This window comes from Sturnira hondurensis, unplaced genomic scaffold, assembly GCF_014824575.4.
Source record: "Sturnira hondurensis isolate 20B ecotype Veracruz unplaced genomic scaffold, ASM1482457v3 Scaffold0022017, whole genome shotgun sequence".
NCBI lineage: Eukaryota > Metazoa > Chordata > Mammalia > Chiroptera > Phyllostomidae > Sturnira > Sturnira hondurensis.
Window position 1 is genome coordinate 6,017,295 of NW_028094648.1, and position 144,179 is coordinate 6,161,473.

At 42.7% G+C, this 144,179-nt stretch overlaps 1 protein-coding gene and 1 pseudogene across 2 annotated transcripts; one reads left to right on the forward strand and one right to left on the reverse strand.

Moving 5' to 3' along the window:
* Positions 1-6,538: 6,538 nt before the first annotated feature.
* Positions 6,539-86,013, reverse strand: KIT (KIT proto-oncogene, receptor tyrosine kinase). 2 transcript variants are annotated; one of them, XM_037034092.1, is made up of 21 exons: positions 85,868-86,013; positions 52,009-52,278; positions 49,207-49,488; positions 48,029-48,165; positions 43,559-43,730; positions 39,254-39,443; positions 36,956-37,071; positions 22,942-23,056; positions 21,132-21,313; positions 19,835-19,941; positions 19,614-19,740; positions 19,236-19,340; positions 19,037-19,147; positions 17,716-17,866; positions 15,754-15,845; positions 15,116-15,243; positions 13,950-14,072; positions 10,561-10,672; positions 10,347-10,446; positions 9,904-10,009; positions 6,539-8,785 (listed from the first exon to the last, which is right to left on the reverse strand). In XM_037034092.1, exons 1-21 carry the CDS (start codon positions 85,932-85,934, stop codon positions 8,657-8,659), a joined length of 2,922 nt encoding a protein of 973 aa, XP_036889987.1. In that variant the 5' UTR covers positions 85,935-86,013; the 3' UTR covers positions 6,539-8,656. The 2 variants fall into 2 exon arrangements, with proteins under 2 accessions (XP_036889987.1, XP_036889986.1); XM_037034091.1 differs by having other exon boundaries at positions 21,120-21,313.
* Positions 86,014-117,787: 31,774 nt separating this feature from the next.
* Positions 117,788-117,962, forward strand: LOC118978665 (uncharacterized; annotated as a pseudogene).
* The last annotated feature ends 26,217 nt before the right edge of the window (positions 117,963-144,179 follow it).

The window sequence follows — 144,179 nt, forward strand, 5'->3', positions numbered from 1 at the left end:
GTACCAAATACTCCACCTGAGTAAAATGCATCCTGATTAGAGGCAAATGATGCCACGTGAGGGAGGTCTGGCACTTGGGCCAGGCGGCCTGTTGTGCGGACACGATGTGCTCAGCTGCCCTAGGATGCCTATTCACATGCTGAGACCAACAGCCATGCAGACGTCCTTTTGCCTGTCCCCATTGTTCATTTGCTATAGAACAAGAGTGGCTGCTAAGCCACAGACCACAAAGAAAAAGGTCAGTCCCACAAAATACACCGCGGTCCTGCTGGTGTGCTTGAAAAAGCACGCACACTTCAAAGCCAACCATGGGCGGAGACACAAAGGCGAGCCACTTGGGAACACTTATTTCAACTAGGAGCATTTACTGAGGACCCAGCCTTCATGAGGTTAAACCCCCCATAGAGGAACCCACATCATAAAAACTGCATTTAACCAGTGAAAGTGGAATCAACAGTGAGGGAGACATATGGGTAACAGCTTGTTAATTTCTAACCAACAATAACAACTGTTGAAGCAAAGGAAAGGTGGCAGTTTCGCCCACACTCTCACTGATCTGAAATTCCTGATTCGCAACCCCCCCACCCCGCCCTAATGCTCCTCTCTACACTTCAGACCCCAGCCCTCTCTGCAAACACAATTTTTTCTCATGAGGCTCAAATGAACAAGACTGTTTTTTGGAAACACCAAGAGAAAAATGTTCTTGGAAGATATGGGGAAGTTCACATGGTGCATAAGGGAGTGGGCCGATCACAGACCTGTGAAATCAACAGAGAAGTCTGAAGCCTCACGTGAACTTGTACTTCAACTGTCATTCTCCGCCCCGCCCCCATCTAGAGGGGTTGGCAGTGAGCTGCAAAGTGGTTTTGATCTACCTTTTCCTGAATTTTCTTGTATTTTTAGATGAAATGGCTAAAAGATCATTTAAAGCCCAGTGAAACACAATGAAAGACAGGCTCCAGGACCAAATTTGTTCAGAGGTTGAACAAACTAGCGCTGTCTTCTCCACTTCTCTGCTCAGAGCATGAGCTTTAGGGCAAGATGGTGAGCTTCTCAGAGGCAAAGTTTCCTCCCCTGAAAATGCAGATANTACCTTTTCCTGAATTTTCTTGTATTTTTAGATGAAATGGCTAAAAGATCATTTAAAGCCCAGTGAAACACAATGAAAGACAGGCTCCAGGACCAAATAGATGGCCCACTCTGCTGTTTAATCCCAGGATTCAGAGGTTGAACAAACTAGCGCTGTCTTCTCCACTTCTCTGCTCAGAGCATGAGCTTTAGGGCAAGATGGTGAGCTTCTCAGAGGCAAAGTTTCCTCCCCTGAAAATGCAGATAAGTAATATCTCCCTCCCTGTGTTACTGTGAGGCTTAAATAAAGTAATATGTGTAAAACATCTGATATAATAAATCCATGTACATAGTAGGCATTCAGTAAATGGCAGCTATTATCATCATCATATCACCATTGTAATTATCACTGATAATTATCCAAATGAGACAACCTACCTATTGTCATTTCTATGACCAAAACATTTGGAAAGATCCCAGAGAAAAGAAATGGCTCAATGAATGAGTGCATGTTCTAAGAGAGTGAAATATGTGGTGTCTTCCTACAAGGCAAAAATAATTGGAAAGTAGTTTGTTAAAATCACTGAAATGCCTTTTCACTCCAAAGAGGAATGAGAGCAACTTTGGGAATCGTAGCAATGCTCTAAAATTGCATTGTGGCTGCAAAATTCTATACAGTGTATAAAATCACTGCTTTATGCACTTAAAATGGATTTGATGGTATGTTAATTATACCTCAACAACGATGCTAAAAATATTCTCCATGGATAGGAGCTGAAGGGGAATCACTTTGCATGTAGCCTAGAAAGACAGAAAGAATGAAAATACAGAAGGCAGATTAAGAGACATGGAGGATAGAGTGAGAGGCTCCAGGATGCATTGAACTGGAATCCCAGAAGGAGAAGAGAAAGCAGGATGAACAGAAGTAACTTAAAAGGGCTGAGGATTTCTGAATGTTGATGAAAGACACCAGTCCCTAAATTCAAGAGGTCCAAGGAACCACAAATAAGGACAAATAGAACTTCATGCTTACATATACTATAGTGAAACTATAAAAACCAGAAAACAAAGTCAGAAGCCAATAAAGAAAAAAGGTTGAATAACTGTCTTCAGAAGAACAGACTGATCTAACTTGCCAACAGCAACAATAGAAACCAGAGGAGAGTGGAAATAAATGTGCTGAAAAATATAATTGCTATCCATGATTTCTATATAGAGTGAAAATATTTTTCAAGAATAAAAGTGAACTAACTTAGAAAGCAAACCTGAGATTCACCACCTACAGACTTTCACTAAAGTCAAGTTCTTCCCCATTCCTCACACTCACTGCAACTTTGACATTGAATTAGTTACTTTCAGTCCCTAACTTCGAGAGGCCCAAGATCAGATCAAAGGTTGTTAGATTTAGCAAGGTTACCCATCTAAATTTAAATTTCAGATAAACAACGAATTGTTAGAATCTGTATTCTCTAAACATTGCATGTGACATTTACTGGGTTTCTTATTTCATCTGGCAAACCCACTCTCTATCAGGGGAAAATGGTCAGAGATGTCGATGAAACTTGCCCGCGGGTAGATGGCAGCCGCATCCCAGGGAGTAGAGGAGATAGAGCAGAGCTTAGTGGGAGCGTGTCAGATGGAAGAAGACAATGAAGGGCCGGATGAGGAATTCTGACCTTTCAAGGGCTGATGGAGGAAAACTGAGAGACGAGGAGGGAGGGCAGGCCAGGAGGCAAGTTCCGAGGAGGAGGGGTCCCTCCCTGCAGGAAGTTCCATTCCTTCGGTAAGTATCGAGTGTCTGCTACTGTGTTAGATGACCCCTGAGAACAGTGCTCTGAAATGGACACTTTGGCAATCACTTCTGTAGTTTCTTAAAAGTTTTCAGAGAGTCGATTTCAGTACTCCAGTGAAGACCAGGCCACCTGCCACAATACAGAGGGTTTTGAAGTCTTTCTATTATGAATTAAACTGTGTCCCATCAAATTTGCATGTTGAAGTCCTAGCTGTAACCCCTAGGACTTCAGAGAGCTTATTCGGGGATAAGGTCATAGCAGATATAATTAGCTAAAGATGAGGTCATACTGGAACAGGGTAGGCCTCTAATCCAATATGACAGATGTTTTTATATCAAGAGGGAGAATTTGGACAGAGATGCATGCACTGAGGAAGGACCCCATGTGAAGAAGGCAGAGATCTGTAAGGGAAAGAACACCATAAATCACCAGAAAAACACCAGAAGCCAGGAGGCGAGGCAGACTCTGTCAAACCCTCAGGAGGCACCAACCCTGCCAACACCCTGATCTTGGACTTCTAGCCACCAGAACTGTGAGACAATAAATCTGTTTTTAAGCCACTCAGTTTGTGGCCCTGTTTTGCTGTGTATAATGCACACCCATGTTTTTGTGCACATTATACATGGATTATAGCCATGGTGTATAATCATCATGTCCACGTATAATGCACATCTTTAGTTTTCCCTCAAAAATGTGGGCAAAAGGTGTGCATTATACACAGTAAATTACGGTACTTTACAAAAATTAACTCAAAGGAAGTCCCCAGCCGACACAAGCCCTTTCCTGAGGGGCGTTTCCCATGGAGACGCTGACCCTGATGACCCTCTCCCAGGGTCAAGCCTCGGGTAGGAGACGTATCCTCAGTCTTCAGCTTCTGTGTTTCTTGTCCTTGGTCACTGACTTCAATGCCTTCCCCGCCTTCTAAATAAGGAAGAGAATTACCGCCACTTTCCCTTCCTCTCCGCCCTCCCCCATGCACCCAAGCCCTCCTTCACTTCTCTTTCCCGCGAAGCAGCTGTGCAGGCCTGGTAAGGCTGCCCAGCACTTTCCCAGTTCCCCTTTCTTTCCCTTCTCCCCAAAGCCTCACCCCAGTGTGAAATGAGGCGGCCTTCATAGCCCCAGGCTGGAGGAAAGGCTGTTTTCTTAGATTTCCAGGCTTTTCTGGATCCATTTCCTCCCGGATGGCTTTCTCTTACTTCATGCTGATGGAATGTTTAATTATTCAAAGTATATTAATTAACCACACGTGAAGCACTGTGCTAGCAGCCTCTGGAGCATCTGAGATGGAGAACACCTTGTGCCTCAAGACAATTGACACTTGGTAATCTTTTAAAGGTGACAGGTAAGTTTGTCCTTAGACTAACTCCAGTTGACTTATCTGGGCTTCCTGAAGGCTTAGGCTTTAAGGCACTGTGGCTCCATGGGACAGAGTGCTATGAGACACGAGTGATGTCTCCAAGAACAAAGGAGGGGAGATGCCAGCCTGGGAAGGCCACCTATTTGCCATCACTGAAGAGAGAGACTCGGATCTAGATTCAGATTCAGGCTCCACGTATTACTAAGGGAACTTGAGCAAGTTGTAACCCCTTGCAACCTCAGAACGATGGAACCTCTGACTCTCTCGATAGTTACATATTCTAACAAGTAAGTAATAATAAAACCAATGACTCTGGAACAGGTAGGTATTTTAGGTTGATTGATTTTTTAAAAAATATTTCATTTATTTATCTTTAGAAGGGAAGGGAAGGAGAGAAGGAGAGAAGTATCAATGTATGGTTGCTTCTTGTAAGTCCCCTGAGGGGAACTGGCCTGCAACCCAGGCATGTGCCCTGACTGGGAATCGAACAGCGATTATGTGATTTGCAAGCCTGCGCTCAATCCACTGAGCTACACCAGCCAGGGCTGATTTCTAAGTCTGGATATACTGGAGTGAGGAGGAGATAAGACCAGACCCCTACTAGTTACAGCACAAGGCAGAAAAGATTGTTAAGAGCACTGGAAGTGTGGCATGCCGTGGGGACGCACACCAACTGTCCGTGGCCTAGAAAGATGGGCCTGTTGGGAGAGAACAGACACTGTGGAGTCTGAGGATGGAATCAGACGAGTGGGGCTCATTCATGAGCCTATGGCAGTGGGAAAAAAATGCCCAGAAGACTGGGACAAGAGCAGAGAGCCTTCAATTCCTAGCTAAAAAGTTGGGATTCTAAGAAAGCAGAAATCTCTGAGTCAAGTGCCATAGCAAACCAGCACAGTATCATTTACATTTCAAAACACAAGATGCAAATTTTCAATTGCCTAGTTCTTCGCAGGGTGACAACTGAGTTATGCTGGTACAGAAGCATCTTATTCCTCCCTAATAAGACTAATTAGTCATGATAACAGTTGCCATTTTGTAGCACTATTTATGTATTACATGTATGAACAAGGCGGTCTTGACAGCCTCATATTAGTACATCAAAGTAGACACTACTATGATGAGCACTGAGATTTTAAGAGCTTATCTGCCCAAGGTCACCCAGCAGTAGTGACAGAGAGGGCTGGCAAAAAGATGGGACCCCAGCCTGAGCCCGCATACCACGCACCTGATACAACATTTTGCTATTAAAAGTTGGGGCAGTGAGGGGGAGTAACGTAAGGACTGCTGACTGCTTCTAACTCAGGATTTCACGTGCATGGAAAGGCCCAAATGACACTTGAAAATATTCAGAAATGACTGGTTTTGTGGTCCCTCAGCGTTCATTCTTATCCAAAATAATGAAAATCGCCTGAAATGTGAATCGGTTGTTCACTGATGTGTTCCTGGCCACCCATGTTCCACCTGATTTTAAATGATTCTTCTTCACTACGGTCGCCTTTCACCCTCCCCTTTCCTTTCAGGAGATACATCTACAGGTGCAGATGCCACGCTGATACAGGAAATCAAGACGGATGGTGTTCTGTGTTCACTCTTAACAGGATTACGTGGCTCAGGATGGCTCTTTGCTTCAAGCTGGAAGGCTTCCCAGGCGCCGTGCAGGATCCGCTGGTCTGGACAGTGTCTCCTAATCACAAAGGAGGCTCAGCGACAAGACAGACCCGAACTAACAGGTACAATCACCTCCTTCCAAGTGTGTGATAGGACTTAACTCAGTTCCAGAAGCGAGTGAGTGTGAGGCCTGAAAGGTGGAGCATGAACCTCTGAAGATCAACTAAGCTCTCTTCAAAACCGAAGCCAACAAGAACACAAACCACTTTCTCGGGAGACTCCATGTCAATCTTGCAAATTAGTTTACTGTTCATGCTAATTTTTAGACGATCTCTTTTGGGAGGAACCATACCAGATATATGGGATGGAACCATATAAAACTGCTATTTGACCATTATTTTGCCCACAAAAGTGGTCATTCCACATGAGTCAACTAGTAATCATCATTGTAATGTGTCGAATTCCCAAAGTGTTTTCTCTATTTCTCAATTTAAATGGAGACAATGGATCATAAAAATAAGATAAGAGAATATATAGCACGTCCTAAATTCTTAATAAATGTCTGTTGAATTTTCAAGTGTGTGATAGTGGCCTGAGTCTTGCTGGGTCTTACGCACACTGGGCACCAAACTTTCTAGTGCCCAGGTGAACGCACCTTGCCACCTTACAGTTTAATGTCACCAAGCTCAAAATAATCAAAAAACCCACTTGATTTATATATTTACATTTTTATTAGAACTCTTCAGAACTGTCAACAATTGGACAACATATCAGGAAAAACACACATGGAACACCGACATCCACTAAACTTGCACCGCTTCCATATTTACACATAAAGTTACTGTATATATAAAAAATATTTTCAAGGACTCATGGGCTTGGGGATATTCAAAAGACATTATTGCTACATTTCAATATTTACAAAAAAAGCCACGAAATAATTTCAAACATTAAGCCACTGCAAAGAAACATCTGATGTAAAAAAAATTATAAAAATATAAACTTTCAAGAATACCCAAGACAAAACTCTCAGTGAAGTGCCCCTGAAGTACCTAGACATCTACAGTTAACGATCACTTTTCTTACTCTAATCAGAGTCAACAGAAATGCAAAGGAAATTTTCAAAGTATGGCAAACAGTGACAATCTCTTTTGTTGACCAAAAAATAAAAATAAAAAAATAAAAAGCCCCAAAACCTGTTACCTTTGGAAAGGTGCGAGAGCATAGAACTCCAGTGCAAATGGTTACTTCCAGATAAATGGCCACAGTTCTCTAAATGTCATCTAAGGGACCTGGGAGGGGAAACCGTGAAGGCAGCATACCTGAATCTTGCAAGACAACACGCAGACCTTGCCATGTACATATGGACCTCTTATAGTTTGGCAGTGATGAAAAAGAAGGTAAACTCTAAGAATAATATCCAGGCTACAACCTAAAGGGTACGATTTAAATATGTTTCAGTGGGAGAGTAGCATTAGTAAGGTCTAAGGAACGAGTACAGTATGCTGAGTATAAATAACAGAGTGCCTTAAGTGCAGGTGGATTGCAAATAAATAAGTACTTAGGCACTGCATGTCCTACATGCCTCTATGTAAGCTTCTCAGGACAGCTAGGTGAAGGGAATCAAGAGCAGCATGAATAGTGAAAGCCAAAGCTACTTTCTGGGTACTGAAGGACCCTCTTGGGCTCAGGGCAAGAATGCCCCCCCAAAAGATTTCTCTATAGGCATACATACACGTGCACACACACACATATAGATACTGGCCCGGTGTCCAGGACATGCCTGCAAAGGAGGCTAAATCTCAATTTTATTTCCTGCTCCAAACTAAGACAGCACTGTTTTCTCACTCCTGCCAGAGTCATGCAATAGATCTTTTCAAATGGTATCAAATCTATTGAACACAATGTCATTGGGAAGCTAGTAGGCTTGTTCTGGACAATCTATGAGCAAGTTCATTGGCTACAAGAGGAGACTTTTGTTAAAACTGTACTTGATAATTATGTTCTCTCTCTCTCCCTCTCTCTCTCTCTCTCTCAGCACCAACTATGTCCTTCAAACTCGCCTGGCTCTTGATCTATTCCTACGTACAGCAGACTTGAGCCTGAGTTGTATCCAGAAATGACACCTTGCGGGTTTCCCTCAGACACATGAACATGTACACTGCAGGATGAGTATATACAGATGCAGGCTGGGGAGGCCCTGTCTCCACTTCACTCCCCAACAGCAAACTGGTGAGAAAGCAGGTCAGTAGCACAAAGGCTCACGCGCAGCGGCAAGTCTTCATTCATGCTCGGGGAGCATTTTTTTCATGGTCTACATCTCATTCCCAGCATGAAATAGAGTTCTTAAGCCCAGATATTCATAGACTCCTGACCTTTGTCCTAATAACATTCTATTTTCCACATCAAGGGCTTAGCTTTCAGCGTCTAATCTTACTACACCATCACATCATTATGGATGGTTACGAGGGCCGAAGGTGACTACTGCCATTTATTCAAATAAACTATCAACCACACTTTTCTAACAGAAATAGAGAAAGCTCAGAAAGGGCTCAAGGTGTCGAAAGTCTATCCCACTCTCCCTTTCTCCAACTCAGAATTATGTTTCGTTTACCAGCAGCTACTCTGCTACTGAGAATATATGTAGTTTGAACCCTGGCAAGGGGGTGGGGGCTGATGACAAAAATCATCAGCCACTAAAGTGTGCTCATAAAGACAGGATTACAGGAGGGTATCCATTATCCTGGAGTAGGATGCTAGTGGAAAAAAACAGTCACAGAAACCAGAAGAATGGGGATCGCTGTGTTGGGGAGACCCCAGACATTCTGCTTCAGACGTCTTCGTGAACAAGCAGAGGCTGGGTGGATGAGGCGCTGCTGCCCACGGAATTGATCCGCACAGAATGGTCCACCACCACGTTCTCCTGGTTGGGGCTCCAGTTTGCTAAGTTGGAATAAATCTGAGGAAAACAAGTCCACAGTTAATACACTAGCCCCTCCACTGAGCACAGTAGCAAATGGGGCACATTTGCAGCTTCAGAATCGCAAATAACTCGAGGAAGTCTGTTAAACAGAGACCTTCACGGCCCCAAACCAAATCATATGACAAAAGAAAATGTGAGCTTCGCTTTACCCCTCATTTTCCCCAAGGCCCCATTACGTGGGAAGTGACGGCCAAAAAAAAGTGCTTCTCTGCTCGGACACTTCTAGGAACAGGCACCACCTGATCTATTTAAAAGGTTTATAAATCTAGGCAGCTAACTACAACCCCATAGCCCATGCAATTTGCTGGGACACCTGTGGCCCTTCCATGGGTCTTCCATTGAGAATCAAGCACTTGAGTGGAAAATGCTGTTTCATTTGAAATATGCTTCAACACCCAGAAGAGCAAGCTGTAACCCTGAAGTACCGGGGGTATAGTGCTTAGGAAAGAGCTTCAAGCACACAATCCAGAAAAAAAGCAACTTAAAATATCTGAGTCAAAGTAAAGATCTATCTTCCTTAAAAAAGGAAGAAAGAATGGATTTGGGTTTGGAATTCCTCGCTCCTCCAGTCACGGGGAGGGATCTCACAACTTCAAACAGCTCTTCATTCTGTGTGGCTTGTGGGCATGACAGCGCTCTGCCATTTTCTGGCTACGCTTGTTTGAGTAGAGGGCTTATTTCACTGTAGTAACAGGCTGTCTTTTTATGCTTTTATTCTAGCTCACGTCACCCCAACCTTGCAAAGGCCAAATGGCCCTGACATATGACAGGGCATCCACACTGACCTCATGACCAGCACATGGGGTGGGGGAGGAAACGGGACTAATCCTTATGGAAACTTCTACTTCCACACTTCTGAGTGTAAAGCCCTCCATTCTCTTCCCCCTCATCTCACATCTTTCTTTGGCTCAGGGTGGTTGGGCAGAAAGAACTTGTTTCCTTTGCTTTACTTTCCCACCCAAAGTCCAATATACAGCCTAAGCCAGGGAGAGAAGGAGTGAGGAAGGTAGTTTTCCCCCACCCCATAACCTGAGAAGGAGGACACACCTGGGACCGAAAGAAGGGAAACCCTGGCGGGGCCAGAGTGTACTCACATGATTGCTGCTCTCCGAAATCTGCTTCTCAATCAGCTGGACAATCTGCTTGAATGTCGGCCTCTTTAGGGGGTCGGCATCCCAGCAAGTCTTCATTATGTCATACCTGCAAAATGAGGGCCGTGTCCCATCACCACTCAATGCCTGTCACCGGTCTTCAGATGTACACCAAGCAATCACTCCAAAAATAACGCCAGGGCTAGGCGCCTGGACATACTGAATGGCCCACTCTACGTATGAAATGCTGCCAAAACCCTTTGTGTATTTGGTGACAAGAGAGGAGGAAAATAAGCTACAGAAATGACATTTGACCAGGGTCTTAAACAGGAACCAGGTGATATTTCAAACTGGCCCACTTGAAAACCCTCAACATCTGGGCTTCTGTCTTTAAAATGAAAATAAAAGGGGAAACATAAACTGAAGGAAAACATCTTGGCCCTTACATTTCAGCAGGTGCATGCTCAGGGCTCAGCATTCGGAAACCTTCCTTGATCATCTTGTAGAACTTAGAATCGACCGGCATTCCAGGGTAGGGACTGCTTCCTGAGACACAAATGGTTTGCAAATCAGTGTTACTCATAAGAAAGCAGGATGCTGATAAAACCTTAAGGAGGTGCTCTGAGCCTATGAAGGTGCCTATGGCAAGGATCACTTTACCTAAAGAGAACAGCTCCCACAGAAAAATCCCATAGGACCAGACGTCACTTTCAAATGTGTACACACAGTTGAATATGCTTTCAGGTGCCATCCACTTCACAGGCAGCCGAGCCTGTAATGGAAGCACAGCGTAAATTCAGAACCTCCAAAAAACTGAGTAGAATATGTTCCTATCGACATTGCTCTTGCTGAGAGGTGGGGGCGAGGACCTACCGGTCCTCTCACAGAAGCCTTTTGTCTATATAACTTCCGGTGAATCCCATCTACCTCTGAAATAGGCAGCTCACAAGAATACCATCCTTATTTTCAAGATGGGAGCACTGACTCACTACAGCACAGGCATCAGAGGCAGACGGCTATGGGTCCTAATTCTGACTCCACCCTTGGTCTTGAGCACCACACTCTTGTCAGTGACCACCGAGTGTGTTTTCCCTGTTTCCCTTCATGCTAGAAACTTGGCTTCACACAATAAGAACTGCATTTCTCAGCCCCTTTGCAGCGAGGTATAACCATGTGACTCAGTTTTGGCCTACAAGTTATAAGTGTTGTAGGGAAGCTTCCGGAAAACCTCCTTAAAATCCAGTTGGCATGTGCCTTGCCCTCTCCCTTCTCGTCTCATCCTTTACCCTGCCTTCTGAATGTAGTGGTCTCCCAGCGGCGGCCATCATGAACCACGAGGATTAGGACTACACCCAGGCATGGTAAAACACGGAAAGAGGAAAGATTTGGTTCTCTGGTACTTCGTGGTGCCTCTATAACAGGCCTGGCCTACTGCTCCTATACTTCTTTTTCTTTTCTTTCAGATTTTCTGTTGTATACAAGCAAAACTCTCCCAAAGTAACGCATCGGGAAAATCCTTAAATATCTGTAACTAAGCCCCTCTGTCTTTTTCTGTAAAACAAACACAGTACTTCAAATTTCATGAGTTGTTCTGTGGGTTAAATGATGATAATGCGGGTCAACATGCTGCGCACAGTCCCGCTAAGGGGGTAACACCTGGGAAGCGGTGAAGCATAAGCCGGCACTCGGCACAGAGCAGCAAGGCGCGAAGACTGTGACTAGTCCAAGAAGGTGAGTGGCAGATTCGGGGCTTACATTCAACAGCTGAACTGCACATCTGAATCCTTTCTGCTAAAATCGAGCCAAACTTTCCGTGATTATTCCTCTTAAAGACATTCTGGATTCCTGGATCTTAATGGACCATAGAAAACTAAATCAATCCTTCTCTTAATCCATTTAGAATGGAAAACTAAGGCATATTTTTCTAGTCTTTAAAGTTATTTTAGTCCAAAGGAAAAAAATCTTTCCAATATCCTCCTTGACCCTGAGATTTCGTGCTAACACTCCTGTAGGGGCTCTTAACCTGAGATCTTGAATTCAGGTGCCTGTGAACTTGGAAGGGAAGAAATGATATTTCAGTGCACACTAACTTCTAAGCAAGGTTTAGTATTTCCTTAAATTCTGAGCAAAGGCAATAAAGCACAGTAGCCACAGCAGGACCTGTAACTTTGTCACTGATAGCAATCACAGCTGTCCTCGTCATAGTCTAGTGCCTGCACTCACCATCACTTCAAAGTTAGAGCTGTTTACAGACCCATAGCTGCAATACAGACTCTGTAACAGAGCACATGGACTGTCGCATCACAAATTTACTTTTGAATTATTTTGATAACTGTACTTCAGCTTAACTGGCTCCCTGGTTATGTGACTTATTTTATTTTGGACATTTAAAACAGTGTTCTGACAGAAGACCCACAGGATTCGCCACTCTAAGGAAGAGACCATAGCACAAAGATGACTATGAACCTATGTAATGATGAAAGGACTTCCAGAGAAACTGACCCAACAAAGAGATCACAAATGACTATGCTGTACATTTGGGGGTGGTAAGCAACTATGTGCCTTTCTGTGCTGTTTTAACTTGTACATACATGTTCCTTACTCGTTCCCTGGTGAAAGGGATATCTGAGATCAGTTAGTTCAACTGACTTGAGTTGGAGCCCATAATATGGAAGCCTAGTGGAAACTAACCCATCCTTGGCAATTCCAGTTAAGGTCACTAATCAATAACAGGCTATCAATGAACTTATAATCATTGTCGTGATTACTGATATTTCAAATAAGACAGCTATAAAGAATAGTCACCAAAAGGAGTGCCATGTAAGTATTAGCCACACTGTGCCCGGCTCTATTCTGAGCACTTTGCATATATTATTTGACTCAGTCCTCATTGCAGCTTTATGAGGAAGCTGACAGTACTATTCCCAAGAGGAAAAAACCAACATTCAGAAGTGTTGGGTAATTCTTGCCAAATATGACACAGCCGCTACATGATGGAGCCAGACTTGACCTTGGGGACACCAGGACCAGAAGCTGCTACCTTCTTCCTTTTGTAGTTTTCTCACTCTTCAGAGGCCTAAAAACCATGTCACATTCCTCCTTCTAACAGCGTATCAGGACATAAAGAACATCATTTTATTAATGGCTCTAATGATAAAATCTAGCTTCAAAGCACTGCATGCTTTGATCAGGAGGTAAACCTGGCAATGTTTCTCTAAACCTGAGTCAAATACAGCCAACCCACAAAGATGCCATAGTGACAAAGAAGAAATTATTACCTTATCATAAATTTAGGATATAAACAGCTACTTCCAGGAATAAATCCGGACTATAGAAATGGGCCTGGGAAAACCGATGTAGAAGACTATGTATACAGGACCACATGACTTCCCATGTTAATGGGATGCTGTTCTGGAAATCACGGGCTCTACCAACCTCTACAACCTGTGTCATCACAGACAAACATCACTGAAATATACCGTAACTCTTCAAATGTGAAGACACTGCATTAAACTGCCAAGGGCTTGTGATACAATGAAAATTGGCAAGGAAATAAAGCACTTTAGAATAAAATCACTATGCTCTTTAAACCAATTATAACTTACAAACTGATTTTATAAGCTCTTTATTGATTATAAGATCCAACATTCTCTATACCTAATTCTGAACATTATATTAGATTTTAATCTTTTTCACAGGGCATGTCAATCTCAAAATAAAATTCTCCTGCTGTGACCTTCAGGTTCACATTTGTTTCACTGGAGCAAAATTGAGTTCATTGCTATTCGGAGGCTATAATGAAAACTAAGGCTATTTCTGTTTCCTTCACATGCCCCATAATTACACAATTAGAATGAGGAATTCTATTATCAGAATGTTAGTTGTAGATTATAATGTTCGGCATAGCATGCAAATTTTGCAAAAGTACACTTAATTTGACTGCTAAAGTGTGTATCTCAAAGGTAAGATTTGCATTATGAAAATCATAAAACACAACTCTTATGAGAACTTGAAACTAAAATCCTTCACTGGACTGTCAAGGTACTCACGTTTCCTTTGACCACGTAATTAGAGTCATTCTTGATGTCTCTGGCTAGGCCAAAATCACAAATCTTTGTAATTCGACCATGAGTAAGGAGGATGTTTCTGGCTGCTAAGTCTCTGTGAATACACTGTATCAGAAGAGAGGGGAGGGGAAAGGCATTTAAACTTATTTTAAACCTTTAAAGGGTGAAAGCTATGTTCAATGCTATAGTGCCGTCTATGTTATACAACTCCAATACTTCTGCTTCACATCTCAATTATCTGGTGCACCAAAAAGGAGTATCTAAATTACGCCCTGAATGATGCTCAAAATTTGTGTTTCACATCGTTAGGACCTTAATTACTATAATCACTTTCCAAACTAACTGAAATAGATGCTTTCTTGGGACCACTTTCATTCATAGGAGAATATGTTAAATAGTCATATCATATTTTTTACACCAAAAACTCATTTTGCACGCTTCTCTGGGAGTGTCCTTTTATAGAATTTCTAAAAGGTCTTTGTAACTTCAACTTGACACCTCCCAGGGACACAGGGAAGAGGCTCTTTATTTCAGCCACCCTATATCCTCTTTTAGTATGTAATTGTTCGGAAATGTCACCACTGACACATCAGAGTCGGATCTGTGACCTTATCCTATTCTGTTCGTCCCACTTCCTCAGGAATTCCTCTTACCCTTCCAGACACCATGTTCCTTGTTCTGGTCCCATCGTTCTCTTTCTATCCTCATTCTCTCCCCAAATGTTTATTATTCTCTCTGAGCCCTTCTTCCCCCAACACTTTATATACCACACATGCAACACTAGTCTAATTTCAAGAAAACCCAAGCATATGCCTCCCCAAGTGCTGCAGCTACGTGAGGGGCCCTTTCCTTTCGCTGATAAAATAATTACCTATTTTCTAACAGCTTCAGTATCCTAAAAGCCAAAAGGTTTAAATGAATTCATTGCATATAAAAGTATTCATAGAAAGCTCATTTAGACAGGATTACACTTTAAAGCTTATACATGAGAACAGGAATTCCAACGAGACAGCAGTTGGAACACGAAGAAACTAAATTTCCTCTGCTTTTGGTTACTGCACTTCAAAATGACACTCTGCATTCTAACTATGGCTCTGAAATGCGCCATTCTGGGAAGAAAGATTCTTCCGAAAACCACTCCCACTTACGTTCTTCGAGGCCAGGAAGGCCATGCCCTTTGCCACCTGGTAAGAAAAGCTCAACAAGTCTTCCAGGTCCAGGGCCAACTCGTCATCCTCCATGATGGCAGGAGTCACATCTCTTTCTATGTATGAGCCTGTGGAGAGGAGAAGGATTTTGTTATCAATTAACACCGTAAAGGCGAGGAAAATAAAAGACAGTAAGTGACACCCATGAGACCAAAGGCTGGTAGTGAATGAGCTGATGCGAACTTGCAGGCCAGTGACCTCCCCCAGTGGTCAGGACAGGTAGATGTTGGATCATAAAGTAACAGTCACAATCCTGGAGTAGGTTATAACACCTTTACAGGAGAAGGATGGTGGATTAATACAACAACCTTCTATTTTTGATATGTGAAATATGTATTTGAAATAATCCAATGTGCAAAATACACATTTGATATGCATGGATTTCCACGGATGCAATGAGATGCTTTGACACTAAACACCCCCTGGAAACCCCCGACTGCCACTGACCACTGTTGCCATTGCCACTGGACACCACTATGAAGGAGAGCTGGTCACTGCCAGGAATGTTGTTATATTCCATGGTGGTATGAGAAATCCTCTGTAAATAAAGTGGGTTTTGTCACTTGACAGGTACCCACCTATTCTCGCTGATCTCCTTTTGTCTGCCTTGGTCGGTACAACATAAGAAACTCCAGGTTTCATGTCCATGTACTCATTGGTGCTATCATTACTGCGAGAGAAAACATGCATCAGACCATGAATGAATAGAATGGGAAATAGGGGAGCACCCGTGGGGCAGGCTCTATCTCCCCCTCCATTTTTATGTAATAGGCTGATTTTATTCAAAGAAAATATTGCCAAGTTTGAATAAAGAAAATCTTCTTTAGTCAGAGATGAATTTTTAACGTTCAACCTTTGGGTCCCACCCCCAAGAACGAGACGGGGTTTTTTGTGCTCAGTCATACACGAGACTCAGGTTAGAAATGTTCCATCTCTGGACACTAGAGATTTAATAGAAAACAGAGCCCCAAAGCATTGTCCTATATTACTTCAAACTCTCTCTGAATTAGCCCCAAGAGACAAGATGAAAGAGACAAAGACCCAGAGTTTCTGAGATGTGTTAGGGGGGAGAACACAGAGACCATTAACATACAGCAACTGATGGAAGATGGTTTAAAAAAAAACAAGTGTGGTTCAGATGAACACCAATAATTTGGATGATTTTCTGAACCATCTGGACCTCTTGAATCTGCAACATTTGGCTGGAGAGTCTTCAAGATTTCTAGTACTTCCTGCTTGTGATTAGCATAGAAACACCATGACAACTATCTCCTTCGGAGCGTGTGGATGGTTCCAATCCCATATGGGATCCCCAAGCACAAAGAACACCACACAGGACGGAACAATTTAGACCATTATTTCAGAGAGTTAAAAAATACATATGAGACCAAGGCTTTAGAAATTAGGCAAAGTGGCTCATTTATTCATATAAAGAGGATATGCCCTGGAGAAACTAACAAAAGGTGGTTGGTACTGTGTTTTACTACTACTTGACAATACTCAAATTCACCGGATTAAAAAAATGTAAAAGCTTCACCTGGGGTTTAAAACTTTAGCCAGAGCTACAAAAAAGGCCTTTAAGAGGTAACTGCCCATCAATAACATTTACTGAGGTTTCCTTAAGGGCCTGGAGTGAAAAGAGGAGGAGACCAAGTCTTGCTATCTCAAAACGTAGGGAACACGGTGAATCAAAAGCAGAGAAAAAACCCAACACACAACTACAGAAATATAAAGTGTAAGGGACGGGGCACGAGAGGTATGATTTCTGTTGGGCTGAGTGAATCCAAAAAGCTGCTTTGGTGGTGGATCTTAACAACATTTGGAAAAAAGAGGCAAGGCGCGGCAGAGAAGATTTCCATTCTAGCTGTAAACCGCACTAATTCTCCTTAAAGGGACTTGAAGCTCTTTACGCATCATTTAAATTCAGAATGCTATCAGTGATGAAAGAGATGAAAATAAGGTGCAGAATTTCTTTAACTGTGCTACAGTAGTTGTGCCTTTTTATAGCATAATGAGTTTTTTTTTTAAGGGTGAAGTACATAGAAATAATTTAGAGGTAGATGGTGAGAAACCTACATGCAGAGTTATATTCAGAGCTTTCTGCCATTCTGTTAAAAGTTTTAAAGGAAGTTATTGTGACAACTTGACAAGCTTTTGCGTTTTCCCCATACACAGTGTCTCACTGTAAAGACACACATGGCGCCGAGCTCCACAGCACAGTGGAGTGACACGCAGGGCAGAGCTGTGATGAGGGAAACGGGTATCTAGCTCACTCAGGTGGACAGAACAAACGCTTAGGAAAAAACTAAGGCTGCATTTTAAAAAAATCAGCAAAAATCTAAATTTAACGCTACCTGGATCTTTAAAAACACTATTGGAACTCTGTAAACTGTTCATCACATTTAAATGATTTAATAATTCTGATTTTGCACCTCCAAGTACCTCAGTTCATTTTTTTTAAAGAATCAGTCTTGATTGCAAACCCTTGTGACCCCAGAACTTCCTGTCAACAGCTGACTATTGATGTAAATCAGTCTTACCAGGAAGGCTCCTTTGAATGCAGAAGGTTCTTATAAAGTGCTGCTTCTGCATGATCTTCTTGCTTTGAGCAAATAAATGAATCACGTTTTCTCCTCAAAAAATTCAAAAGATCACCATAGCAACAATACTCTGTAATGACCAGGGTGGGCCCTACGAGCATATGCAAAAAGGTTAGAAAGAGTTGAGGTATTCAGACAAATCCTGCCTCTCATTCAAATGCCCCGGGGGTGATCCAGGCCAGTAGCAGTCAGTTTCAAGGGATAAGCCTACTGGGTACCAATACAATCCTATGTATTAACACTGCTTATCAAAAAGTAGCTTTATGTGGATAAAACCAAATATGCAAGCCCCCTTTTACCCAAATTTCTGAGTGGTCAAGGGGCCAGGTGTGACTGCTGGTTACACTATTATCAAACTTCCTACGTGCATCCTTTGATTCACTTCTGTTCACACAGAGTGGGGTTCACACCCTCTTGGTAACATTATTATGGAAACGAGGGCACATGCAACAAGGAAAACCAACCTCATGGAAAAGCTGGCCGAGACCCATTAGAAAATGAGAGAACCTGAAATGACAGGGCATCACCTGTGCTCTGAGCACTAACTCAAACATTTTCTTGGTATTGTGAATGCCTGAAACTGCGACTCTGAAGTTAACAGGCACCTAATTAACTTGGGCAGAAATTTCTCATGAACTATTCATGATGTGGTGAAGCGACATTTCTGGGGACTGTTTTAAGAAATTACATAAAGTTGTCAACTTGACCGTGGAGCGCTCCAGATCTCGGGGAACAGCTCCTTTCACGCAGCTTTGTCCCTTTAGACCAAAACGAAATCCCTGATGGGAAGCTCAACAGATGCTTCAGGATTAGAAATTTATTTTTAACAAAAGTGAAGCGTTTGCCTCATTTGATGTATATTCGAGAGCCGGGAGGCTTAAAGGCCTACTTTTAATTATGACATGCAAATGACTATTAACCCTTTAGTGCCTAAACATAATCCAGCAAAATATAAAGCCTGCCAGATAAACAGAAAAGTTTTCTGGGCAGGTAAGGTATTGTCGTGATATTCAGGAGGTCCATGGTGTTGATGAGATGTGCAGCCCAGTAACTAAGGTATATCCTGGGCTGTCGCACCCAGTGATGATAAACGAAAATACTCATTCTTCAGAACAATAATTGGAGTAGGGGTGGGGGTAGGGTTCTAGCAAGAAGTAACAATGACCTGCGTAAAAATCTCTCAAGGAAGTTACTAGTCAAGCACGGTCGATAATATCTCAAAATGTCCCCCCTTTTGATCATTTGTCGGCCATGGCTTTACCTCCAATGGTGCACGCTCCAAGAAGATTCACAATATTCATATGGTTACCGAGGTAACTCAAGACTTTGAGTTCGGACATTAGGGCTTCTCGTTCTGTTAAATGGGCACTTGCTAAAATTAGAAAGATCTTAGGTTAGCAAAAATCAATTTTTTTGGCAAACTTGATGCTGAGCGCTTGCAGCAGCCTGCGGAAACCTACGTTTGAGCATCTTCACAGCAACAGTCATGGCTGCATCCGACTTAATTAAGCCGTAAGCGGTGGCCTCGACAACCTTCCCAAAGGCGCCAGCCCCCAAGGTTTTCCCTGCAGAAAGGAAAAGAACAGAGTGGGTGGTGGTGGAGGGACCAAAGGGCCATCTGTGTAATTTTAACATCAATGCAGGGATTAAGGACACATTTGTCTAGATACATTTCCCTATAATGAGCTTCATGCCAAACCTAACAAAGATGGTGACATTTCACAGAAAACATTTACTGTTCCAGGTGGAATAAAGCAAAGAAAGCTCTTGGGGTTCCCTAAAGTCATTGTTCTGGGTACACAAGAAGGTTCCTTGGAACGCCCCTCTTTCATACTGACCAAAGCTCAGCCTGTTTCTGGGAAACTCCCATTTGTGATCATAAGGAAGTTGCGTTGGGTCTATGTAAACATAATTGTTCCCATTTATCTCCTCAACAACCTTCCACTGTACTTCGTACATGGGTTTCTGGTGGGGGGAGAAAGGGAAAGACACATTATCTTTTAATGATCAATGTTTCAATCATGAGCGTGCTCAGAGCAGAGAACAAACAATTGGTTACCTGTAAATATTTGTAAGTGAGAATCATCACAATAATGCACATCATACCAGCGGCAATCACAAAACCAATCAGCAAAGGCGTGAAGAGGGTGTGGGAATGGATTTGTTCTGAAACGAAAGAGGAACGTGGAGTCACAACCTATCAGCAGGACGGGGTCTTCACTATAAACACCGAGCCCCAAACCGCCCGCCTCCCATCTCACAGCCCACGGCAGCATTCACAGCCGTGCACACCGCAGCCGCGTGCCTTGGTCATGATCTTAGTCTTGTTATGTGAAGGAATCTTTTAAAATAATTTTGACGCAGATCCTATGGAAGAGAGCGTGAGATGTCCACAGCACAAGAGTAATTTTATGCCGTTTGTCAAGGAAAAGCAACATCTGAATGAACTTAACACTTCAACTAAATTCCTTCCTTCGACAACTTTTAAGAAATTTTCTTTATGGATGATTTCTATTTTCTCCTCTGTGCTTTCCTCTACTTTCCTAATTTTTTTCCATTGAGGATGAATCTCTTCTACAACTGCGAAAAACATTTTTAAAGTGTTCTTTTTATTGCCCCGTCTGAAAAAAAATCTATGATGAAGAACAATGTAAGATTCTTCCCCTCATTACTCAAAAGCTGAGAATAGCCCACTTTTGGCACGTGTCTTTGCCAACGCAGGAAAAACAACAACGGAGCCCTAAGAATGCGGGTGCTCGGCTCTTTGTCTTGTAACGTCACACCAATTCATCAATGCGTCCACGAGGATCATTTAACTTCTGTTAGGAGAGCTAGTCACTCATGAATCAAGTGTTAAAGATGTTAAAGAAACAGCTCACTAACCTGACTTCATAAAAAGCAGTGTCGACTTTCTGATAGAGTGTCTGGCAATGTGTTGAAATAACTGACTTTAAATGGAATTAAAATTTTTAAATTTCCCTAATTCTGTTTCTGTATCTGTTCAGATATAAGGGAAACATATCCCTCTATTTTCCTTCCCTACCCCTTTTTAATCAAAACAATGGGAAATACACAATTCATTACATATATATGTGTGAATGCATACATACATACATATGTGGACACACACGTATAAAATATATATGTAGCATATGGTTAAAATTACCACATACATTTTATTAACAGACCAGTAGAGAATGGAAGTGAGTTTGATGGCAGACAGTACAGTGCAATGTAGATATTACCAGAAACGGCATGGCCAGTGATGGGATGGACTTAAAATCATGACTGATATGGAAGCAGAGCCTAAGCATCCCCTTAAATTGGATTAAAAAGAAATATACCTTTGCTGTTACCTTTAAATGCAAAGTTTAAAAAGGCAGAACTCTTGCCCACATCATTGGAAGCCCTACACTCGACCGTGCCATTGAGCTTGAATGCACTGTAATCGATGGAACTTTGAACCACTAGCTTTCCAAACGGCAACACAGAGGAGTTCTGTATCTGCACATCCACCGGCCCAACAGGAACAGAACATCTAGGGGGGAAGCAAATGACAGACCAGACTTACTTCAGGAAAATCCATCCCTCAAAGGCTCTGGGTTCGTAATTGGACATTTCCCTTCACAAACAAGGACGCCTGATGACAAAGGATCACTTTTGTGGTCCAGGGAGCAGAAAAGCATCGTGGGAGAGAAGACGGAGGTGTGGCTTTGGAGTAAGGTGTGGGTTTGAATCCTGACTCTAACACCTGTCCTGCTGGCTTCTGACAGGCCATTTCAAAATCTCCAAGTTGCCACAGTACTTTCCACAGCTGTAAAATTGGGATAGGATGACTCATCTTGGAGAGTGAAATGGTTAGGAATGACTTAAATATCCTTAGATAAACTGATAGTGAAAGGCTGTTTGAAGGGTTGAAAAGGAAAAGCATGGGGGAAGAAAGAATTGTCTCAACAAGGATGACCACAGGCGACCCCTAAGACCCAGCAGTGAGGACCGCACAACTGGAGGTTCCCTGGAGGAAGATACAGGTTGTCCTTCCAGGGCGTGGTCCAGGTGGCAAATACCATGTAGAGCCAGACCCTGATGACTCTATTTAAATTATCCCTCCCATCCCAACCCCATGTGCCTAGCAGTCTTCTGTTCCTCACCTTGCTCTGTTTTCCTCTTGAGCACTTAACACCTGCCTACATTGGTTGCGTATTTCATCTTTTGTCCATCCGTACCCATCAGAATACGAAGCTGGGACTCAGGTGTGTTCATTTACTAGACCTGTGTCTGGCATATAGTTGGCGCTCCATCAACATTTATTGAATGGCTGACTAATTACTGGGTGGCTTCCACGGTAAGCAGACCTGCCAGGGGTCTTGAATCACCCCTATTATTCCCCAAAGAAAACATTCTACTAACCCTCAGCTGAAAACAACAATCCTATGTAACCTCTTCCAACCTGTGGTGATAAAAAGGTCTATTCAATGAAAAATAAAATTTCTATTATTATCCTGACTATTCCATTGTGATGTTACACTGAGCTGTTAAAGCCTGAGCATAAAGCACCATTCGACAGATAAAAATGGCAACGTTGACCCTGTTTTCATCTTCAGGTAATATGAAAGGACAATTTAAGGCTTAAGTGTGGATGCTCAGGGAGAGGAAGCACAATGCCAGATGCGCACTACACAGGGGCTGGGCACCTAATCAAGGAGGAAACCGTCTTAAAATACATAGCCTACAAACAGCAGATGCAAGCTGCAACTGCACGATCATTACTTTTTGGTAACTTGGCAATTAACTTCTGAGGCAATATTTTTTGTGATAACTACAGCCACGTTGCCCACACACATTACCTCCTGTGTACAGAATGGAAATCTAATTACTTTGCCCCGGAAAATTGCTTTATCTACCTGCAGGCTAGAAATTGCATGATAAATCCAAAAAGATAACCACCAAAACAGAGAAGTCATCTCAGTAATCATTTTTCAGCAAACAAAATTAATGTCTACCAAGAAAAATATAGCAATTATGCTGCCTCAAAAACCACATGGGCAGAAAAAAAATAATCATCAAAACAAAGCTTTTGGGGAAAAAGAGTCTGAAAACAGTTGAAATCCAGCTGTATTGCAGTCCTTCCCTTCTGCATGTTAAGTGGTAAGCAAATCGTCTCACCTCTGCTCAGATCCTGGGCAAAAATACCAATCTATGGTGGGCTCCGGGAATCCTGCTGCCACGCACTGGAGCATGCCATTCACCAGCCCCTCTAGAGTCAAGATTTCTGGTTTTGCTGCAACAAAAGAAAAGGAGCCACATGTCAGACTGCTGGGGAGTCTCACCGAGATTCACTCCACTTGAGTCCTTAGAACCTTCTCGAGGCTGAAGAAGACTCAGAGGGAACATGTTATTCAAGGGGAGAATCCAAAACCCTGAGTGGAAGGTACAGGGAGGGGTTGTGAGGATCAGGCCAGGAGAGGCTGGCAGTTGGAGCTGCCCAGCAGCCATCGGCTGCCCACCCTGCAGACGTGGGGGTCTCCCAGAGCTCCCTGTTCCGGGGACGGCGGGAGCAGAGAGCACAGGACCACCTGGTGGGAGGGGGGGTTCTGTTTTCAGTGAGTGGGAATCAGAAAGACTGCTTCTAATCAAGACATCAGCACTCCAGATTATTTGAAAGGTGAAAATTCTGTTGCAAGGACTCCTGACATCAGGATTTCAGGTTATTGTGGGGACTGGAATAGATGAATACAGGAAGAAAGAGGCCCTATCAAGAATTCCCTCTGTTTTTTTTTTCTTTGGAAGGGGAGATGAAAGGTGGTACAGATAAATAGTGGAATCACCCTATTCACAGAAAACCCAAAACATAAGAGCAAAATACAATATGGGCTTTTAACTCCAAATTTTTATTTCAAATGCAAAATACAGACAGAAAATTAGAGGAAGAACCCAGCCTAAGAGTTTTAGTCATACATATTATCTAAACCTGAGTACAATCACCAAAAAAGTAAATTATATCAGCAGGAAGGCTCTAATTTGACATTTCTGTGTAACTATAATCATCAAAGGATATTCAATCAAGGTTGCCCTAAGCACTGAAAATTCCTGAGATTATTTCGAAAGTGGAAGGAAATGAAGTTATGTTCAGTTGTCCTATTAGTAACATATTTGAAGGATTTTAACCCTTTGAGAAGGAGTAAAATAAACTGTGAATGGTGATGGGTTCACCCAGGATCCTTAGTGCAACATCGAAGGCCCAGCCTGGGCTCCGGACAAGGAAGCCACATGCATGGTAGACAGACTGCACACAGGCACTGGCCCTCACTGGCTCTGCGCCCTCCGTCAATCCCTTCATGTGTAAAATGAGATCAGTGACGGTACCCATTTCGTGGGGATGTTGTGAGGCTTAAATGAGATGGAGCACGAGAATGAGTCGCAGAAATGAATGAAACACTAAGAACAATTCGTAGAAATGAAATGATTGTTAATGATTCAGTTAGCCTTTCCCGTGCAGAGTGCCAACCCTCCTTGGTTAATCAAGTCTGCTACCAATTAAGTTCACTATAGTTACTACCCTAAATATTCTCTTCCATAAACAAAAAATTGCTTCTTTAAGATCGTGTGAAAATGTGTATGTGTTTTAATATGAGAATTTGACAACAATTACATTGCAGCTGATAGGAAAACTATATGTGGGGAGAAGGAAAGACTGACAGATTAAAAGCTGAGGGAGCTTATTTTCTCAAAGGAAGGTAACATTGATAAATGACATCTTTGTAGAACAACCTCTCAGCACCTCACCTCCTTACAGGCAAAACAGCTTGGCAGGGATCAGAGTGTCCACATGCATGGCACACCCACCTGTCACTCAACCTGGCTCCGCTGATGGGTTGGCCATTTGGCTAATACATACGGAAAGAGTGACACTCCAAAGCAATCTCAAGGTAGGGCCATCCTTGAGAGTTTGGACCCAATGCCAGCTTTCACAAATAGAGCAAGAAAACGAGCCATCGTCTTGCGAAGGCATCCATCTGGCAAGCTTCATTTAATTATAATGGGCAACTGTGTGATTGAACTGGAAAGTAGGACATAACACACAAAAAAGTGGAACTTTAAGAGACTGCTATTTGCTGGAGACTGTAGGCGCCATACGGTGGGCCTCTCTGGACTCAATTCAAGTGCCAGCTCCTTTTCCCGGCCACCCTCCACTCTCCAAAGACAAGGTGGTCGATCCCCACTTCCTACTCCCACAGCACTCCAGAGCACCCGACACTCATGCAATATCCTGGTCCGCCTCCTCCACCAGACTGTCTGTTCTCAGGGCAGGAACCACGTCTTACTGGACATACCTCTGACCCCTAGCAGAGCCTGACCTGCGTGGGACATACGGCAAAAGCTGTTGAATGATTATGTCTCCCCCACAGGAACCAGTCCCTCCCGTTCCAAAGGAATTCCGTTAGAGTCAAAAAAAGGGGACCCGGAAAAACAGCCTAATGGAGACGTCCCTGTGCAGGGGCACTATTTCCACTATTTTTGCAAAGGTGGGAAACCCATGCATATACCTAGATGTGTGAATTCTTTTTAATGCCGAGATTAATGTTGAAAGGGGAGGCTTATACTAAATAGACAACAAAGAAAACTAGATAAGACTCAAATGGGAATAAGTTCATGAGACAGATTTCCTGATTACCAGCATGCCTTTGTCACTCATTCTTCCTAACGCCACATGATGAGTTTTAGTGGAATTGACTCAATAGGGAAAAAAAGGCTGAAAGCAAACCTTCAGATGTTAATAATGGCTATTGCTGGGCAATGGGGCTATGGATAGTTTCTACTTTATTCTTTTGTTTTTCAAAAATTATTTTTTAAAAAGTTTTGTGTACAATGAACATGTAGCTAATAATGAACCTATAAAACATTTTTAATTAAAAAAATTGGAGCAGTTCAAAATTACATAATCAATCACATTTAGCTTTGATTTTAAGTGCTCCAAGCCCTCCAGCGGGATGGCCAGCAGCAGCTGCACACGGTTGGGGCTGGCAGGCCGCGAGGTCTGGCTGGCCTGCTTGCTCCTGTGTGCTGGTTAATTAGGCAGGTTTTTCAGCGACTGTCCCAGTCACCACCTAAAGCTAGCAGAGCAGCTTTTGTCCTGCTGGGCCTTTGGTTGGTCACCCAGGCCCAGAAGGTCCTCTAACTTCAGTGTGCATTAAAAGTCCTAAGAGGTCAAAATGCAGATTCCTGGAATCTACAGAAATTTAGGAGGTTGAGGATCTGACCTAGTAATGGGCTTTTAAAAAATACCTTCCAGCCCTGGCTGGGGTGGCTTGGTGGATTGAGTGCCAGCCTGTGAATCTAAGGGTCACCAGTTTGATTCCCAGTCAGGGCACATGCCCGGATTGTGGGCCAGGTCCTTGGTAGTGACATTCCGTCCTCTCACTCTTTCCGCACGTGAGAGGCAACCACACACTGATGTTTCCCTCCCTCTCTTTCTCCCTCCCTTCCCCTCTCTCTGAAAATAAATAAATCTTTTAAAAATACGCTATAGGGACCCTTGATCAGATCAAGACTAGGGTCAGGCCAGAAAAGCTCTTAGGATGAGGAATTTAAGGAGGCGCTCATCCTCCAGGTCATGCAAGTACAGGGTTGGCACCCTGAGTGAGTGCCTCCTTAACTTCTGCGTCCTGAGTGCCTCTCCCTAACTCTAGCACCATCCCCAGTGTTGGTGATGAGAGACCTCATTCTGAACAGGCTAAGTGATACAACTGCAGTTTGGACTGCCAAGTTGCACTATGAAAATGCTGAATGCATAAAGAATAAGCTAGATATAAATATGATTCTTGAAAATGAAAATCGGGGCTCACCTGAATTTTGTAAGTGTCTCAAAGCACTGGGTGAGGCACTGAATATACAAATTACTTTTAAAGATACATAACCCTCTGCAATCACCAGGTTAAATCTAAGCTATGGTTTCTTAGACATTCTGCCATTGGCAGGGTACCAAATGATGCTCTCCCTGATTCCTCTCAAGTCAGAGGTTTCACTAAGGCTAAAAAGTGCATAAGTTACATGTTTCCTGTGGAGATAAAAAGAGCTCCCTTTCTCTGGTGTCTCAAACAACACTGATCAGCTTTGGAGGTGGATTTCCCAGAGCTTATAACTTCTACTGAGAATTTATTGCTAATGGAATGAAAAATCTTAACCATTGATTTACCCCATGGATATGTGACCTTGAAAAATATTCCTTTTTACCACCAGCAGGTCCATCCGAAAGGCAAGAACAGAACGCATGTTGAAGGACACAGCACTATCAACAAGAGCTCGAGGGGAGTGGGGACGGATACCCAGTAACCGGTGGAGAAGCATGTGTGTGAGTACAGCTCGCCTCACCCTTAACCACCGGACCACCTTCTGCTGTGAATGCACATTGGCCCACACTCAATAATCAGCAAAGAACAGACTTAAGTCTCCACATGATAAAAGATTAAATAAAAAGGAATAATACAAATAAATTTTTATCAAGCTATAACTGACATATAACATCATAGTAGTTTCAGGTACACAACATAACAATTTGCTAGTTGTATATAATGAAAAATGACCACTACACTAAGTCTAGTTAACATCCATCATCGCACAGTTACAAAATTTTTTTTTTGTGATGGGAACTTTTAAGATGCTTTCTTAGCAACTTTCAAATATGCAATACAGTATTAACTTTAGTCATCCTGCTGTATGTTACATCCCATAACTCATTTATTTCATAATTGGAAGTTTGCCCTTTTAAACCCCCTCCATCCATTTTGACCACCCTCACCCCTCTCCTCCTGGCGATCACCAATCTATTCTCAGTATCTGAGTTTGACTTTCTATATATATTTTCTACGTGTCTTGCTCTGCCTGACTTATTTCACTGATGATAATGCCCTCAAGGTCCACCCATGTGGTCACAAATGGCAAGAGTCCATTCTCTTTTATGGTTGAATAATATTCCATTGTATGTATAAGCCACCTTTTCTTTATCCATTCATCCATCGATGGACACTTGGGTTGTTTCTGGAATGAATTTGTCTTTCTTATTGTGGGCCTGCTGTGTGTCTAATGACAACCCAGCAATGCTTTGTAGCAATTTGTCACTGCCCAGGTGCATCTGAGTCACATCTACGTTCCCACTGTAATACCATTCTAGTGAAGAAACTTAAATCAGCCAAAACAGGAGTGCAGCAAAAAATCTCAGGTGAAAAAAGGAATACTATATATATATTTTAAAAACCCAGAATAGATATTTTGACAATATATTTTGTTTTATACATTCTTAAAGACAAGCAGAAACTGGCATATGGACACTTGAACGGAAGTTTGTTTAACAAACAAAACAAAACTTCAATGACAATATCTTGTGTATCTAGCTATCTTTAATAAAGTGTGTAGCATTTTAAAAGGTTGTTCTCCTAAGGAAGGGATGCTCTGAACTAGGGGTAAGCAACCTTTTCATGTAAAGGGTTGCCATAGAGTCTCCTGTGGAAGTAATTCTGCCATCGAAGCCCAAAGGCAGCCACAGGCGTGTGAAAAATGTGCATGTCTGTGCTCCAATGAAGCTTTACTAATAGACACACTGAAATTTTAATTTTCTTTTCATGTTTCATAAAAATCTTCTGATTATTTTACAGCCATTCCAAAACAATTCTTAGCTTACGGCCCATTCAAAACCAGGCTGAGAACGGACTCTGGCCTGCAGTTGGACGGCCCCAGTTCCAAACCGCCATCAGAAAGATGTCCCAATTCGGAGATGGAGTTAAAACAAACAAACAAAAATGATGGAACTGCTTGGAGAGGACTGTCCCCAGCCAGAAGCACTGTATAGGACCACCATGGCCACGTGTCCCTGACACGGGACGGGGTGGGGGGAGCAGGGTACACACCTCACAAGGCAACTCTGTAAATCAGTGAATTCATGTTGCTGTAGGATTCAGAAGTGGGGGAGAGAGGCTATTGTCACAATGCCCGTGGAAAGATTGTGTACCTATTCTTACATTTATTTAAATTTCTACTAAATTATAGGTGACCCTGTAATGCATTTGTAAATAAAGGAGGTCAATTTGATGTAAAAACACACATGGCTCCACTGGAAAACTTTTTCCCAGAGAGTAGAAGTTCCACTACTATAAAATGGACCACTCATGGTTCGTTTTAGAAAAGCAGATCCCAAGTTCAGGGGCAATTCTAGTATAAGATGACATGGTTACATGCCTAAACCTGTTTCTCCCACTCTTCCACCAGAAACAGGAAGAAAGGCCCAATCACACCAATGAGGATCTAATGATTTAGACAGTTACCTTGTTTTCTAACAAGTGTGGTGTTTAAATAGATTCTCCAAATTAGCAACACGCGCCCTACCAGACCAACTTTCTTGTGACCACGAAGAAAACATGATACCTACACTTGAGGGGCAAAGGTGGGGGAGGGGGGAGGAGACTGTAGTTCAGAGCCAACTTTCCTAAATTTTTTTCAGAATAGAAGAGAATAAAACTCTACTTTAAAAGCAGGTTGCTGCCCTGGCTGGTGTGGCTCAGTGGATTCAGCGTGGGCCTGCGAACCACAGGATCCTGGTTCAATTCCCAGTCAGGGCACATGCCTGGGTTGCAGGCCAGTTCCCAGCAGGGGACTCACAAAAGGCAACCATACATTGATATTTCTCTCCTTCTCTCCTTCCCTTCCTCTCTAAAGACAAATAAATAAAATCAAGAAAAATAAAATAAAAGCAGGTTGCTGTGATACCCCCTTTTCTCCCCATTTAAATGTCTACAGCCATCTTGGCATCCACAGAGAGCCTCTTCTTACGGAGGAGATATTACAGTGTCAAATCACAGACAACACTCACAATTCCCAAGTAATCTAGGAACAAAACCTCACATTCCAAGTTCAGGGAAAGAAAATAAAAACAGAATTCGGATACTGTCAGGTATTGCCAATGAGCATGCAAAAATACACATTAATGTAAAGAGACAAGCAGCAATGTTTACATGGATTAACTGCCTGCCACCCTAAGGAGACCTGAAAATCATTCCTTCATTTAGAGCGGTCCTGAGACCCTACACAGCACACCTCCCACGACGTACGCTCTCAACACAGCAGCGTGAGAGGTCGTGATGGGCGACAACCTCACCGAATTCCAGACACTCGGGCAAGGCCACTCATTGGAGGTCACGCAAGATAATTATAAATGTTAACCGTCAGATGGGTTTCCTTCTCAGACTTTGTCACACCATTTCAGAGTTCCACTTCACACTGCCCAGTGTCTCAAAACTGCATCAGACATGGGTTAAAGGAATTACGAACTAGCCACACAGCGAGATACCAAAATGATGTTGAGGAGGAGTGTTTCATGATATGGCAAGATGCTCAAAACACATGTATTGCTCAGCACCAAACACAAGGTTGCAAAGAAATAGAACCTCATTTTCATAAACAATAAAAGTTATTTTAATGGTCTGGGGAAAATGTAGTAATACAGATATTTTTAAAACTGGCTTGATTCTTATTTTGGCTTATTCTCTGTGCTTCATGTAACATTTTATAATAAAAAAATTTAAAAACACAATACAAATGTTTGCATGCACCAAGCCACATTCCAGTAGCTTGGTGCGTGCAAAGTTTAGTACTGTGGTAGTCTTACAACAAATTCCTAAAGTCAAGAAAATAAATCAAAAAGGAGTTCTATGTTTAAGTCCAGGATTTTAATACAAAAGTAGTTCTAAGAAAACCCACCTAAGGGTGGGGGGCAGGGACACGAACAAAGCAAAGCCTCTCAAGCAAAACCCAACCGGTAAGTGGGTCAGCAGTAAGTCTTAATAAACCCATTAGCCTCTAACACAAGTATGGTTTGCACACCCCACTGCTGGGAAGGTCCTATCATCTTCAACAAAGGGAAATAGACAGGCTAAGAGGTTAAGAGGTAGGAAGACATTCCCACCTTCTAAAATGGCAAGGTTCTAGCAACTTCACTCTCATGTCATGAGAACCTGTGAAAGCATAGCCCCGCAGCCCCACACTGAGCAGTCCTTAAAGGCACACCCACCGTGACCATTTACTTTGGGAAAAGTGTCACTGGGCTACCATCCAAGAGACCCTGACATTTCTCAACACCTAGACTGTGTCATGAGCCCTGTTTGCTCACAGGAACTGAAAATGATTCCTGACCACAAAATGAAAAGCGCTGAGTGTAAAGACCAGGTGTTGAGTGTGAGTGAAGGCGAAGGTACAGAGTGCAAAGGCCAAGATGGAGATGGGGCATTGTGTGCAACAAGGAGCAGGTGCAGAGGGCTGAGTACAACAGAATACCTATGCATACCTGAAAGAACTGAATCATTCCACCCTCTGCCTGTAAATACAGAAGGAAGGACTTTCCTTTTGTTTTTACAGCCAAGGAGCAACGCCATTAGAGCCATGCACTCACCCTCCTCCGCTCCTTGATGAAAAACACGTTTCTGCCCTGCTTCCCTGAGCTCAGTCTTGTTCTGTTGGTGCACATGGCACTGGGCAGAAGGACCTTGGTTTGGGTCCTTGATCCAGAAGGGTCAGTAACACAAGGTCCCCGAGACCTCCCGCCAGGTGGGTGACCCAGATGGCTGGCCAGCAGGCAGTCCAAAGGCATCTATCTACATGGTCGGCCTGACAGGTCAGCCCTCACCTTTGCCAGATGGCGGGCTAGGCAAGTGCTTTATTTGCAGGGTGTTACACTTCCAGTGGCTTCTCCCTAGAAGGAGACGAGTTTAGCCACTCATAACTGAAATTAATTATGACTAAAAATACATACAAGGCAGCCGGATTTTGCAAATATGGTTAAAGGGAAACTTACTCATCCAGAGGCCTCACTGGGTGATTTATTACTTTGATTTGGGTATACCGTATGATCTATAAATAGTTGCCCACACCAGAGAGGATGTTAATTATATAATGTAATGATTTAGAAATAAATTATTTAACATTTCCTTAAATTGTTTCAACCTCCTGTGAACACTCTGTCACAACCAGAGTGAAATTAGTGCCTTCTGAGAGTTAATTTGGTACACTTCAGCAGTCACTTGGCTGCTAAAGTCCAGTCTACTTTAACAGTTCACGGTTCTATGCAAGCCAACAATGAAAGAAGAGCCCTCTAGTTCACTACACCGTGCTTGGCCTGCTGCTGCCTGCCTGCCAGCCCCACCTGCCTGCCAGTGCCCTCTCACTCGACTGCAGGTTTGTCAGTAAAGACCTTTAGGAGTGTGAGGCCGATGGGGCCCCTGGTGGAAATGAGTTAGACGGCCCTGACCAGCTATGTCACCTGCTAAAAATTTTAGATTCATAATACCTATCTGGAAATGCTACCAGATCAAAACCACAATGAGAGGTCACCTCAGACCTGTTAAAATGTGTATTATCTAGAAGACAAGAGATAACGGATTCTGGCAAGGATGTGGGGAGAAGGGAACTCTTGCACACTAATGGTGGGAATGGTAATTGGTACAACCACTATGGAAAAGAGTGTGGGGTGCCTCAAGAAATGAAAAATAGCGCTCCCACAGGATCCCACAATCCCACATTCGGGCATATACCCCAAGGAAACCAAAGTGTTACCTTGAAGAAATTGTATCTCCACCTCTGTGTTCAATGCAGCATTATTCACAATAGTCAAAGTATGGGGACAACCTGTCCCTCATGGGATAAATGGATCCAGAAAACGTGGTCCACATACACAATGGAATATTGCTCAGCCTTAAACGACCAGAAAATCCTGTCTTTTGTGATAATGAGAAGGAAACTGGAGGGCATTATGCTAAGTGAAGGAAACCAGATGGAGAAAGACACACGTGGCATGGTGTCACTTACCTGTGGAATCTTTTTAAAATAGTGTTGAACTCAGACAGAGTAGAAAAGTGGTTGCCAGGGGATGGGGCGGGGGAAGTGTCCAGGGAGAGGTTGGCGGAAGGATACAAACTCTCAGTTCTAGAAGGTGTAAGGGGGACTAATGCGTATCATGGTGCCTGTGGCTGACAACACAGCAGTGCACAACGGAAGTTTGCTGAGACAGTAGGTCTTAAATGTATTCACCCAAACAAAACGCAACACAACAAACTGAAACAAAGTGGATAAATATGTAAGCTGATGGATATGTTAATTAACTCAATGGGGGGATATCCTTTTGCAGTGCAGTGTGCATAGATCAAATCAGTAGGCTGTACACTCTAAATATCCCCCAGTTTTATTTATCAATTATACTTCAATAAAGCTGAAAAAAAGGTTACTGGATATCTTAAATTATTCCAGAGGTTTGAAAAACAATTGACTTATCATATCAATCACAATTTCTTTCTACAATTATGTAAATTACTTCAGGATTCACATGGGATATTAGAAATTAGAAGCCAAATTAAATTTATAAAATATTTATATTACTGATTAACATTTCAGTCCCCCCAAAAGTCTAAGATTTATTCATGAAATTTTGAAAGGAGAGGAAAAAGAGCCAAGTCAATGAATTAGGGTTAAAATTCCTGTTTGACCTTTTTGCTGTACCTGGATTTAGGAAAAACCTTATTGTGTGACATATATTTCAACCACAGAGAGCACAGGTCCCTAAACAAGTATTATAAGCCACCCAAAGAAAGTGGTGATGCCACGTAGGGATAGTTTCCAAAGTTCTCAGAACTCTATTTTTCTCCCAATTTTGATCATCAAGAAAAACAAATAGCCATTTCCCCAAAGCACAAACTTTTTTAGAACTACGAAACTTATTGCTGTCTACATCTGGTGCAGTAATGCAAGTTCCATTCAAGGGATCACTGTTTTGGTTTTTAATGAAAACTCCCAGTAGTTTCCACTGGAAGTTCTGCTGAAAATGGTAAATACGTAATGATATGCCTTCACCCTTACAAACCACCTTCAATGTCCCTGGGCCAACTCAGCCCCATGCAAACTATAGCTTGGTTAGAGAGGTGAAAGACAGCTTTACATGTTACGTATTTGTCCCTTAACACAAACTGACAGGACAGGATTTTTTTGAAGTCCTACATGAGTGTTCAAAACACTCACTGTCTCTCTCAATATACTCAAATCTACATGTGAAATTTCCAAAACAAATGGATTTTTCAACCATCAAGCACTTAACCATTCAAAATCAAAGATTTTCATGAGCACTTCTCAAAGCTGAATCCATTAAGCAATTACACATTCACATCTCTGATAAAAAGGAGCTTGAATTTCTGCACTAATATTCTGATTATGCACTTATTATTCTGATTTTTATTAATTCTAATTTTCATAAAGTATAATTTCTTTCATCCTTGGAGCTAAACTTATTTACAGAATAAACCATACAGTAGCATCAACATATGCTAAAATGTTATGCCAAAATGGGCACCACTGCTCCAATTTTAAATTTTAGAACTATTTTCAGCTTTTGATTTTAAATTTTAATTTCAAAAAAATCTTGCTCCATAATAGTATTAAATTACTTTTTCATATTTTTCAGTAAAAAAAAATCAACAAAAAAATTGGCTACCTAGCCCTGACTGGTGTGGCTCATTAGGTCAGGCACGGTGCTGCAAACCAAAAAGTCACCAGTTAAATCCCTGGTCAAGGCACATGCCTGGGTTGCAGGCCAGGTCCCCAGATGAGGGCATGGGAGGGGCAAGCGATTGACGTTATCTCTCACACATCAATGTTACCCTCCCTCTCTTCCCCTCTCTCTAAAAATAAATAAATAAAATCTTAAAAAAAAAGAAATTAGCTAACTATATCTGTGAAATACAATTGGGACATATTTCACAAGAGGCTAATGTTTTAAGTCTCACATGAAAACGCTATCTCTATCAAAGCATTTGGAGATCAAGAAATCTGCTGTGTTTAGGAAGGTGACCTCACTGCCTTTAGTCAGTTTAGTATTTATAACAAACTGACATCAATAAAAAGATTTCCTGAAGAGCTTAACCTACTACAACAGTCCGTACTACTCTCACCTGTTAACCTAGTGCATAAAATCAGCAGCTCAGTAAATGCCGGGCGGGTGTCTGCAACCCGGGCCCCGGAATACAGTAAAGGCCTGCCGCACTAATAGGAATTCCAAGAAAGAATTACTTGGGAAGGTTAATGCCATTTCCTATCTACTTTCAAACAGGCAGGAGGTTCACAAGCAGAAGCGATTAATACTGATCCTGTTGGATGGCAAATTAGCCCGCTAAGTAAAATGGTAGCAATTTTGTCACTCAGAGAAAAGTAAGGGTGATTTTTCGTAGATGTGTCTCCAAGATCAATGACTCACAACCCACTGGCAGACCACACACTGGCAAATGGAAGCATGAAAGGGAAAAAGAGGTACTTCTTAAGGCCCCCTTGGCCTTGAAGCCAGGGAGAGATAAAGATGGCATTTAATTTTATGAAATTCCCAACTAGTGAGCTTCTCACCATGAGATCTGGGGAGTGGGCCCCTCCAAGACCCACTGTTACTGTCCACAGGAGGCACAGACAGACCGAGAACAAGCATTCTGAAGGGGCGATTTGATGGAGTAAGTTTTGTATCTATTGAATTAATAAAAAAGACGTATATTTTCTATTATCTCCCTTCTTTTTCACTTTTCTAGTAACTGGTTCTTACTCTATTTTATAGATATTGACCCAGAATGAATTGGAAATTTTTTTTTAAAATGCCCCTTCCCATGGAGTTTGAGAAGCAGCGCAATGAAGCCCAGAAAATAAAGTTTTCTGTGGACGGTGTGCCTATCATGATTGCAAGGGTACTGATTAACCTGAAATCGTTCTCCAAGCACTTGAACAGTAAGATTTTTCAGAAGGAGGTAATTGTGCCCATGTGTACCCTACACTAAGCTCCTCTGATTAACATCTGAATTAATCTAGAGATACCTAAATTGTGGGTTAATGAGATACCACATAATCAAAAACTCTTCCAAGGATCCAAGGTATTAATGAACATGAATCCCCAGGAAAAGGAAAATTCGGTAGTCAAACAAACACGGGCTATTTTCTCTGTCTCAGCCCTGTCCTGGGGGAGCCGTAAGACACCTCGGCATGGCAGGATTCTGAGAAGGCCTATGATTAAGAAAAGCATCTAAGTAAAGACGTGACTTTCTTTATCTAAACACGCATCTTGTTCAGAAAACACAGTTTTGGAAATGTGGGCATAGTCAAAGGCCTCTGTCAGCAATCAGAAATACCTCAAGGATTACTCGCTGTTTGTTGTCTTCATTTTGTGCACGGACCATGCTGCCCAGCCCCCAACACAGAGGAGCTCCAGCACCAATGAGATAATGATATAAAATGACTTCATACAGCAACTTGAGGGCAAGAAATTGGCTCTCATCCTGCAGCCCAACACATATAAAGTGCTCAGCAGTTATTAAGTTATTCTCTAGGGAATGTTCCAGGTTGTCTCAGCAGCCCCCAAACCCAGGACGGCTCATTTTGTGGCCACTCCCTCGGAAACCCACGTCTTTGGAGGCCTCCCATCCTCTGGTCCCCTGGCTGGTGTGGTGTGACAAGTACCTGGAAATGTAGACAGGCCCCACAGGAGAGCCAGGAGGAAGCCCTGCACTGGGAGAAACCACCCAGCTGGTGATCACACTCCCATGGCCTCAACCTCTGGGCAGAGAGGGGGCAAGACTAAGGAGTTCAGGTTCCCATGTGCACCTCATGCTCCCACCCAAAACCACCTAACTCCCCTCTCCCAGAGTGCCCACGTGGTTAGTAATCAGTGGAGACCCACTGTGCTAGATCAATATTGCGTCACTTTAGTGAGAGAACAATCTCAACACAAAAAATATCACAACCCCCAAAAAGAAAGCACTGTAACAAGAAATCATGTCAGTCCAGCTCCTATTTAACCTCTGGCTCCCCGTTTCCACAATCGACAACAACAAAATTTTATTTTTAACTTCTATGGCTCCTCTGTTTACTTCAAAGGCAGCACCCACAATTTGAGCGACGTCTACAGGGTCCCGTGGTCGGTGAAATGTAGGGCAAGGAATTGGTCTCCGTACACATTCTCGCAACCACCAAACCACAGAGTCTTTGTTAAGGTCAAAATTATCATGAAACATTATTTACACGGCACACAATGAGCGGAGTTCTACAGCTGTTACAAACACAAGCCCTAACTTGAAATAATAAAAACGAAGAAAGATAAGGAGTCTTTGGTTTTACTCACTGTTCACGTAAACATTAAATGTCACGGAGGAATCGACGTCAGAGTTGGACACTAGAAACGTGTACGTGCCTCCTTCGGTCCCTTTTAATCTGGTTAAATGAAGTTCACTTATATATCTACAAAGAAAAGACAATAAATCAATCACCTGTGGGCTGCCTGCTTGGAGTACAGGTCCTTTTAAACAGTTTCTATTTGGCAACACATGCCTGTCTGGGGAAAATACAGCTCCCTTAATTCAGTATTAACAAGGTCCACAGAAACAAATACAAACACACACATACTTAATCTGGGGCAAGTGCCTGCTGTGTGAGAAAGTGGAGTGGTGAAAAGGCTTTCTCAGCATCAAGGAAACCTCACAGAGACTCCAGCCTCTCCCGCCTCCCGAGCTGTCCTCATGGCCACCTTCTCACCAGTGTCCTGAACTTGCCTGCCCTGCTTTGCTTTAACAACACTGGCCTGGAAAAACCCCAGACCGGCAGGCTGTCTCCATGCAGACACTGCAAAGCACCCGCGGCAAGGTCAATGCTGTTGCCCTCACCTTTCTTCTTGCAACACCACAGTCTCCCCACCACTTCTTCTGAGTGTTCTTTGCACTGTATTTGCTATTCAAGCTTCTGTTTCACTGCAGGACTGCCAGATATGGTTGTGTGGACTGAGCACGCATGGAGTTACTGACACGGGCTCTGGTATGGATGGGGTGCCCTGGGCAGCCCTGGATCCGCACGAGCTACACAACCCACTGGACGCATGCAGAGGTGAGTTCAGACTCTTCCCATACTGCACGTGCTCCCTGGGCAATCGCTCTCGCACTAAACTATTTGCTGTTTGCTTCCTTTCAAACCTTTACCTCTCATCCAGGCTTCTCTGGCCCAAGGCCTCCTCTACAGAGCTATTTTATGCTACCACCTCCCCTGCCCGGGTGCAGCTAATAAAGACCCACATATGCACCTTCTCCCAGGACTTGCCCTCGAGCACTTAGATGCACTAGAAAGTTGACTGCCTCCCAGGTCTATGGCCAGTAAGACACTGGCCACAGGAAGGGACACAAGCCCAGCTCCAGAGCACCCTGGGGGCAGGCTGCACTTCAGCTTCACCTCAGACACAGCCCTGCTTTCCTCCTTTCCCCCAAACTCCCTGGAAGGTCTCTTGTTCCCTCAGTAGAAACCCTTGCCTGAGAATCCCCAACTCGGGCTCTGCTTCTAGGGAACCTGATCTAGGATACTTCCTGCCTGCGCATCTCCTCTCATGGTCAACCTCAAATCCAACAAACCCCAAGCCCTTAGCCCCTCTTATCCTAGAACAGGATTACCTCTCACCATCCCACCCAGTTGATGTCCCAAACTCCTCCTCCTCTCTCACACGCCCTCAGTCCCCTAGTCTTGTTAAGGAGGTATAGCTTGGGCACCTCCCAAATCCATTCCCTTCCCGCCAACCCTCCCTTAGGCCTTGGCCTAGGACAGCATCATCTCTCACCCAACTTCTTACAACAGCCTGCAGCTCCCGACTGGATAAATACGCAAACTCTAAGCAAGGGAAATAAGAGTGCCTCCTCACAGGGTTTGTGAGGACTGATTGAGTGAATACACGAAAGGTACTTAGAACGGCACAGAAAAAATGCATGCAGTTTACGTACATGGAGCATTACTACAGCTGCTCTTTTTGTTATAAATGTTTTGAGGATCTAATGAGGGCTCTGCTGTAAAAGAGCTCAGGTTCCCTGCCCGGCCCACAACTAGTCCATGATTCTTAGTTTCTTTTTTTTATTATTATTAATTATTTATTTATTTATCTTTAGAGGGGAAGGGAAGGAGAGAAATATCAATGTATGGTTGCCTCTTGTGAGTCCCCTGCTGGGAACTAGCCTGCAACCCAGGCATGTGCCCTGACTGGGAATCGAACTGCGATCGTGTGGTTCGCAGGCCCGCGCTCAGTCCACTGAGCTATGCCAGCCAGGGCTGATTCTTAGTTTCTTACAGTTAAAAAAAATGATGAAAGGCACCAACTTCCCTCCTTCCCTGAAGCGAATTATGTAATGTGTCCCTAGTACACGTAAGTATCCTGGGAACTGCGGGAGAGAACTAGCCTCTATTTTACACATGAGAATACCCGGGCACACGCTCTTTTGTGCACTTTAAACATACAGCAAAATGTAACGCTGGGATGAAGACTCGAGGAAGTAGCCCCTAAATTTCTTCTTTGCCAGGGGTCCTCTAATTTATGGGTCACGGAAATAGGATCCGGTAAGCCAAGCAGAAGAGGGGCGAAGTCCCCTCCCCCAAAGCAAGGTCCCCTTTTCACCTGATGTTACTTTCATTCTCAGACTTGGGGTAACTTTCCCATTTGTCGGCGAAGGTTTTGTTCATATACATCCACTGTTGGCGTTCAGGTTTCGGGTACGCCTCGTATTCAACAGTCAGATCTACGTTTTCTCCATCGTTTACAAATACTGTAGTATTTGCCATTGAGATGATATTAATAAATCCTTTATCTAATCAGAACAGAATAAAACAGAAAGAAACCGTTATCCACAACTACCCAGCAACAAGCACAACTTCATCTTCGGATTTCAAAGATACTGACCGGTTTCCAGCACGAATTGGCGATAACAAGTCAGAGGGTTTAAACTAGCCACTTGACATTCGTGTTGCTCCTGTGTCGTCACTGTCCTACGTGAAAGGACACACACTGGAAATGTTCACTCACCCATCTCTCTCTCCAGCAACTCTCTCACTTAAAGACCTACGTCCACCTTATCAATCTGCTATAACTACCAGTCTTGACACTTATTAGGTTGAAAAGTATTTATAGGACTAAATAGCCCATATCCAGACTCAATATAAGTGTTTATTTGATAAGAAAATAACATAAATCAAGAAGGGACAAGGAGTCTCAATGTTCAATAAAAGTGTTGTATTTGGAAAAAAACTAAGCGTTGTCTCATCCTATAATGTACTGCAGATGAATCAAGGGCAGCATTTTAACAATCAGACCACGCTTTTAATTAAACAACAGAACCCTTATCAAACTTCTATAGAGTGGGGATGGGGAGGGGCAGGTTTCTAATTTTTTAAGAAGCATCATAAGACAGGCCCTGGCTGGTGTAGCTCAGTGGATTGAGCGTGGGCCTGGGAACCAGAGGATCGCGGTTCGATTCCCAGTCAGGGCACATGCCTGGGTTGCAGGCCGGTTCCCTGCAGGCCAACTCCCAGCAGGGGACCCACAAAAGGCAACCATACATTGATGTTTCTCTCCCTCTCTCCTTCCCCTCTAAAGATAAATAAATAAAATCTTAAAAAATAACAACTCTTTAAAGAAGCATCATAAGACAAAATCATAAAAGACAAATCTAAATACATAAATGTTTATAAATGTCTATATAGTAAAATTAAGGTAACAGGAGAAAGAGGACATAAAATATAGAAGAAAAAACATTAGTTAAACTAGTAATTAAGGGATCACTTTCACTTATTAAAAATAGCAAAACCTCAATAAAGCTATTTCAAAAATAAAGTATACCCATCCTATTGATAAACAATAGTAAAACTACTTTGAAACAGACTTAATTTTCCAAGTACGATAAAAGTGGCCGACTGTGTGACACACTGCAGGCCGACACAACTCTTAGGGAGCATTTGGCAACATATATTTTTAAAGATCATTCTTCAATTTTACCCTGTAACTGACATCTGAGCACTCTCCTTAGTGAATTGGAAAACTACGTTACAAAAGAAGTGTTATTTACATAAGTGAGAATAATTTAAAAAATGAGAAACTGGTTAAATAAAGTAGCCCTTAGGTATAACTACATATTAATAATATTAAAGGATCTTGATAAAGAGTACAATAAAATAATTGCCAATAGTATTTTTTATAGCTACCATTTATGGAATCCTTACTAATGTGCCAAGAACTGCCCTAAATACTTTAGCATACATTTTATTTAACAATTATAAGACATATTTAATCTTATAATAGTGAGAGAGAAAGCTTATAACCCCTAAATTATAGATGAAAAAATCAATTCCTAGAGAGGGAGAGCTTAGATTTTAATACAGGTCTGTGAAAAGCTAACTCTGACCTCTTCTTACCACAGTATTAAGAGTTTCTACTTTTATGTAGAGACAGAGGAAATGAGTTATATGCATAAATAAAACGCTGTTGCATATAAATACACCAAATATACCAAATCTTAGAAATGGTTGTATCAGTCAATGGAGTTATAAGGCTATTCATTTTATTTTTTTCAAATTTTAAAAATGAATTATGAAATATAAAATTCTTATTATTTTTGGTGCTGTTCAGTTAAATATATTGAAGCCCAAAATGACATTGTCAAAATAGTATTTACTGCCCTTTAGTTTTCTATATATTCAGCATAAAAAATGGAATCCAACTGTCCTGGGTACTAACTAAAAAACGATTTTTCAGATGAGGATGGAAAATCATTGAAATGAAAACTGACTATGGAAACCACCACCTTGTCCTAATTCTTGAACTGTAAATGATACCCCCTGCTGTTCTTTAAGCTAAACTAGGTTAATTTTGAAAAAATAAATGTTTCCTCTGAACGCTACACTAACTGTTCAGGTTTTAAAGGTTATAAATTCAAATCACACAATGCAGAATACTCAAATTATTACTGACAGCAATAGTGAATGGAACTATTTCTCTCACAATCACCATGTAAAAAATGCTTGTTTTAAATTCCCCAAGTTTTCTATAGTCTGGTTTGCTCAATATAGTTTTATGTCCTATCACATAATAGAGTGTCAAATTCATGAAGTGTAAGAATTATTACAATCAAAGAATCCACCTGTGTTGGTCTAACATAAAGTATGATTTTTTCCAAGTATTCTGCATTAAGTAATTACGAAGTTCTTAGATAATGCATTAATATTTAATTAGGTGCAAACACTGTGCCAAGTACTTCTACCAATCTATTCCCTTTTCTCCTGCACACAGCTTTGGGACTTAGCGGCTTTGTTTCTCAGAAAAGAAAATGCAGGCTGAAAAAAAAGTAGGGTACATTCGAAAGCTAAGAGGCAGAGCCCCCCACTCCAAACCGACAGGGCATCCCAGAGCCCTGCAGTCTCCACTACTCCACATGGAAGCCAAGCCCTACTCTACATTCCCAGCCGCTAGAGAAATTACTTTTTCTCTGTCTCATCCTGCTCTTCTCCCATCTCAACCTACTCCTGAAACAATACAAACCGAGATTCAGGTTTCTCAGCCACAAGTGTTTCCAGTTACACAGTTATATTCTTGGAAATTGATGAATGAATTTTAAAAATCTGATTACATACAACAATATGCTCCAAACATCCCTACTAATTGCTTTCTGGAGCTGAAGCTGATATATCAGCATACTCCCTAATCAACTTAGCAAATTAGCACTTACTGGGTTTAATATTTTAAAAGCATAGCCTTCTATTTAAATTAATAAATGGTCCACAATCACGTGAGGGGACAGATTAGTGTACTCTTTCTCTGCACTGACTCTATAATTGCAACCGAAGTGTCTTCTCCACATTCAGTCTGGTGAGACCCCTTGGACCATGTCATGGACAGACATACCAAAATTATATGAGATTGTTGTGGGATAAATCACAGACCTCTGACATTGCTACATAAATTATTGAAGAAATATGGGGGAGGAAACACAGAAATGAAAACAAATATGGCATGCTTTTCTTATTGCTCATGATGAAGAATTCTTCCACCCTACAGGTACTTCATCACAGTCAAGCGCGAAGAATAGGGGTGCAGGAAAGAGACAAGAAAATAGATTAGGTTCAAACAATACTGAAAAGACAAAAAATGTGTAAATGAAGTCATTTTGAAATCATTATTATTTTCTGTACATCAAAAACATCAACTACTTCAGCACATTCTGCTCTCTTTAAGTAGATGCTTGGAAAATAGAAATTCATTGAGATTTCTAGAGTAGGGAAGAAAAGGCTAAACGATATGATGGGGTTACAGGGCACAGGTCATCATGTTCCAGTTCATGCTCTGTAGAACCAGTGACCCATGTGCCTGTGCCCTCCTTCCTGAGGGTTCCTGCTACCGCCTGGAAGGATGGAGGGCAGGGTGAGGCAGGGTGGGGTGGGGAAGGGAAGCTCTGCTGACTCTGCCCTGCTACAAATGAGCTAGAGCCAGGAGTGGAAAGCAGTAAGCCAAAAGGCTGAGGAGCCCCTCCAAAGGATTCAGAGAAATTCCTCAGGCCCTAAGCATTCGCACCCCTCCAGAGAAATTCTACCTGTTTCCAAACTCAAGTCACTCAGCAACGGCTAGAATTTTTGAAAAAGCTCAGCTTCTCTTTAGTTGTTTGGCGGGGGTGGGGAGGGTGAGTAGCGCAGAGAACGAAAGGTTTGAAGAACTTCAGTTACAGCTCTCCACTTTCCTCCATTAAACCGGTAGAATTTGCTTTTTGTGGTCTGGTGGAAAGAAGCTACAATGGTAATTTTCATTCATCTTTCATTCATTCAATGATAATAAAAATTTCTAAGCATCTGTTCAACATTCCATTTGCATAAAAAGGAAACTAATACTTTCTTCTTTCACTACTGCAAGTAATTTACACATTCCCATAGAGATATTTACCTATGACTTCCAAGGCTGTTGTGACATTTGCTGATCCGAAAGTATTATTGGCATAACACATGAACACTCCAGAATCATTCACTCTTGCTGAGCTGATAGTCAACCTTTCCTGACGCACAAAATTGAAGTCACCCTGATGCCAGCTATTACTCTTCACCTGTGCTTTGGTTTGCTGGTTTCAGAAGGAGAGAAAAAGAAATCAGAGATTACCATAAGATTTATATTCAGATCTTTCCTGGGCAAATTAAAAATAGCGGCCATTAACTTCTCCGTATTAGTGTTCATTATATACTACTTAAGTTTAAGAGTAATAAAGCATCATGACGAGTCTGTCATTGGAACACTTCCTATTACAGGATTAGATTGAAAGATAGTCATTAATGATTGGGAACACATGAAAATTCATTTCTTAATAATCATAGCACACATAATTCCAAATTCTTTGTAGTGTTATTTTTTAACAGTGCCAAATTTTAAAAGTCACTATATAAAAAATACCACAGAATGCTGGTATTTTGCAATGAGTCAGCATACTTATATCAATATTTCCTGTTACATATTTTTCTATTCTAAGTTCCAGTAATTGAAAGAAACACATTGTGAATAATAATCAAATAATCATATTCTATTTTACTAACATGTATACTATTTTTATGAAAAGAGAATCACAATGTCTACAACTAATGTGAAAAATCAACCTACAGTTTTTACTAAGCAGAATTTTGGCAACTCTTAAAGGGAGTTCTAAGACATATAATACACACCAAACCAAGCCCCAACTCATTTACGCATGGGTTGAATGAAGACCAAAGGTCGTGAATTCATCTCTGTGATACCACCCTCCCACTCTAATTGTTTCAAGACATGAAGAGATTACTTGTATGGAAAACGTCATGGGAAAAAAACACAATATAAACTACAGCTGTTCTCTGAAAAGATTAAAAGAAGTAGCCTATGGCTTTTTACCATTTCCAAATTTTCTGAAATGTGACACATTCCTATTACAATGGAAAAAAAAAACAACTAAAAAAAGAAATTAAACAGGAACTGACACTGACAGGGAACGAGACCGAGGGTGATTGGTTGGCCGGCCTGGTGAACCGAGAGCCTGTCTGCTCTCACAGCGCTGCAAATCAGCACAGCCCTCTGCAGGGCACCTTGGTGGCCAGTCCAGGGCGCTGGTCACTCCAGCAAATTAACTTCAAAGAAATAACTCAACAAAAAACTGAGGCTCTAAGGGCTTTACTGCAGACTCAGAGATGAACTAAATGTATACCAGATATCAAATTTATAAATATGTGAAAACAAGAAAATACATATGTTACTTAAAAAACATAAATTGAGTGTCACTTAAAATGGCAACTGTGTGACAACACATGCACATGAGGACAAAAAGAAAAGAAAACACCAAAAAATACATGTGGGCAATATAGCACTTATAAGGGCTAGCCACACAGGACTGCTGAGTACTTAATATAAAATAGTCTGAATTGTGTTGTTTCTAAAATATATGTCCTAAATATTGAACACTGAAGATGAAAAAACAATGCAAAATGTCCCATTAATAATTTTATCTTAATTACATGATAAAATAATATTTTCAGTATATTGGGTCAAATAAAATATATTATTAAAATCAATTTTAGCCCTGGCTGGCATAGCTCAGTGGATTGAGCAGGGGCCTGCGAACCAGACGATCACGGTTTGGTTCCCAGTCAGGGCACATGCCTGGGTTGCAGGCCGGTTCCTTGCAGGCTAACTACCAGCAGGGGATGCACAAAAGGCAACCATACATTGATGTTTCTCTCCCTCTCTCCTTCCCCTCTAAAGATAAATAAATAAATAAAATTTAAAAAATCAATTTTATTTTTTTTACTCTGTCATGCGCCTCCTAGAAAATTTAAAATTACACAGGAGGCTCACATTGTATTTCCATTGCACTACTACATACAATGGCGGGGTTATATCTATTTCTCTTTCTGTTATTCTAGTTTTGGAAGAATTTTTACATTGAAATAAGCACAAATCAAAGCTGACTCCCAAAGCTGAATGTTTTGAAACGAAAAGAAGAGGAGCCTTTTTGTTGACTGACTGTGAGAGCCTGGGCAAGCCAGGGACAGGCTAGCCTTTTGTTTGTAGAAGACAATGAGGGAACAAAGGTCCTGACAGGGCTCTGCAGTTAGGAGCACTATGTAGGTTTAAAAACACTCCTTCTAAGATAGCCTTCTAATAATTAACTGGCAGACACCTGCCACTTCACTGTGTAAGAGCCACTGGTAATAAGATGCAATAGGAAGGTGAAGTGACACTTTCTCTAGCCTCTCCCAGTCTGTCGTGTCACAGACTTCTCTGCGAAGGCAGAGGGACAGGGGACAGATAACATACCACACTCTAGATTTCAGGAATCTGCCTTACAGTTCTTGTAAGAGCACGAGAGCATTCAATGGGGAGCTAAACAGGGACACTGAACACGTCAGTGCCAGAAGGAATAGCATGGACACAGTGAGGCAGTATCAACACCTGGACCCAGAGACCCTACGTTAGGGTACTGTCTGAGATCATCCTCAAAAGCAAGTAAAAATACGAGGGTTTATAAGCATTAGAAAAGCTAACCAATGTTCACAAGTGTTGAATAAACTCCAGAGTCTCTCACATTTTAAAACAACTGCAAAACACTGAAACAGTTCACCCTAAATTTCACAGAGTTAAACTTACTTTAAATGGTCAGAATCAAAGAGCATGGGTTTTTAAGATAATTTGAAGGCTTTAACAGTGCTAAGTATTCCAAATTAGGCCAAAAGATATCAATGTAAGATTCATAGATGAACCTTGGCACAGAGCCATGAGCCCCATCTGCAATTCACACATTACATATTGCTCACACATGATTTGGTTTTCCTTAACCCTTGGAGGTGCGCACTGGGATTTCCCCAAAGGGCTCCCAACACTGAAGGCTTATCTACCAGTGTCACTGGATTAATTGGGAATGGCATGTAGGGCTCCTGGGAAACACAGTTCAGAACAAAACTGCCTGGGGCAATTTAATTTCTCATCTCAAAAAGGCTAATTTTCCAGTTACACTGAAGCTCAAATACACACACAGTCTAAACTGTTCTCTTATCTGAAATCAAAAATTATAGAAAGCCAATTAATATAGGATTGTGTTTGGTGAGATTAGTCAAAAATCCATGCATGAGCTATTGTTTTTATTAAATTATATGATATGGAAACTAAAACTTATTCCCTGAGCCATTGGTTTGAAAGAATCAGTCTACAGGATAATCCATTCTTCTAGTCAATGGCAGCCTTCATTTAGCAAGGTATCATCCATCACAGGTCTACATGAATACCATCATAATGCTTTGCATTATGCTAATCACCATGGTTACTTGTTTAGCAAAGAATTCTTTTAAAAGGCATAAAATTGCCATAGTTGAATAAAGGGCATGAGGAGGAAGAAAAGAAAGGAGGAGAAAAATATAGCATTTCCTTTCTTCCAGTGTAATGCACACATGTGTACTAAGGAAAAATGACCACGACAGCGCATTAACTAGAGGGCCAAGATTATTAAAAAAAATAACCGAAAACTCAGTTAATGAAAATTGTAAACAAAGTATCAGAGAAAGTAGACATTTTAAAGGCCTTGCTATTAATGTGAATATTTCAAGAGGAAAAAACTTCAAATATAACTTGCTAAAGATTTATTTAATTTCAAGGTACGCCTAACACAGTAATCTGACATATAGTAGACATGAGATATGCATTTGTCAAATAAATGAGAACTTAAACACAGTCCAAATGTTTCAGATTAACAATAACCATTTTATTAATAGCAACTAAAACAAATAGAAAACCATTAGCAACTTGATCTCAGGTAGCCAGCCTCAAAGGAGGAAATCAGATCCATACAAAAAGAAACCCACCTCTCGAATGGCTAAACCTTTCTGCGGGAAGGGAAGACCTTCCTGGTTAATATCCGAGAACAATAATCTATTTCATTTATGCAAAGAAAAAAACCAGCAACTCTTCCCAATATTTTAAATAATCTGGCTTGAACCGTAATAGCTTTAAAAACTGAAGTATTTATACAGTTAACCATTAGCGGTGTTTTTTTCGTTTCCTATCTAAAGTCATTCTTTAGTCATTCTAAAGAAACAGCATGAAGTAGTAACTTAATTCTGAAGTTCTCATTTAGATTTCCTAAATCTTTTTAGGAAATCTTTTCGATTTCCTAAAACAAACTTACCAAATGGCATTTATGTTACCAGTAATGAGCGCACACATCCACATATGGCGCTGCGAAAGGGGGAAATATGCATCTCAGCACACGCCCAGACGGCTCCACCTCAGAGGGACGCACCAGCTGAGCCATCCCCCAGGACAATTAATAGACTTTAAAAAGAAAACGTGATGATCTCCCACAGAGACAGAATGATATATGGAGGAAAATGAAGGAAAGGATTCACTCACCTGGTTGTTTTCCTTTATCCACAGTGAGTCCACAGAACTGGACACATCTTTTATCAAGCATGTCACCGTAAACTCTTCCCCTTCCCTAAGAAGGTAGCTTGCTTTGGACACGGACACAACTGGTACAGCTCTGATGGCTAGAATAAAAAAAAAAAACACAGCCCTCAAATAATCCCTCCTATCAAAAATATGACTTTTCCCCTCAAATGCATAAAGCTTATTTGGGCATATTTTAAGTAAAATACAAAGTACCATACTGAAGAATCTGTATCACTCGCACCCCTGAAGACACCAGCACTTAAATCACGCATCCTTCAAGTAAATTCATTACTATTGAGTGACAAAGTAGGAATGTCTACACTGAGATTCCAGTGCTGGACAATGTGATTTTGAAGCAGGCGGAAGCCCCAGCCGGCAGAGGGGAGCGGCTTTCCTCTTCATCTCACTCAGCCTTGGTAGTTCATGAGGACATGACCTACACTCATTACAGTCTTTTCCCCAAACAGGTACCGTGTGTTGTAAAAATAATATCTTACTTGTTTCTGAAAGTCCCGGTCTTAAATAATCAAATCTGCCTTACTTCTAGGGAGTGCACTTTTTCAAAAGCCTTCATAAAAACTATTCCATAGCTGAGTACCAACTGGTGTTGAATGAGATGATCTCTGAGATACAAAACCTGTATGTCCTCCTGCTACTGAAATCATCCTAATGCCACAACAATAAGGTCCATAGGCAGTTGGCACTTTCCTCCTCGGACTGTGAGTTGTTTGAGGATGCATTAAGATTAAATAGCTGAAGCGAAAGTCGACTCATACATCAATAGTAAATCAAGGAGTGAATAATCTGTATGCTAATGTCTCCAAACAGTGTAACTAAACTTCCCCAGTGGATTTCTCTTGGAAGAAATACTTTCATGCAATTATGAAACTCCGACCGTCCCAGTACGGCCTTACTGCCAATCTGTGGTAGACACACCCAGCTGAAGGCAGCCATGGACTGGTCCCATGGGGCTGGGACCAGGCAATAAAGAATTCACAAGCAGCTGACATTATTTTGAAGTTAGGGGAACTGAAGAGCCAGCTGCCTGATTGACTAAGACGGACCACTCTGAAGAGAGAAATCTTTTTTAGATCAACAGAGGCTCTGACTCCCAGAAGAAGGTACTACAGGGCCCATACCTGCCCTCACTTTCAGGGTGAACTTCTTCGACAGCACCGACTGGCCCTTCTTGTCCGCGGAGCAGTGCAAGCAGAGCCGATGATACTCGCGCTTCACGTTTCTGATGGTGATGCCAGCCTTGGGGTCCACAACGAATGTCAAGTCCTTGGGGAGAGGCTTCCCCTCGCACCCCATAAGGGAATAATTGGTCACTTCTGGGTCAGTCAGGGGACAGCGGACCAGCGTGTCATTGCCTTCTTTCCCATACAAAGGAAGGTCCACAAGGAAAAGCTTCGCAGGATCTACAGCACATCAAAAATTAGTGGTTTGAACGGCTGCTTACAAGCACTGAAGACACTTTTAAAAGACCAAAAATGTTACCTCTCACAATTCCCAGTAATTCAAACAGCTGCTGACTTTTTTCTTTGTAGGCAAAAGTAGAATTTGTCCATGTTAACAAATGCCAGGCCCTACACTTGGACCATTGCACACTTTATATGTTTAATTCTCAAAACACGCCTAGGTGATGGGCCCCATCATCCCCACTGTACAGATGAGGAAACTGAAGGCCCCAATACGTGGCCCCAATACGTGGCCTAGACATGGTTGGGCAGAAGTCAAACCCAGCCTGACTGATTCCAAAATGTGTACCCTCAAAAACTGAGAATACTGTATTGTAACTACCACTCTTTTTCTGCAACAGGTAATACTCCTGGGAGCATGGGCCAAGAACAGGCTGTCTGATGATACCTACCAGGGGAAAGGTGTTCTCCCTCTGACCCCTCTGGGTGGGTCCTTCCCAGAGTTCCTGGTCTCTAGGACCTTTCAGCTTCTGAACTGAACCCAGGAAACAGTCAGCAGACCACCCAGCACAAATGACATGGGAGCCTCACACTCTATTCCAATTTCTTGAAAGTGAAGTTAAATATAACTTCTGGAAATCAAGTAATTTCAAATGCACAGGGGAGTTTATGAGTTTCGGGAATACTTGATCATCTAAACTAGAACCCAGGTGAGTAAAAGGGGATTTACAATGAATAACTACACCAGGACAACAAACACAGCCAGGGGGAGATTCAGGCAGCCCGGGCCCCCACAAGCGAGAAGGCAACCTCGCTCCACGCGGACGTGCTGCCGCCCTTTCCTGCCTACAGAGAACACGGACACGTGGTCGGGCTGACAGATTCCATCTGAGATTTGTTTTCTTGTTACCCTCTTCATCTGAAAATTAGGTGCTCCACAGAAATCAGTCTAATATAATTAAAATATAACTTTGGCCAATTTTGAAAGCGTTTTCCAAAATGTACCTCCCAGCCTTCCATTTACTCTGTGAATAAATTACTTCCTGCTGGGTGAACAACAGTGCGAGGCTGGAGCTGGCTACTTTCCCATCCACTCTTTTTCAGTTGCTTGAGTCTAAATGCTCCAACAACGCCCCAATTTCCTACACGGCTGCAACAGAGCTTACATAAGTAGCCAAACATCTTAAATCAGTTATAATTAAGTATATTCTAAGTTATTGAGGATGACTTTCCCTACAAAGAAAATATGTGAGTTCTGACACTGACATGACTAATCCAGCAACTTTCCCCATTTAGTCAGTTGCCTACCCATCCTATTAACAAGCAAAACGATACTTCTTACCACCTAGAAAATACAGAGTACCTCTGTCAAAGACCTGTGCACAGGCAACAATTCAACAATTATGGAGCCACATCCAGAGGCTAACTAAGCTGGGCCTCTCAAAGCACATTTCTTTTCAGCTACCCAAACAGGGAAGGGCAACATATCAACTAAGGAGGGGCAGAGTCAATTTCATGGTAACCTTTACAGCAAACATGTAAGTCAACCTCATTAACCATGAGAAAGCTAGGAAGTGCACGACTCTGTCTCCCTAATAACAATTTGGTGAAGCAGGCAGACCAGGTGACCTTATCAAATGATGCAGTGAGGAACTGAGACTCGTGAGGTTGCTCAGGTCTACAGTTTGGGATAAATCTATTCCTTGTTCTTCCACAATACCATGGACGAGGCCTTCTACCCAGGCCTGTGCCAGTGGTAGCCCAGTCCAGGTAGAAGCCCAGGCCTCTTTATAAAGAGGCCGTACTTCTCTTTATAACCTAGCTGTGTCTACTAAACTTCATGTGCTTCAGTTTTCACACCAACAAAAATGTCCTCCTCTCCCCCCGTCCCCAGCAAACCTCCTCCTGACAAATATATCAGAAGCACAAACAGGGGAGTCACTGAATTAATCACAGGAAGTGAGTTACAGAAATCCAACTGTCATATTTTCCTTCTGTTTCTAAGAGGTCACTATTTTTTAAATGAATCAACTGACATCTATTAAGAACTTAGGAAGGGCATGGGGTGCTTTGCTGACTGAGTTATTTTTCTGATTTTTATCCCCTAAAAGTGGGTCAGTTCTTTTGAAGTGTTGGTCTGTTTAGGCCTTTAGAGACCTTTAGTTCCCTGAAGCGTTTTTTACTAAGTAGAAGTCTCTGAGATCTCAAGGCATTAAAATGCAACCTTCCCAAAGGGCCTAATTTATTCTCCGAGTTTACCCAGAGCACTGGGACAAATGGTCTCACCATATTGTCATCTCATTAGGAAGAGTGTCACAGGCCTGCAGACCTTCAGCTGGAATCATACCCAAAGCTATGTATCAAAAGACGGAGAAACCGACAAAGAAAAACTTGCTTTAGGCTTTCTAGACCCAGCCAGCCATCTTATACCTATGGCTTAGTCATCTATACGTCATCCAGAATTAAGGACAAGGTATTAAGTTCTCTGAAGCACAGCATCAAAGAGAGCTGAACATTTACCTCTAACAAACACGTAAATGGAGCTGCCCAAGCCGTCCTCATTGGTGCACGTGTAATTGCCCGTGTTGGTGGCCTCTGCTTTCTCCATGACCCACTCATTGTGTGCTTTCTCACTCTGCTGACCCAGGCTCTCAAAAGTCCATTTGACAAATCCTGGATCGGTGCATAACAGCCTAATCTCGTCGCCAGCGCTGACTATTAACTCTGATTCTGCTGGATGGATGGATGGTGGAGACAGTCCCCCTGGACTCACAGATGGTTGAGAAGAGCCTGCCAAGAAAAAGGAGAATCGTGTTGAATGTGATCTTTTTCCTTGGCGAAATAAAGCATCTCTTCCAATATTGCTTTCCTTCTTCCGTGTACTCTACAATAAAAATAGGACAAAGCTGCCCTGCTATTTATAGTTCAAAAAGAGTTCTGTTTAAAGTTTCTTACGTTCATCTAGAATGCCGTTTTCTGTAACCCTCAATTAATCCTGAGGGCCACACTTGGTGTGCAAGCCAAGATTTTCTGGATGCCCTGGGCTCCTCTGGGTCAAACCTAGAGCTGGGTCAAGTTTCCTTTCTGAATATGGGCCATTGCAATGATACCCACATGCTGACACCCGGCTCAAAAACGGCAAAACAAAATGGCACACTATTCAACAACAACAACAACTATTGGCCCATCACCATTTCGGCAAAATGCACACGACCATGACACAGCTTGTCTTTTTCTTAAAGCTTTGTAAATTCAGGTATTTCTATGTTGTTCTCCTTATACGGTCATCAAAACAAGAACTATTACTGAGTTTTAAACAATAAGGCAGTAAATATAAATCCCATTTTAAAGATCAGACTGTGAGGTATTTTATGGCAAATGTTGGGTTACGGCCCGATCAACCTAATGCTGAGACAGGTTTCCTAGGTAAGAAACTGGTTTAAAGATGGAATCTTCACACTCTGAATATAAAGCTTGAACCCTAGCAAATTCACAGCAGCCAATTCCCTCATTCACCTGCTGCATGAATGCCAACATCTGTTCATTAATTACAATCTTATGATCTGCAAAGGCATCATCCACGGTGCTGGAGAAAATCCATGTAAGTGCGGCATGTGGTTCTTACACCTGGGCCTGCATCCAGAGCTTCAGTACACCTCACAGGTGTCGAAATACATGAAACGTAGCTACAAGGTTCAGGTGTAAGGTGAAGAAAAAGTCAGAGATGGGCTGCACCTTGACAATTATCAGGAAGAGGCAGAAGAGAACACAGCCTGAGAGGAGGGCTGATTTCTTTAGCGCCATAACCAAACCAGCCTGATGGAAATGGGGTTCCCTCGTGGAGACCACGTGAGGTAAGACTAAGCAGGCTAAGCAAGATGGAACCAGGTCATCCAGAGCCCTGAGCATCTAAACACATGCAATGTACCCTAGAGACCAGGTAGAGTCACCGCAGGTTTCTCTGTAGATAGATGGCATGCACTGTGAGATGCCAGAGATCAGCTAGATTTGGGAAGCTCTGGTCCTCAGGGAGGTCAAAGCAGTAAGAACCTATATTAAGGATTTGAGACTAAAGAGGAAGATGAAATATACTGTCAGAGGAAGAACACATCAGTGGTGACAGGTTATAGTGCAATTAAAAATACAAAAGGTTGAGTCATGGGTGACCTGGATGAGGGGGAGAGAGAAGAAAAGACCCCTGGGTGAGGAGGACTGGGGCAAGAGGAAAACAGAAATCCCCAGGAGGTTCTCAGTCTCTTCTGCAGGTTCATGGAGGAAATAGCTGGTGTGCAGAGAATCTGAGTTCCCTCCACACACACACACACAAGGCTGGAGACAAGAACTGACCCGAATTCTGAAGGAGTAAAAAGCCATCCAAGCCAGGTGGAGAAGGGAGTCGGCGGGAGGCAAAGGCAGCAAGAGGAAGTCCTACCAGAAAATAGTCTGAAAAGAACTGGGACAGGATACCTGCTCCCAGGTGCTACCTGGGCAGTAGATGGACTTCTCACCCTATGGACTGAAATTCAGACGGTAGAGGCAGAGCAATAATGTGCACAGTGGAAAGACTGCAATCAGATAATCAAGGGAAAGGGTTTTTGGAAAAAAGAGAAACACACCAGGTACCAGTCTTGGAGAGTTCTTCCAGCTAAGAGGGTGTAAGAAAGAGTCAAGGGAGACTTTAAAAAAAATGGAAAAGAAAAAAAGAAAGAAAACCACCAGAGGGAAAGAGGCAAGGCTACAGGTACGGGGAAGGCAACAGATGAGAAGTTTCAAAGAGAAGTAGGGGGTGGGTCTGAAGGCAGATGCTGAACAAGATCAAAGGGAATGAACAGAAACAAAAGCCTCCAAAATTTGGTTAGACAGAGGCCACAGGAAGTCCGAGAGGACAGTTTCAGTTGAGCGAGAATTCCTGTCTGCTCCAAGGGTCTGCAAGCAAGGGTTTCTCTGTGGAGTAAGACAACAGATGACAAAGAGACAGATCTTCCTTTGTAGTCAAAGAAATTTAAAACAAAAAGAAAATCAGTTTTCACATTTGCAGGTGAAAGAAGAGCCACAGACAGGGACAGACAGAATATGCTCTGAAGGGCCGAAACTGTCCCTACGGGTGTCTGGACGACTGGCCTCAATTTCGGTTTTATCTGGACAAATATTTCCTCTGGGTGTTTTTAACCAGGGCATCAACTGTACCTCCACCATGACAGCAAGCAAAGTACAGCCCGGATCAGAAGACACTCAGCAGCCTTGATTCGTAGAAGATAATGAGGTGAATTATAACCGTCAAATGTTATTAAGCACTAACAGCATGAGAAGTGCTACAGGTGAGACTACCTGTGCCCAGTAAGTAGCCTTAGCATCTAGATGGAACAGCCAGAATATGGAAATGAACTGGTTGGGATTATTTTCAAAGTCCTATAGAGTATTAAACAATAAAAACAGGTACGGCAATAAATAGAGACACTATTATTTCAATTATTTATCCCCTTTAAAATGGGAGTAGTTCCAAGCGACTGTGAGTAATGTTGACAGGAAATTCAATCCAAACACTCTTAAAGAATTCATATCACAAATATTTCAATCTATTCAGTCTTCTCATGACTGGATTGTAAGGACATGTGTACATATTGCAATCCAGGTGAATAACTACTGCTGATCTCTGGGAACCTACCATGCCAGTGTAGGCAAGGCCTAGCTGTGTGATTTAAGGCAGGCCATCTGACCTCTCTGTGTCCAAGTTCCACAACTGAAAAATGATGATAAAAAGAGCTTCATCTCATGAGAGTTCTTATGGGAATCAAATGCAGTAGATATATGCAAGGAGCTTAACACAGGACTGAGCAATTCTTCAGAAACCTAGCTATTACAGAGAAGTAATAAAGCACACTAAGTAAGAGCTTGGCTCTTGAATTAGACTTGCATTCTGGCTCTGACACTAAGGATGTAATCCTTAGGCAAGTTACTAATCAATTCTGCTACAGTTTCCTCATCTATAAAGTACGGACAGTAATAGCAGGCGGTTATGTAAAGCACTCAGAACCGTGCTTGGGCACACAGAAAACACATCATTAATATTAGACATAATTATTCTAAAAACAGAAGCACTGAACACCCCTCCAATCAGCCCTGACTTACTCACTTCCCATGGAAGTGCATGGGTCCGCCACTTCCCAAATGGGCTCCTGCCCAACTTCTCCCTTCCTTGGCAACAACTCCTAGCAATCTTTCCTTCAGAATCTCTACCACACATCCTGTCTACTCTGCTGCCCCACCCCAGACCAGCCGTTCGCTGACCACTTCAGAGAAAGAGCATCCTCTTCTAAGAGGTCTCCATGCCTCCCGCCTCTGCCTACGCCTCCCCCAGCGCATCCTACTTCATAACCCTGAGATGCATCCGCTGAAAATACCACCTTTTCAACAACCCCAGTCGTAATCTCAAAAGCCCTAATAGAGACAGCAGCTACCACTGACATCAGGTACAGCTCACAAAGCACTTTCATGGGATTCAATTGGAGCTGATGCAACCTCTCTGATAAGACAGACCCTTAGGGCTGGCTGGCTTAGGATATTGCAGGCATTCATGTTCCTTCACATGTTCATTTTTCTGCCTGTGCCCAGGACATGCCTACTCTACTGATTCACCTTCCTGTTGAGTGGAAGGCCCAGTCTTAATGGATGTTGTTCGCTCACTGCTCCAGATCACTAAATCCAGCCAACATATCCAGCCACATCAACCAAGTGCTTTGCACTGATGCTCAATAGTTGTCTTCATCTAGATCTTTCCTGCCCTACCTGCTCCAAGGTCTTGGGGACCTCAGAGCAAGAATTCTAAATTGTACTTTGCCCCCAGCACGGTCATAAAAACACTCACTTCAATCCCTGAACATATAAAAGACTGTCATATACACATATAAAGTGACTGAACATGTAACAGATGTCAACAGTCCAGGGACCTATCCCCAAAAGAGGACAGATGTCAATCCTGCTCTTTCACTGAGTAAAGGGAGTGGCTGAATCCATCCGTTAAAACTGCCACAGATACCTGCAAAAACGGAGCCTCGAAACTTGAGATCACTAGCTTAGGCTTCACTCCTAGGGTTTTAAAGAATAAATTTTTAAAATCATTACCACCAGAAGCATTCACGGTTTTATTTTCCAAATAAATTATTTATCAGCTCAAGTTTCAAACTCACACTATTGAAATGAAAATAGTTTATATTAGAGAGGGACTGTGGGTATTATTTATTCTCTTTTTTCCAAACTATCTTGAATGCTATTATAATGTTCTCATAATAAAAAAAAAAGACTGCAGAGATTATGTTAAAAGGTGTGTGTGTTTACACATATACCTACCTTTCTGCCTTTATTATGTTTAAAATTCAATACTGATAAGGTATTCCAACTGAGTTTTGAAATTGCTCTGAAATTACAGGTTTTGAAATGCATCTGGTACATAGCAAATTCTCAACAGATGTTTGTTAAATTGGGTTTTATCTACATCAGGTCTCTTTGCATTAGAAAATGTACTTTCCTAATTATGTTTGGCTAAGGCTAATATTAAAAGATGTTTTCTGTTCCCTGAACAGATATTAATTAATGAGCCAAAAAAAGAAAAAACAAACAAAAAAAAACACACCATTCTGGGGGGCCAACTACTACAGTCAAGGATGACTCTGAGCAAAGAACTACAGAAACTATTCCGCAAGCAGTCACCTAGAAACCTGGCTAAGTGTCGAACCTAGAAGACAGTCCTTGAACTCAACAGAGCAAAACACAAGGCAGGAAAGGGGCACTTGTGGGCAGTCAACAATGCAAAATTTTCACAAGAGTTCAAGGTACGTGCCAACATACCCTCCAGAACCTCTCACACATATGAGATCCGACCACACCCCAAAGAACTGAAAGCAGGAACCCAAACAAGTATTTTGCACACTCGTGTTTATAGCAGCATCCTTCACGACAGCCCAGAGGTAGAAACGACCCCAGTGTCTGCAAACAGATGCACGGATAAACTAAACAATGTGTATACATACACCTGAATATTATTCAGCCATAAAAAGGCATTAAATTCCGACATACGCTACCATATGGGTAAACTTTTAAAACACTATGCTGAGTGAAATAAGCCAGACACACAAGGACAAATATCATATGAGTCCACATATATGAAGTTCTCAGAATATGTGAATTCATAGAAACAGAAAATAGAACAGAGATTCCAAGAGCTAGTAGTGGGAGGGAATAATGGAGAGTTACTGTTTAACGGGCACAGAGTTTCAGTTTGAGATGACAAAAAAAGTTCTGGAAAGGAACCACGGTGACAGTTGCACAACACCATCAACGCACTTACTTAATGGCACTGAACTAGACACACAGAAAGTACTTTCTGCCCAGGCTGGGTGGTTCGCTTGGTTGGAGCATCATCCCATGCACCAAAAAACTGTGGGTTCAATTCCCGGTCTGAGCGCATACCTGGGATGTGGGTTCAATCCCCAGTTGGGGTGCACACAGCAGGCAACTGATCGATGTTGCCTCTCACATCAGTGTTTCTCTTTCTCTCTCTCTCCCTCTCCCTCCACTGCCTTTCTTCTCTCTCTCTAAAATCAATGAAAACATATCCTTGGGTGAGAATTTTTTCAAATGGTACTTTTATTTTATGTATATCTTACCATAATTTTCAAAGATCAGCAATTCTTCAAGGCACACGTGAAGCTTCACACTTTCTCAGCTCTCCTGGCTCTTTCTCATACGACCACTGTGACCCCCAGTGTTAGCTTCTGTGAGCCATTTAACTTTGTTTTCAATCACATCATTTAACAAACTAATTTGTCATTGTTTGTATTTGTTCCATGCAGTTGTAACTGGGGGCATGAATGGCATCTTCGTTCCCATTTCCTATTACCTTATACAAGGCAGGCATTCTAGTAGAAGGTTTTTTCACCCTCTGGGTTCCATAAACTAAGAGTTTCAAATCATATTGGCTACTACATCCAGGAGACTTTGAATGCTCAAGGTTATAAGGTTCTTCTCCCAAACATCTTGCTTTTCTATTCACACTATCTGGGTCATTAGGTTTTATCCTCAAACCCATTTATGGAAGTTGGACTTGACACTGTATTATATATAAGTTAAGTACATGTTATGAAAACTGATCAAATATGAGTGTGCGCACTGGGGGAGAAAGCTGTTGATTCTCTGATAATTCCAACCCTTTACGGGGGGGCTCACCTAAAAAAATATGTCTCCCCAATACTGTGCATTGGGGGAGTAAGCTGTTGATTCTGATAACTCACTTTATGGGGGGGCTCACCTAAAAAAAAATACTGTCAATTAAGTGTGAGGAAAACACTCGAAGATTGTGGGAGGGCCTCCAATTCACAAACACAGGGGGATTCTGCATTCTGACTACTTCACAAGCACTACCTTTATGAAATGAATGTAGAAATTGCAATGAGAAATTTCTGAAATAAGAAATTGCAGACCTTGCATTTTGGGTGTGGCCTGTGGATATCAAGTCAGAACCCCCCTGAGAACTCCCATCGGTCAACCCTGACCCAAAGTCAACCGCAACTCAAAGAAAAGACTTCGCTTCTCCATCCAAAAGAACGCAGCTGTCTGTCTGTCTTTTCTTAAAAGACAGAAAAATAAAATACTCAAGGTATGCCTCTGCGTTTTGTGATCCGTCGATGAAAAGATGAAGTGAGAGTCCAGACTGGGCTTCTGAGGGTAGAAGGTTCTCTGACCTGTGTAAGTGCAAGCGGCCTCCTCAACTGCTGTGCGCTCCGCAGTCACATGCAGCACAGGCCGGACCGTGTCAACCGTTTCTACCACCCAGAGCCCCCCTGAGGTCTTCGTTCCCTTCACAAATGTCTAAAGCTGCAAAGACTGATTTACAGCTGAGGTTAAAAATAAGGAAGTCCTTTCAAAACCTTTGTCCTCTGGACACAAATACAAGGAATCAAGCAAAATAATGGCAAGGAGGAAAACCCACACAGAGAGACCTCGTCCAGCTTTGGGGAAGGAGGGCAGGAACTGTGACTAAGGCAGAGCTGAAACTCCATTGTAGTTCAACTGCTCTTGGGTGTGTGCACTGTTTAACCACAATTTGTAATGAAAAAAACAACAACACTAATGATTTGTATATCCTACTGTTTCTGGCATACTTTTATATCCCCATAGGAACAAACCAGATAAAAAGCAAAATAGAAGGATCCTAGTAATTGCCCACAACACCCGTGAGGCTTTAAACCAAGTAGATGATACTGGAAATAGAATAAAGCTGGAGGAAGGTGGATAATGAGCTCAGTGAAAATCACTCAAGTATTAAAAAAAATGGTCTTGCCCAGGGACAAGGAGATAGCACATCCACTCAAGTGACCACAAAGTGAAGGACGCTCTGCTTTGGTGGACCCCAGAACAGCCCCCATGCTATTGCACCAAAGCCACGCCACCACAACCATTCATGTCTGCCATTTCTGCACAGTGATCTAGATGCTGACGGGGAGCTCAGCCTTATATAGAAGACAAATCCAATTCAAATAAAATAAAAATATTGAACAGGGAAGACTATGTCCCCAGGACCCAAAGGGAGCAGCCATCATCCAGCCTGAAAGGACCACAAAGAGCCGCAGGGGGAGGGGCCCTGAAAGCTGAGCCAGGAAGACTTTGTATGTTCGCACGGGTCCTGCTTGTATGTGTAAGCCAGGAGGGGAGAGGCAAAGGCAAAGTTCTCAGAGTGTGAAGGTGTACAGTGATTCAGGAAAAGCTGGTACTAGAAGGACCCCTCACCGTCCCCAACCCGCCCCGCACTGTGAGCTTGCAGGATCCAAGGCAAGGTCTGTATCCATCTCTAGCCTCAAAGCCACACAGAGCACCGGAAATATGGAAGGAGCTCAGTGAGAGCTCAGTGAGAGCACAGCACGTGGGGAAGGAGTGGCTACGTATAGGGAATGTGGGGGCCAGGGAGGGGGAGATCACTGGGGACATCATCCTACAGAGTGCGCTTCTCTGATCTAGAGTATTTCCTGACTAGCTTTCTTGAAGGTCAATTTTAAACAACTTTAAACATTCCATTATATTATATTATATTACATTACATGATATATTATGTTGCATAAAAAAGAAAAAATCGAATGTATTTTCAGGGGGAACATATGTTTTTTTAAAAAATTGTACTACCTTACAAATAAATACTCCAAAATATATCATCCAAATGCTGACTGCCTCCAATCTTGAAAAGAGCCAGTCTGAGAACAGTCCTAAGTGGCTCACATAGATCTGGGTTCATAATTCTGCTATTTCCAGAGGATTCTGGGTAAGGGAGACTTCAGATGCGTCCTTAACCTTGCAATGCAGACATGAAAGTACTTATCTGAGTAGAACTCATTAAAATCCACTCAAATTTAGACATGAGGTAAATAATAAGTAGTTGACATGATTTCCTCACTGACTTTTAAGTCTTCCACTGGAGTACTCCCCTGTTGGAACCTGGTACAATGTAAATTTGTATTTAGCTTTTAAAAAGGAAAGAAATACTCTATTTGCATGCCAGATCTTTGGAAGTACATTAGGTACAGGATACTTAGTGATTATACAAAATCCGTTCCAATATTTGCAACTGTTTACTGTTTCAAGCAATAGCAACATACCACTGTAAAATGACCCAAATTTTGTCATTAAACTGACTTTCAAATTTCTAAAATTTCTAAAATGTGAAAGTCAGTTTAAAAAAGTCACAAAAATAACAAAAATTTCACTGCAGAACAGTGTTTGAAAAAGTAGTCCCCCCCTTAAGCACATTTCAATATTGTCTAAAGACTATGAACTAATTGCCAGAAGGAAACTGAAGGTCAGAGCAGTAAAAGCTGAAGCATTTAGTCATTAATGGCAAAGAGAGATGGCCCAGTAACAAAGCAAGCACTTTTGAAACGTGTCCTCACTGATGACACGGTAATTGAGCTCCTGTCACTTGGCCTGGGTGGAGCTGGGACCAGGACACAGAGCTGGGGCTCCCAGCCCAGTGGGGAAGAAAGTCACGCAGATGACTACCACCCAATGAAGCAAGCACAGGCCAAGAGAGAAACATAGGTGGTGGGCAAGGAGAGGGATGAGAAAAGGATTCCTAGAGCTCAAAATAGAAAATGTGTATGTCCTGGCCAAGCTTCGGGACCCAGGTGAGGCAGGTCTATTAGATGGGAGGACTCCAAGAGCAAACACCACAGCGCTGGTCAGGTGTATGTATGCTGAGAAGCCCCAGAATCCTTCAGAGTCACTACAGCACAGAGGGGTGAGGCCAGGACCACCGTAGGACCTCTGTCATGGTGAGGGGGTGAACCTGCCTGATGGGGACGTATTAATGTCTGTTTGGGGGAGCCCTCTGGAAGCAGTGAAGGATAGCACCGACAGAACTACGGACAGGACGGCTAGACAACTAGATCCTGACAATCAGCCCCAGCATCAGCCAGGGGTGGCGGGGACCAAGAGGAGAGATCGGTGTTGACTAGGTGAGCGAGGGGCCTGGGGATAGGCTGGATCTGCACAGTGAAGTGAGAGGAAGGAGCAAAGCCATCCCTGTTGTTGGCTTATGTGCCGGGCAGATGGGTGCCAATAGACTGGAGGAGGAACAGTGAGTGGATGGCAGCTGAAAGGTTCTGGAAGTTGCTGGGAGGTGGGGAGCGTTTGTTGGGGAGGTCAGGGCCACAGACACACTCACAACAGGCACTAACGGGAGGTGTCCAGGAAGTCACTCAGGGAGGGAGTGAAGAAAATAAAGGATAAAAGGGCAGAGAAGAAAAAGACATGGCCCAACATGGCTGGAGCAGGGTAGGTTCGACAATGACTGAGAACCAGGAAATTCCAGGCTGGATGGTGCAGAGGGCCTTCTGGACGGACTACAGAACCTCTGAAGACATGACAGCAGGCAGGGGAGCAGAGACGAACAGAAGCAGCCCCCAAAACCTCAGCACATGGGAGGACGGGTCACTGACAGCAGCAGAGGGGCAGAGTCATGCGACTGACGCCACTCACTCCCATCCCCGGTTGCATGCTACCATGGCCACCTCTTACCAACCACAGCAGAATCTCTGACGGTACTGTAGTCGTGGGAATGTGGGGAAAGAGGAGCTTGACTGTGTGTGCTGTTGGGGGACAGCAACTTTGGGGCCAGCTGTGAGGAGGAGAAGGGTGGAGGACTCTTGGAGTCAGTGAGCAAGGAAGGAGGTGGCTAATGGCCAAGTGGAAGACACGGGTGAGTGAACAAAGGCGGCTCCGATCAAGACTTGGGGGGTGAACGTCCACAGAGGCAGGCAGCCAGGGAGCGCAACACAGAGGCAAGGAATGGGAGGCAGGGACAGAGAGAGAAGTGACTCGCAGAGAAGACAGCTGAGCAGGCCTGCCAGAGGCTCCTAAGGGCTGATGAACATGGCCATCAAGGGGTCTGACCCCAGTTAGGCTCAAAGGCACGGAAGGAAGGGGGAAAACACCACTTTACGGCCCCCTTTCATTGGACCTACTCTTTTCGGGAAAACACCGTTGGCACAAATGAGCCAGTGAGACCACATTTCCCATGGACACCGGAGGAAGGTACCAGGCTCCATGGTGCTAAAAAGAGGTGTCCCTTGGCACATGGGGTGCCCTCCTTGGGGGAGGGCAGGGTCAGCTGTACCACCCCCACCCCGCCTTCTCCCTCCCTCACCTTTCTGTGGGTTTTCAGCCTGGGTGGACTCACCTGTGGCTTGGGCCCTTCCTGCCTCTGCTGCTGAGCATGGTTTCCTCCGGGGGGCCCAGCCAGGCCCTCTATTTTCTGCCTTAACCACATAGGCAAACTCAACACTAATAAATCACCTGTGCTGATCACACCTTTCCTGTGACATTTGCATTTCCTGCTTTTCTGGCGGTTACTGTGATCCCAGGGCAAATCATGCAGACCTCCTGCTCTGCTATAAAGCTTCCCCCCCACCCCCCCACCCAGATCCCTCCATATTGTCTCCCTGGAAGCTTCACCATAGTCAAATCCTCAGTGCCTTCCTTCCGCTAGTTCCCGATTCACAAGCATGCCATCTGGTGGCAAGAGAAGTCGCCCTCAGTGGAGGTGGGAGAGGGTATAAAGTGGGGGATAAATGGCAGAAAAAAGCTTACGGAAGAGAAGATGCCCTTAGGCTGCTTTGCCTTTGGAAAAACACACTCAAGATCAAGGGGACGTTAAAAGTTCTACATGCTTCTGAGGAAACTTACTAAGAGGACCGAACAGTAAAGCTTCAAGCTTCCAATAAATGTCATTTAAAGATGTCCCATCTGTCCAAGCTTTTCTCAAGGTGAAGGGAAAAAAATTGGTGATTGTTTGGTGTCTGCTAAGATATTTAATATTTGTACATTTGAGGTGAAATGCATCACTACAAGTTTTTGCTCTTAAGCCGTCAGAGGAGGATGTCAGGAAAAACCCGATGACAAGAACAGGAGAAGCTCGGCATTCCAAATCTCGCGCACATCACTCGGGTTCCCTAGGCCTCAGTTTCCCATTCCGAAAAACTATAAAGAGATCATTAAAAGCCATCAAAAGCTCCACGATTCTATAATCAAACACTTAGGCTAGAAGAGGGTCAAGATAAAGCTCCTGATAAAAGATCCACTTGGCTGGACATAAAAGGTACTCAACTATTTGTGGCAAGCATGAATAGCAGTGATTCTTTTATGATATAAATAATACAACTAATCATCTGTTTGTTTTTAAACCACTGTTTGAACGCAGAATTAGAATAAAAGCCTAAACGTAGGATTTGATCCCTGGCCCACACATCTTACAAAGTGAACGACTGTGGAGACAAGTGTATCACTCAGTACTGAAAGGACCTTCTCAGTGTATTCTTCTGCAGAAATTTTTCTAGACATGCACACATCACCAGCAGCAAAGGCTTCCATATGGCTAACTTAATATATTTCCTACTCACTCATCCTAAGAAAAATATAATGCCATGTCTAAGGAAGCCGGACTTCCCCTTTTTATCTCAGCCAGAGAGACGTACGGACAGGAAACCCTTCTCCATCATCGTGAAGTTGGTCTTGGGGGTGTCAGATAAGGTCTGGACTTGACAGTACAATGTATTTGGATCCATCCCCGCAGCAAAGAGGAACTTCCTCATTTCCAGTTGGTTTTCCCAAATAGCCCAGAACAGCTCCTATTGTAAATATGTAGATTTCCCTGTTTTGAGTTCTGCAAAGCACTTACTGAAAGCTAAACCAGATAAGAAGCACTAGGGATTTGAATTCAATCAACAATTGACCAAGACCCTCACCACCTGTGATATTCGGGATGCAGGTCAGGGAGCTCTTGACTTCCTTCAACATTTACTTCCTTTACTTGCAGAAGGTCTGAAGAACCAAGTAAAAGGGCAAGATGAACATGGCCAAGGTCATCCATGCTAGTCAAAGGCCAGCTTCTCCCCTGAGACCTACCAAGCACCCTGGAAGAGCTTTGCGTGTGCATGTCTCACCTCCAAGCAGACCCTCCTGGTTGCACCAGAGAGAGGGCTGTAGCCGGATCCTCACCAGATTTTGCAGAAGGACCTGTCAGGTGTGAACCGCCTCCCCATTAGCACCGTCCTGGACGCGTGTGGCGGCGGGGTGTGGGCAGCGCTCCAGTGCTAACTAATCACCCTACCATGTCCTGCTACGAGGAACCCGACACTTGCTCCAAGTGTCAATTCCCAGGCTCAGGAGAACAACTGAGGTAGTGCCAGTGGCAACTGAAAACTCCGAAAAGTAAAACTGCATGTGTCCATAGGCTCTAGTTCCAATTCTACAGCAACTCATTCCAATGACATCAGATGAAATACCAGCGAAGTTAGGGACTGGCTGGGCAACACTTGCACACACAAAGATGAACATATGCCAACTGGGCATTAAATCTCTTTCATGTGGCAAAATATACATAACAAAGTCTACATTTTAACCCTTAATGGTCGAGTTGAGTGGCATTAAATACAGTCACGAGTTGCGCAAGCATCACCACTAGGCACCTCCAGAAGTTTTGCATCATCCCAGCGTGAAACTGCCCCTGACTCCTCACCCTGTTCCACCACCAGCCCTGGCTCACGGCAACCACCGCCGACTGTCTCTGAATCACTGCGCTGGGGATCTCATATACGGGAAAACCACACAATGGCTGTCCTTTTGTGTCTCGCTTATTTAACTCGGAATATCATCTTCAAGGCTCATCGGTAGCACATGTCAGAATTTCCTTTTTAAAGCTGAATGATATTCCATTGTACAAACATACCGCATTTTTGTTTATCCGCTCATTCTGATATCTGGGCTGTTTGCCGGAGGCATGTTGTAAGCCCAGTCTTCAGATGTGATCTACACTTCTGAAAGGTTTCTCTGATTTCCTAGCTCTAAAATAAAAATGCTAGGAATTATACTTGGCTTAAATAGATATTTAAGTTAATTCTCGCCGTAATGGGTGAATCAATACGCCTGACTAGTGGATATGCTCTAAATCCTCTTTTTAATGGACCAGTCACACAGGGAACCTGTACCTTCCCCTCCATTCCATATAGAGAGCAGACAGAACATATTTTTTCCTTCTGCTTCCACTTTCAAAATGTCATTTTATGGCCACAAGGGTGGGGTTTTTTATACCAAAGGAAGTAAAAACAAAAGTATTAATAATAACATAGAAAAGGAATTTCATCTGAGGCAGCTGCCAGAGAAGAAGTTGCCGGCATTGGGGACTGTCAAGACAGATTTGAACTGGCGGAGCGACACGGTTTAGCTGAAATTCTGGATCACTGGCCGAGGCAAGGCCCCTTTCTCCCCTCCTTTCCCCGAGTAGGCAGAAACACACAGGGAGCCCCTTCTTATTTGCCTTCGTGTTACCTTGCCACAGGTGAGGTTCCGTTTTTTAGGTGCTAAGAGAGCCAGTTCCTGGGAAGGCAGTGGCTGAGCTTTAGGGTCTGCGTTGAATTTAAAGGACCAGGACTAATATTGAGGGGAAGAGTGTCCCTCCCAGGAGGGGGCCCTATTTTAGAGCAGTGGGGAGGCCACACTTGGGTGGAGGGCAGAAGAAACTGGGTTGGGTTGCCTCAGTGTTCCCATGAAATGCAGAACTGACTGTCCTTGGGACGGGTCTTCAGGGGTCTCTTAGCAACGTAACTCTCAAAATGGTTCAGAAAAAGTAGTATGTTGATACACAGACAAAGCAAATGTGGCAAAACGTTAACAATCAGTGAGTCTAGGTGAAGGGTACCCTGGAGTCCTTTGTATACTACTCCTGCAACTTTTGTAACTTTATCTAGCAGCATTTGCAGGTCTAGAGGCAAGCTCAGGGACTGGGGGTGAGGGTGCTGCTAACGCAGCAGGAACACAGGAAAGCGGTGTGGGGTTTGGAGCCAGACACCCATGGATCCCAATCCCAGCTACCTGAGACTTTGGGGAAGCTATTTGACCTTTCCAAACCTCAATGCTGACATCCATAAATTGGAGGCAAAATATTTCAGGATTCTTACGTCATCTCTAAATCTTTTATGTGGCCTGCACTCAGTAAATGGCCCTGTTACTACTACTGCTGTAATTAGCATGCCTGACAGCAGCAAAGGCGGGTGAGAGACAACCGGAGACAACACAGAGCCACGTGGGGACCCAGGATGGACAGGGAAAGGGGGGGGGGGCAGGGTAGACGGGTGTGGGATGACCTGAAGGCATGAGGAGGAAAATGCTATCTAATAAAGATAAATAAAATAACCTAAGCACCAAAACATAAAATCATAGCCATTCATGCTATCAACACTCTACGCCAGCTCAGCAGATTACAGCCCTGCTGACACCAAGTGAGAAATTGGGTTTATGACTTTAGCTCCAAAACTTACTGCTTATTACACCCACTTAATCTAACTGCAGTTTACAATAGTACCACAGGTTCAACCTTAAATGTAAAAAACAAACAAAAAGCCACACATCAATCAAGTAATTTAACAAATTAGTCAACAGATAATCAGTTCCTCTATTAAAAGCAAGATTCCAACAAGCATGTCAGCATCTTTACCCTAAGGTCCTGAAACCCTATCTTAAACAACATTTGAGCCCTTACTCTCACTATATGTATTTTTATAAATTAAACATGTATAGGCTATTGGCAATCCTTCTATTAAATATCAGCAAGGCTTACTNAACTGCAGTTTACAATAGTACCACAGGTTCAACCTTAAATGTAAAAAACAAACAAAAAGCCACACATCAATCAAGTAATTTAACAAATTAGTCAACAGATAAGTCAATAATTTAACAAATTAGTCAACAGTTCCTCTATTAAAAGCAAGATTCCAACAAGCATGTCAGCATCTTTACCCTAAGGTCCTGAAACCCTATCTTAAACAACATTTGAGCCCTTACTCTCACTATATGTATTTTTATAAATTAAACATGTATAGGCTATTGGCAATCCTTCTATTAAATATCAGCAAGGCTTACTTAATGTCTTATCTGAGACCGATGTCCCGCCCTGAAGCTGTTGCCTCTGGAAGGTTAACACTGTGCTTTCACTTTCTAGTATAGGAATGAGAAACTAGCTTTTTACCCAGGCCAAAACAAACGGACTAAAATAAGGCAAAGGAGTGCATCTGTTTTTCTCTTAGACTTGGAAGTGGGTGGGAAGAATAGGATGCCCCAACATCAACTCTGTGAGCAAAGCAGGAGACTCTTCTTGGAAGCCGTGAGTGGGGAGGGGACAGCAGTCATTTCCCTGAAAACTCCCCAGGGGCCACCTTTACCACTCTGGCTGCTGGCTTCTTGGCCATGTATTATGAACACCTCTGAGATCAGAGGATTTCTCTTGTGTCCTTGGAATAATAATGTTTAAGAACTTTTCTAGGGTGTTCCAGGGGCCAGACCCCAAATTAGAAACAAGTTAAAAGATTTTGCTACCACTGTGCAAGGGACCTGGCTTTCCAGTAGTAGGATTACGTGTTGGTAGCAATTGTTCTCATAAAGAAAACTCACCAGGTGACACCTCTATCACTATTGCATACAATAACCAGCCCCATAACTTAGGGATAAAGATGAGACTGCACCCTCCCCCACTTGCCATTAGCCATTCATTTAAAAGTGTTTCCTGAAGGCTTGCTATGTGCTGCACCCTTGAGCTGCAGTGAACAAGGCAAGGTCTCTCCCCCCCATGGAGTTTATATTTAGCTCCACCATTGAGAAATAAACTATTATACAATTATATAATTACAATGTGATGAGCACAAAGTGCACTGTACAAGGAGAGCTGAGCTCACCTACCCTGGGGGGGGGGGGGGGCAAAAGGAAACATCAANAAAAGGCAACATATTAGCTAGAAGCTAGAGGTGCACTAGGAGGCCCGGGGGGGGGGGGGTGCAATGTGGGGCCCCTGGCAGTGCTGGATGGAGCAGTGCACCTCTGAGGAGTAAGAAAGTGGTGAGAGCAAAAGGTAAGGCAGGTGCCGTGTGCAAAATGGAGCTCAAAAGGGAACAATGGAGGCCCTGATTGGGAGCTGCATGCACACATTTATTCTAAGAGCCCTGGGTTTGAAAGAGAGGGGTCTCAGTCATATTTTCCTTTCTAAACACCACTTCTAGAAGGGCCTTTGGGTCCCCTCTCCCATGCACACGGGTGTTTTCTGAAGGTCTCTGGCAGCCTCCACTGAGGCTCTGTCCCACAGTACTGCAGTTGTCTGTTTTCCTGTCTGGACTAACTGAAACTCTATCTCCTTAGCACAACAGAAGGAGAACTGAGAACCCCCTCTGACACTCAAGAGACCACAGGAGCTTTAACTTTTTTTTTTAATTAATTAATTTATTTTTAGAGAGAGGGGAAGGGAGGGAGAAAGAGGGAGAAAAACCCAATGTGTGGTTGCCTCTCACGTACCCCCACCTGGGCACCTGGTCTGCAACCCAGGCATGTGCCCTGACTGGAAATCAAACTGGTGACCCTTTAGTTTGCAGGCTGGAGCTCAATCCACTGAGCCAGACCAGCCGGGGCAAGAGCTTTAACTTTTTAACTATCACAGCCCACTGCTGTGACAAAGCCCAGTAGGTTTTACAGACACTCTAGACCAGTGGTTCCCAAACTTTAGCCTGTCCCAGAATCACCTGGAGAGCTTATTAAAATGCATTGCTGGGTCCTGCTCCAGAATGTCCAATTTCAGTAGCTCTGGGTGGGGAGGGAGGGTGCATTTCTGACAAGTCCCAGGTGATGCTGCTTCTGGTGGTGGTCCAGGCCCCCACAAGACAGGCAGCTGACAGAAGAAACCCATGGCATTAGTGTAGAAAAAAAAATTTTTAAGCAGTATCTGTATCTTGGAACTTAAAGCAAACCTGCAAAAACAGATTGTCTTGAGTGAGCAAATCTGCCTGGCTTTTACACCTAGAAATCGGCCTCGCACTGGGTCCCCCTGACAAGCTTTGGCAGCCATTGGGGCACAGATTTCTCAAATCCCCAAGCTTTAGAAGTGGGAAATGTTGCAGAATTCACCAGTCACAGCGACAGGACTCCGTAACAGTGACACTAGGTGGCAAAGACAACTTCTGCAGCACATCAGACCTCAATCTGTGCACTCCATCTGAGGGCCCAGGGTGCACGTCCATGGCCCATGCTAATCCAGTGAGGGCATCTGGGTTCCGTTCACAGGGGGTGAGACACAGCGAAAACAGCACAGCTTCTCCTCGACCATGGCTGCCCCTGCACACAGCCCTGTCAAACGCCAGACGCCTCCTGGTGAGCTGTCCCATGCCATTCACCATGCCATTCACCGATGTCCTAAACTGCTAATCAGACCATTGCAGTAACTGTTCATTCTACAGCCATTCTACATTTGAATTAACAAAATAAAAAAATAGACCAAAACAATCACATTGGTCTAAAAGCACACAAATGGGCAAAATTAGTTTATTCAAATTTGCTGCAACATTCATTAGAATGCTTGTTGGTCAATTGGCTTCGAGTGTGTTCATTTTCCCTTAATATTTCTTGGGTGACATTTGTTCAGAGCAATACATTAAGCCTGTTACCCTCCTGCAAAGACTATCTCATAACCAGCCCCATGTTTGAGATGATTTCTTAACCTCTTTGTAGAAAACAAGACAGAATGTCTGAAAATGATCTATCTGTATTTCCCAGGATTTTAAAAAAAGATGTCCAATATGTCCATTGAGAAAGTTTCATTTCTTCCTTAAATGGCTCAAGAACAATGTCTATCCCTAAAAGAAGAGCAAAGCGAGACCTCTTCTAAAATTGTAACTTTTCAGTATGTAATTTAAATCAATGGCCAACTGGAGGAAACTCAAGTTGGAGGAAAGAAATTTAATATATTTGGAACTCTAAATTAATATTATGACAAGCCCCAGCAGCCCTTTTTTTTCATATCACTATAATTAGAAATATGCAAATGTTTCACTGGGGAAAAAAATGGAAGCAAAAAATGTACCTAATTAAGTAATGGTTTTATCTTTATTAGATGGTATTAAAAGTATAAGTGAGCTTGAAAGTTTTTAAACTACAATAGCATTTTCTCCTTCAGAACTGAAGGAATATCACACCAAACAATGGCAAAAATGTCACTTTTGATACATTTCCCTCAGAAAAAAAATGCTTCAGATACAGGCTTCCTGGTCCTTAGATGATTTCAACCTTTTCACTTTGTCATACACCGTCAGTTTAGGAAATTAATGCTACACCGGCCACCAAGTGTTCCAGTTTGCAGACAGTTCCAACCCCTCACTTTTCTCTCTACAACCCATTTTTCATAACTGCTTATGGAAGAAACTTGTTTTTTAAAGACAATTACCAGTGATTTTAATGTTTCAAGCCTTGGCTGCTTTGGTCCCCACTAGGTAGACTCAAAGGGTACCAAGTTTTATGTTAAAGAGCCCACAGAGACGCCAGGCAAGATGGTGGCGGCAGCACAATGACTGCATCTCCCCAACCCACCCCAACCCTAACCTTAAAAACAGACAAATAGAGCAGAATCCAAACGGACAACATGGACAACAAATCCAGGCGAGAAGGTCTCCCCATGACCCCTGGGTGTGAGGACGAGGAGACAGGCCACCAACAGCTTCCCGAACTGCCATTAAGTTTGGGCTGGAGAGCTCGGAGGGCCACTCCGGGAACACACCCATAAATTGGCAGAGGGCTTAGCAGGCTCCCATTTCACAGTGAGGGCAGAAAGGATTGTGACCCATGTACGTCTAACGTGCTGGAATGTTCTGGGTGGGAGAAATCTGATCCCCATGAACTAACGAACTAGGACGGCCCCAGACGGAAGAGAAATTGCTGGGGATGAATCTAAGATGAGGAAAACAGGGACAAAGGGAAGGTTCAGATGGGCTGGGGGAGGGAGGGTGAAAATGGGGACACAAAAGAAGTAAGACCTTACCATATAGAAAAATGAGTCCACATGTTTAACCACCCCATGAAAATAATGTAAATGGGTCCTCTAGCACTCTGAAGCTGGAAAAGCTCTACTAAAAATATAGGACAAGTCACAATGAATGACAGAATAGAATCACAGTTCAATTCCAAATAGTTACTTAAACACAAAATAAGAAACAGAATGACAGCCCTAGTATAGACCACAAAATCATGCCAGAAAGACGCAAAACAAATGAAAACTATAACCTAATATTTCAAAATGAATGAAAGGAAATTAAATAAATGAAAAAAGGTCTGAAGGACAGCATAAATCCGAATTTTAAAAACTCAGAAATGAGTTGAATGGAGAAACTCAAGATTGGAAAATGGAGGTAAAGAACTAAGAAAAAAATTAGGAAAAAAAAGGCATTTTAGAAATGAAGGGTAAATGAAAAGAAAACAAGAGCAAATAAAATAGTGTCTTACAAGAACTAGAAGATTGAAAGAAGGAATTTTTTTTTAAATTCAAACAAACTACGAAGCCATTAAAAGGATTTGGGAGAAAGTGATTGATATAGAAGACAGGCAAAGAAGATCTAACATACACATAACGGGAATTCCTAAAGCCAACAAAGAACAGAATACAAATAGCTGTACTGTTAGAAAACTGCGCTAGAAAAGAAGACACTGGTTTTACATATTAAAGTGGCACATTGTGGCAATCCTGAGCAAGCAACACTATGAAAGTAATGGACTTCAAGGAGTAAAGGTAAAAACCATTCCCTCAGGTATCTGGACAAACATACCCAAAGCTAAACGTGAAGGAAAGAAAATCAGTTTGTCAACTAACTTTGACAACACCTTATGGCAAAAGCCAAAACAGTATTCAAGATAGCTGAGCAAAGAAAAGATGGGCCAAGGACTCATATATCAGTGAAATTTATTTTAAGTGTAAAGGCTACAGACAACTGGTTGTGAGTGCAGAATTCAGAAAACACTTCCCATGAGTCCTTCCTGGGGCATCTATTAGAGATGCTTCAGAAAATGGTTAATTGTATGTTATGTGAATAAAAAATTAAAGATCAAGCATGAATAGGATCAAAACTCTAAATCGCCAATTTATAGGAAATGCAGAGAACAGAGAAATGCAATCAGCAGAATTTAGACTGAAAAAATGCACAGGACAAATCCTGCTTCTTCAACAAAAAACAGGGGAAAAAATCAATAAATAAAAAAAGGACTTAAGCATCATATCAACCAATTGTAATATGTGGATCTTGTTTGGAGTCTATCAAATGTTTATATATTTTATACTTTTTTCAACAGGAAAAAATGTGAATGCTGAATACTCAATGACACTGTGGAGTTGTATTGATTTGGAAGGGTGTGACATTGGCATTACCGTTATCTTAGGAATGGGACTCGGTATTTTACAGCTCCATACTGAAAATATTTACAGATAAAATTCCATGTGCTTGAGACATGCTTTGAAATAACAAGAGGGCAAAGTAGACAAAGGTAAAGCAGAAAGACTGGTTGTTGATCCAACCGGTGAAGCTGGGTGATGAGTGTATAAGGGTTCATTACATTACCCCCTATGTGCGAAATGTTCCCATCATAAATAAATATATATACTAAGTGAAGGTGAAGTTCAATTCCTCCATCTTGAAACAAAGTGGCTGGTCATCGGTTTTCAAACAACCCAGGAAACTCCCAGAAGTTATAGGTCCCCCACTTTTTTTGTTTGTTTGTTTTTTTAACCATTCCCTAGTCTCAACTGATAGCAAATTGAAACAGGGCCTATTTAAATTTAGGCCCTGAAAGTCTCACACCAAATGACAGGTGCTAACCAAAGATTACTGTGCCAGATTAAAAAATATTTTCTGGCTTAGAAACCCTAGAGTCTTTCCTCAAACCTACAGCAAGTACTTTAAAGCAACCGATGGAATTTTTAAGTACCCGTAGCTGTATTCCTAAGGCTGGTAGTTTCATCAGAATTGTTAACTGACATAACACCAAGCAGCTGAGGAATCCTCCTTAATGCCTTTAACCAAAGCTTGGTCATGCCGGGCACACCTTCTTGCCCGTAACTCAAGAGGCTACCACTTCCAACCCCAGCCCGTCTGTATCTCAGATTTCTTCCTACCAGTACCAAAGGCAACAAGAGTCCTGTCTGTGCCCAGCAGTTGACAGACAAGGACCTTCCCAGTCCCGAGTATTTCCACGGTGTCAGTTCTCACCTGGAGGAGTCAGTCCTTGATTTGAAACTAAGCAGCTTATCACTTCATGGGACCCACAAAGGCCACCCTAGAGCTATAATGCAAAAAGTCAGACGGAGTCCACCACGTCACCTCCCCCAGGCCAGCTAGTGACAGGAGACCTGAGACACAATGGGCAGTGTGCCTGATGGTGGCTACCTGGCACTCTGCCAGACCCAGAATGCTGCTGGTGGAACGCAGTTATTTATTAAAACCAAAGATGGTCGGGTATTAACAAGAAAAGGGCAAAACGATTTTTAAAAGGAGGTACAGATCCTCCAGTTCTGGGAGATGTTCTGAAGAGCATTCAGCCTGGACCCCTGAAGCATCTCTCTCATTCTGGTAGGTTCTGGGGGGAAAAATGGTTCCAAACAAACAACTCTGGCACACTAAGGGCTCCATGAAGCCCTGAAAGTGAAGACACCTGGCGCACACACTTATTCAGCCCCCTTTGGCGAGCCCTCCGACAGAACACCTGCTGCGAAGGCGCAGGGCTCTGAAATGACAAAGGCTGGGGCAGTAAGACGCTAAAGGCAGAATGTGCAGCCTTTCCAAGGGCAGGGCTGGTGGCAGGGCTGGTACCAGGTGGGACTCCAGTGACAAACATCTCACAAAGCTTCTGCTGCGCGAGTGCCTGTCCATCCCTCTCCTCTCCCCAATCTCCCAGTTCGCCTTCTCTGGCCCTTCCTTCCCCATCCTAAACCCAGTCCCCTTCTGACCCTGAGAGACCTTGCTTTCTTTCTCTGCTCCCTTATTCAATTAACCGTCACACGGAACTGAAATCAAGCTATATTAAGCTGCTTTCTATGAGATCCTAGACTACGTTTTTTGTGGGCTCCCTGTGGACCCAGGCTCACGAGAAAAAGAATTCACTAAAACCTAAGCCCTAACTAAGAGGACAACAATTTTTACCTGGTGTGCTCAATGCCTTGGTAATACCCCACTCGATGCTTTGACAATTACTTGTGAACACATCTAGGAAGTCCTGGTATTGGGTCAGTTGGAAAGACACTAGAAGGGACCAGCAGGATGAAGCTGTAAATCTTGAGCACTACTGTTGTGTGGCCAGAGCTGTGGCTCCAGGTCCCCTGTGCGGACAGAGAGGACAGAGAAGCCGAGGGGCCCTGCCTGGGACTCCCCTCACCCGACGGCAGGGCCGCACGCTGGCTCTTCTGCATCCCCTCTCCTCAGCCAGCCTCTCTCCAGAAAGCAGCCGCTCCAAAAACTATCCCTTGAAAATGCTGGAATGTAAATTAGGCTACACATTCAGATCTACTAAAAAATGCATAAACCCGTCTACATATGCTACTAGTTTATTTTAAAAAGCAGGAGAGGAGGGGTTGGTTCAACGAAACTCACGAATCCTGGTTGAGCTAAAAGTCTGTCTATTTCTCGGCAGTGAATGTACTGACTACACTAAAATAAGTAGAAAACCCCTTAAACATCCCAATTAACCATTTTCAAGTAGCTATTCTAAGGACACACTTTGGATTAAGAATCCTGGTTTGATTTAATGACAAAATGTGAACGGCCACCCCGTGTGGCTTTACCAGGCCATCTCTTCAGGTGAACACCTTCCTAAGGTACACACTCAACTTTAGTCATTAAAAAAAGAAGTCTACATTGTGAAATTTAGGATGGAAGTACATTTAAAACATTTTACAAACTAAAAAATTATCATCACTTTAAGTGGAATAATCCTCAACTTTTTAAAAACATTGTCTTGTTTTCTGAAAAACATGCACTAGCCAAGTAACAAACAGCCAATCCCACCACCCACCTACCACAATCTCAAAATCCCCAGTTTTCCACAGGAGCCAAATCTATATTAGATCCCTATCTATAAATACTTCCAGTAAAAAGAAGTACCGAGCCCTGACCAGTGTGACCCAGTTGGTTGGGCATCATCCCACAAATCAAAAGGCCACCCATTTGATTCCCAGTCAGGGCACATGCCTAGGTTGCAGGTTCAGTCCCCAGTGGGGGATTGATGTTTCTCTCCCTTTGTCACTCCCTTCCCCTTGCTCTTTAAAAAAAAAAAAAAAAAGGTGAGATACCAAATAATTTCCCAAATTCTTTGTGATAACACATCTATTGTTCTACCTCTGCTAAGTAATCCTTCTGTTTAGGGCTCTACAAAGGTCATTATATGTAAATTACTGGCACTTCTGGGTTGTTCTGAAGTTTTAGCAGGCTCTGAAATTACCTGAGTCACCTGGGGGTAAGCCCAGATGCAGCTGGGTGGCTCACTTCACTGGAAAACTTAAAAGATACAAGAAAGGAGTAAAAATTCCTCCTCTTTTCATTTTCCTTATTATTTGCCCCCTTGGTCAAGAACAAGGCTTTCCTTGGCAAGTCATCACTCACGCCTTTTCCTTAAATGACAAACTTGTGCTTCCCACAAACAGCATTTCGGGAGTGAGCAGTAGCCAACACCCCTAATTACTCTCCAGTGCAAAGCTGGGGAGCCCAGAGCAGAACCCCAAGATGTCCTAAGCCACACAGGGCCTTTATCAAGGCTTGGGGTTCCTGCTCGGTGCTGGCTTGAGGGTTTGTTGTTTTACAAATGATCTTATGCAGACTGCTACATACCCAGCTTATCATTTAACTAAATATTTACAATCTGTTAATAAGCATCTACTGTAACCTGTTATCTCAGGTGGGGGTGATGGGGTGGGCAGGTTGGGCACTGTAATTAGCCCTGGACCTAAAAACAACACTAAGTACATATTCTCAGGAGGGACCTGCTCTGAATTTGAATTGTACATATATGTAAAACATGCAAAAGTATGATCTGTACTTTTCCGTTTGTTAAAGTTATTTGAGTAAGCAACTAATTGACCACATTACATTTATGCAAATGTCATCACAGATGGCATTGTAGGAAATACTGTAATTATTGAGGAATATAAATGCAAGTTCCCTAAAAATTATTGTCTCTCATCTTCCACTACTGTCTCCAGTCCACAGGGATTGGTTCTACAGGAGGCTTTTGGCTAACTGCAGCCTCTGCTTGTGCTGCAATGACCAATGACCAGTGACCGTGACCAGTTCCTGTCCCACTCTCCAAGATTGAACTCAGGTGCCAGATCATCTTCCTCTGAATCAGCCATTCAACTCGTAAACTGATGGCCATTCCTCCAAGCCCACAGTAATGAATGCTGGACCAGGACTGTTATGTAATTATTCCAAACCCTACTACATTAGCATCTCCCCAGCACTTACCTTCCCAGATCCTAGGCTCTTTACAGGCAGGGATCCCATCTGAGACTGCATCGTACACTTCACCATGACAGGCAAACTGGTCTAAACAACCAGTAGCTGTTGAAGTGTCCTTTCATTTCTACCACCTTCCCCTTCCGGACCCCTGGCTGATCTCCCATGTGCCACTGAGCCACGAGCTTGGAATGACCAAAGGGAAGAGGACAGGTGGGACAGGAAATCAGAGTGGTAAGAGTAAGCCACCCTGGGAGCAATCCATCCCTGAGTACTCAAGGCAAAAGGGCTTCATGCTTACAGGTCTTTCCATCTCCCCACAGCACTCCTGGCCTCTTCTCAAATGATCAACCACAGTCAGGAGACCACAGAGCAGTTTTAGGTTAGGGATAATGATGATAGAGTATGGATTTCTCCAGACCTTGAACTTCCTTTTGTTTTTCTTATTTTGACACTCAGTTAAGCTTTCATACTGCACGGTTCGTTCTGTGGTTAGAGGCTAGACACACACACACACACACCCCCACCTCCAATTGATCAATAACCCCTTTTTAGGCTGTGGGCTCCTTATTGGCTATTTTCAATATAGCCAAAAATTGTGAGGAGAGTAGTGAATCATGTTAGAGTCTATCCACAATTTATGAGAAACAGTCTCTCCTGGCCAAGGCAGTGACGAAAGGAAAAGAGCAGGCTATTTTATATAAAAGGACTTCAGACAAGCCGTGAAAGGGCCATCAATCTGACTGAGGTGGGTGGGACCTAACCTTCTCAAAATGAAAATTATTTGGCTTTCCCCATAACTGCAGTGAAGACCTATAACTAGTTCTAGTCAAAGAATTTTCCTTAAAAAAAAATCTTAATTTTCTCCTGGGGCAATTTAAACTACTTTCATTTTGTCCCATTCTTCACTCACACATTACAAATATTTGAGGACTGTCATTCACTAAAGCGTCCTTCATCTTATCTCTGCCAGGCTTAATAAATCCAATTTAGGTTGCCTTCAAATGGCCTATTTCCCAAAGCTTTAATTAATTCTGTGTCTTCTTCTATATCCAGAACGCCCACTGTGTCCTCTAAGAAGCAAATAAATACACTTTTCAAAAGTAAATACTAATGCTAAGCATTTAGTTTCCATGAATATTTACTTTTATTACACAGATGATAAACAGCATACAATTTTTTTCATTATTGAGGGGGTTGTTTTTTATTGTATGAACACGTAATTCTTTATAATTCCCAACTCCTATCACAATGCCATAGAGTCATGTTCTGTGGGGTTTAGTTTTTTTACGTGGGCCTGACCCTACAGAGAATTTCACGTGTGTCTACCATCTGTGGAATTGAGTGTAGCCAACAGCTAATCAGTGTGCAAACACAACATCCTGCCCCCTGCCACCACCAAAGGAGTTGCTGCTCCTCTTGGCTTCATTCCCGTTAATTCCCTGGTACCACCAGCGCCCCCAGTTACACACACCCACAGCAATTCTGGTGCCCCTTCTCCTCAGTCTCGTCTGTGCCTGACATATCCAAGGTGCCTGTAAATTTGCCAGCTGAGTTAAGTCTGCACGTTTATCTTTCTCTTAAGTACTGCCCCTTCTTTCCCGAGCACGCACCCTAACACCCAGGGCCTCACCCCTTCATCTGAAGAGTCAGGTCATCCCTGTGCCCAGCTCCGCACCAACACATAGCTCTCAGCCATGGAATTCACTGTCCTAAAGTAGGACCCTCAGAAACTCCCCCTTAGGTATTTATACACCCGTGTTCATAGCATAATCACTCATAATAGCCAAAAGAGGGAAGCCGCCCAAGCATCTGTTGATGGGTGAATGCATAAAATGTGACATATTCAGGCACAGACATATACAATCGACCCATGCTACAATGTGGATAAATCTTGAGGACACTATGCTAAGTCAGTAATTTTCAACCTTTTTCATCTGATGGCACAGATCGACTAATTACTAAGATTCTGTAGCATGCCAAAAAAATATCTTTTTTGCCAATCTAACAAAAATAGATATAATTTTGATCCATTCACACCAAATGGCTATTGTTGTGTTATTTGACAATCTCAGGAAAAAGAGGTCAGTGCCCTTTGTATGTTTTGTCAGGTATTGTATGTTTTAAAAATTGTTGTGGCACACTGCTGTGCTAAGTGAAATTAGCCAGTCGCAAAGACAAATACTGGATGATTCCACTTACACGAAGTCCCTAGAGTACTCAAATTTATAGAGACAGAAAGCAGAATGACGACTCCGGGGGCTGGGGGAGGGGAGAACAGGGAGTTAGTGATTCATGGGTACAGGGCTCCAGTTTTGCAAGCTGATGAGTTCTAGAGACTGGCTGTATAACAATGTGAATGAACTGAACACTACTGAAAAGTACACCTAAAAATGATTCACACGGTAAATTTCACATCACGTGTATTTTACTAAAATTTAAACACTATGCCTTCCTTAGTCTCAGCTGCCCACAGCAAGAGGGTGTCCAAGTTTTGGAAACAGGTTGCAGAGTGGGCTTAACTGGACAGAGTGAGTGAGCAGGTCTGGACTGGTAAGCAAAGCCCACCCTAGCCTTGACTTCAAAGCTTTTTTTGGAATCTGGACCAAACCCTAAATGCTCCTTGAGGCTAAATCAAAAAGTCTACCTTTCCAGCCTCTTCCCCTCCAGCTCCCTACCCCCAGCCATCACACCAACAGATGGGACAAGCCCCAAGTAACATCTTGATGTCTTGCTCTCTGTTTCTGTAGCTTTTTCCAATTGAAGCCTCAAGGACAAATGCTCTGCCTTCTCTCTTTTAAGGTGTAGACATGAATCTCAAATGTTATCTCCCACATGGACAGCTTTACTAATCCCCTATTGCTATCACCCACCCATCAAGACACAAACTTCTCTCCAATGAAATCTTCCCCAAGCACTTTGCACTTCTTAAGACACCAATTCTACTTTGAATAGGTGGCTGTGTTCTTATGCGTCCCTCCCCCAGCCCTAGCCAGTTTCTGGAGTCCCTGCAAGAACCAAGGTACAGAGACTGATAAACTTTCGTTACACTCAATCTGAAATGTTCACTGAGCATTTATTGTGCCCGAAGTGCTGTGCAGGTGCTGGAGAAGAGGAGAGATGTTAAACCTATATTTACTGAGCCTCACTGAGTATCCAGCCTGGGGCAACGGACAAGTTCAGCTTGGTCCCTCACTCCGAGCAAAGGCTGTCACGGGACAGCTCCTGATCTCAAGGACCTTTCAATGCCACTTTACAAGATAACAGGGTTCCAGGAACCCACGTGAGTTACACTTCCTTTCTCACCTTGAGAAAATGACCCTGTGCAGAACTTCCCCCTCTTCAACTTTTATCTAGTCATCTGTATCCCATTTGAAGGGAAAGCAGGTTAAATAAGGTTAAGTAAAAAGCCAGGAAGAGAAATATGCAGTCCCACAGTTATCAGCTTTCAAAACAACAACAAAAAACCTAGACATTAAAGGTATATACTTCATCTTAACAACAAAACATACTTCTAGTTAATCTGATTTGACCCCCTTTTCAATTTTTTTTATAAGAGATAAAGCCAAAAGAGGAACACGAAATCAGCATGATAGTGAAGCGCCCACCGTGCTCTCGCTGCAAAGGCCACAGTGCTAAGCCTGCTTGCTCTGCACAGCTGGTCTTCTCCTTCCAGGAGCCCTGTGCCTTCACGCCCTTTCTACAGACAAGGAAAGGGACTCTAGGGAGAGAGAAGTGAAGCTTCTCACCCAGGCCACACAGGGGGCAAGTGGCAGAACTGGATAAAAAAGCAAGTCGCCAAATGCAGAGCCCAAGCTTTTAAAGTCCAATGCCACAGGCCCTAAATAGCTATTTAACTTAAACTTTAAAATTTGCAAAACTGTTGAAAATCTAGCCGCCAGAAAGGTATACATTGGAAGAGATCTAACAAAAGTGTGGCATAGCCAAAATGTAAGCGTGAAGGCTAAAGCGTAAGCTGAGTGGAAAAATTATCAGGTACAATTATTGTACCAGGTACAATCAGGACAAATGATCAGACCAGGAGTTCTGGTTCCCCCCAACTCCAAGGTCGGCTCAATCTCTAAAATTAGTGATTTCCGACTGTTATGTCAAAAGCTGTATGACACTCAAAATAAAACTCCAAGTTGGTGGCATTTTAAAAGGTGTCCGCTGAGCACTTATGAGTACTGCATACAGGATTATAATGAAAAACAGTCAAATTCTGCACACTTGCAGAGTTTACTCATGTATTGGCTGCCTATTCTAGCCCAGACCCTGTGCCAAGGGTATTTACAGAATCTCTTTCTAATCTTTAGGGCAATTATATTAGTGTAGGCATTATTCCCATTCTAGGGACAATTATAATTCCTACTTTACAGATCATTATGGCTGACATGTATTGAGCTTGTACTCTGAGCCTCCCAGGCCACACCATTCTACAGACTTTATATGTAGCAACACATTTCTGGCACAGAAAGGTTAACTAATTTCCCCAAAGTCATGCAGCTAAAACTAGGATGAAAAAGTGAAGCTCAGCAAGGTTAAACAACTGGTTCCGAGACCACAAAGCTATCAGCCGTGGAGACAGTGGGTTAATTCAAAGCTGTCTCACGCCTTCAGCCTGTGCTCCTTTTACTAGGTATCTGGGTGGTACCACTCGGGCTTACCAGGGCCCAAGGGAAATGCCGAAATGCCTTGATGCCTAGGCCTTGCAGTAGAGAGCAGTGGTATTGCCTAGAGAGACCTGAACAGCGCGGGTCCTCTCTAAAGGGGCAGAGTTATCAACTCTTCAAGAGAGCTGGATATAAATTCTCCATATTTTTAAACATTGCCTCAGTGGTTTCTGAAAAAGCATCTTGTGAGCCAAACAAAACATGTCCATGGGCTATGGGCTTGCAACTTCTCTTTACTTACTGAGAGTCTAAAGACAAAAGATGAGCTGTCTTGTGTCCAAAATGTCAGACATCAGAACTTCCAAACCAGGCTTACTCTCAAGGCTCCTCTACTTTCAACAATGGCTTACTCCACATTCAGACGTTAACCAATAGCAACTTCCTTGTAGGTCCCTCCCTGCTCTGGATTTGCCGCCGTGGGAGAAAAAAATCCAAGTTACAGAAACTGCACATGAAATTTTGCATAGTTAAGATTCTTTCAAATGTCTTTCAATCCCTTTTTTAAAAAAGTTATTACACATGAATGCAAAAAATAAAGCACTTCTCACATCCTCGCCTACAGCTGTTAAAACTAAATTCATTCTGGAGAAAATTCAGTTTTGGAGGGATCCCTACTCTGCAGTCCAGGTTCAAGAATCCCACTTGGGACACGGTGGCTCATTTCCTGGTGTCCCTCTTTAATCAGCCGGGGGAAGACTTGAGGAAATGAGTCAAAATCCTACAGGCAACTTCTAGTGACCGTCAACAACAGCAGCAAAATCCATCATCACAACATCTGTATACAAACGGGCTCGAAGGGAAGCCCCAAAATACTTGGTGCATTGCTGAACAGAATTTGAGGAGAAAAGCTATGAGGGTAGCCTACCTCTCTCATTGTGCTCGCTCAGGGCAAATGGTCCGGTGGTACTACCCATCACAGAGGGTTTTCTCATTCACAAATATGCCACAGTTTATAATGCTAATATCATTTTTACTTTCTGGAGTAGAGAAATGGAAAAAATTTCAACTGACAGCATCATTTCAGCACTGCTTATCTTCATTTCTGAGGGACTAGCCTCAAGCTTCACTGCTGACTATCTTGGGAACTGACTCACCCTCAGCCAGTTCCCCCAGCAGTAAATGGCAGGGACTGGAACAATATTGCCTCCTGGGCTTGTTGAGAGGACTGGAAATGTCAGTTAAAAGCAAGGCCCCGGCACAGTACCCGGCACACAGTTTCCAATTACAGAGCAACACTATGTATGACTACAGGTATTGTGAAATTTCAGGCACTACAGAAAATGCAGAAAATGTGTTGAAATGGCACAGCACACATGATTTATCAAATCATAAGAATAAACGTGTGGATGACTGGGAAAGACCAGCCTGGGGATAAATGACCTCTTTGGGATTCCTCTGTAAGACCATCATATTATTTTCAGCAGGATAATCACCCAGAATGTGTACAGCTGCTGGGAATGACTCTAGCCTCACACGTGCAGGAACAGGGGAAGATATGATTCACTACTCCTTGCAGGTTTATCCTGCTGGGCACAAGAGTTGTAAATACTTATGGGACGAGAAAGGATGAAGGGTCTGGCAGAGTTGGTACCTCCTAGTCCTTAAAATGAAGCTGTAGATGAGCACATGTGGATTAAGGAGAGGACAGCACAAACCACATCTCCCTGCTTTAGCCAGGGGCAGACAAGTAGGGTACCACCAAATGGTCCCTGTGGCCGGAGAGGCAGAGGAATTTCAAGGAGGCAGAAAGGAATCAGGGAAAGATACCGGAAAAGGCATAGAGGCTACACTCGGAATACCGGTAGAGGAGAATTTCAGACTCAAAGGATGCTTCAGGATGTAGATACCTCACGGGCCTCTTGAGGAAACTGGCCTCCCCCAAATTTAAACAAACTGCCCAAGGGCACACAGCCAGTGAGTCGTTGAGAAAAGAAAAACCAGAGGGCAGCAAAAGGCTTTGTCACCACACAGTAAGGCACCCCGCCCCCCGACTCCTCCAAGCCAGACCTGAATATTACCTTTGCCAAAAATCTATTGGATGGAGTAGGCTAATTAGGAGGAAGAAGGAAGCAATAAATTCATTTCATCTTTAAAAAGGGAACTATTCTGTGAGGTTTGTCTCTCTAGCGCTCTACTGGGGTCAAATTCACATACAGTAGCTGAATTTTAAAACGCCAACAGACAAAGATGCAAGGACCAAACGTGTCATTTGAAGCTTAGGTGGTCAGACCTGTCACAGAATCTGGGCACTCACGCAGGATCCTTCCTACCTCACAAGGGTCCAGAGGCAAGGCCTCTCTTCCCCCACAGGAAAGAACTCACAATGCCTTGCAAGACCGGGAAGCCGGAGGCTGCACCTTGAGACCTTATAGGAAAACTGAGCCGAAGTCTATGGAGTCCCACAACAGCTCATAGCGATGCTTCCTGTGCGGCCCCTGAATTTCAGCTCAGACTCACTTTCTATCCTTAAGTCAAAGTAGCCTCAAGGTTTTGTGTTTTGTTTTTTTTGTGGTTGTTGTTGTTTTGGTTTTTTTAATGACCTGGGAGAGAACAGGGCTTCAGGGTTGGCCAAGTGGCCTGCACTGGCTCACGCACCAGCGACATCCCCCACCACCACCCTCTCCCCCCCAAAAAAGGAAGAAGGGGCAGGAAGCCTTAGGGCTTCCAGAAACCTGCAAATACTCCTGCTCCACCATAATACCCAAGTTCCCGCGCAGATATAACTGGATTTTAATAACAGCTTTAAGATTCAAGTAAGATTTGCAGAAAGTTCCACTCCACCTCCCACTCCCATCCCCCCAACTCAGGCAGCCCTTAAGTATCGATATCACGTGGGAAGGGGTGTTGCAAAACGGACCACGATTACGGGTCAGACACCAATTCGAGGGGCTTGCAGAGCTCCACCAACCTGGCTGGGCACTCTGGCTGAGCGAGGGAGACAGCCGGGTTCTGGCACCTCAGTATCCCAGCGCACTGTCCCTACCTCCCCTGAGAGCAGGCAGCCAATGCAGCCCCCAGCCGTTCAGAGGAGCGTGGCAGGAAAGAAACAGCACCGCAGCAGAAAGGGGCGAGCCTCTGGCACGGGATTTACAAAAGCAGAAAGTCTGCAACCTAGCGGCTGCTTTCCACACGCCCTGCCCAAGTTGTCCCTGTAACTGCCACCTCGCGTTCGCAGGGTCCCGCCCCAGAGCCGCACGCTGCACGCCCCCCTTGCAAAATAACCTGGAGACCCGGGAGACGCCGCAGACTCTGACCTGTGTCCACGGGTGATGCCGGGAGCAGAGACAGAAACGGGTCTATCCCCACCTCTGGGGCACAAAGAGCGCCCGCGGTTGGAAAGCATCAACCGCAGAGCAAAAAAAAAAAAAAGCTCTCCAACTTTGCCTCCCCAGCGCTGCTGAGAAGCAGCCGGCTGGTCCTTAGTGCGCTGGTCACAGAAGCACAACTTTTAACAAAAGGAAGCAGCGGCCGCGCAAGGAGTAGATAGCGCGCTCCCTGCGAGCCCCCGACCCGCCCGTCCGCCCGCCCGCCCGCCTCTGCCCTCGCGCACCCTCGGGACAAAAGCAGACCCAAACTAGCTCGTAGCCCGCAACCTCAGTCTGCATTTGCTCACGCTTAAGCCCCCTTGCTGCTCTCATTCCCGGGAGACCCCAGCTTAGCTACCCCTCCACCAGTGGCTGGGGGTTCCTCACGCAGGTGAGCGAGAATAGGCGCCGGGGAGTTCCAGGGACGCCTGGAATCCCTCCGGATGCTGAAATGCAAGGGCAGGGGGGACAGGGAGCCGCCTTTCGCGATACACCGAAGCAGCTGGAGCTCTCGAGGGCACAGGCAGCGGCGGGGGGCGCGGCCCCGGAGCCCGCCTAGCTCTCCCACCTGTCTGGAGGCCGAACAGGAGGAGCAGGACGCAGAGAAAATCCCAGGCGCCGGGAGCGCCTCTCATTGCGATGGCAGCGCTGAGATCTCAGCTCCGTTCCACGTTCCAGCTCTCGCCCAAGTGCACCGAGCGCGGCAAAGCCTAGCCCCCAGAGCCGCGGACGCGGAGGAGCAGCCCCTCCTCCCAGCGCCCTCCCCCTGCGCCCGGCCACGCCCCTTCTCGTCGCCCCTCCTAGCCTGCCCTTCCTCAGTGCCGCCCTAGCTTCTGGATTTCGCTACTCTCGGCCGGGTCTGGCCACTTCTCCTTCGACCTGTTTAATGCCTGGGGGATCAGCCTCCCGGCGTGGAGAGGACATACCGGCTTTGGCCGCCAGCTCTCGACCCCGGAACCCCTTCTCTCCACCTCTCCTCCCCTATGATGTGGTCGGGCCGCCAGAGACGGTTCCCCTACAGGGGTGGTGCTGCCCTCTGGCTTTGTACAGCTGGGGACAGCTCTCACATTGGGACACCGGCCCGCCACCTGGCAGGTGCTCCCTGGACAATAAAGGTCGGCCGCCTGGCCCTCGAGCATGCTCCGGAGGGAGGAGGTTGTTTGCTGCTGATAGTGGAGGTGGTGCGGAGACAAGATGGGGGTGGGGGGCGGGTAGGAATTGGGCCCGGGTATTCTCCATTCCTGTTAGTCAAAGGGGACCAAGAGTGACACCTGCCACCGCGGTAAAAGGCTGAGGCGGAGCGTAGGTAATTCTTTATGCTCAGTTTCTACACCTGCTTCTTAGCCTGTAGGAGCACAGTTGGTTTCTATTGGCCTGAGTGGCCTCCGCCAAACAAGCTCCTGCTGAGACTGTTTTGGAGTCGAGCTTTGTAGTAGGAGGGGTTGCCGGGTGCCTGGTGAAGTTTGATCTGGAAGCCTGTATTTTTCAATCCTTTTGAACCTAAGTCATTGTACTAAGCCCTCTGGGTGCCTTCTCTCTCTCACTCTTTCCTCTCCATCACCATAAGATTTTTCTGCCTCTATTAGAAGACAGTTACAGGGGTGGGGATCCCAGGGTTCCTTTTAGCTGCCCTAGCCTATACCATGAGCAAAGTATTAGTAAAATGATTCTCTTAAACCAGGTTCCACTGCCTAGGAAGTGTTTCACCCAAGGAGACAATAGTATCTGTTTAGGATTTTATAGTTCCTTCTTACTTTGAATATTACTTCATGCCCATAATACTGTAATAGCTTGGTAAAGGAGAGCAGATATGCTTATTATTTTAGTTCCAAAAGTTGCCCAAGATCACACAGCTAATAGAGGGGAGACCCAGTCATTTTAAGACTGCCTGCCGGTGTATTAGCTTTCCTTACACATTCTAATAAATAAAGCACCCCTCTAGAGAGCTTACAGTGGAAAATAAAAGGGAGGTGCCATCAGGCAAAGCAATAGAATAATTTAGATACACTTCGACTCTTGTTTAAAGTAGCGTCCAGCCCTGGCTGGTGTAGCTCAGTGGATTGAGCATGGGCCTGTGAACCAGACAATTACAGTTCTATTCCCAGTCAGGGCACATTCCTGGGTTGCAGGCCAATTCCCGGCAGGGGCCAGTTCCCAGTAGGGGATGCACAAGAGGCAACCATGCATTGATGTAAAGTAGCGTCCAAAATTTATAACTAACCAGTCCCACTTTATTTAAAATTGAAAGCTCTCCTGTTTGATGTTGATAGGACCTGAGTTAAAGAAAAATGATTTCTAAAACTAATCACTTAAAAATTATCACTACTCAATCAACACCTATGATTGCTTCTCTTTAAATTAATCTATTAATTCAATAAGCATTTAAGTGTCTACTGTGAACAGGAGGCACTAGGCCCTGGGCCCTACCACGATCTTTACAGTCAAGTGCGGGGACCCGCACCCCAATGTCCTAGCAAATGGTTTCCGTCATACAGCTGTGGGAAACCTGAAATTCAAAGTTCTCTGCCTGTGTTCTGAGCCATTGGACCAACTCTTTTTCTTAGAATGACAGAGGTAAAAGCTACCACTCAAAGCAATCACAAGTTTCTGGGATCTTGATTTATTTCTAAAATCCATTTTGTAGTGAGAAAAAAATCACGAGTTAAAATATCAACAATCTGCCTGAGAGGTAGAATTTACAATTTTCTTCTTCAATCAACTGATATTGGAGAGGATAACAAGTCTTCAGCAGAGTGGGTGAAAAGAGACCATACTGCAATTTAATTCCAGGCATGAAACTATCAGGAAAAAAATACCAGCGTTAAATAATTGTATTATACAATGCGGGACTGTCTTTCATATTCACCACTCAACAAACATCTATTGAGCACCTAAGTAGGCACAAGACCTACAAAACATCCTTAAGACAATGTCCCTGCCTAGGGGGATTCGAAGTCTGGAAGGAAAAAAACAGATACCCAATAAGAAACTATAGTATCAGCCAGTAGGCACTAAGTTGGCCATATCAGTTGGAAGACTATTAAAACCCTTGCCCACGGATTAGAAAACGACACTCCCCTAAATACCTAAGTGCGTTCTCACTCCAACCCCTTTGTTGGAATACTGCAAATCTCCTCAGATCCGTGAAAGTTTAATGCCGGACACAGCAGAGAACCTCCAGTTCCGGTGCCTTTAGGGTTATTAGCTATTTTTTAATGTTTTTGTTTATTTTTAGAGAGAGGGGAAGGGAAGGAGAAAGAGGGAAAGAAACGTCAATGTGTGGGTTTGTCTCACATGGTCCTCACTGAGGACCTGGCCTGCAACCCGGGCATGTGCCCTGACTGGGAATTGAACTGGCGACCCTTTGATTCGCAGCCCGCGCTCAATCCACTGAGCTACACCAGCCAGGCCAAGGGTTATTAGCTATTTTTAATAATACTCCCTGTCAGCTAAGTACTAAAAGGAAGCATCGAGAAAGGACTATGAGTGAACTGCTAACAGAACGAAATATTTTAGATCATGTCCAACAGAAACATTTACAATGATGGGAATGTTTTATATCTCAGTAGGGTGTATGGGACCAGTTCTGTACTCTGTTTTATGATAGCCCTGGACCCTTTCATGAATTATATCTTAGGTGTTTTTATTTTCATAATTATATCAATTCTTGATTGTGACTTGTAGAAACCCAGCTCAAATGACTTAAGCAAGCAAACAAACAAGAAATATAAAAGGTATTGGCTCTTGTAACTGGAAAGTCCGGGGCTGATTGTGTTCCAGACTTTCCAGGATTCAAGAACTCCAAGTCATCAGAACTTGAACTTGATGTGTGCGTGTGTCTGTACACATATGCATTTTTCTCCATCAATGTGCTTTCCTTTATTGCCCCCCTGTACTTGTGTACACTCAGAAAGCTCTAGGCTTACGGCTCATTAGTACTGACGCAAGCAAAGCTTTTCTGCCCTTGTGAACATCTATAAAAACACTGACTTGGCTTAGGTCACATGCCCATCTGGAACCAGTTACTGAAGCCAAACGGGATATGATGATTGGCCAGGTCCAGGTCACATACCCTTCCCTGGAGCTGGGATTGTGGTCGACTTCATCCATATCATTAGGCCATTCTTAATGGAGAGGGATGTGCCCCCCTCAAAACTGAAGTACTCTCACCAGAAGGAGGAGGAATGACGCTACACAAATAGAACAAAAGATGTTCGCTATAGTCTCACATAGCCCAACTCTTTAATTGAAGATTGTTTATACTTTTTATTGTAAAAGTAAAGATGCTTATTGCAGAAAGATTAGGAGACACCAAAAAATGATAAAGAATGAAACAAAACAAAACCACCCAATATATAATTACTGAAGAATTCATTTTTGTGTGTTTATTTCAAATCCTTTTTTCCCTGCTTGTTCCTAGGAGTTTTTTAAAATATAATTTAAGATTCTATAATATTTGCTAGTTTTCTACCCAGCTTTTCCATTAAGATAACATAAGCATTGTCCCAAACCATTAAAAATTCTTTGGAAACTTAATGAATAACAGCACTGTGATGTCCAGTTGTATGCAACACAATTCTGGATGTTTAATCTTTTCTCTAATTTTTTCCAGTTTTATTCCTATGTATATGACTTGGTGATGAGCATCTTGGTGAATAAGCTATTCCCGCCTCTGGTTATTTATTTAAGATAGATTCCTAGAGGTGAACTTACTACATTAACAGTATAACCCTTTTCAAGTTTTCTACCTAGTAGTCCCATTTTTCCGGTAGTCCTTTTAAAGTATTTCGTCCATAAAGTGGGAGAAGTGAATAGACTCTGTACCAACAATGACCACCTCACAGTTTGTGAGGTTGAAAGAAGACGATGTATGCTCTTAGTTGAAGCTTTCAGTCAGTATTTATTGAACATCTATATGCCAGATGTGCTACAGTACGTGCAGGGGATGTAAAGTTAGACAAAATACAGGTGCTGCCCTCCTGGGATTTTCAGGGAAAGAAGAGAGACATTCGGCAGGGGGTAAATATTATTACATTGCTATACATACTCTGAGGGAACTCTATGCACAGGGTAAGGTTTGAACACGGAGCAGCACCTAAATCGCTGTGCAGAGACTTCATGAGGTTCCCTGAAGAGGTACCAATTAGATTCTGAGGATCAAGAGAAAAGGAAGGCAAAGCAGCGGGGAGAACTTTCAAGCGTAGGAAGCACACGTGCAAAGGATGAGAGGCATGAAAAGTCTGAGCATTAGGAAGAACCACAGCTGTGTGGCACAGTCAGGGAGCCAGGGCCTGTTGAGGGTGGAGAGAGTTGAGACTATGAAGATAAACAAGAAGGTGCAGGCCAAGAAACTTGAACTTCACCTCCTGAGCTATGAAGAGTCACTAGGACACTTGGTGCTGGGTCAGATGTGATTAGAGTCTCAATTTGGAAAGATAGTGGAGAAGCTCAGTGAAGGATGAATTGAAAGGTGTGAAAACTTGAGGCAGGAAGAAAATAAGCCTAATATAGTGATCTACAGGGAGATTGTGGGCAGAATTGAGGTTATGGAGGTGAGAATGGTGGGAGTGGGGGGTGATGAATAAGACAGATGTTAAAGAGGCCTTGATCACTAACAGTATTGGGGAAGGTGAGTGGGAACAGGGACTCCAGGACGGTGCTCCGATCTCCGGTACGTGTGTCCCTTCAGCGAGAACTGCAACTAGATTTGTAATGGAAGGTAAAGGATTGGAGTCAAGCCTATGGGGTGTGAGGTGCTTCTGGACTCCTCCAAAGCTAGACAAAGCTAGACCTGGAGCTGTTGCCCAAGATTTGGATGAGGCTTCCCCAGAGAGAAGATGCTGCGAAGAAAACGGAGGGCTGATTTAAGGGACAAACGGGGCAAAATGGTTCAGGGGAGGATGCTGGCAAGTCAGGGTCAGGAAGGGGAAACACAAGAGGGTTATGACAGAAGGAAAGTCGGAGCCTCCCTTTGGGTCCTATCTCTTAGGAAGGTTAAATAAGATTTTTTTTAAAAATACGTATTGATGGGAGCTTGTAATCATAATAAGAACTGACAACGCCTAGCCAGTTCTAAATTCCTTACACACACTAACTCACTTAACTCAGTAAAATTCTGCCTAGGAGGTACTCTCGGTCTCCCAGTTTTACAGTTAAGAAAACTGAGGTTTGGGGGATTTAGGGATTTAGGTAACTTGGACAAGTTTGCATTGGGATTCAAACCCTTAGCAGGCTGACTGCATAGCCCCCGTGCTTAATGACTGCAAACACTGACTTCCCTCGTTAACCTGGAGATCTTTGGCGACTAAGCACACACTCTCACACCCAAACACACACACAAACATGCAGTTTTCAAGCCCAGAATTGGGGCTATTGTGGGTTGAGCAATACCTTAGAATTGGAGAGGTGAATCTAAAAATTTATTATTTGGTAAGTTTTCAGGAAATGTAATGGAATACAAAAAGAGGAGACAGGACAAAAGATGCAGGGGAGACTGGGAAGCCTTGAGTAGTTCCATAGGGTGAAGTGAAAGCACGAGATGATGGAGATTCCTAGACGGTGGCAGAGGATGATTGAAAAGGGGGGATGGAAACACAATCTAAAGCCCCACTGGAGGAATGGGCAGTAGAAAACAGCAGGGACAGCCCGGGGAGAAGCGGAGGCAATGTGTGGGGTTCGTCTGAAACCCTAGAGTCATATGTATGTATGAGTCTCTCTACATAACAATTTCAAATATATACATTTCTACATATGACAGGAAAAGATTACTTTGTCATAATTATCAATGACCATTGCTGGGTCCCATGCCTGGGGCACTGTGTAAAAATAAATACATAAATACCAACTTGATAGGGTCCTTTATCTAATTTCATGCTACTTCCCAGAATTAGGAGTATTTCTAACCTTAGAGTCACATTGGTGTTCCATAAATCCCCAAAGCACAGAGCTGACAACTCTTAAGTAATATATGTTTCGTTGCCTTACATTATTAATAGAATTATTTGTAACCCTGTCATAGCCTTTCCACTAAATGTTCCATTCTTTGAAGGGCTCACTGCAAACCAAGCCATGCATACAGTAGGCGCTGCATGTCTGCAAAACGGCATTACTGACAAATTGTGCCTCTGGGCTCTTTTTCCTGCAATTTTTATTTTACCAATATTTGTTTTGACTCTAAGAAATCCAGCTTTTTTAAAAATAAATTATTCTTGTTGTCATAAATCTGTGTAATCCACATCTGTCTTAATCTCATCCTGACTGCCAGGAGTTTTTCACATTTTTTTACATTTTCTTTAGATGCTGATAAAGAAGTCACATAGCAGGAGTAAGAAAAAGTTGCATTTAGATTCAGATTATACGGTTGAGTAAATACAAGGAATAAAATGTGCTTGACACAAAAAGAGCACACATATATCAGGTCTCCTGATTGGTGGAGGCAAGCAGTGGAATTGTTTCATCTACATGCGAGTCTTAAAACTGGCGACTAAATGGGCTCATATTAGGCACCTGTCCCTCATCCTTGATCCGTAGAAACCACATCTGCAGCACACAGGATGAGAACGTGAGCGTGGCCCTTGTTACACTCGTGCTGTCGCCTAAACCATTCCCACCCACAGAAGTAGCTCTAGCCGTAGCTTATCCACAGGCCTCCGTGGTTAAACTGATCACAGATTTATCATGAAACTAGGGCACTTTGGGAAGTGAAAGGGAACAGCCGTCATAAACCCATTAATCCAGGAGGAATGGTTACGTTGAGCGTGCAGATCACAGCAACCTTTCTGCGGCTGCACCAGATCAGTTAGGACTCAGCTCCCTCGTACACCCAGGCCCTGCAGAAAGAAGTGCCTCAAAGACGGGGCTGCTGGGATTGAGTCCTGCTGACCAGGTTAGAGGAGGCTGTAAGCAAAGAGGGAGAGAGGAGTATGAATGCGTAAACACTGGCACATTGACAATTAAAGTTAATTAATTTTAAATGCTTTTCACATTAAAAAAATAAATCCTGGCCCAAATCATCATTATCATCATCATTGATAATAATTATTTATATGTATTACTATTATTAGTGGCATAATAACCAGAACTACCCACTCTTTCTACTACGAAGTGCCTTCAAGACTTATTAATGGGTCATAACTCTGTTGGGCTATCATAATAACAGCTAATGTGTATTAAGTATGATGTTTCATGTGCTGATCTAAATGTTTGCCTCTATTATCCCATTTCATCTACAAACAACCCTTTGAGGTCAGTCTAGTATCAGCCCCATTTACAGATAAGCAGTGGGAGGCACTGGTAGGTCAAGTGACCTCCTTAAGGTCACTGGGTCGTTAGTGGTGGAGGTAGGCTTAGAACACAGGCATCCAGGGAGCAAACATCTACATGGTGCTGCTTCCCTCTGCGCCATCGTGCGAGTTTGTTTCCCTTTAAGGGGGGCAAACAGTTATAGGTTTTCAACCTTAAACCTGACTGTTCAGAACCAGAGGGCAGGGGTTACTTGTCACCATCTCTGTGCCCTCCACAGTGTCTTACACTTGTTAAAAGTTCAAAACTTTCTCGCTGAAAACTAACTATTAAAAAGAAGTGTGTGGCAAATGGAGCAGTTTGAACCCTGACAGGCCATTAAGCAATACTATTGTTGGAAGGTGTGGTCATAGTATTGTGTTAATGTTGAAAATAGGGTTCTTACAGGTCAGAGATATATACAGAGCTGGTGATGACATGCATGGTGCTTGAGAATCTCTCCAAAATTATCCAGTAGGGGCGGGGAAGTGGGGAATGCGTGGGGATATAGACGAAGCCAGGCTGGCCAAGTGGTTGATGACTGTCGACGCTGGGTGACAGTGAGACATGGGGTTCCATTATACTATTGTAGAAGTTTAACTATCTCCACAATGAACAGTTTTTAAATTTTGTTTACAGGATTTAAGCAAATGGGAGAAAACCATGGGAATGCCTGAGGGCAATGCACGGAATAGCCTACACCCCCAAACACCCATCTGCAAGCTTCAACCCTGCCCAAGTCCCCTAAAGTCTCTGGGCCCATTCATTGTCTTCCTTCTTTTTACAAAGGTTTAGGTATTCATTTTTATACAGAAGGTAAGGAAGGGAGAAAGAGAGGGAGGGAAACATCAATATATGTCAACTAACTGCCTCTAATTCATCCCAAAGTGGTGTCCTGGCCCCCACAACCCAGGCATGTACCCTGACTGGGAATTGAACCTACAACCTTTTGGTTCCCAGGCGGTAGCTCAATCCACTGAGCTATACCAGCCAGGGCTGCCTTCCTTTCTTAAAACAAGAAGTTTGCCTTTGACAATCTCTGAATTCTACCCAGTTCTAAACATGTATGATTCTCTGATTTGATGGCAACAGTTGGAGAAAAAAAATAAACCACCAATTCTTTGCCCTGGTGGCCAAAGAGGTGCCCAAACCTTTCATACTTTGTTAACTTTCTCCAAGTACTACAGCTCTTCTTTTCATTCCATTCACTTGCTAGGTCCGTTATCTTGGGAAAGTTATTTAAACTCAGCGCCTCAGCTTCCTCACTGGTAAAATGGGGTGAAAGTAGGGTCACAACAATCTCATGGGACCATGACAACAATGATGTGAGTTAATGTATGTAAAGGGCTAAAAGCAGTGCCTGGCATCTAGTAAGCACTCAATAAATGACTAATATTTTCTATTATCTTAATTTTATAGCTATTAAAACTAGTTGTGGTTCAGTGAGAAGTGATTTAGCCAAAGTTTATCAGTTTTAATAAACAATGGAGCAGACATTTAAAGGCAAGTTTTCTGATCATAAATCAGTGCTGCTCTCACTGAGGACACTATTATGAAAAATAGCAATTATGAAAAATTATACTAGACAATCTAGAAAGATTAGTTACTATCCTAAGACTCCAGCAGTCATTGGAAACTAAGTTAACATTTGTCGTTAACACAAAAACAGTCTGAGTTGCAGACTGTGCAAGGCCTCTGGGTTTTGGAGCCAGCCAGCCTCTCCTCCAGACAGTGTGGAGCCCAGGGCAGTGCAATTGGAGATCACTGGGTGGCTGAAAGGTAAATTACACTAGGCAGCTAGAGCCAGCCCAGCACAGTGACAAGGATTGGGGCGTGCTTTTGTTTGCAAACTGAAAAGCTTCTTAACCAGGCACACTGAGCCCCTTAGAAAGAACTGGGCCTTCTGGGCAGACTGACCTCAAGCAGGCAGTTTATTTTTCAAATGTTAGCAGAGTATGAGTAATTTTTCCAGAAGCTCTACCATCTTTCTTTCTCCTCTTCCCTGCAGCGTTAATCTATAGTCTCAAGACGGTTGCTTTTTTAACAATCCTTTTAGAGATTTTACATGCCAAAGAAATAAAAGTGATCTCTATGTGTTCACAGAATTTAAAGATAAGTTGTTAATGAAAGAGAGCAAGTCACAGAATAATCTGTATAGAGTGACTCAAATCATGTTAAATAAATACTAGGTGGAATTATACAAAGGCGCTAATACTCTATTTTCGACCAACAAAAATAGCAACCGTATATGGTTCCATCGAATAGATAACTCCACCTCTGAACACACTCGCCCACTCACTGTTAACTTAGGCAAGAGGGTCGACTTGGGGAAGGGAGTATAAACAGAGTTCATTTCTTCCTCTTTTTCTTTCTGCATTGTTTGAACTTTTATCCAACTAGGTTCACACATTACTTTTATAATTTAAAAAATAAGTGGCTATTTGGCAAGTTTAGCTTCATCAAATATTTCCTGGAATGCACTTACAATGAATAAATACATGCATCGAATTAAACATTTCTGTCCTGGATATTTTTTAAAATATTTTATTTATTTTTAGAGAGAGAGGAAGTGAGGGAGACAGAGAGAACGAAAAACCTCAATTGGCTGCCTCTTGAGCACGCCTGGACCTGCAACCCGGTCATGTGCCCTGACTCAGAATTGAACCGGTCACCTTTTGCTGTGTAGGTACAGTACCCAATCAACTGAGCCACACCAGTCAGGGCAGTCCTGGGTACTTTTGTCTTTGGTATATGTCAGAGCTCCACACTCAGATGTCTCAAACTTCCAGGGTTCACCTTGATTGAATTTTCTATATTTCTCATTAGTGTGACATTGTTTATTCATATAGGAAGCGAGATAGGGTAGTGGGCATAATTTCCTTTTCATTTGTTTTTAAACAGAAGCAACATGTCTGACCCCTGAAGACTGAGTCCCACCACTATGTATTTTAGCTGGTGTGACTGCTGACACACCTTTTGTGTCTCAGCAGTTCCCACTCTGCATAGTCATGCCTGCAAAACAACGTTTCAGTCACAATGGATGGCAGACACACCTGTGGTCCCATAGGTGAAACAGGGTTGGAAAATTCCTGTCACCTAGTGATATCATTGTGCAACACACCACTCAGGTGTTTGTGGAGATGCTGGTGTAAACAGACCTGCTGCGTGACCAGTGCCAAAAGTGCTCACATGCCATTGGGTACAGTATGTGCTACTTGGTAACAAAGGACTATGGTTTGGTTTATGTGCTTACCACACCACACTTTTTATCCTTACTTTACTCTGCCAACGTATATAAAAAACATTCGCTGTAAAACACTATGCCTTGTTTTGCCGGCAGCAGCCTCATACATCTCATGCTTATCGCTTCTCTTGATTGCATCATTTTCTCTTGTGCCTGATTTAATCTCATGTTGATATGTACAGTAACATGTGGTACAGGCTGGCAGCCTAGGAGCAGTAGGCCATGCCATCCAGCCTAGGTGTGCAGGAGGCTGTACCACCGAGGTTTGTGTAAGTGCACTCTGATGTTCGCACAATGACAAAGTCACCTAGCAGTGTATTTCTCAGAATGTATCCCTGTCGTTAAGCAGCTGTATTGTAATCACTTGTTCACCGGTCTGTGTCCCCTGAACTCCCCTGTGTCCCACCACCCCGCTTGCCACATGCAACTAGAAAACAACTGCCAGTTCTGCTCCTTAAGCCCTTCCTAGCATATAATGAGCAACATAATAGGAGCTCATCAAGGTTCGCTAAATGAATGAAAGCTTGCATGCCTTCGGGCGGGGCAATGCGTTTTATAATTTGTCCATTTTTATCTCAAGGAAAAGACATGGCACGAGTATAGCAATGGCAGGGCCGAGCTTTAAAGAATTACTCATGTAATGGTTCAAGGGCAATGAGCTAAAAGCAAGTCAGAAACTTCTTTATGTTTTGGTCAAAGCCCACTAACACTTCAACATGTATTAAATGTTAATAAGCAGCTATCTCGGTCAGTGGGTTAAGTAATAGCAATGGGGGAAGGTGAGAGGTGAGGAAATATAGGAAATTACTTTCGGAGACAGCTTGGCTCACCAGAGCACAACTTGTATAATAGCATAAGAGTGATTTAACCATGTTATCTTTCCCCCTTTTCTCATACAGCAGGCTTGGTGAAGTGACAACATTCTTTTTGCTCAGGCATCTGCAGAGCCTTGCAAAATCTGGAAAATATCAGAGAGGATCCAAGGGTTGGGTCACCTTCTTCTCCTTAGTGACAGAAAAAAAAATCACCAACATTTAATAAAACTGTCAGTAGCTGATTGTACAGTTTGTGGCTCATCCTTTCTTCCTCCTCCTCAGATTTGACCATTTGTCTGCATAGTCTTATGAAGGCTAAGGAAAGAAACAAAGAGAATTTGTAAGCACAAAGTCTCTGCTCCTTAATGGCAATTCAAAATAATAATAATAATAAATAATAGCTAACATATTTTGAGCACTTCCTATGTGCCAAATAATTTACTCAGAGTATTGGTTGAGGGGAGGGAAGCAGTTTTGCCCCAAAGGGGGCATTTGGCAATGCCTGGAAATATTTTTAAGTGTCACAACTTATGGAGAGGTGAGCATGAGGAGGTGACGCTGGCATTTGGCAGATGGAGGCCGGGGAGGCTGCTGAACATCCTATAGTGCACAGAGCAACACTCCCATAGCAAAAAATTATTTAGCCCAAAATATCGATAGTGCCAAGATTGATAAACCCTGCTTTTAATGAATTATCTTGTTTAACACTCAAAACAACTCTCAGAAATCATCTCCATTTTACAGATGAGGAAATTGAGGCACGGACAGGTTAGGTAGCTTGCTCCAGCCACACAGCTAGTAAGCCACAGAGCAGCTTTCCAGCCCAAGCTTGTCAGACTCTGGAGGTCTTAACCTTGACTACAGTGTATTGGTGGGAAAAGAGCACATAACCTTGGCCTGGCTGTGGGTTTGATGATGACATAGCAGAGAACTGCTGTAGCAGGGTCCCTAGCGTTCATCACGGCGCTCTGTAGGAACTCGGAGGCCGATGGCTTCGGCTCCACCTCTTCTCTTTGTTCAAAATGTCAGCTCTCTCAGGGTGCTTATGGTCTTTGCCATCGTAACTAAAACACTCCGAGATTGTATTCTTTGTTATAAGATGATACTGAGTTATAGTTAGTACAATAATATCTAATAGAAATATTAATAAAGTAGTTTGTGGATAGTTCTCCGAAATAATAAAAGTATTAGCAAAATCATAAATATGAAATTCAACCTTTCCTCATTCCATGGAATTTTTCCTCAGCCATGCATATCAACCGGCAGACTGTACCCCAAGTTCTGTGAAATTCATGAAACAGCCTTTTATCCCTCATCAGCTCTCATTTTCCATATTTTATGAGAAGCGAACATCTAAATACATCTCTACCAGTGCAGCACAATAATACCAGCCCCAGCAATGAGGTATTGCACACAGCTGTAATTGTATTTCATACATAAGGGCTCCCCTTGCCCTTCAAAATCCCTGAAGGCCTGTCATTGGTAGACTCTACCGAAAACCATCTATTTCCCCTGAGGCCAAAACAGGTTCCATGTATAATGGACCAATGTAAAACACACTAGGAATATTAGTGTGTGTGCTATGTTTTTCCCCCTTCTCAGTGGGTTATGCTTCTTTCTCATTCCTACATCTTGCCATCATCAGATTCCTTGTTTATCAGCTTATTATCATATTTGACTTGATTGTTTCCATCCCCCATGTCTTACAACACTCTCAACTATTTGCAGGAGAAGAGAACAGCTCTGGGGGGTCATCCAGACCCCAAATTGAATCTGAAATATTAGCATCCTAGCCAGCTTCAGTGCCCAGACTTTATAGCCCTGCCCTGAAGTTACTGCAAAACAGCTTAGAATATAGTGAAAGAGGAAAAGAGGAGGAAGAGGATGAGGTCTAGGATGTCCTAAAGAACAGGGAAAAATCCTTAAATAATTGAACTTTGGCTATATTTTTATTTATGCTACTTTTTAATAAGAGTATATTCGAATAAAATAATATATGTACCTTAAGAAAATACAGGGTCTGGCAGAAGTAACATATGCTTGAGTGTGGTTGGTAGGGTATGTGAATGTCTCGCACGAGATGCACAGCAATTTGAACATTTCACCTAAAATGCATGTGGTGTGCTTAGGAATGGTGTTGTTATGTGACAGAATTACATGCTTATGATTTTGATTTGCAGACTGGTGCTCAGTCCACTGAGCCACACTAGCCAGGGCTGATTTTGTTCACAAAAGATTTGGTATTGATTACCAGCTCATAAAGAAGGGATGTTATTTGTGCTGAACCCTGTATTTCAATTTAGTAGGATGGCTGTTATTCAAATCTAGCATTAACATTAAATCGCACCATTGAACAAAGTACAAGCTAATAGATATTTTATCTTTTGAATTGAAGGTAGCAACAAACCCAATTTAGAAAACTCAAAATAAACCTGACTCTTCCCCATACCACCTCTCTAATAACTCCCACAGGGGGAGTTATTTTTCTAAAATAAATATATGAAAATCCCATGCCTATCTCAAAAAGCTTCTGTTGCTTTCATCATCACCTAAAAATGATGTTCTAAGGCCTTAGCGTGGCCTTCTCGGTTTGGCTCGAATTTACCTTTCTAGCCCTTTATCTTGCCAATTCTCACTCCATTTTTCCCCTCTTCACTCAAGAATCTTCAGTGCCAGTCAGAGCAGACTACTAAGGGTTCCCCCCAAACATGCTCCTATTGTTGGGCCCTTTGCCTAAAAGCTCCTTCTCATTTCTCTACCCAACCCAAACGATCCTTCTAGACCAAACTTAAATGATACCCTTCTCCCTTGCCATAGTAGGTTGTTTGTATCTCAGCAATGGAAATATCCAAAAGGTATTTCTGTCACATGTGTAGGTGTCTGTAACCTACACTAGCTCTGGGCTCAAATTGTATCCATCATTTGTAACAGAACCAGGCCCATAGTTGGGGACCAAGGAATGTTTCGTTTGAATTAAGTGATGATAGGAAGTATGCTTTTGACACCAATTTGCCTTGGGAAGCTGAGATTAATATCTATCCTGGCCATCTGGTATATTTTGAAGGGATTTATGTGAAAGTGGTATGAAAAATATGTTCTGTCCAGAATATGTCAATCCCTCCAGTAAGTGTGAGATCTGACTAATTCATAATCAGGTTTCTATCAGTTCAATAGCATTTCCCAAGTTCCTCAACTCTAACTATCCCATCATAGGCTGAAGACACTTCTGAAAATGTAAAAGAATTTTTCCCATCCTTGTTTTCCCAGGAAAGCCACTTCCTTGCAGTAATTTCAGTCATACAGCAATTATTATATTGGGACAAGGATTCTGGGAGTCAGTGACATACAATTTTCATTATAATTTGCAAAAACCTGGCAATTTAGCAATGTCTTTAGTCTTAGTGAAATTGCACATAACCAGTGTTATAAACATTCAGCCTAAATGAGATCCACTTGGGTATATTGTACTTAGGAATTTGTAAACACAGAACTTTCCATTCTTTGGATCCTTGCTGAAGAAGCAGCTACCGCATTCCGTTGGGCTCCTACTCTCAGGCTTTTTTCTTAAAGACTCTCTAAGCTTCAAAAAGGGGACAGCAGAAATTGCTTTCCTGACTCAAAAATTCAGAAAGCATGAGCAACTGCTGAGGTAGCAGATAGGCACAGCCCTTGTTAAAGGACCACCCAGCCCTAGGATGCAAACTAGAGAACGAATCAAGGACAAGGACGTTAAGTTTGAAAATGACCTTGGGGCAACAGTTACCGGCTCCACCACCTCCAGGTTGGTGGGTGAGAAAGTTGGTTACTGTTGGACTATAAGAGCATGTGGCCTTTTTGAAGAGGAACAAATCCTCATCCCAGTGGATGGATAGGGATGAGGGACACACTGTTGTCCAGAATATCAAATCTTCCAAGATAAGCTGAAAATCTAAACTGAGGGTATAAATCTCCCTATTGGGAAACTAGCTGAAATTCATTTTCAAACATCATGTAGATCCCACTAAAAACAATCTGTAGGCTGAATGTGGCCTGGGGCCACCAGCTTGCAATCTTGGTTTAGGGGGCATGTGGCCCACCTCCTTTATCTTAAGGACGATGCTGCAGGTGAAATTGATTTCACATAACCGGTTAGAACCCAAATCATCTGATTGCCAGTTCCCTTATAATCATTCACTTCAGATCAGGCGTTTAAATCCAAGACAATTGGAAAGTACAGGCAGACATACCTGGTTCAGAACAGGAGTTTCCAGGCCCACTTGAGTTTGAAGGACAACAGGAGGTCAGATCCATTTTAGGTCCCTCTATAGTCTCCCAGATCCTCAGAACTAGACTGGTACTTCCTTAATGTGGGATCATCAGAAATACCTGGAACACCTTACAGACTGCAGATTTCTAGGGTCTAGCCTAGAACTAAGCAACCCAGAGCTTCAGGGACATGCATATTTTTAATAAGCCCCATCAATAATTCTCAATGATCCTAAAACACGGTGTCTCTAGCTGGGGGAGTCGGGAAGTCCGGACTGGCCCCATTCCAGGGCTGAGGTCCTTGGGCCAGGAGCTGAGGGACTCTTCCAGGGAGGGCCTATATGTCCGTTTTCCAGGTTTTAAACAGCATTCTTTTCCAATCTCCTAGGTTCTTGTTTCCTCATACTTCTAGGGGGGGAAAAAGAAGCAAGAAAGGCTAACCCTGTTGTATGGCTTGGTATGTGGTCTGACTTGGTTTTCAATAGCACTGCTGGGTATGACATTTTATTCAGATAGGAACCTGAACAGTTATAATGAACTACTTAATTAAATCATGGATAATAAACTCCTTATAAATTATACTGAAGCATTTTATAATTTTACTAGTTCTTATTTTTTTACTATAATCTATAAACATTTAAATGCAAGCTATGAATTAGATTTCAAAAGAGAGGAGTAATTTTAGACTGTGACATCCATTTTTATAACACTCTAGTTTATTTTAAGGGACAATTAGTAGCACTTCCCAAAATGTATCTAATTGCTAGTCTAAATCAAACTCTGCAGTTCTTGGATGTTTTTACCCACACCAGCCCTAGTTCTTTCCACACTGACCGAAACAATAAGGGGAGAGGGGCAAAAAATAAAATTCTAAATGTAAAATGCTTATAATACACTTAATTTTCACTCCAAAATCAGCCCAGACTTACTTAGGCCAATAACTTATTTCTGGATGTCATGAAGCACTTATTTGGACCCTTATTATGGACATGGCCAGAGTACGTCCTGCTCAAATGTAACTGGAAACTCTTCCTTTTAGATTCAAACAGTTTTGATTATGTTGTTTGGGGGCTTAACTTGTTTTTAACTGCCCATATTAGAAGTCAGATTTCATCAGTGTTGATGATGTTCACTCATCACCAGTCGATAGAATAAGCGCATAAACAGGTCTCGTCAGGTAGTTGTTTGCCAAATTCCAAGGCATATGGCTCAGGAACAGATTTAAATAATGCCTCTCCCTTCTTTAGAAGTTGGGCACATGGTACCCTTGACTAATTTTTATGAGCTTAGTTAGCTTGGTCCTGTGAGGAACAAATCAGTTTAACTTCTTACTCCATGCTCAGAATTTAACACCACAGAAAATCTCAAGGCTGAATCATTTTTATTCTAGCCACTACCTTGCAGAGAGCTTTGAACAACTCTCTGAAGGACTAATCAGGCCTAACTTCATTTCAATCTTGCACAAATATTCCCTGAGTTGGTTCTTCATTTCTGATGAAATTCTGTATTATCTAGTTTAAAAAGCCCCGATTTTTATTTTCAGGATGACCATATGGGGAGGAATTCTCGTGCCAACCCAGACGGTTAGAAACAGCAGAGAGGACATGGGCCTGCAGAAGGGACAGCTGCTACCCAGCTTTGGCCCACTGTGCCACGTGGCAGAGGACAGTGTGGCTAGATCTTCTGGATTTGCAAGAAAAGTTGGTGTCAAGATTTTTCTATGAAATCCCAATTTTTAAACATGGGCAACTGAATTAAAATACTACCCAGGTCAAACAATACACTTCTGTGGGACACTTCTAGCTAGTATACTACCAGTTGGCAAAGTCTGTGTTATAAGAACCATTGCTCTGTGGGTTTTTAGTCTTTAGGGCTAAATCCTCTTAGAAATTTCGCCTTGGATAGCTTTTATGTAACAGAGTACACATATAATATCTACTATTGTGTCTCAAGCACATATAGATACTGGAGATGCAGCAGTGAATAAAATAGACAAAATGATGTTTACATTCTACCATACATTTATAGTTATGGAATTCACAAAGGTTGAAACAAGAAAATATGAGGAATTGAGGGATAGAAACAATCTCAAAATTTAAAGTTAACAGACACTTTAGCACGTCATATAGCATTTAATAAAATTAAAGCTTTCGAAGCAGACTCCTTCATGGAAGATGCAGCTATGTTTAAAGTATTTCGTCACAGATATTTGCAGAGTCCCTACTGTGTGCTGAGTGCCTTGCTAGACAGAAAGGATATGACGGTGAGCAAGGAAAACATAATTTTAGCCCTTTGCATTCAAGTACAGGAAGCAGAAAATAAATCAGAAAAATATAAATAATGATAAATTAAAAATAAACAATGACAAATCATGATGTTATATAAAGGCTAAAATAGATACTAATGACCAAAATGAGAAACCTAATTTAAATACAGTAGTCAGGTAACTTCTGCCTGAGGAAGTGACGTTTAAGGTGAGGTCTAGAGAATGAAAAGAAGGAGTCACTCGAAAGAAGGGGATAGGGTAGAGAGAGGATATTTACATACAAGAAACAGCATGTGCAAAGGTCCTGAGGCCTGAAAAGAGCTTAGTTATGGAACTGAAGTCTAGTGGGGCGAGAGGACAGGGTCTTGAGTCTGGAGAGGCAAGCAGGGCCATGGACCCACAATAAAACCTTTGGGTTTACCCCACGGGCAAGAGAAGTTACCACAGAGTTTTAGTAAGGGGAGTGACATGGTCTGATTTAAACTTTTGAAAATCGGCCTGGCCATTGAGTGTGCAAAAAGCACACAGAAGTCAGGCAAGCGTTGACACAGGGAGATGAATTAGGGCAATGGTTGACTGCCCAAGGATAGCAGCATTGGAGATAGAAGAAGGGCATAGATTTCAAATATATTTTGTCTAGGGGGTTGCCTGTAAGTCCCAGGCTCTCTCTGTTTGCCTCTTCTTCTTCTTCTCCTTTTTTTTTTCTGGGAAGTAAAAACACAAGGTTAAAGTGAACTAGGCTTCCTGATATGAAAAGTCAGTGCAGGAAATGTACAGTCCATTCTGTCCTAATAATAACATTTCTGTGAACTGACTTACATTGACTTTAAGTCCACAAAGATAAACATCAAGGGCATGAGCCTGTCTGCAAAGTATTTGCCTTAATGCCAAAAACTTAAGTCACTAGGAGTTCTTTGGATTCTGAAAGATACGAACAGCATGATTGACCCTCTTATCAAAATACTTTGCATGTTTGTTTTATTGCTTACTTGCTAAAAAATCAAAGCAAAACAAAACAAAATAGCCTGACACCATTGTAGCAGAAGAAACTTCATGGCAATTCTTAACCAAATAAAACTCATGAGGAGTTAGTCTTGGAGAAAATTTAAATGAGTCCAACAAACTCACTTGCTCTGAGACTTGAGATTCCTGTGGTGGTGTATTTGTTTTACTCCACGTGGTGGGACCCCAGTGATGCCGGCCTGGGATCAGTGGAGCAGTGTCACCAACAAGCTGGGTTTGAGAACCAAGAACATTTGAGAAGGAAAATCAAGGTAATATCTGATTTGTTTTCAACTTGATACAGAGGTTGGAGCAAAGAGAGGAGAGCAGAGAAGAGGGCAGGAGTTTGAAGCCCGGAACCTGGACCATCTGCGAGGAGGTTCCCTTAAGCCCACTCTCTTTGTCTCTTAGTCCAAATGATGTGCTCCCAGCTTTATTCCGATCATGCATGTCTTCTGCAACCCTCTCCAGCAGAGCTGAGACTGGGGCAAAAGAAAACTGGAGAACATCTAATACAAGAGAAAGTGGCAGATTTATCAGGGTTGCGTTGTTTCAAGTTCCTCAGGATGTAACTTTCCAGGTGAAAAAAAGAATTAAGAAGAGGTCGTATCATGCATAAAAAGTTCAGTCTACCTTATTACACCTTATTTTACCTTGAAGGGAGGCCCAGGACTCTCAAAGAACACCCATTCTTTTAGCTGACTCTCTTAACACCCATTCTCACTTTTCCTAAACCTTTTCTCCATTGCATCCCACTTCAAACTAAAGACAACATCACCCTTTTTGATAACTCTGTTACACCTGTAAATGACTGAACACTTAATCCAGGGGATTGGCATTAGCGAAGGGTCAGCCTAGAAACAGATGAAACTGAGGGTTTGTAGACAACATCAGGAATCTGGGCTGTTAGATGAAGTGCTTTAAATTTCTTGGGAAACCTGTGAGGTCTGAATCAAGGGCTTCTCCCCTCAGGACACCTTTGTGGATAGGTTGTGGTATCAGAAGAACAATAGCAAACACATATGCTGCCTACTATGTGATAGGCAGTATCCTTAGAGGTTTACTGGCCTTATCTCATTTAGATCTCACAATGACCCTGAGTGGTCGTCCAGCTAGTTAAGGGCATGGCTCTTACTGAGGCAGCCTAGTTCCGGGATTGTGCTGCTAACACCCTGCCTCCCACCCTCTGAGTCCCAACTGCTGTCCCCTACCTCCTGCTTTACTGATATGTCTTAAGTTGTGATAAGTATTCTTTTTAAACATTTTTTCTTTTTTAAAAAAGATTTTATTTATTTATTTTTAGACAGAAGGGAAGGGAGAGAGAAAGAGGAGGAGAGGAACATCAATGTGCTGTTGCCTCTCATGTGCCCCCTACTAGGGGCCTGGCCCACAACCCAGGTATGTGTCCTGACTGGGAATTGAACCAACGGTTCAGTTGACCCTTTGGTTCATAGGCTGGCTCTCAATCCACTGAGCCACACCAGCCAGGACCATTCTTTCTTTTACTGATTCCAGAGAGAAGAGAAGAGAGGAGAAAGAAAGATAGGGAAAGAAACATTGATTGGTCATCTCTTCCATGTCTCCTGACTAGGGACAAAAGCCACAACCTAGGCATGTGCCCCAACTGGGATCGAACCCATGACGTTTTGGTTTGCAGGACAATGCCCAACTAACTGAAACATACCAGCCAGGGCTATGATGAGTATTTTTGTAGAATTTTCCCCTCTCCTTTCCAGCTCACATGCTAAACATTCAGATTTGGGTCAAAAGGATAAAATAGGAAAGGGATTCTGAGAATAGTATTAATCACAGAATCTAACATATATGGGACACGCCAGATGTCAGGCACTGCGCTAAGAATTCTACACTGACTATCTGTTTAATCTTTACGACACATCTAAGAGGGAAATACTATCACCCCTAATTTAGAGATGAGGAAGCTGAGACACAGAGAGGTTACGTGTCATCTCCACATCATATAACAGGAAGAAATAGAACTAAGATTTTGATAGAATCTATCTTACCTGCTTAGGAGCACAAGCTCTGAGCCTCTGAGCCTCTGAGCCTGTGAGCTGCATAACCTGTGAGCCACATGGCCTTCCAGGGCCCTTACTATGTATTTTCTCTCTGGTCTCTACTCAGTAAGGCACGAGGGTTGGCTGCTGCAATGGGCGCCATGGTGCCCTCCCTAAAGCCGTGCTGCAGGTCTGGGGCACACATCCCCCAGCTGATGGAAGTGCTCTCCGCGGATACCCTTGGTGGGGTACCATGGCCAACATCATGCCTTTCCCCAGGGCAACCCACACATAATGACTAGATGCAGAAACACGAAAGTTCAGTCCCTCATCCTAACCTGGGTAACTCTGAGTTCTCCAAGGGGTAGGTTGAGGCCTTGGCTGCATTTTCAGTGCAGCCCACCTTCTCCCTCTGCCCAGCCTGGCTTCCCACACACCTCACAGAGGTGGATCTTAAGACCACTCCCCAGTTAACCTCCTGCATGCAAATCTCAGTCTCAACGTCCACTTTCCCAGGAACTCGTCCTGCTACAGCTGCCGAGCACCCCACCACCCTCTCCCAACCCTTCACCCCATTGTGCCTATTCATCACGTGCAAGAGACAAGGGAGGGGAACTGTAGTTACTGTGCCCTCACACCATGAAGGGCACAGTAGTGAACATCTTATGTAAAGTACCCCAAGAGCCCTCACCTTATATGGATTAACACTATGAGCCCTCACATCTTACAGAGATGACCCCCATGAGCCCTAAGGAATCATGTAAAATATTGCTACTTCCATTTTATACATGTGGATGTCATGGCTTAGAGAAAGTGAGTTTTTCAAAGTTACAAAGTTAATAAAGAGATAAACCAAATTTCTGGATATGAATGCTTAGGCAATATGGTAGGTGGAATAATGGTCTGCCTTAAAAGTGTCTACATCCCCCTAATCTCTAGAACCTTTGAGTATGTTATCTTACATGGCAAAAGGGACTTTTCAGAGGTGAGTAAGTTAAGAATCTTGACATAGGAAGATACCCTGGGTTTTCCAGGTGGGCCCAATGCAATCACAAGAGGTCTTATAATAAGGCAGCAGGAGGTTCAAAGTGAACAGCAGACATGAAGATATAAGCAGAGATAGGGGTAATCTAAAACCAAGAGCCAAGAAGCCTGGGTAGCTTCTAGGAGCTGTGAAAGGCAAGAAAATGAGCCCTCAACTCCCGCCCAGAGCCTCCAGAAGGAAGGCTGGCCAGATTTCTGACCTCCAGAGCCATAAGATAATAATTTGTGTTATTTTAAGCCATGGTTTGTGGTCATTTGTTACAGTGGTAATTGGACATAATACAGGGATGCTCTTTTGCATGTAGGCACTCCATGCTCATGTCCGTTCCTGCTTCCCCGTTGGAGTAACACTACAGCTCCTGGTTCTGAGGGGTAATGATGGCTCCTCCTCTGACGAGCCCTCTCTTCAGTGAAGTCAGTCAGGTGCTGGCCAGTGTATAGCAGGCCCTGCCCAGGGTGGAAGGGAGGAAATAGGGCTTAGAGGGGAAAGTCCCATTAAAACTTTTTTTAGCAGAGTCCTACTGTGTTTCCCTTTGGGGGCAAGTTGGTCTCCTCTACCCTGGAGTTGGTTGTTTGCTGCTTATCACTGTATTCCCTTTCTTTTGTCTCTGAGATCAGGGTCAAGCTTTTTGAGAAGTCTCAAGCAACTTGAGAGGAAAATCAGGGACAGATAGAGCATCTTCATTCCTTTTTAAGATCAAAGCTTTCATCCCTGCTAAGAATTAATTGGGTATTGACTTTCATTGGTTTGCAGTGGGGGGTGGGAAGAGAGCAATGCTGGCCTCTTGGAATGGAACGTAGCATTTACTGAGTCTTCACTCAGTGTTGGGATGATCCCTGTTTTACCAAGACAATTGGGTACTCACTGAGGGTTGGCTAAAAAGTGGCAGACAGCAGGTGCAAGCCCACATCTGCCCCATCCCAGTGCCCTTAGGCTCTTTTTTACGTTCTGCCTTTCCTATAAGACTGTATTTTTAGAGTGATAAAATGGTGTCTATAGTTTTTTTCCAACATCATCACCAAATTCATAAAATGCAATGCCAGTTTGTACTTTTAAAAAATATATATTTTTACCTTCTACTCTAAATGAACCCTCCAAGGTGCCTCTCTACCACATGTCTGTACCCCACACCAGTTCTCACTTCCCTTGGAATCAAAACTCTCGCCCAGTGGTTTTACCTCCTGAAAGGCTCCCCAGCTCCTCTGGCTCCTCAATGAGACTCCAAACCTGTATAGACGACCTGTCTCTTTTCAAATTCCCACAACCTTGATATTTGCTATCCCCTTGTTCCTGAAGCTTCAGTAAGTGTTCTCCAGAGTCCTATTACAAAATGTAGACATGTTAAAGTATAGAATTACAGAGTTGGCAGGGACATTGGAGAATACCTATTTTACCGAGGAAGAAACGGAGACCCAATATCGCTCGATTAGTTTAGTGGCCAAGTTGAAACCTTGAATCAGTAACAGGAGTCTACGTGCCTCTCTACCCTTTCAGTCATTGACTGGGCTGCCCAAGGTTCAAAGCCAGCCTCAGCCACTTGCTAGCTGTGTGACCATGGACAAGTTTCTTAATATCTCTGTGCTTCACTCATAAACTGAAAATAACATCAGTACCAACTTCATAGGGTTGGTGTGAGAGTTCAATGGTTTAATATGTATAATTGTACAGAATAATTGCCCAACAATGTTATTTGTTCATTATCATGTCATTCAATGGACTGAAGGTTTTAATGGAACAGGATTACCAAAATTTTCTGCTGTGGTCTGAGAGACTTCCAGACATAGATGGGAATCACCGCAGTGGGTGAGCGCAACCAACTGTGAAAACGGGCTGTCGGAGTCTAGGCCCTGGTTGCAGCTCTTTCTGGCCACAAGACTGGGAGATTATTTAACTTTTTTATTACTTGTGTCCTCATCTAAAATGGGGAAAATGAAAGTATTGATCCACAAGCATTGTTGGGAAAAACTATACAACATAATCTGAGCTCAGCACCTGGTACATAAAGGCTTAACATTTGCTAGCTGTTATTAATACATAATAAGATATGTATTATGTATACATATGTATGTGTATTAATATATATTACATATGTATACATAATACATATACACATGTGTACATAATATTAATACATAATAAGGTATTATTATGTATTATTACATGTATGGGTGGGCAAAGGGAGGTTTACAATTGTGAGTACATGAAACAGAGTTTATTCTTGTGTTATTATTTATTAATTATTATATTATTTTCCATAGGAACAACTAGAAACCTACTTTTGCCCACCCCCGTATTATTATAAAAATAATTTTCACTTTTCTCTGTTGTTTCTATTCCAGTCATTTAGTAAGTCATGCAGAAGAATTATTTAGTATAAATAAACCTTTGCATGTACAAAATGATTTGTAATCATTGCATTACCTAACTAATTAATGTGTATTGCCCAAAATAGCTTTGGGAACTTACCTGAGGTTCCCTGTGTTTATGATTAAGACTTAGAAAGTCAAGGGCAAAAGTCACAGGAAGTTTATGGTAGAATTAAGAAAGGAATTTTCAGTCACCTCTGTTACTTAACTCCCTGAAACTGATTCTTTTCTATTCCTGATCATTTATGTCCCTCAAAAACATAGTGCGTGTTTAACCACCTACTTTGAGGGAGCCAATCCAAAAGGTTCCCAAACCTGCTTACATCTTCGCTAAGGAGAAATGTGGCTCAAGTGGAGATTGAGGGTACCAGGTGGGTGAGCTGCTCAGATCTGGGCTTATAGGTAAGGCGGGGAATAGAGAAGTTGGGATAATGAACCAATGAACACAGGATTCTGAAACTAGCTTAAAGAGAGAGAGGAAAAAGTAGCTCCTAGGGACAAAGTCAAGGAGAGAAAATGATATTTTAGGAAAGGCTATGCCTATCTAGAGAAACACAGTCTCAGTAGAAAATTAGGACTCACATCCTGAGCCGTCTCTGTGTTCTTGACACAAACCTTCCCAAGGGCAGAATCACCAGGCAGGAGAACCAGTCACAAGCAGGTCTTGGAGCCTTAAGCCAATCTTCCAGAACAAAACAAAAGGAGCCCTAGTCTAACCCAGGAGGGGCACCCCACCTGCGTCCAGGGTGACTGCAGGGAGCTCTCCTGGCAGTCTGGCCTCGAGCAGTAACTCCACCTCATTACAGCTGAATGGGTCACTTCACAGGCAAATGGGCCTGATAGGAATCTGCCACAATCAGTTTTACATCCTTTGGTTCCTGCTCACCTTTCCAGACAGATGAGCCCATTTCCAACTGCTAATACCCCACGTGCAAATGGGTGGCCAGAGCTTCCTTTTGCACAACAGCTCAGAAACAGCCCACAAAAAACAAACCAAACTAGAAACAAAAAAAGGTGGTTGTAAGTCAAAGTGTATGTGACAGAGTGTGTTTGTACGTGTGTATGAGCAAACAGAATACAATAGGAGAGCTTGCTGCTTCAAAGTCTCTGCTTAAAATAAAAAAAATTAGGCTCAGTGTTTTGTTTTGTTTTTTTAAAGGATGAATTTTTGCCCCTTGTTTGTTGAAGTAAAACATATCTGTACTTTTGCAAGTACTGTACTTTTAGGGAATTAAAGTGTGCTAACAAAAACAGTGACTAATTGTTGCAAAACAATAATATTGATTGGTAACTGTCCTTCTTTTTTGACCTCTGACCTAAAAAGAAGGCGCGAGAGGCTTTGTTATAACACAGGTTTGTTTACATAACAGAGTAGAGTTTCAGGAAACTCCTTCCAAGGACACCTTTTCCTTCCAACTAAAGCCAGGGGAAGGCAGAGTGGGAAGGCAGAGTGAGCCGGTGACTTTGTAGACAGGTTCCAAAGACCTGACTGGACAGCAGCCCTCCTATATGACTTGGGGGCTTTGTGTCCAATGTGGCCCCATCTCTTTCTCCACATTTAAAAATTGCCTCCTACCAGCTGAATTGGATTCAAGTTCTACACATAAAATACTCTCCCTCTTTTATCACACTACCACACATTGCTTCCAGGAGTGGGGGCTCCTCTCGGTGTGATGACCTAAAGGTGCGCCCATGGTCCGTAACATGGATCCACCGGCCCAAACACCCGCCCTGCAGAAGGGTGGCTGGCCAGTGCCTGACCCTGAATGTCAACAACCAGGCATCTTTCTCAGGCAGAAAATGGAGGGGAAGGTACTGTATTCCCCCATTATCCACAGTTACATTTTCCGTGGTTTCTGCGAACCAAGGTCAAAAGCCACCAGAAAATACTAAATGAAAAATTCCAAAACTAATTCATAAGTTTTAAATTGGATACCCCACATACAGGTGAGGTATGGTGAAATCTNTTTCCACCTATGCCTCCATCTTGGCGGAAGTCCGAAACAAAATTTTAATTCATAAGTTTTAAATTGGATACCCCACATACAGGTGAGGTATGGTGAAATCTCATACCAGTCTGCCCTGCCCTGCCCAAGACAGGACTCATTCCTTCGCCTAGAGTATCCACACTGAAACGCCCCCCCACTCCTTAGTCACCCAGGTGTCTTGGTTATCAGATCGACTGCTGTGGTATCACAATGCTTGTATTCAAGCAACCCTTATTCTACTTACTAATGGCCCCAAAGTGCAAGGGCAGTGAAGCTGGCAATTCGGATATGCCAAAGAGAAGCCATAAATTGAAAAGGTATGTATATATAGAAAGAAAAACATGGTATATATAGGGCTTGGTTCTTTTAGCAATTTCAGGTCCACCAGGGGTCTTGGAACATACCCCTAGCAGATAATGGGGAACAATTATATTTTCAATGTCAAGAGCCTCTATTTTCAATACTCAAGTGTCCCCATTTTACATTTAAGAGGCATCAGCAAAGAGCATCCTAGCATATCTCAGTAGTTGCCAAGGAGTAAAGGGTGATTAGACAGATGCTGGTACCCAGCTGTTCCCCAGCTCCACTGAGGTCAGAACAAGAAAGGACGTTTTAGGTCAGTAAGGGGGAGGCCAGGTAATTTAGATATAAGAATAGAAAGTATTTAGGCACTAGAAACTTTCACAGAGAAGTTACTCAATACATATCAGGTCAAACGCTTGAATGAATAAATGACTGAATAGATGAATAAGGTTGTAGTCTTCTGTCTTAGGTGTATTGGGTTCACTCCTAAACAAATCTGAGAGATGAGCAACATGTTACCTTGATGAGTAGCCATGCCCATCAATTCTTTAAATACAGTCCCAAAGATGTTTTACTGAGGGTCTCCTCTATGCCAGGCACTGAGAATTCCTCCGAGGAACTTCAGTCTGGGGCACAGATGGCAAACGCAAGGCGTGCAGGCCGAATCTGGCTCTCCACCTTGTTTTATCCTGCCCAGCATCTTGTTTTTACCCAGTGGCAGCACCAAGATCTCGCTTAACTATTAAGGAGTAGTTCCATTTACACAGTCCTAAAATTACATTTGGCCCTTTGAAGGCAACCACAAGGCTGATGTGACTCCTGGTGAAAATGAGTTTGACACCCCTGTTCTAGTGGAAGAGAATGAGACTTAAACACAGAGTTCTACCAACTAGGAAGACATTTATGGGGGAAAGCTACATAAGATTTTTAAAGCAGAATATAAAATTCTGCTTCCAAATTCAACCTGTAGATTGAATACATGCATTTATTAGAACTTTTAAATCAACTCAGTCATCAAATATTTATTGAATGCTTGCTGTATTCCAGACACATTCTAGACATAGAAGATACAGCGGTATGTACAACGGACAATCCCTGCCTTCTAGGAGAAGACAACAAACAATAAACAAATAAATATTCAATGTGTCAGGTGACAGTAATACTGTGAGGAGAAATAAAGCAAGACAAGGGGTATAGAGAGAGTCAGAGTGGGATGCTGATTTATACTAAGGGCTGATCAGGAACAGCCAACCGCATACAGTGACATTTGAGCAGATAAGACACTACAGAAGGAAGCAAGCCATACTGCTATATGGGAGCAAAATATTCTGGGTAAGGAAACAGCAATTGCAAAGGCCCTGAGGTTGGAATAAACTTAGAGGGTTCCATGTATGTCAAGGAAGCCAATGCTGATGGAACAGAGAAAGTAGGGGGAGAGTGGAAGAAGAGGTTGAAGACCCAGCAGGACCAGATCTACAGCACCTTTAATCTGAGTAAGACAGGAAATCACTGAAGAGATTTGAGCAGAGGACAGATGCTACGCGACTCGTGTTTTTAAAAACTGATTCCCACTGCTGNCTGATCAGGAACAGCCAACCGCATACAGTGACATTTGAGCAGATAAGACACTACAGAAGGAAGCAAGCCATACTGCTATATGGGAGCAAAATATTCTGGGTAAGGAAACAGCAATTGCAAAGGCCCTGAGGTTGGAATAAACTTAGAGGGTTCTATGTATGTCAAGGAAGCCAATGCTGATGGAACAGAGAAAGTAGGGGGAGAGTGGAAGAAGAGGTTGAAGGCCCAGCAGGACCAGATCTACAGCACCTTTAATCTGAGTAAGACAGGAAATCACTGAAGAGATTTGAGCAGAGGACAGATGCTACGCGACTCGTGTTTTTAAAAACTGATTCCCACTGCTGTTTGGACAATTAACAGTAGGGGGCAAGGATAGCAGTAGGGAGACCAGCCAGGAGGTTATTACAATAGCGTAGGTGAGAGGTGATGGGGTCCTGGATTTGGGATGGTAAGAACAAGAGGTGGTGAGGAGCGTTTGGTTGGTAGAGTTGACTGGATTTTCTGTAGATTAGACATACAGTGTGAAAGAGAAAAAAAAGAGACAGGAATGATTCCAAGTTTTGGGGTCTAACCACGTGGAAGAATGGAGGTGCTATTTACTGAGATGGGGAAGGATGTGGCTTCAGAAGGGAACTAGGGGTTCTGTTTTGGACAAGTTAAATATATGGAGCCCGTCGGATAACCGAGGGGATGTGTCAAGTGAGCATGGAGCAACACGGGTCTGGAATTCAGGTGAAGAGGAGGATGGCAATATGCACCTGGTTACGTTGTATTCAGCAGTCAGACTGTTGTGACCATGTGCAATACCGTTCACTGCTGAGCCAAGAATTATATCACCATTACTTTTGCTTTTCTGAACCACGAGAATTGACTCTCTTCTTGATCTCCACATACTTAATGGCACAGGGCCCAAGCCTTGGACAACTTCTTTTCTCTTTACACTCACTCCACAGCCATCTCAATGGCTCTAAATATTATGAAACATCCCAATTAAAAAATGGACAACGGACCTGAACAGACACTTCTCCAAAGAGGACATACAGGTGGCCAATAGACATATGAAAATGTACTCAATATCATTAATTAACAGAGAAATACAAATTAAAACCACAATGAGATACCATCTCACACCTGTCAGAATGGCTATCACCAATAAATCAACAAACAAGAAGTGCTGGTGAGGATGTGGAGAAAGGGAAACCCCTTTGGCATTGTGGGTGGGAATGCAGACTGGTGCAGCCCCTGTGGAAAGCAGTATGGTGCTATCTCAAAAAATTAATGATGAATCTGCCTTTGGCCCAGTGATGGGAATATTTCTGAAGGAACCCAAAACACTAATTTGAAAGAACATAAAGCCCTGGCTGGTGTGGCCTGTGAACCACACAATCGCGGTTCGATTCCCAGTCGGGGCACATGCCTGGGTTGCAGGCCAGTTCCCAGCAGGGGACTCACGAGAGGCAGCCATAGATCAATATTTCTCTCCTTCTCTCTTTCCCTTCCCCTCTAAAAGTAAATAAATAAAATATATTTTTTAAAAAGAACATAAATACACCTACGTTCATTGCAGTGCTATTTACAATCACCAAGATATGGAAGCAGCCCAAGTGTCCATCAGTAGATGAGTGGATAAAACAACTATGGTACATTTACACAATGGAATACTTGTCAGCCATAAAAAAGAAGAAAAATTTACCCTTTGTGACAGTACGGATGGACCTGGAAAACATTATGCTCAGTGAAATAAGCCAGTCAGAGAAAGACAATTACCATATCATTTCATTCACACGTGGAATCTAATGAACAAACTGAACTAACAAGGGAAATAGAAACAGACTCATAGACCAGGATGACAGCTAAGGGTCGAGGGAGGTTAGGAGGTAGAGAGATCGAGCAAAAGGGAAAAAGGACTCGTGGACGTGGACCACAGTGTGGTGATTTGGAGGTGAAGAGGGGTATAAAGGGACTAAATAGTAGTGGGAAAAAAACAAACTTTGTTTTGAAAAAAGATAATGAAGGAAAAAGAAGGAGTGGGTGTGTGTCGAAGCATCAAAGTGGCTGATGATTATCTTTCAAAGTAGGAATATAATAAATATCTAAAAATAATACATAAATAGCAGTAGAAAGATGATATATGGAAACAGGGAGGTGCATAGCAGGAGCAACAAATAAAAAGTAGAAAGTGGCTTCCTTTAGGGAGAAAAGGGGTGGAGAAGAAAATAAGGGAGCAAAGGATTATTCTTTTCATTTCAACTTTATACTTCAGTGGATGGGTAAACAAAATGAGGTGTAGCCATACAACAGAATATTATTCAGCCTAAAAAAATGAAGCATTAATACCTACTTGAAGAAGAATGAGGCTTGATGTTGAATAACTATATTTTTTACACCTGAAACTCATATAATATTGTTTGTCAACTACACTTTAGTTAACTTTTTTAAAAAGAATATGCCTTGAAAACACTACACTAAGTGAAAGAAGTCAGTCATAAAGGAACACATATTGTACAATTCCATTTATATAAAATGTCTAGAATAGGCAAATCCATAGGTAGGAAATAGATTCCTGGTTACCAGAGAATCAGAGGAGGAGGAAATACAGGAATGATGGCCAACAGGTACAGAGTTTCTTTTCAGGATAAAGAAAATAATCTGGAATTAGATAATGGTCCTGGTTGCACAACTTTGTGAATACACCAAAAACTACTAAGTTGTATACTTTGAAAAGGTGAATTTGATGGTATGTGAAAACACTACACTAAGCTTAAAAAGCTTACACTATTTGCAATGTTAAATTATACTAACGTATTAATTGCGATAAAAATTACAATGAATTAAAAATAGTATTAAACACAAACCCTGAATTACCTTTGAAATCAATAAGGTTCCCCATCTGACTTAAATCTTACTCTAAGATTCCTGTTATTATTATTATTTGCCTTTTAGAAATACATTTTATTTTTCAATTATAATTTACTTTCAATATTATTTTGTATTGGTTTCAGGTGAATGGCATAGTGGTTAGACAATCATATACTTTACATTGTGCCCCCCCCGATATTTCCAGTACTCACCTGGCATCATAGTTATCACGATAATATTATTGACTATATTCCCTATGCTGTACTTCACACCCCCATGACTATGTTGTAACTACCAATTTGTACTTCTTAACCCCCTTGACCAACACAAACCTTGAGCCATGGCTGGCCTCAGGCAATGGTGGTCAAGGCATGAAAGCACAGGGATGAAGGTAGATAGCGCCTGCACCCTCCTCCTTCCAGACCTCATACAAGGGAATCAAATTGGCAGAAAGGACCAGCTGCATCATATGTGGGACCCCCAAGACTATACTTTCAGGGATCATTTCTGTACTTTGTTACTAGAGAAGTTTCTCTGAATGTGCAGAGCACCAGAAACCACGAGGAGGAGATGGAGTGTGAAGCCAATTCTCAGTGTTGCTTTGGTAACTGCCATTTGGCACATTCTTCTCTCTCCTTGGAGAGAGTTAAGAGAAGGACTTGAACAGACACTTCTCCAAGGAGGACATACAGAGGATCCAGAGACGCATGAAAAGATGCTCAGTATCGCTAGCTATCAGAGAGATGCAAATTAAAATCACGATGAGATACCACTTGACACTGGTCAGAATGGCTATCATAAACAAAGCAACAAACAACAAGTGTTGGAGAGGTTGTGGAGAAAAGGGAACCCTTAGTGTAAATGCAGACTGGTGCAGTTACTATGGAAAACAGTATGGAATTTCCTCAGAAAACTAAAAACGGATCTGCCTTTTGACCCAGCAATTCCACTGCTAGCATTACATCCTAAGAACTCCGAAACACCAGTCCAAAAGAACCTATGCACCCCAATGTTCATGGCAGCACAATTTACAATAGCCAAGTGTTGGAAGCAACCTAGGTACCCAGCAGTAAACAAATGGATCCAAAAACTATGGTACATTTACACAATGGAATTCTATGCAGCAGAAGGAAAAAGGAGCTCCTACCTTTTGCGACAGCATGGATGGAACTGGAAAGCATTATGCTAAACAAAATAAGCCAGGCAGTAAAAGACAAATGCCATATGATCTTACCTTTAACAGGAATCTAATCAACGAAACAAACAAACAAGCAAAATATAACTAAAGACACTGAAATTGAGAACAGGCTGACAGTGGCCAGAGTGGAAAGGGGAGGAAATTTCAGGGGAAGAGGGGAAGGGTTTAAAAGAACTAGTATAAAGGACACATGGACAATAACAAAGTGGGGATAGAGATGGGAGGGAGGTGGGGAGGGCTGGGGGGATGGCTGGGATGGGGGTAAAGGGCAGAAAACTGTACTTGAACAACAATTAAAATAAAAAAATATGTGGGACCCAGTGCAAAGTGAAAATGAGGGTCCTTTGTTCAAGGGAAAAGGGCTGTTAAAGGTACTAAAATATAAAGCTTTTCCCTTTCTCTTTCTTTCTCTCTTATGGTATTTTTTATTTGCTATTTAATATCTTTCTCAGAAAGGAAAAATTAAAAATTTAAATTATTAGCATAAGTTGTACCATTTTACATTGTGCAGTGCCAGTTTCAAATACAAATATAATAGCATTTAATTTGCATGTTGAATCACCAAAATCACACAATTTGTATTTTGTAGTTTGTACATGCATATGCATTTAGTTCTTATCAGAACAATGAAAATACTGCACATGGCTAACTTAGCTGTTTTTATTTCACTTTTTGTTATGCACTCATCCCACTAAAATTCTGTGCTTTCACCTTACTGATGAGTAAAAAGAACAGGAAAGAAAGGGAATTTGGGGTTGCCCTATTTTTCCCTTTCCTTCCATGCCTTCATTTTCAGCATAAGTGGTTGGCTAATGGCAAGGAAGTAAAAAAATAAACAAGTAAGAAAAGATGTGATACAGGTACCTGGTGCTTCATGTTTCTCAGAATGTGTTTACCATCCACATTTCAAGGAAGTTGTGTCTCAGTGGCAAACGTGGCCTCTCAGGGCTGACAGCGGCCTGCTTACTTAGTTGGGTAGGCCAGACACTCTGTGCACGACTCTGAGTCTCCTTAACTCCCACACACTGTCCGTTCATCTGATTCTGTCCTCATGGGAACAAAGTGGCGAGAACCAGGGGGCACGGCCATATTGTGGGTGTCTCCTCTGCTCACACACATGTACCATCATTCCATTGGTCTTCACTTATAAAACACAAATTTACAGCTAAAATTACTCAGGATTTCAAGACCATGACAGCAGAACATTAAGCCAAAACTGGCACCCCTCTGAGCCAGGGGCCTATGCAACTGCACTGGTTGTACACCCAGAGGCTGGCCCTGCTGGTGGAGGAATCCCGTCACCATCCACAGCCCCGCCTTCTTGCTGAGGGAAAAATGCCTTCTTACTTTCTGGCCCCTGCAGTGCACATGCACGCCAGGAGGGGAGAAACCTGGATTCTGAGTGCCAGCTGAGTGTCTGTGCAACAGGCCCTCATCTCCTTTCTCCCAGGTTTCTTTCCCTTGTCTTCACTGCTTCCTTTACAGAGGTCATGCCCATTAGTCAAACCAGTTTCCTCTGTCACTCAATGTGTTCATTTCTGCCTTCTGCTGTTTTGCTCCCAATTTTCCTCCTTCATAAGTCTAACCATTGCCACCCGCGCCTGCCCCCCTCCCCAGATAAAAACAAAATGAAACTTGTCTTCACTTCTGAGATCAAGTTCCACCCTCTGCAAAACGTCCTCTGCGGGCCACCTCATGCTGAAGTGGACACCCTCTGAGCACCTCTCCGACCGAGGTTCCAGGCCATCTGGAACTGGCTTTGTTGCTTTTCACTTTTCTGTGTCAGTTTTGTCTCTTGAACTTGCTTATGAGCTTTGACTCTGAAAATTGTCTTCCTTGTTTCTGGTGTCCTTCACAGCCCCTAGGACTGCAGTGCCCTTGGTGTTCGCTGAATGAATGAAAGAGTAAGTGAATGAATGAGTGTGTAAATGAGTCAGTGAAACTACAGGATGCCAGTCAGGAAATCCTTGTTGACCTGATGGCTTTTCTGTAACTAATATTCAACAAGCTGTGAATGTACCTCTTTTGGCCTCAGTTTTTCCAGTTATTAAATTGGGACATTTGGGTATGACCTCACTTTGTCCAGGACAAATTGCATTATTAGCACAATTGTTAGAATCTCTTGGGGAAAAATAACTATACTTGTATGATAATTTTACCATACCCTTTTCTCTTGATCTCCATTAGGATAATTGAGGACATGAAAAGAATGTTTAAACTATATATTTGTATTCTTATTAAGTAAGAGCTATACCAGTAATGCAAAAAAAAAAATCACCCATACCTAGTGCAGAAAAATTTATCCTGGACTTAGTATGTCTTAGAAAATGAAAATATACCCGAGTTTATATTTCCAGTTTCACTGATTTTTTTCCTGTGCATAATCCAGTTTTCCAAGTGTATGCCACGCACTGTACCTTAATTTAAGAACTGACTCAAACACAAAGTGAGTACAAATTTAGACAGACTACCAGTAGCTTGGAAACTGAAAAAACATACTAAGTTTGTAGATAAATTGTCCTTTCTGTTAACTTTCAAGGAAAGATAGATGGCCCTCTAAAATGGCCCTATTCAAGTGTGACGCTTTGATGGCATGTTTGAGTTAGCCTTCCTCCCCACTCACCTCCAGCCCCCAAACAGAACGCTGTCAACCTGTGTAAACAATGCCAACTCATCCCTGAAATGAAACTTCCTGGAAGGGTCCGAATATGAAAGTGTGACATACTATGGGGGAGCAGATATCCTAGTGGTGTTGATGTGTGCATTTTAAATTTATAATTATGGGACACTGTGCCTTGAAGAGGTTAACTAACTTGTCCCGAGTCCTATAGCAAGGAAGTGAGAGTGTGAACCCAGCCCCTCTGTCTGATCAGCACGGGAGTTTTGACCTGCTCCATTTCCGACCTGGGCCACGCCCGGCCCAACCCCTCTGTCTGTTGCACCGACCCGCTTTCCAGCATTTGGCACTTACTTTCATTCACAAACTGCAGGGGAAGGAGAGGGGTCTGGTGGAACCTACAAGAATTTGCAGAAAAACTCTAAGTTTACTATCAGCATTTAACAGTTTTGATCCTAAATACAAACCAGCCTACCAGAAACATCAGGAAACAAACAAGGCAAAATTGTCATTTCTTTCTATTTTATTCACCCATTTACAGTTGGAGAGGTTGATGTTTTACATTCCCAGGCTTCACAAACTTATGGGAAGGGGATGGTCAAAGGATCTCACCAGAATGCCTTTCTTCTCTTTCCTTGTTTCCCTGCTGCCTTCCTTTCCCATCCTCATGGGTGGCCATGTGACTGAGTTCTAGGCAATGGGAGTGGAGCAGAAGTGACATGTGCTACTTCCAGTCCAGTTCGTAAGCTTCCACGTGTCCTCCTCCAGACTGCGGACGCAGACAGGGACCTCTGAGCAGCCTTGGAAACTGTGTGCTGAAAGTGGCATGATTGCCATCAGCTCAGGTTCCTGAATAACTGAAGAGTTATTCCCCCTCTCCCTCCCCTCCCCTCTCTCTAAAAATAAAAAAATAAAAATCTTTTTAAAAATCCAGAAGAATAAAATGAAAAACACAAGTTTTTCACTACAGTCAGAGTGGGCTCTTGGGGCACGAATCGCCTTTCATCAATTTGTGGCTGAGCAGGTTTGTGCTTTCCAGTATGGCCTCCTGAAAGCGTTGTTCAATTTCCTGCAATCCAGAAATACGTAAACGAGCTCTTTCAAAGCTCAGTTTTTTCATTTATTCTTACCTTTTTCTGGCTTCATTTCCCTCTTCTGGCATAAATTAGAAGCAGTTTCTTTTAAGCTGCATGTATTCCTGAGGAAGGTGTTTCTTTTTCTGTGAGTGGCTCTTGGTAAATCAGTCTTGATCTCAGGCAGGTGCTCATATCCTGGGGTAACGTAGGTCCCCGGACCCTGACCATACCATTTTCCCCAGGAGGCCGAGCCTTGCCATTATTCCAAATATTCTTAGTCTCCCTCCCTTTGAGGTTTTTTGAATTTGATGACTTGTCTTCCTTTAACAGATTATCTGTGGGTCCCCACGTTCCTTTCCCGGGCCAGGCCCTTAGGCCCCACCACGGTTGAAATGCCCCTGATTACTCCAGCGTGTGCTCAGACCCACTGGAGGTCCAAATATGGCCAGTCAAGGGGGTGTTGTTTGTAATACACAATATTCTACATTTGCTTTAGTTGCCAGTACTTTAGCCGTACAAGTTTTACATGAAATGATGGAGTGCAGTGCTGAGTCCCTGTGCATTAAAATCAACCATCGGCTGAAGCCAGGCACCTGCCCTCCACACAGTCCAGTTCTCTCCCGGTGTTTTCCCAGCACCGAGGAGCAGCATCTCACATGATTATGCCATTGTCCTTCACAGGCTTTTGAATCTGCAAGCCCTCTTCTGGCCCCTATGAAGTCAGAGATTTGCGAGCCACGTGCAGCCCCAGCCAAAAAGGAGCTCATGTTCAGGTTCTTTGCTCTCGGTGCTAATGCTGTCCTCCCTGGCCCTTTCCCGGACTTCCTGCAGACCCACCCTCACCTCTGCAAGTTCCCATCTGCCCTCATTATCTGCAGCGCCCCCCTCAGAGCCATGCAGTATGTGGTGGTCCTGACCACCTCTGAGGTCCAGTGATGTGTCCTCTCCTTAAGTTGCCCTCACCATTAGCCAGACCAAGGGATTTTGAAGATATGTTGCCTCTAGGGAGTTTTAAGTGTCCAGAATAGGACTTTAGTTTTACATTTATGCAAATCTAGGAATACAGGAGCAACTGGCGCCAATGGCTTGGAGGGCTCCAGCAGCAAAGCCTGTGCTCTGCTGAAGCCCAGGAAGGTCCTCCCTTAACAAACACTGCACCTGCTCTTTGCTAAACTGCTCGCCACGTTGTGAGGTCAGGAAGCATGGAGGGAGCTGATAGAAAGGAAAGGAGAATTCTAGAATGTTAGAAGGGACTTCAAACTTCATCTAATCCAACTCCCCCAACTTACCTACGAAAAAATTTAGCAGACCTTTAAGGGGCATTTTTCCTCCAAGTGAACAGTGGAGTTGAACCCTTGTGAGTGTAACAATCAGCACAGGGACTGAGTGCTTTAGGCACTCGCAGCGCCCCAGCTGGCTCTGTGCTCATACTCGGGAGGTACTAGTGGGTGTTTTTGTGCATAATGTTCTGTCCTAGGTCAGGGGGGTGCCTATGAAGGTGGGGTATGAAGGGTGTGTCAGTGAGTGTGCAGGTTTGTAAAAGACTTTAAGTGGAAAGGCTTTATTTCTCAAGTGAAAGCTTCATTTCCTGTTTATAAGAGCACTAAAGGGACTGTCCCAATGAAATGCATTCATTCAGTGAGGCATCCATTCTAAGGAGCTTCCTTTGGCTCAAGAGAAACCTCTCATCAGGCACCTGATGCCATCGTCCCAAGAAAACAGCAAGCAGAGGGGGCCTTTTTGGTTTCCACTGCATAGAGAGTATGTGTTTCAGGTTCATGGACTGTATGCAAATAGGACTCAAGGCCTGTGGTAAGTGGTGTTTTCCCCGTTGTCCTACATGCTAGAAGTTTTGGAGTCCTGATCTCATTACACTGTGGATATTTGAACCCTCTATTTGAACACTTCCATTGTGTGGTCTCAGAAACTGCTGGCAGGCACAACTGCCACTAGAATAGCCATTTGCATGTTCTCCTTCTGCTCTCCTGACCCAGGCTTTGAAGATGCCCTGGGGGATGGTGTCAGCTCCAGGTGGAGAGCACAGAGGGCTCTGCAGGCAGGTGCTGTCGCCCTCTCAGCTCCTGCTTCGGACTCGGATTGGCCAGTCCACTGGTCCTAGTAGCACATTTCTCAAAAGAGTCACTGGAGTAGGTTTTGAAATGTCATTCTCTCCTGGAATGTCCTTTCGTCCCTCTTAAAGACTCATCCTCAGTCTCTCTGCCAGCCAGCCTTCCCTCTCCCAGCAATCCTTCTCTGACCCCAGCTCCTCACACCCTCCAGGCAGAGCTGGGTGCTTTCTCTTCTGTTTTCCAAAAATTCCTTATGGAACGTGCTCAGTGGCCGTCCCCATGCCAGTAACTGGGGCCCTCAGTCCTTGGCCCCTGCCCTCTGTGATTTATAGTCTAGAGGAGACAGGCTTGTAAAGATCTCTCTATGAATGGCAAGAAAGTGCAATCCTGGAAGAACGCTGAGGAAACCCACAGGGTCCACACAAGGCAGTGAGTTAGGAGAGATGTGGGTGAAGCAGCATCAGGGTCATTTGTCAGAGGCAATGTAGAAGCTGAATCATGAAGAACAGATAGGAGTTCCCCAGGCAAACAAGAGAGAAGGAATTCCACACCTAAGGAGCAGCACCATTCTGTCAGTTCATAATTATTGGGCACCTACTGTGCACCAGGCACTATTTTAGACTTGTTTTCATCAGAGACTACATTCTAATGGGGATGGACAATAACAATTTTTAATAATACAGAATAGCACATGCAAATAACCTGATGCATAAAATGCTGTGATGTGTTTGGAAAACTTCACAAATTGTGGCTGGAGTGTCCTGCTCAGGGAAGGTGGGGAAAGGGCAGGAAAGTCTTTTCTTGCTTCTCACTGAAGGTACAGCTGTTGCAGCTGACAACGTATAATTGCTCGTCCTTCTGAAACCTAAGGCTTCAGAAAATCAGGACAACCACAGCGGCTTTCTAACTTTGGAAATCTCCCCTGCTCATTTTCCTTCAACCTCACTCTGTGGTTCCAGGCTCAGATTCAGAGAGCAGTGGACCATCTTGCTCGAACTCTCTTACAGAATCATTCCTTACAATGACTTAGAGACTCAGCCCTGCAGGAAGAAGACAGGTGTGACAGGGAACCTGTGCGAGTCTGGCTGCCCTGTTTTACCTTCTGTCCCTTATTTCCTCTTTCATCAGCCTTGAGAGTGTCTGGGATTTAGTGCATCCGCTTTTAAGACTCCCATGTCCCTCACGTTTTCAGAGTGCATGCTGGCCCCTACTTCTGCTCCATTTCGGTTATCAGGAACAACTGGAAGATTTAAAACAGCAAAATAACAGGATCAGCTTGGAAGAACAGAGCTCTGGTGGTGTGGTAAAGCAGAGAAAGGACTAAGAGGCTAGGGGCTGGGCAGAGTTGTTAGGATTGAGCAGGGAGATGCACAGGAGGACATTGAGAAATGGCACCTGCCCACCGGAAGTCAGTGGCAGCAGAGCTGGCAGGAATGTGATAAATTTGAGAGCGCTTGGGAGGTCAAATCAGCAAGATTTGTGAGTACTGGATACAAGGGCTATGGAAAGGGAAGCATCTGAGGTAATTTGTAAGTTTGGACTTGGGAGAAGGAGTAGGGTGGTAATGCCATTAATGGAACCAGGGAATTAAGGGGGCGGCAGGTTTTGCAGGGAGGTCAGTTTTGAAGCTCCTACTAGGTGTCCCCTAAGAATACTTGGGAAGTCAAAGAAACCAATGTTTCTGAACACTTCCATGTGCCCGGCACCAGGCTGGGTGCCTTAAATACGTGTTCTCATTTAAAAACCCGAAAAGCAAACATCCCTCAGCTTATTTCACACATAAGAAATTAGGGATTCACAGATTTGAGTAACTCACCCAAGTCCACCAGCTAGGGAGGTGAGGGTGAGAAGCTCTAACACAACTGCATGTAACTCCCTGATTCTGGAGTTAATCAAGTCTACCCAGGAGTCACTGGCACATAGATGACAGCTGTAATTTAGGGAGACTTTCTGGTTTTATTTTTTGTGGGGGTTTTTTGCCATTTAGATAATAGGTGCCTTAAAGCCAAGAATCAGGCTTGTATTCTCTTTTGCATACTTGAGCAGCAGTAGTAGATAACAAATGGATGATCTTAAGAAACAATAACTTAAAAGCTGTGGAAGTTTGTCTTCCCTACCTGGTTCTTGCTTTGTTTTCCACTGTCATCATTCAGCTGATACACCCGCTTCTCTGTCTGTCCCTCTCGTTCTGGGGGAGTTCAGGGACCCATGTGAGTGCTCACTGCGCTCCTGTGACTTGCACGACCTACCAGCCAGGGCTGCTGTAACACATTACCATTGATTTGACTCAAAACAACAAGAACTTGTTTTCTCAGAGTTCTGAGGGCCAGAAACCTGAAATCCAGGCATCTATTCCATGCCTTTCTCTTAGCTTCTGGTGGTTGCTGGCAAAATCCTCAGTGTCCCTTAGCTTATAGATATGTCACCTCAACCTCTAACTTTGTCTTCGCGTGGCTCACCCTTTGCATCTCTGCATTTCAGATCTGCCTCTCTTCCTCTTAGAAGGATAATGCTCATTGTATTCAAGTCCCAACTTAAATCTAGGATAATCTCATCTCTAGATTCTTACCTATACCTGCAAAAACCCTTATTTCAGGGAAGGTCACATTCTGAAGCCTTGGGTGGACATAATTTTGGGGATCCACATTTCAACTCATTCTAGGTGTGTGACAACTTTCTGAATTAGAAGGATTCCTTGGAGTATGTTTTGATTTTGCAGGTGAGGAACTGAGGCACAGGAAAGAGGCATAGGCTGCCCAGGCTCCCTGTAAAGGAGAGCAGAGCCAGGGTGCAAACCCACACAGCCGGTCTCCTGGGGTCCTGCTCTAACCACTCTGGACTTCTATCTCCACACACAAATCTCCTGGATTTGGCTAGAGTTTCCCTATCTCCTTCTCTCTACTGGCAGGAGTGCATTTAAAGGGTGACCTTCAAGAGATGAAGTCTTCTGTCTGTTGTCAAAGAGAGCTCAGGATAGTGTGACCTCCCAAAAGGAAGGACAGGGGTAGGTAGCAGGTGCTGGTAAGAGAGAAGTGTGAGAGGGTGGGGTGGGGGGGTTGTGACTCTCTGTGAAGTACACCAGGTAGACAGCCATCAGTGGGGGGCCCCCAAGTCATGACAGCCCCATCTAGAACACTCTGCCCACCACCGAGGGCCTGCGCTCAGTCTGCAGGCTGCAGTGTTCCCTTTGCTGAGAAGTGAGCTTGGCTCCTCACAGATAAAAGAAATGGGAGCTTCTTCCTCTCTTATACTCAAGAAAACCATTGGACCTCACAAATAACTCCTCTTCCAGCAACTAAAATCTTCCTCCTGTGATGCTACTGAGCACGCGCTGTATGAAGAGCTCCTGTGTAGAATGTCACACAATAAGCATGCAGCTCACACGTGCTCCTGGTCTCACACGAGACCAGCCCTCCAGAAGGCCGAGCGCCCACGAAGATTGCACTTTGTGCAGTGGGGCTGCGACGCTGAACCAAACCACAGGGCCCTTCCTGCTGCCCTCTCCTTGCTCGTTTCCCATCCTCAGCAGCTGAGAGCTCAAAGCAATTCCTCTCACCACCTGAGACTCATCAGTTTATTAAATCTCTATATGCCCAGAATTGGAGCTCAGCAGTACTTTTTAAAAAGCTATTTGGGGGTTAGTAGGTAATGCTATGGGTATGCTGTGCAGAGAAAATTTGAAATTTTCTTCCCACTTAACTTGGCTTATTCATATCATTCTCTCCCTGGCTTGTTGCATTATTCCTCCCCCACCCCCAATTTTGCAATTTTAGGTTTAAGGACATTCTGAGAATGGCAGGTGTGATTATTTAGGTATATAAAAAAACTTTCTAATAACAGCATATGACAATAGTGCTTACAGAATATTACTTTCTGTGTAAGGGAAGGAGGGATCAATACCTGTACTGGCTTATATTTTCAAAAAATGGTAGAATAAATGAATGTGTCAACAGCTAATGAGAGTGATACTTCTGGAGGCAGACAAGGAATAAAATGGAGATTGGAATGGAAACTAGATTTTACCAAATGAGCCTAAACATATGGTTTGGGCTTTGGAACAATGTAAATGTTTTACATAGGACAATAATTTAAATGAATTCCTCATAAATTAAAAGCAATCTAAAACAAATGAACTTGACTCTGTCAGGCTGGTGGCTAACCACACACAGTAGAGAATGACAAGTAGGGTGACCAACCCTCCCGGTGTGACCAGGACTATCCAGGTTTTTACTATAGATCTGGGGAATCCTTTAGTCCGGTGCAAACCAAGGCAGTTGGTCACCCCATAAACTCATCATACAAGCCCCTCTTCTAGCCTTGACCATGTGGTTCAGTTGGTTGGAGTACCGTCCCCAAACCAAAAAGCTGCTGATTCTATTCCTGGTCAGGGCACACACCTAGGTTGCAGGTTTGATCCCTGGTCCAGGCATGAATGACCCCTGGCCCAGGCATGTACAGGAGGCAGCCAATGATAGTTCTCTCTCACATCTATGTTTCTCTCTCTCCCTTCCTCTCTCTCTAAAAAGCAATGAAAAAATATCCTAAGGTGAGGATTAAAAAAAACCCCACTATTCTAACTGTATATCCTGAGTGAGATCAATTCTAAGGACAAATAAGAATCACAAAGAAATATTTAACTGCATTTAGCAAACTTAGTGTTACTAAGACTTCGTGTTTTATTTTTTTTTATTTTTTATTTTTTTTGACTTCGTGTTTTAGTGAAGTATTGTTATTCTGGAACCATTATAATATGCATATTATGTATTATAAGTATAGTATAGTGTCATATATGATAAATAAATATATTAAAATTGTTAGGAACCAAGGTTTTCAGTATATGGGGAAAAGGATAAAAATCAAAGAAGTTGTGGAAACCTTGTAAATACCAGCATGAACTCATTGTTTGGAGCATATGCCCTAGCACAATGACAACCCAATATCAAACACACCTCTAGCACGTAGATTGCAGCCCTTTTTTTCTTTTCTTTTTTCTTTTTCCTTTTTCCAGTTGATTCTGGAGAGAGGGGGAAGAGAAGGAGAATGAAAGGGAGAGAAACATTGATGTGAGAGAGAAACATCGGTCAGTTTCTTTCTTTCACGTGCCCTGACCAGGAATTGAACTGGCCACCTTTTGATTGTGGGATGACAACAAATCACCTGAGCCACACCAGCCAGGGCAGACTGCAGTCTCTTCATACTAAATTCAGCTCTCCTCTAAAAGGTGTCAACAGTCCTTAGAAAAATGGCTGATTTCATATACAGGCAAGCAATGTCCAAGATGAACCTGTAATATTTTCTTATACCCCAAACAAGGAAGCAATCCCAAACTAATAAAATCCTGACAAAAAGGCACTTGATTAATCTTGAAAGGACTTATACTTGAAAGGGTCTGAGACGGGCAATTTGAGCATCAAAAAAAATAATGACTGCAATGGATTGAAAATATTAAATGTATAAAATTCTGAGTTCATCTAGAGCAAACAAACAATCTAAACAAATTTCTTTGATCACTCCCTAGGGCAATAAAACAGTACTTTGAAAATAAAGGATCAAGCAATTTCCCCCCGCCTTTCCTGTGTAAACTTCATACAGAGCCAGGCAATAATGGTCAATGGAGGAAAAAACAATTAAGTAAAAAGTTGATGGTCAAGAGAATGAGAAGACAAATCACAGGCTGGGAGGAAATCTTTGCAAAAGGTAAAGGACTATTATCCAAAATGTACAAAGAATTCTGAAAACCCACAATAAGAAAATGAATGACCTGACTAAAAACAAGCAAAAGACCTAAACAGACAACATATACAGAGAAGATATACAGGTGGCCAGTAAACGTATGAAAAGATGCTCAAAGTCATGTGTTATTAGGGGGCTGCAAATTAAAGCAACAATGAGGTACCACTACCCACCTATTAGAATGGCCAAAGCTCAGAACACTGACAATATTGGCTTCTGCAGACAATGCGGGGAAATAGAAACACTCCCTTGCTATGTTGGAACTGCAAAATGGCAGTCACTTTGGAAGACAGTTTGGCAGTTTCTTTCAAAACTAGACATACTCTTACTATATGATCCAACAATTATTGATGTAAAAACTTATATTGACACAAAAACTTGCACAGGGATGTTTATTGAAGCTTTATTAATAATTGCTAAAACTTGGAAGCAACCAAGATGTCCTTCAAGAGGTGAATGGATAAATAAATTGTGATACATTCGGGCAATGGGATATTATTCAATGTTAAAGGGAAATGAGCTATTAAGTCATGAAAAGACATGGAGAAAATTTAAATGCATATTACTAAGTGAAAGAAGCCAAGCTGAAAAGGCCATATACTGTGTGATTCCACCTATATCACATTCTGGAAAAGGAAAAACTATGGAGGAGGTAAAAGAAGCAGTGGTTGTGAGGGGTTAGGATCATTAATTGCTGGGAGAGGGATGAAAAGGTGGGACACAGAGGATTTTAAGGCAGTGAAACTACTCTGTGATACCATCATGGTGGAGATATGTCTATACAATTGTCTAAACCCATAGAATGTACAACACCAAGAGTGAGCCCTAATGTAAACTACGGACTTTAGATCGTTGTGATACATCAAGTAGGTTCACTGTTTGTGATAAATGTACCACTCTGATAAAGAATATTAATGACAGGGGAGGTTGTGTGTATGTGGAGACAGGAGCTCATTGGGTGTGGGAGTGACTTCTCTCACGAGTCCCCCCAGGTGGCATGGCTCTAAGCCTCTGGCTTGAAGGAGGTCTGTCCGTTCTGGTCCCTGTTCAGGCGCCAGATGTGGGGGCGACCCTCCTCACCAGTCCCCCTGGTTGCCACGGACGAGAGTGAATAATGACCGAGGCATGATGTGACTTGCTTGGGGAGGAGGAGCGGGCTGTGGCCAGTTTCTCCGGGGAGACAAAGGCCAGCAGCAGCCAGTCTCTCCGAGGAGAAAAAGGCCCCGAGCGCCTTTCTCCATACCCTTTTATTGGGTTGTAATGCACAGGAATGCAGGACAAGGAGCTGCACCTCTCCCCAACAGGTATTCAGGCTTAAGGGGATTAGAGCCAGGAAGTGCTTCTCAGAGGACATGGGGACTTGTGCTATGTCAAATCCAGGGGGGTGGGGGGTGGGGGGGTAAGGGGGGCGTGAGTCCATTGCTCTTTGTTACAGCACCCCCCCAGTCCTTCCATGAAGGCCTCCCAAGTGATTGAGTCTGGCTTAGGTTGCCCCCCCGCTGTGAGGAGTTTTACCCATCATTGACTTCGGATCAAGTTTTGGGGCCAGGGAGAGGAACTGAGGCAGCATTTGCTACCAGAGACAAGCTTTGTCTCCTGCTGCTCACATTCCAGAGGTAGCCGCTCACTCATCCTTAAGCCACAAGGGGCAGGGAGTTACAATTCCTGAAACCAGGCAGAGCGGTCCACAACAATTGGGAACTTGGCTCAGTTTTGCTGTAAACCTAAAACTGCTCTAAATAATAAAGTCTGCTTTTAAAAAAATGTTGATGGGGAACTCTTTACTGGATGGATTAGGCTAATATCACTGAACCCACTGATCAATCTTTAAGAAAAATCAAAACAATCAAATATACAGAAAAGTGTCAAGTACAGAATAAAACCTTTCTGTTCCTTAGAAGTAACTTGTCTACATGATGCCTCATTACCCTGAAACACTTCAGTGTGTACTTCCTACAAAGAAAGGCATAATCCTGGTAAACTACAACACAACAATCTAAACCGGGAAATTAACATTCATGTATCACAGTCAAGAACTTGGAAGTGTCTGAGTTTTTATATAAGCCAACAAGTGAGCCTGCCACAGTTTCATGAATATCAGCAGAAGTCATGAGATTCCCGGGTCCGAGACAAAGAACTTTATTACCCATTGCACAGCAAGTGGTATAAATGATATATTCATGCCAGTATCTCTTGCCTCCAGGTTTCATGGGGGTCAATGTGGATAGGCCCAGATTATTGCTTGCATGGGCAGGGCAGTGCTTAAGGAATTCAAATATTTTTCAATGGGCCGTACGCATACCTGCCATCTGCTTCGGAGGAAGACACTATCTCTGTCTTCCTAGGTTGTCTGCTGTATAAACGTTCTCGAAAAGTTAGTCTGGAACAAAGGGCAATGAGTGCCTCTGCTTACAAAATGTACATAAATGTGAGAGACTCGGGGGTAATTGTCTCCCGGGACTGTAGATCTGATTTGTTTTCTTAATTCAGGCCCTCCTGAAGGAAAGCATGTCTAATGAAAGCCATGAAGGTTAGATAGCAGGCGCTTGAGGACAGGGTTGCTACAGGCAGGCATGTGGGAGTTGGAGGTGTAGGAAGAGAGTGTTTCTCGTAGAGGGAACAGCACAGATCAAGAAAAGCCCAGCAGCCTTGGAGGACCTAAAAAATACTAAGAGCAAAGTACAGCTGGAGCGTAGAGAACAGTAGACTAAGAGAAAGGAGGGGGCTTCCGCTGCGGTCAGAGAGGCGGGCTGATTTTGAGAGGCCTTGTAAACCCTGAGGTACTATTGGAACTTGACCCTGAGTCCTTGAAATGATTTAAGCTGGGAGTGGCATGATCAAGTGTGTGCTTTTAAAAAGGCCACTAGGGCTGCAGCTGCAAGCAGACTGGATTCATCCCAAGGTTAATTTTTTTCCACTTGGTTTCCTGCAATCAGGTTCATGGAGATGGGGATGTATTGAAATTCTGCCATTTGGTAGTGGGGCTGTCCTTGAAGATGAGCCGATCCAGGGCCAATCTCACTGCCCTTCCCCCACCATTGATCCAGGTGCCCACAGTTCTGATGAATGTGGGGAAGAGGGAAGAGGAAGTGATCAGTCCCTTATACTCTGGGTCAATTCGCTGAAGATCAAATCTCCAAACAATTAGCCAGCTCTTCAAATAAATCTCCCTTGTTCATCAATGAACCTGTTTCTTTTCATAATTATTCACTGGGTTTTGATAGAATTATTTTTAGCAGATTTAAAAGGTTTTCGTGAAATACTAGTTGATGAACTTGAAGTTTTACTTTGGTTTAGGTTTAGCTTAGTTTTAGTTTTAGCTCTATCTCTGTGACCAAAGTTCGGTGTATTCCAGACTTTTCTATATTTTGTGTCAATGACTCTGGAGAATGAAAATTTCTTTTGTATTTCAAATTAGATTGCAGGTATTTTGGATGACAAGAATTTTTATGGCTGTTAGAACAGGTTTCTCTACTCCAATACATCTTATTCCAGTTCATTGCCTTTTGTATATCTCTTAATTCACAGACTTGTAAATCAGCTTACTCAATATACTTTGCCTGTATTTCAAGCACTGGAGAAGAAATTAGTTCTGAAATGTGAGTCACACACAAAATTGAAGTTCATGTGAGCTGTATTGACAAATCTATTGCCAAACACCTGGGGTGAACCAGCTGAGACACACCTATAAATAAATCTAAACTACAGCTTTAACAGCAAACAGACAATCCTGAAAGGTATTTGAAACCATTTCATTTAACATAATTTGCTATTAAATTTTAAAAATCAATTATATTTATTTTGGTCCCTACAGTATAGTCAATGGAGTTAATCATTCTCCTTCATAAAATATTGTCATCATCGACCCATACAAGGTCGCTCTCGTGTTTTGTTTTATTTTATATAGTCTGTCTTCATTTCCGGCACCACTCTCATTCCATGACTCCATGGGGACTTACTCTAATGTATTTGCTCTTCGTCCTTAAATGCACGTACTCTCAGCAGTATTTCACATATTTGTTTTTAAGTTACAAACACAATCTTCTCTTTCTTGCTCTATGTTTTAAAGATCTGTCAGGTTGATGCTTATATATTTAGTTCATTGCATCCAACTGCTGCTCAGTATTTCGTAGGCTGCATCCAGCCCATTTTACTAAACAGGCCCCGGTGACGGCCCTCCAGGTGGTCTCCAGCTCTCCTCCACTATGAAAAATTTTCTGATGCACCTCCTATACATGTGACCTTACAGAGGGATGAGATCATTTTCCTGGGGTATACACCCATGAAGCCGCTGACTGCACCATACAGCATGCGCACATGCAATGTCACTCCGACCTATCAGCTCACTTTCTTGAATGGCTCACTTGTTTACACAACCACCAGACGCAGAGCTGGGATTAAGGGGAGGGGACTAAGGCAAAATTTAAGGGAGCGTGAAAAAAAAAACAATAATTAAGGTGATATTTTCAGGCACTAGTTTAAAAATCAAATTTAATGCCCAAAACCCCCACCCTCTGTGAAGAAAATATTATCAAAATTTTAAAAATAAGGACAATATCCAACCCTACACTAGCATGATTCTCAGATCCCACTTCAGAACTCAGTCCTCCAGCTGCTGGGAACGGTGCTGGAATAAGGTCCTCAGCCATCAACCCTCCACAGGAGTGTGCTCGCTAGCAAAACACTACCAGCGACCAACCATACCACTGAGGGGATATGAAAGACTGAGCCTCTAACCCCCATCCTGGGTCAGCTCTGAGGGGTCACTCCGGCCAGCATCAGTGTTCCATGTGGGGCTGGCTGAGGCTGCCTTTGGGACAGCAATGCTGCTCATATCTCCTGCTTCCTCCCCACCCACTTCCACACACATTGGTCTCACCAGCACTTTGAAATAAATGTCTTGTGTGTTAACTTTAAGCTGAGAGGCTATTTCCCAGGATTCCAACTGTGTCACTTGCTAATATTGGGTACTGTCTTCCTGTGTATTATTTGCCATCTGTTTGTATTTAAAGTAGGATTTCTGTGTTTTTAAAATTTGCATTGTTTTGATTGTCAGTGAATTTGAACATCTCTTTATATGCCTTTTAGTCAGTTAGGGTTTTACTTTCTCTGAAATGCCTGTCCATTTCCTTTATCCATTTTACCATCAACATTATACATTTTATAATATAGAATTGTTGATGAATTGATAACTTAGTGAGGTAGCCATTCAGCAGTTTCATTTCAGCAATTTGGCTTTCAGTGGATTCCATAAAAACTTCCTGGTTTATAGAAAAATCTGGTGAATTAAATGAATCAGTCATTTAGCAAATTAAATTTTGTGACTTGACATTAATTAGACTGGTTTTTGGTGGATTGCCCTGTGCCTACAAAAGACTCCTGTATTGCTGACTCTATCAGCCTTCCCTGGGAACTTCCCACTGGACCTGTGGACCTCCCCCATGATGGGAAGAATGCACAGGGAAGACCCCTCCCTCTTATCATCAAAACCCCCTCCTGTCCCTCTGTGCTTCCTCTTCTCCCCCTTTTTACTCATAATTCAGCACTATACCCCCCTGCTCCATACCCTTCAGTAGTTTCTTTCCCCTTTATTATAGCACAAGGGGCCCTTTGCCATGTGACTTTGTGCCTCTATTTTCGAACTCTCCGTTGCCAGCAATTGTGTGCTCAATATTAACTACATTTAACTATGTCTACTCTTCTTCAGACCCAACATTTTTCTCAACACAGAAAAAATGCTTGAAAGGGCTGACTAGAACTTTCATCTCTACTTACTGCTTCACATTTTCTCCTCAGCCTGTGCTTGATGGGTTCCATTCACAGTGCACATTGAGACTGCTGTGGTGAAATGCCCAGGGGACTTTGGTGAAATGCAATAGCATTCAGTAGTTACTGCTCTTAGCTGACCTAACCCTTCAGCAATATACTTTCAACACAACTGCTTGCTCCTCTTGAAGAAGTCTCAGCTCTTGGCCTCTGTGACTCCATGCTCTCTCAGTTTTTCCTTCAAATACCTAATGCTTTTCCCCTTTTGTGGATGTCTCCTCCGATTAATATCTAAATACAGGAGTTCTCCAGGGCTTGAAGCTCAGCCTCTTCTCCTTCTCCATCTATGAAGACCAAGGTATTGCATTAGATCTCCTAGGGAGAGATCTTAGGAGATATTATGGAATACCATAGTCATAATACTATCATTATGCATTATTCACCTTCTCCTCAAGCCAAGCTCATTCTCACATCTGAGCCTGTACGTTAGCTGTTTCCTCCGCCTGAAACCCCCCTGCTCCCTCTGCACATCTCCATCTTTGCACATCAGGCTCGTTTGTGCCATTCAGTTATAATTTTAAAGAACTTCTCTGACTATCCAGTTTAAAGTAGCTATGCAGTCACTCCTTAGCACAGCACATCATTTTAATCTCTGCACAGCATTCCTGATTTTCTGATTTTTTTTGTTAGTTGTTTCTTTCTGTTTACCCCAGAGAGAATATAAACCCCCATGTCAGTACAGACATTATTGCCTGTGTTAGGCAATCAATCAATTAATCAATCAATCTACTTTAAAACATTTTACCATGCATAGTTTGATGCGATGGATATGCCACTTAAACTCTATACAACTACAGCTCAGGCTACCAGCATTTTCACCTGAAATGCATAGTCCTGGGAAGACCAGCAAGCATTCTAATTGGAATTCCATAGTCTCTACCCTAGAACAGCTCTGCCCAGTAGAAATATAATGTAAGCCACATATTCAATATTAACCCTGTTAACAGCCACCTTTAAAGGTGAAATTAATTTTTGTATTATCTTTTACTTAACCCAATATATAAAAATATTATTGTAACATATAACCAATATACAATTATTGAAATATTTTGCTCTTTTGTTGTTGCTGTTTTGTGCCCAGCCTTCCAATCCCAGTGTGTATCCCACAGAACATCGTACTGGGGTTAGCTGAAAGGCTCCACAGCCTCATGTAGCTAATGGCTGCCATATTGAAAAGTGTAGTTCTAGAGGGCTTTCCAGAAGTGCGCCTCATAGTTACATTTTGATTAATACTTGAAATTGTGCAAATCAGCATAGTGAATGTTCAACATTTTTAATTGACAAAATTGATGGCTTAAATAGCAAGATGAGTATTTAGAGTGAACATTCGTGGGTGAAATGAAAGGTATTAAAGAAATGTGGCCTGGTTAAAATATCCCAGGGACACTTTTCAGTCTTGCATGCACCGGGTATGAGAATTAGGAGACTTATAGTTTGCATTTGTAGGGACGGCAGTTGAGGCTGAATTCCTAAATGATTCCAGGTCCAGACATTGGCTTAGGAGGGTGCATGGTGGTCTGATGCCGACGGAAAGGCCAAGGGAACCCTTCGGCCAGGAATGTGGTTCTGTCTACCTGGACTGAAACTCTTGGTGGTCCAAGCACACAATGTGCCTAAAAAGACTCAGAGCTGCCACTTTACTTAACTGACAGACAGGGACTGCTTTGTGCTTCCTCATTAATGATTTTTTATTGAGGTATAATTGACATACACCATTATATTCGTTTTTAGGTGTACAACCTAATGATTCAATATTTGTATATAATGTAAAATGATTACCACAATAAGTCTAGTTAACATCCATCACCCCACATAGTTACAATTTTTTTTCTTGTGATGAGGACTTTTAAGATATACCTTCTTAGCAACTTTCAAATATGTGGTACAGTATTATTAACTTCAGACACCTTGCTGTACATGACATCCCCATGATTTATTTATTTATTTTTAAACTTTATTTATTTTAGAGAGAGGGAAGGGAGGGAGAAAGAGGAGAGAAACATCAATTTGTGAAGGAAATAGTGATGGGTTCCCTCCCGCACATACTCGAACAGGGGACTGGCCCACAACCCAGGCATGTGCCCTGACCAGGAATTGAACCAATGACCTTTTAGTTTGTAGGCTGGTGCTCGATTCACTGAGCGGCACCAACCAGGGCTGACCTATTTAGTTTATAACTGAAAGTTGGTGCCTTCTGAACCTTTCAGCCACTTCACCCATCCTCAAACCCAACCTCTGGCAATCACAAATCTGATTTTTTTTTTAAAGATTCCTCATGTAAGTAAGAGGTATTTCTTTAATAAATGCTATACATTTGGTGGATTTTTTTCCCCTGAGACTTATTTTCATGGTAGCAGTAAAACTGTGGGAGTACCTAACTCTTAATTGTTTCAAGCTTCTTCAGCAGCAAGTATTTAGTAAATTGAATTTAAGAGGTGTATGTGACCCAATGGGCTTTGGTCAGTTCAGAGCACCCCCTAATCCTCAAACCAAACCTTTTCTTGGCCATTTAGTCTGAGCTGAAGTTCAACCTCCTTCCCAAACAGCCATCAGCCTCCTTCCCTTCAGCTAGCTCTATTGCACCTTTTTCAAAGGTCCTCTGCATTGCAATTATTTTTATGTATGTATGCATATTACATTGTAGTTATTTTTATGTATGTGTCCCTCCCTGCACTGTTAACTCCTCCAAGGGCAGGGGTCCTCTCTTTTAATCTTTGTATAACTAGCAAACTCAAATCAATGCTTTGCTTCCAATATGCATTCAGTAATCATTTGCTGGATGAATGAACTAATGAACCACAGAATATATTCCATTTAACACCAAGAAAATGCTCAATGTGGAATGGAGACGTGAGATGTGTCCTGCCTCAGTGCCTTACAATTGAGGTAAGGAAATCAACAGACAAGACAGGGATTAGAGATGGCCTGAAGGGCCAGAAAATGGCACAAGTTGGTAGCAGTTTTCTTAATTTCTCCATTAAGAACAGTGGTAGGGTTTTTTGTTTGGTTTTTAATCCATCATCTGACTTCATTTAGCTAATTCAGTCTTTTCCATCTATGGGTTGACTAACTGTGGATCTTGGCTATGATTGTCTTTATTAGCTTGGTAATGACTTTGTTGGGTTTAGGGGTCATTAATTGCTTGATAATGTTTGCAATTTTGACAAACAGATGCAAAATATTCTGCCTAACTCAAAATTAGATCTAAAAATTAATTATATTACCTTTTTTGCTCCAGGGCTTATATGTTTTCATATCAGAAGGTACTCTTTTTTAAACTAATTTTTATAACCATCCTCTGAAAATTTGAGAAGGGCAGTTGCTCTTTTAATCTAGGTAATTATATCTGTGGTTTGAATTAGCTTTTCTTTCTGGATGTACTGGTTGCCTTCAGCATTTTTGCTGTCTCTATCTTCTGTATCTACTCACAGCTTGTCATGATGCTTATGCAGCTTAGCTTTTAATTCCCTCTAGAGCTATAAAACCAGACCTTTAAAAATTTTTGTCACAAGCTTTAGCTTTCAGGACAGTGCACATTCTGTGGCTTTTTTGAAGTTATTCTCTCTCCACCCCTGCTTTTTTCCTTCATGTCTACACTCTCCTGCAGGAAGTTATTTCTCTTGCTTCACTCATTCCTGGTACTTTAGGGGCACTCTGATTCAAGAAGGTTAGAATTACCACTTCCAGTTCCAAAAAATAGAAGACAAGACAGCTCAGCAGGAGGTGACTGAGTATTGGGCTCTGACCTGGGAGCCTCTGATCAGCTACCCGAAGCCCTGGGGCAAGGTGAGTCCTTCCATCGTGATACTTGGGCTGGTCTCGTGGGTAGGGAGCATATGACTCCCTGAAGAGCAGAGATCAGGAAACTTTGTGAAATTGCTCTAATGTTTAAAGCCAGGAACCCATGAAGCATTGAGAGAGAGGAAGAGAGATGACTAGCAAATTGCGAATAATCATGTTTATTCAATGAAAAGAGAAATGTGAGCGACAACCGTAATGATGCATCTTACTCATCATGTTCTCTACGTTGATTAGAATTTAAAATAAAGAGTAGCTGGATTTCATTTATTGGTTGGAAGATTAGGCTTCTGCAGGCCTTCGATTCTTGCTCTTAGTGATAACAGAACCACGAACTCTTCGTGCTGGGATAAACCCTAAATGACTGCTAGTCATTCAGGCCCCTGGTCATCAAACTGGGATCCCACAGAGGAAAATGCCTCAGGGACTCCCAAAGGTTTGATTTCAATTTTATTTTTAAAATATTTGTAAACATTAAAAACCCGAGGCTTTATAAATTATGTATACATATGTGCAATATGCCAAATTTAGCACATTGGGGACCAGTGATGCAGTAATGTGTACTATGAGTTAACACAATAATCAGAACTGTAAAATAAGAATAGTTGCCATTTATTATGCTTAGTATGTACTAGGAATAAGTGTAACTGACTAATTGTGAATTGACTAATAGTCTAATAAATATTTGACTATTTGATTATTTAATGATAAGTTATTAGATAATATTGTCTCTCTTACTGTGTTTTTATGACAGTTAAGTAAAAAAGGAAATATAAACTACTGAGTATAGTATTTGCATATAGTAAGCATTCAATGTATACTATTATTAATTCTCACAAACATTCTTGAGAGGGTAAGTTTATTGCTGTTATGTTACCTGTAATCCCCTGTAAAATATTTCAATGTAGTATGTGTTAACTTTAACCTCTATCCTGGGGAGTCGGTAACATTTGCAGTTCCCTAAGTGAAAATACAATGGGGGGGGGGGGTGTTAGTTAGCATTTTAAAAGCTCTAATGCAAAACTGAAACTCCACTGTCATTATTTCTGATCAACACAGAAAGGTTTTCTTTTTTTTAGATTTATTTAATTCTTGTTCAAGTATAGTTTTCTGTCTTATATTCCCAGCCCTGCCCACCCGCCCCAGTGCTCCCCACCTCCCTCCCATTTCCACCCCTGTTAGTTTTTGTCCAATATGTCCTTTATACTTGTTCCTATAAACCCTTCCCCTTTTCCCCTGAAATTATCTCCCCTCTCCCCTCTGGTCCCTGTCAGCCTGTTCTGTATTTCAGTGTCTTTGGTTATATTTTGCTTGCTTATTTGTTTTGTTGTTTAGGTTCCTGTTAAAGGTGAGATCATATGGTATTTGTCTTTCACCACCTGGCTTATTTCACTCAGCATAATGCTTTCTAATTCCATCTATGCTGTTGCAAAGGGTAGTAGCTCCTTCTTTTGTTCTGCTGCATAGAATTCCATTGTGTAAATGCACCATAGTTTTTTGATCCATGCATTTACTGATGGGCATCTAGGTTGCTTCCAACTCTTGGCTATCGTAAATTGTGCTGCTATGACCATTGGTGTGCATAGGTCCTTTCGGATTGGTGTTTCAGGGTTCTTAGGATATAATCCTAACAGTGGAATTGCTGAGTCAAAGGGCATGTTCATTTTTAGTTTTCTTAGAAAATTCCATACTGTTTTCCATAGTGGTTGTACCAGTCTGCAATCCCACCAACAGTGAACTAGGGTCTCCTTTTCCCTACAACCTCTCCGACATTTGTTGTTTGTTGCTTTGTTTATGATAGCCATTCTTACTGATGTAAAGTGGTATCTCCTTGTGGTTTTAATTTGCATCTCTCTGATAGCTAGTGATATCGAGCATCTTTTCATCTGTCTCTGGATCCTCTGTATGACCTTCTTGGAGAAGTGTCTGTTCAAGTCCATTGCCCATTTTTTTAATTGGGTTGCTTGTCTTCTGAGAGTAGAGTCGTGTGAGTGTTTTGTATATTTTGGAAATTAAACCTTTGTCTGAGGTATTACTGGCAAATATGTTTTCCCAAACAGTTGTTTCTCTTTTTATCTTAATACTGTTTTCCTTAGCCATGCAGAAGCTTTTAATTTTGATGAGATTTCATTTGTTTATTCTTTCCTTTATGTCCCTTGCTCTAGGGGACATATCAGTAAAAATGTTGCTGCGTGAAATATCTGAGATTTTCCAGCCAGTGTTCTCCTCTAGGACTTTAATGGTGTCACAGCTTATATTTAAGTCTTTTACCCACCTTGAATTTATTTTGGTGTATGGTATAAGTCAGTGCTCGAGTTTCATTTTTTTTTGCATGTAGCTGTCCAGTTCTCCCAGCACCATTTGTTGAAGAGGCTATCTTTACTCCATTTTACGTTACTGCCCCCTTTGTTGAATATTAATGGACTGTAGAGATTTGGGTTTATTACAAAAAGGTTTTCTAATTCACATAATGAATGTTTAAAATAATATTTCACTGGAGAAATGAATAGTGTTCAAGAACAAATTACTAGAAATATTGAATAGGCACTCCTGCCTTTGAATAAATAGGAAAGAAGAACCTAGCTAGCCCAACACTCTACTCTTTGAATGGCAACCTGTTCTTAGCATTCTAATTCTTCTAGGTGTAGCTTCTTTTAAAAAAAATCAATGTATACACTCTAAATGTATGCAGTGTATTGTATTTTAGTTTTTTTAATTGTATTTATTTTTAGAGAGAGGGGAAGGGAGAGAGAAAGAGAGACAGAAACATCGATGTGCGAGAGAAACATCCATCGGTTGCCTCTCACACCCCGCAAACTGGGGACCAGGCCCACAATGCAGGCATGTGCTCTGACTGGAAATTGAACCAGCAACCTTTCGGTTCACAGGCTGGCGCTCGATTCGCTGAGCCACACCAGCCAGGACTAAGTGCAACTTCTTAACGCACCTGACTGACTAGAAGGTTAGCTGAGTCCTGCTGCCAGAACATTGTTGTACCTGCAGGAAGTGAAGCTTCCATGCAAGGTGCTCTCAACATGTCTTAAAGGGCAAACAGTTGGCACTTCCCTGAGCTGACAAAAAACAAAGGTTGAATGTCTGCTTGATACTTGCTTGTACATATGGCAGAACTTGGTCCTTGTAACATACTTCCTGTGTCCAGGAGGCTGTAGGAGAGATTTACTTCTATAAGAGGTCCACGTATCTTCCCAAAAGAACTCAGTAATTATAAACAACCATATTAACTTGGCCAGTTCATGATTACTAAAACTGAGGATGAAAGAGGTTAAGAACCTTGCCCAGGGTCAATTTACTGTTTAGCGGTGGCTCTGAGTTACTTCACTGTCAAACTTTATGCTCCTAACCAATGTATTCTTTCAGAAAGAAAATTTGTTGTGTGAGTAACTGCCATGTGATGATCATATCATAGATTTTTTTTAGCGGTTTCTGTCAGCTTTGGGTACTTCTTGTCTGACTTCTGCATTCTGATAAGGCGTGCATGTGGTTGTTAGATGCTGTTACTGATTCAAACTTCAAACAAAATGTTCTGATCTTTTCTGCAACTTCTGAATTAGTCCAAATGAGGAGTATCCAGACGTACCAAAGAGGACAGTGAAAACACTGTGTTATTAGCCCTGGCTGGTGTAGCTCAGTGGATTGAGCTCGGGACTGTGAATCACACGATCGCAGTTTGATTCCCAGTCAGGGCACATGCCTGGGTTGCAGGCCAGTTCCCAGTGGGGAATACACGAGAGGCAACCATACATTGATATTTCTCTCCTTCTCTCCTTTCCTTCCCCTCTAAAGATAAATAAATAAAATCTTAAAAAAAAACCCAACATTGTGTTATTTACAATATTGTGCACCAAAAACAAAAATCTAATTAGATGGTAAAGCTGATATTAAGGGGTCTCTGTCATTCATAACTTCAGGTATCAAGTTTTGATCTTTGATGAACAGACTGGTTCTCATGAATGACTTTTATAACAAGTATGTATTATATACTACACATCTGAAAACATAAAATAATAGCATACATCCGTACTCAAATCTAGGTGTTGATTATTCCAGTTGTGTGAGATTCAGTAAGTAATTTAACTGTTTTAGTAATGCGTAAAAGAGATACTACTATAAAATTGCAAAGATTCTATGAGAACCAAATAAATTAAAATATGAGAAGCATCTAGCTCACTGCTGGCACATGGCTTCATTAAACAGAAGTCTTGATTTTTATGACTCTCCTTATCTTTGTTACATCTTTATTATCCAGATTCATGTCCCATGTTTCACCTAAAGCAAGAATATCCTCTCCACCAATTATCCAGCCTGTTATCACAAAGCTTCCTTGAATGCTACCACTGACGGGGAGATCACTACTTTATACTCCATTGTGTCAATAAATATCCCTGGAAATTTTCTATTTGCTTGTTCTAGTTGTACCTCCTGAACTAGAAGCCTACTTCTTACATCCACAAAATATCCCTTTAGTTGTTAGAAAGAAAGAAAGAAAGAAAGAAAGAAAGAAAACCTTCAAATGAGATGGAATGATCTTGTCTGATT

Excerpts from the sequence above, each read along its gene's own strand:
- KIT (XM_037034091.1), bottom strand. The coding sequence starts at position 85,934 with ATGAGAGGCGCTCCCGGCGCCTGGGATTTTCTCTGCGTCCTGCTCCTC. Across the intron at positions 19,148-19,235 it reads TGCTGTGAAGATGCTCAAAC|CAAGTGCCCATTTAACAGAA; the intron begins GTAGGTTTCCGC and ends TTCTAATTTTAG. Across the intron at positions 10,010-10,346 it reads GAGCATGCACCTGCTGAAAT|GTATGACATAATGAAGACTT; the intron begins GTAAGGGCCAAG and ends CTCATTTTGCAG.